At 52.3% G+C, this 142198-nt stretch overlaps 2 protein-coding genes across 10 annotated transcripts in view; both read right to left on the reverse strand.

Annotated features, from left to right (window-relative positions):
* Positions 1-2987: 2987 nt before the first annotated feature.
* Positions 2988-60902, reverse strand: HTRA3 (HtrA serine peptidase 3). 2 transcript variants are annotated; one of them, XM_064286191.1, is made up of 9 exons: positions 60373-60902; positions 43437-43536; positions 39331-39553; positions 29280-29474; positions 26264-26296; positions 24394-24508; positions 8845-8893; positions 6475-6570; positions 2988-3949 (listed from the first exon to the last, which is right to left on the reverse strand). In XM_064286191.1, exons 1-9 carry the CDS (start codon positions 60773-60775, stop codon positions 3784-3786), a joined length of 1380 nt encoding a protein of 459 aa, XP_064142261.1. In that variant the 5' UTR covers positions 60776-60902; the 3' UTR covers positions 2988-3783. The 2 variants fall into 2 exon arrangements, with proteins under 2 accessions (XP_064142261.1, XP_064142262.1); XM_064286192.1 differs by lacking the exon at positions 6475-6570.
* A 29111-nt stretch (positions 60903-90013) lies between these two features.
* Positions 90014-142198, reverse strand: part of SH3TC1 (SH3 domain and tetratricopeptide repeats 1) — a 62234-nt gene continuing 10049 nt past the window's right edge. For 2 of the 8 annotated variants that reach the window (XM_064286196.1, XM_064286195.1), the window contains 17 exons: positions 136771-136868; positions 135786-135865; positions 132146-132273; positions 130684-130789; positions 128286-128432; positions 127532-127709; positions 126348-126424; positions 124886-125078; positions 121358-121491; positions 116607-116648; positions 112933-114618; positions 101146-101326; positions 99974-100124; positions 96046-96168; positions 95202-95352; positions 93128-93324; positions 90014-90398 (listed from right to left, as the gene is read on the reverse strand). In XM_064286196.1, the coding sequence (XP_064142266.1) occupies positions 90141-90398; positions 93128-93324; positions 95202-95352; positions 96046-96168; positions 99974-100124; positions 101146-101326; positions 112933-114618; positions 116607-116648; positions 121358-121491; positions 124886-125078; positions 126348-126424; positions 127532-127709; positions 128286-128432; positions 130684-130789; positions 132146-132273; positions 135786-135804 (3771 nt within the window). In that variant the 5' untranslated portion in view covers positions 135805-135865; positions 136771-136868 and the 3' untranslated portion in view covers positions 90014-90140. Of the gene's footprint in view, positions 90399-93127; positions 93325-95201; positions 95353-96045; positions 96169-99973; positions 100125-101145; positions 101327-112932; positions 114619-116606; positions 116649-121357; positions 121492-124885; positions 125079-126347; positions 126425-127527; positions 127710-128285; positions 128433-130683; positions 130790-132145; positions 132274-135785; positions 135866-136770; positions 138828-142198 lie in introns of those variants that run through there. The other 6 variants (XM_064286199.1, XM_064286198.1, XM_064286197.1 and 3 more) reach the window with 5 other exon arrangements.

Here is a 142198-nt window from a genome sequence, read left to right on the forward strand (position 1 = left end):
CTGCTGAAGGCTCTCTGAAAGCCAGCTGTCCCTTCTCCTGGGAGGGGACACCCCTAGGCTTCCCTGATGCGGACCAAGAGCTGAAGACCCTACTCCAGGCCAGTGGAGGCCACAGCCCAGGGCTCAGAGACCCAAGTTTCCACTCCCCATTTCACAGATGGGTAGCCTGAGGGGACTGAGGCAAGGAGTGGAAAGTGTGACGTGACACTGACCAGAAGGTGCCCCTATCAGGAGCAGCAGAGCAGTCACTGCCTCCCGCTTTAGAGACAGGAGGCTGGGGCTCATCCTGCGCCCCGTTCTCCCTGCACCCTGTATTCCCCACCATCCTCGTTCTCTTCCCCCAAATCTGCTCCCCTACCAGGCTCTGGGGGTGCTGAAGGGGCGATGCTGGGGGGCTGCTGCCACTGAGGCCTCCACAGAGGGACCCCTCCTACCCCAGGGCTGGTTCTCAGGGCAGAAGGAGGTTCTGGAGCTGGGCATTGTATCTGGGGTGCTGTAAATAAATGAACTGATAGGCATGTACTGGGCCTCAGCTACGAAGGGCTGGGGGCTGGCACGAGCCCATGTCTGCAACAGAGGGTTTGGGTGCCCCACATCACCCCCATGTCACCAGCAGCTGCAGAGGTCCCTCTGCTCCTTGGTCTGAAGTCCTCTCCAGCACTGAGGACCCCACTCTGCCCAGCATGGGGCAGCCAGAGTGTGGGGAGTTAACACCCACAGGGTGGCCCCTCAAAGGAGGGTGGAAGTCTGTGAACCCCAGCTGCCCCCACCCACTTACTCTGCTGCTTAGGATCACCTCCCACATACAGTGCCTGCCCTCTCAACCCAGGGCCTCCTTCTAGGTGAACCCACATTGTTAAGAACTTGTTATGATCCCGTTTCATAGATGGTGGCACTGAGGCTCAGAGGTGGTGACTGAGGTCCCAGTGCGTGCAGAGGTGGGTGTGCACTGAGCTTCCAGACCCACAGCCTTTGCTCCTCCCTGCATGGTGGGCATGGCTGGAGGGGAACGTGGGCCTCAGAGAGGCCTCGAGTGCAAAGGTGAGCATGTACAAGGTCCAGGTGGATCAGAGCACGGCCACCCATGGAGCAGTGTCTGCAGCCCACGGCCCCTCACAGCATCCAGGGGTAGGGAGCATCCAGGGTCAGCACAGCCATGGGAGATGTTGCTGAGGCATCAGGGCTCTGAGGAGGAAAGGTGGGCTTCTGCAGTGCTGTGTGAGCAGGCAGGCCTCAGAGCTAGTTCCAGAAAGTTCTACAGTGATCGTGACCCTCCTGGAGTGTGAGCTGTTGCTTCTCCAGGTGCCTCTTCCTCTCAGCCCTGCCCCCCAACCATGCCCCTGTGTCCCGCCCCTCCCCCCGCTGTGTCCTGCCCCTCCCCCACTGCACCCCTCCCCCCGTTGCGCCCCTCCCCTGCTGCACCCCTCCCCTGCTGTGCCCCGCCACTCCCCCACTGTGTCCTGCCCCTCCCCCTGCTGTGCCCCTCCCCCCACTGTGTCCTCTGTGCTCTCCTCCTTGGTCAAGATCATGGTTCTTATTGCCAACATGCCCGTGGCCCTCTACATCTGTCCCCAGTACCCCACAGGCTCCTGACTCTTGGCTGAGGCTCATGTGGCCACAGTGTTGGGGGACCGGGAGGTGGGGGGCTCCAGGATGGAGAAACAAGGTGTACGAAGCTGAGGCCCTTGTTGGGGGGGGGTCAGTGAGGCCTGGAAGGGGCAGGTTTAGGATTGTTCTGGATTGTCAGCTAGAACCAGACTTAGGATACTGACAGGTGGGCAGGAGCAAAGGGGAGGTCAGGATGGACAGGACCTGCTGGGATGGGCCACCTCCATTCTGGGTGGGGCAGAGACGAAGGAGGCCGGGCCCATCCCCAGGTGTGGCTGACCCAGCTCTGGGGCCGTGTGGCCGGATGGGCTGTGAGCAGGAGGGGTAGGTCAGATGATGGTACCTGACAGGAGAGGAGGTGGTGGCTGGGTGGGCTGGAGGGGGTGCTGACTGAGGTGGCCACGGGCTGGGAGTGGGCTGGCCCTACCTTGGCAGGGGCTCCTGGCCTGATTTCAGAGCCCACAGACCCCAAGATGAGGGGTGGGGATTCAGGTCACAGCACCCTTGTCAGTCAGTAGCCAGCAACGGCTTCCTGTCTTTTCCCAGGTGTCGGTCCCCAGGGCTCTCCTGTGAGATCCCATTCCCTCTAGCTGCCCAGTGCACACGGCACAGCCACACAGCCTCACAGTGCCGGCCAGCTGTCCCCAGGGTCTCCCAAGAGCCCCTCCTTGGGGATTCTATCTGCTGTGTGGCCGCTGAAGCGGCCCAAGTTCAGCCCTGTGGTGAGTCTTTAAAGATCCAGGCATGTCTTTCCCAGGCTCTGGAGCGTGGAGGGGCTTGGAGCTCAGCCATCGTCTAGCCTCTCCTGAAGGGAGCAGGCGGCCAGGGTCACAAGCTACCTGACGTCCTGGGTCCTCTCAGCCTGGTGGCTCAGAGCTCAGGTGGTCAGCGGCCCGGAATTCCCTCTTTCTTGAACTTGATTTAATCTCTTCCTGCCTGAGTTTCCTTGCTGCTGGGAGGGTTGCCATGAGGGTGAAACAGGACAGATGGTGGACAAGCTCTCCATGTGGCCTGGCACACAGGCAAAGGCTCAAGGGATGTGCCCACAGCCAGGTCCTTGAGTTAACCCATTGTCTCCCGTGACAACCAGGAGGTTGAAGGGTCATCGCACGTCTTGTACAGATGGGAGCCAGGGCAGGGGGAGCATGGAAGTGGGGGGGGGAGGGGCTGATGTTTGAGCCCAGGCGGCCTACGTCCCACAGCCCCACAGCTGTTGTTTTGTTGTTCTGGCCAAGATGCGCTGTGTTAAAGGCCACTCTCCAGGGTTCACTTGTGGGCCTAGAAACACGTTGGGTGTGGGTCCCTGGGAAAAATGCTGGCAGGGGGGTCAGACTCTTTGCTCGTCAACTTTAATTTCTATACAGTAGAGAAACAGACAGTACAAGCAACATGTGACTTTATTTTACAGGGAAGCTCACAATGTACCCCGAAACAGGTGTCCCCAATGAGACAGAAGGCACCTTAGAAGCAATTGCTCCACCCCAGCGTGGTGTAGGGGGTGAAGCTGGCTCAGTCCTTGCATGGTGCCCTCTCCCCACAGGTCCTGCTACCTGTGCCTTGGCCCCAAGTTCGCCTCTGGGATGCTGCCCTCCTGAATGTGAAGGAAACCTGGAAGGCCAAGCTCCTTGTGGTCCACGGGGTGCCCGGCCACCCGGCCAGGCCCCGCCTGCTAAGGGGGAGCCGGAGGTGGTCCTGCCTGCCAGGGCTCCGGACGGTGGGGCGGACAGTCCCCAGTCACAGTGTGGGGGGGCATGGGGGCAGAGGGATGCTGGAGCCCAGGAGGCCTTCCCTAGGGAAGGCCGGGAGGGGAGAGCATGCCAGGGCAGGGCGGGGCAGGAGGAGCAGGGGGGCATTTCAGAGGGCAGTACCAACAGGTGCGAAGGCAAGGGGACGTAGGAGAGCTACAGAAGTCACTTCTGGATACCCAAAACCTTGGAAGGCCACCCCAGAGGCATCGTGTGGCCCTCTCAGGCACCGGGACAGGGAGCCAGCACCCCTGAGGCTGATGTCAGAGCCTTGGCCCGGCCTCTGGCCCTCTGGGGTGGGGGGCGCGGGTTTCGGCTCTGCTGAGGACCGAGCACGGTCCTTTGTCTGGTTGGCATGCCTTAGGCTCCTAGGCCTGGGACCCTTGTCCGTCATCGCAGGCTCTGGCCAGGCGCTGGGGCAACACCCACCTCACAGGACCACCTCGGGCGAGATGCTGAAGAGCAGGTTCTCACTGCCCCTGAGCACCTCCAGCAGGAGCTGTGACTCTGTCAGTACCGCCTCCTGCATATCGTTGGCGTTTACCAAGGGGCGCCCATTGACCTTGACGATGACGTCGCCATCTTCGATGCCGCTTCTGCCAACAGGGGAGACACCTAGTCACCACGCACGCCCCGGCTGGGCCAGAACCCCGCGTCTGAGCCTCCGGTGAGCTCATCTCAACAGTCTGACAAAAAAAAAAAACCTCAACTGGAAAGAACCGTGCCTTGACTGCAGAGTTCTTAAACCAAAAAGTCAAACCAGCTGCCATCGAGTGGACTCCGACCCGTGGTGACCCCTGCGTGTCAGAGTGGAACTGTGCCACACGGAGTTTCCAACGGCTGAGTTCTCAGTACATCATCAGGCCTTTCTTCTGAGGCACATCTGGGTGGACTCAAACCTCCGGTCTTTCGGTTAATAGTGAGTGGAGTGCTTAACCACTGTGCCACCCTACACGACCTGATTGCCATCGAGTCAATTCCCGCTCATAGCGACCCTACAGGACAGAGTAGAAGTGCCCCACAAGGTTTCCAAGGAGCAGCTGGTGGATTCAAACTGCCGACCTTAACCACTGTGCCACCACGGCTCCGTTTGCACCACCCAGGCCTCCACAAAGATCTGAAGAAAACTGATGTCATATGAAGGCCACACATTTTTCCAAAGGACTTCTTCCGGGCATCAGAAGGACTGGGTTCAAGTTCTGCCTGCAGCCTTCCTGGAGGGGCTGCCTGGGGCCAGTCACTCTGCACTTCCAGCCTCAATTTCCCCATCTGTAGCCCTACGTAAGGCAGCACCTTGCATATGGCACAGGTGGGTGTTAATGCTGCCGCAATGACTACCCGTTCTGGCGCTGGATGAGGCAGAGCTGCAGGGCCAGCCTCCCTGTGACTGTCCCTCCTCAGGCCTTTCTCACCCAGAAGGAAGGCAGGAGAACACAGCGGTAAATGTCCGGGCACCAGGCCAGGCTGACCAGGCTCTGAGCCCTGGCTCTATGTGTGCCTGCTGGGTGACCGTGGAGAAGGAGCTTCTCTAAGCCTCAGGCTCCTCATCGGAAACGGGCTGAGAGCAGCCACCAGCCCTGCCTGGGTCACAGCAAGGAGGAACTGGCCTGGTTCCCTCCTGCTCTTGCCAGCTGGGCTGGCTTGGGGAGGCACCCGTACGGTCAGTGACACCCAGTGACTGGCTGAATAAAAGGCCTGCACTTCTGTGGCCACCCTTTGGCTTCATGTATCCATCTCTTGGCCATCCTTACTGAAAGCAGCTGTGTGTGGGGTGGGTGCCGTCTGCGTTCACCCCCGAAGGCCACAGTGCTCAGCTGAAGGGTCCTCTTCTGGACTGAATTGTGTATCCCGGAAAACATGTTGGAATCCTAACCTCTATACAGCTGGATGTGACCCTGTTTAGAAACAGGGTTTTCTTTGTTATATGAATGAGATCATATTAGAGTAGGGTGAGTCCTAAGCCCAATCCCTTCCGAGTTATGAAAGAACCAGAATAGACAGAGACACACATGGGGGAAGGCAGACACTGTGTGAGAGCCAAGGAATCAAAGAACGCCCAGGTTACAGATGAGGAAGGAACAGACAGGGCTGAGACCTCGATGTGGACTTCCAGCCTCCAGAACTGTGAGAAAATGAACTTCTGATCTTTAAAGCCCCCCACTTGTGGGGTTTGTGTTACAGCAGCCTTAGGAGACAAAGATGGGCCGTATCTCAAACGCTGCAGGGAACAGCACTGAATATAAAACAGAAACATGGGTCCGCCGTGTCTGGGGGCTGCGTGGGGCTGGAGTCCTGTGGCCTGGCTCCTTTCCACCCCACACCCTAGACCCCTTAGACCTCTCTGGGAATTGCCCCAGCTTCGGGAAACACTGTTTAAAACCTCTGATCTGATCCAACCCATCCCTTGTATAGATGGGAGACAGAGGCCAGAGTCCAAAACATCGGCTGCTGCCGAATCGACCCCCACTCAGGGCAGTGGCTGATTTTTTGGAAGTAGATTGATAGGCCTTTCTTCTGAGACACCTCTGGGTAGACTCGAACCTCCAACCTTGCGGTTAGCAGCTGAGCTTGTGAACCATTTGCACCGCCCAGGGACTCTGAGGCCAAAGTAGGGGGAGAAATTTGTTTAAAGTCCTCAGGAAACACATTAGCCACATGGTTACATAGCAACCTCACCGCACTGCATGCCTTGAATTACAATGTTGCCAACTATAACGCTTCTCTCGCCCTTGGCACTTCTTTAAAAGACAACCATGCTTTATCTCTTTTGATCTCGACACCATCTCCCTGGGTAGAAAGAGTAGGCTGGATCATCCCCACTTTACAGGTGAGGAGACTGAGGCCCAGCAAGACCCGGCCAGCCACAGGGTGGGCAAGAGGCAAGGGGTAAGTCGGCTCAGGTGGACACGTTTTAGCCTCCACTCCTCTGTCTCCCGAGACCCTAAGGAAAGGACATTCTGCAGCCTTCCCCAGCTTCCACTTGCCCTATCACATCACTTTGCCAGGGAGGTCAACGTCTACCACGGACACAGCAGTAAGCACAAGAGGTCAGTGCCTCCCACCTCCCAGAGCGTCTGCACCTTCCCATCCGGCCTCTCCGCTGCCGCTGGGCAGAGCCTACCTTTGACAAGGAGAGTTTGGAAGAACCTCCTGCACATAAATCCCACTGCTGACTTCTGGGAAGTTTAGGTTGTTGGCCTTCAGTTCTTGCACCAAGCTGAAAGACAGTTCGCCTGTTAGAGAACAGCCTCTGAGCTCCTGAACCGGCTGTGGTAGGAAGCTGCGCCTTTCTCTCTGCCACCCAGGCCAGACAAGGAGTCCTCTCTGGGTGCCCACTGCCCTGTCCTAACGCTGACCACGTGGGGTTGTCACTGTCTGCTCTTTGTTTGCCCACTAGACAAGGGATCCTTGAGAAAAAAACAGGGAAGGTTGGTACAGTGGAAAGGAGACCATGTGCCTGAGGACCGGGCTGAGTCTTCTTCGAGGGAATCTTCCCAGACTGCCTTCTCCTCTACCCCAACAGAGGCGGTGGGGGGGGGGGGGTTGGTGCTTCCCCTGGTTCTTTCAGCCACGTCACACTGGGAATGACATACAATCATCACGGGTTATTTGCTTGTCAGTATCCCCACACTGGACTATGAGTCTGAGGGGTCAGTTATCAGTGCTTACTCTGAGCCAGAGACAAGGAAGGAAGGAAGGGAGGGAGGGAGGGAGGGAGGGAGGGAGGGAGGGAGGGAGGGAGGGAGGGAGGAAGGGAGGAAGGAAGGAAGGAAGGAAGGAAGGAAGGAAGGTGAATAGATGGGTGCATGGATGGATGAATAGATGGATTGTGAATGGATGGATGGATGGAAGGTCAATTGATGGATGTGTGGATGTTTGGACGGCAAAAGGATGGCTGGTGGATAGATGGTAGATGGATGGATGGATGGGTGGATGGATGGTGGGTGGATGGATGGATAAGTGGGTGAATGGAAGAATACTGCTATTTTTAAAGGATAAATTCATATATTGGTCTTTCATGCAAATTGCTTTCAAATTTATTCCCTAGATTAACAGTTGCTGATACAGGGAGAAATATCATTTTAGGGATTGCATGGATTTGTCATGCAATAGTTAAGCACCTGGTTGCTAACTGAAAGGTTGGTAGTTTGAACCTACTAGCCGCTTCGTGGAGGATACCCTATCAGCTGCTCCTGTAAAGATTTCAGCCTAGGGAACCCTATGGGGGATGTTCTACTTTGTCGTATGGGGTCACCAGGAGTTGGAATGGACTCAACAGCACACAATAACAAAATGAGTTTGAGGGTTTCGTCAACTGAGCTTGCCTTAGTTCTACCCTGAGCTCCACACTGCAATGACTCTGCCTTTTTCAATCCTGTGACCTTGACTGTATTTCCCTCCCTTCCTCCCTCTCCTTCCTCCTCCCATCCACTTCTGTTTTCACTCCTTCAGTATTTCTAGGGCAACCACTCTGCAGCAGACCTGGTCAGAGGCAGAGCAGAGGGACAAGCAGGATACAGTCCTCATTGCCAAGGAGCTCAGGGTCAGGCAGGGAGGCAGGCCCACAAACAGGAATCCCCACGGCAGGACCAGGGCAATGGTGTGGACGGATGACAGGCTACTGAGCAAACGGGGGGCACCTCCTCCCTCCTGGGGACCTGGGAGGTGCAGTAGGCTGAATAGCCCCATTGGCATCAAGTCCATTCTGACTCATTTCGACCCTATAGGGCAAATAGAAGTGCCCCATATGGTTTCCAAGGAGCGGTTGGTGGACCTCTTAACCACTTCGCCACTAGGGCTCTGTGGGCTGAATAGTGTCCTCCAAATTCATGTCCACCCAGAGCCTCAGAATGTGACCTTGTTTGGAAATAAGGTCTTTGCAAATGTAGTTAATGAAGGATACTGAGATCAAATTAACCTGGAAGAGGGCGGGGCCTAAATCCAATGGCTGGCGTCTTCATAAAAGAAAGGAGAAGGAGGTCTGGACACAGAGACACAGAAGACAGTTGCCCACGTCAAGACAGAGGCAGAGATTGGAGTGATGTGGCCACAAACCCAGGGACGTCTGGGGCCACCAGAAGCTGGAAGAGGCAGGGAAGGATCCTTCCCTAGAGCCTCTGGAGGGAACACAGCACTGCTGACACCTTGATTTCAGGCTTCTGGTTCCCAGACTGTGAGAGAACACATTTCAGTTGTTCTAAGGTCCCCACTGTGTGGTGATTTGTTACAGCAATCCCAAGACAAATCCAGGAGGCTTCGTGGAGGAAGGGGTGCCTGAGTGGAGTCCCGAGGCTATAAAGGAATGTACCAGGCAGAAAAGGGGAACAGTGTCCCCGGCAGAGGGCTAGACCAGCTGAGCAAAGGCTCAGGAGCCAAAGCAGATCTGCTCTTCTGAGGACCAGCAAGCAGCAGGCAAGGCAGAGCCAGGGCCTGGGAGGAGGCCAGGGTGTAGGTGGCTGGAGGGGTGCAGGGCTGCCTTCCAGACACTGACCTGGGTGTGATGGTCCGCATCCGTATGCCGATGAACCGCTTCTTCAAGTCTGCAAACAAACCATGGACTCGGTTAGATCAACAAGACTACAGGGGACATAAATCCTCCTGAAACCAGCAGGAGCCCTTGTGAGCTGCCTGCCCAGCCCAGAGCAGTCGGCTCCAGGGGCTGCATCCCGCACCCTCCATGCGGCAGCAAACCTGTCCTGCTGTCTATCCTGCACTCTTTTCTAGGTAGAGCGCAACTTCCTCCATGGTGAGCACTGTCTTCACCCTCCTCCACGGTGAGCACTGTCTGTCCTTCACCCTCCTCCACGGTGAGCACTGTTTGTTTGCACTGTCTTCCAGGGTGAGCACTGTCAGTTCCCCATGCCCTCCTCTGAAGGTACACACAGGCCCTCATTCAGAGGACAGAGGCTGAATCTCAACTCTCTTCAAGCGAGTGACTCAATTTCCATCCAAGATGGAGAAAAGGGACCTGATTTATCCTGCTGTCCAAAACAATTAAAAAGCCAGGCAAAATATATGAAACCACAGTTCTCAAGACACTGGACATTACGCATCAAAGACAGAGATGGCTGAGAGACAGAAAATGAACAGGTGAGCCCTAAGATTGTCCCAGCTTGCTGTCTACAAGTCTCAGGCTGTGTCTCAGGGAGGGGAACCTGGGTGGAGTCTGGGAACTCCCTGAATTGAAGAGAAAGACCTGGGATTCTGTGGAGGCCACAACAGTTTGTTGGACAGAAAGCCAGGGGGGAGGGAGCTACACAGGGAACCCCACGGACTCTCAGGGGGGCCCCTTTGGCCTCTTCAAGTATTCAGCCAAGTACTGATGCACGCATGCCCGTGAGAAAATACCCAACACCAGGGCAGGAACCACCCAGAAACATTAGTGGAATAATCCCTGGCGCTCACACCGCACCAGGAATAGCGCCTGCTCCTACAGACCAGAAAGGAAAACCTCATAATTCACTGGGCACCAGGCCAAGTACTCAGAAGGGTTTTGCCTCAGCACCTATCGCCATCCAGTCGATGCTGACCCAGGGCGACCGCATGTGTTACAGAGTAGAACTGAGCCCCATAGTGTTTCCTTGACTCCAGGCTTCACAGAAGCAGCTCACCAGGCTTGTCTTTCATGGTGCTGCTGGATGGGTTCGAACCACCAACTTTTTGGTTAGTAACTGAGAACAAAGGGTTTGTGCCATCCAGGGACCTTCTGCCTAAGTAGTGGGTCAAAATTAAGTCCACACTAAGCACTGTTTTGGTCCCACCCAACAAAGCTTAAAAGCAAAATCTGGAACTTTCAAATTATTTCCAAACTTAACTGTGTGCCAGGAAAAAAAAAAAAATCAAGAATATTTACAGGAATATAAAAATATCCAGCACCCACTAAAGTAAAATTCACAATGTCTGGCATCCAATAAAAAATTACCAGGCAAGTAAAAAAGCATGACCCATATTGAAGAGAAAATTCAATGAATCGGAGCTGACCCAGAGATAACGTTTGTATATTCTGAACTATACAACAATTCTCAATATTTTTTAAGTCCTAGCCAGGGCAGTTAGGCTAGACAAAGAAATAAAGGGTATCCGGATTGGCAAGGAGGAAGTAAAGCTATCACTATTTGCAGATGACATGATCTTATACACAGAAAACCCTAAGGAATCCTCCAGAAAACTACTGAAACTAATAGAAGAGTTTGGCAGAGTCTCAGGTTATAAGATAAACATACAAAAATCACTTGGATTCCTCTATATCAACAAAAAGAACATCGAAGAGGAAATCACCAAATCAATACCATTCACAGTAGCCCCCAGGAAGGTAAAATACTTAGGAATAAATCTTAACCAAAGATGTAAAAGACCTATACAAAGAAAACTACAAAGCTCTACTACAAGAAATTCAAAAGGACATACTTAAGTGGAAAAACATACCTTGCTCATGGATAGGAAGACTTAACACAGTAAAAATGTCTATTCTACCAAAAGCCATCTATACATACAATGCACTTCCGATCCAAATTCCAATGTCATTTTTTAAGGTGATAGAGAAACAAATCACCAACTTCATATGGAAGGGAAAGAAGCCTCGGATAAGCAAAGCATTACTGAAAAAGAAGAAGAAAGTGGGAGGCCTCACTCTACCTGATTTCAGAACCTATTATACAGCCACAGTAGTCAAAACAGCCTGGTATTGGTACAACAACAGGCACATAGACCAGTGGAACAGAATTGAGAACCCAGATATAAATCCATCCACATATGAGCAGCTGATATTTGACAAGGGCCCAGTATCAGTTAATTGGGGAAAAGATAGTCTTTTTAACAAATGGTGCTGGCATAACTGGATATCCATTTGCAAAAAAATGGAACAGGACCCATACCTCACACCATGCACAAAAGCTAACTCCAAGTGGATCAAAGACCTAAACATAAAGACTAAAACGATAAAGATCATGGAAGAAAAAATAGGGACAACCCTAGGAGCCCTAATACAAGGCATAAACAGAATACAAAACATTACCAAAAATGACGAAGAGAAACCAGATAACTGGGAGCTCCTAAAAATCAAACACCTATGCTCTTCTAAAGACTTCACCAAAAGAGTAAAAAGACCACCTACAGACTGGGAAAGAATTTTCAGCTATGACATCTCAGACCAGCGCCTGATCTCTAAAACCTACATGATTCTGTCAAAACTCAACCACAAAAAGACAAACAACCCAATCAAGAAGTGGGCAAAGGATATGAACACACACTTCACTAAAGAAGATATTCAGGCAGCTAACAGATACATGAGAAAATGCTCTCGATCATTAGCCATTAGAGAAATGCAGATTAAAACTACGATGAGATTCCATCTCACACCAGCAAGGCTGGCATTAATCCACAAAACACAAAATAATAAATGTTGGAGAGGCTGTGGAGAGATTGGAACTCTTATACACTGCTGGTGGGAATGTAAAATGGTACAACCACTTCGGAAATCTATCTGGCGTTATCTTAAACAGTTAGAAATAGAACTACCATACAACCCAGAAATCCCACTCCTCGGAATATACCCTAGAGAAATAAGAGCCTTCACACAAACAGATATATGCACACCCATGTTTATTGCAGCTCTGTTTACAATAGCAAAAAGCTGGAAGCAACCAAGGTGTCCATCTACGGATGAATGGGTAAATAAATTGTGGTATATTCACACAATGGAATACTACGCATCGATAAAGAACAGTGACGAATCTGTGAAACATTTCATAACATGGAGGAACCTGGAAGGCATTATGCTGAGCGAAATCAGAAGCAAAAGGACAAATATTGTATAAGACCACTATTATAAGATCTTGAGAAATAGTATAAACTGAGAAGAACACATACTTTTGTGGTTACGAGGGGGGGAGGGAGGAAGGGAGGGAGGAAGGGAGGGAGAGGGTTTTTTACTGATTAATTAGCAGATAAGAACTGCTTTAGGTGAAGGGAAGGACAACACTCAATACATGGAAGGTCAGCTCAACTGGACTGGACTGGACCAAAAGCAAAGAAGTTTCCGGGATAAACTGAATACTTCAAAGGTCAGCGGAGCAAGGGCGGGGGTTTGGGAACCATGGGTTAAGGGGACTTCTAAGTCAATTGGCAAAATAATTCTATTATGAAAACATTCTGCATCCCACTTTGAAATGTGGCGTCTGGGGTCTTAAATGCTAACAAGCGGCCATCTAAGATGCATCAATTGGTCTCAACCCATCTGGAGCAAAGGAGAATGAAGAACATCAAGGTCACAGGACAACTAAGAGCCCAAGAGACAGAAAGGGCCACATGAACTAGAGACTTACATCATCCTGAGACCAGAAGAACTAGTTGGTGCCCAGCCACAACCGACGACTGCCCTGACAGGGAGCACAACAGAGAACTCCTGAGGGAACAGGAGATCAGTGGGATGCATACCCCAAATTCGCATAAAAAGACCAGACTTCATGGTCTGACTGTGACTAGAGGAATCCCGGCGGGCATGGTCCCCAAACCTTCTGTTGGCACAGGACGGGAACCATCCCCGAAGACAATTCCTCAGACATGAAAGGGACTGGACAGTGGGTGGGAGAGAGATGCTGATGAAGAGTGAGCTAATTATATCAGGTGGACACTTGAGACTGTGTTGGCATCTCCTGTCTGGAGGGGGAATGGGAGGATAGAGAGAGTTGGAGGCTGGCAAAGTTTTCATGAAAGGAGAGACTGGAAGGGCTGACTCATTAGGGGGAGAGCAAGTCAGAGTAAGGAGTAAGATGTATATTAACTTATATGTGACAGACTGACTTGATTTGTAAACATTCACTTGAAGCTCAATAAAAGTTAATTAAAAAAAAATTTCTGTTATACAAAACATGCTCTCTGATCGCCAAGACATTAAACTGTCAATTATAGAAAGGTATCTAGAAAATTCCCAAATACTTGGAAGCTAGATAATACACTTCTAAGGAATCCCTGGTGGCATAGTGGTTAAGAACTACAGCTGCTAACCAAAAGGTCGGCAGTTTAAATCCACCAGCCGCTCCTTGGAAACCCTATGGGGCAGTTCCTACTCTCTCCTATAGGGTCTCAATGAGTCAGAATCCACTTGATGGCAATGTTTTTTTTTTTTTTTTTTAAGAAATCTATCTTCAAAGAACAAATGAAAACGGAAATTAGAAAGTATTTTGAACTGAACAAAAAACAACACAGCAAAACTTGTAGGATGCAGGTAAAGCAGCCCTTTGTTAGGTGGTGGTTGTTACGTGCCAGCGAGTCAGCTCATAGCAACCCTATGCACAACAGAACGAAACACCGCCCGGTCCTGCACTACCCTCACAATCCTTGTTATGCTTGAGTGCGTCGTTGCAGCCACTGTGCCAATCCATCTTGCTGAGGGTCTTTCTCTTTTTCGCTGACCCTCTACTTTATGAAGCCTGATGCTCTTCTCCAGGCACTGGTCCCTCTTGGTAACATGTCCCAAGTATGTGCAACTTAGTCCTGCCATCCATGCTTCTAAGGAGCACTCTGGCTGTACTTCTTCCAAGGCAGATTTCCTTGTTCTTCTGACAGTCCATGGTATATTCAATTTCTTTGCCAACACTATAAGTCAAAGGTATCAGTTCTTCTTTGGTCTTCCTTATTCATTATCCAGCTTTTGCGTGCATATGAGGTGGTTGAAAACACCGTGGCTTGAGTCGGGCACCTTAGTCTTCAAGGTGACATGTTTGCCTTAGAGGAAAACTAATAGAACTAAAATGCCTATATTAGAAAAGATGAAAGGTCTCAAATCAATGACCTTTCTACCTGAAACACTAGAAAAGGAAGATCAAATGAAGCCCAAAGTAGGCAGGTGAAAGGATACAGTAAGACTGGAAATCAGTGAAATTGGAAAGAAAAACACAACAGAGAAAATAAATGAAACCAAAAGCTGGTTTTTGAAATCAATGAAAATGATAAACATTTAGCCACACTGATCAGGAGAAAGTAGCCCTGGTGCCGCAGTGGTTAAGAGATGAGCTGCCAACCAAAAGGTCAGCAGTTCGAATCCACCAGCTGCTCCTTGGAAACCCGACGGGGCAGTTCTACTCTGTCCTGTACGGTCGTTATGAGTCAGAATCGACTCGGCGGCAGCGGGGGTTTAACATCAACGATGGTAACAAAACAATAGCAAGACAGGGGAGGGGGGATGCGGAAGGGGGCCTGCTTAAAGGGCATGGGGTGCTCTTCGGGGTGGTGGAAACGTTTTAAAACTAGCGAGGTGGTGTCGTGCCGCACTGTGAACAGGCTGTTGGTGTTGTCAGCCGACCTGTGGATTCCGACTCACGGCTACCCCAGGTGTCAGAGCTGCTCCACGAGGTTCGCAAGGCTGCGACATTTCAGGAGCAGGTCACCAGGGCCTTTCTCCTCAGGCACCTTGGGGGCGGGTTTGACCCTCCAACCTCCTGGCTAGTAGCTGAGCACTTAGCTGTTTGCACCACCCAGGGACGAAATGCCTCTTATTGTACACTTTAAAATAGTAAACTGTATGGTACGTGTATTTAACCTCAATTCATTTAAAACCCAATATTCTGGAAAAGGCAATATTATGGAGGCAGTCCACCACATGTCTGTCAGCTTGTCACACTGCGCTGGCTTGCGTATTGTCTTGATACTGGAAGGTTTGCCACCACTATTTCAAACACCAGCAGGGTCACCCTTGGTGGGCAGGTTCCAATAGAACTTCTAGACTAAGACAACTAGGAAGAAGGACGCAGCAGTCTACTTCTGAAAAAACTGGCTAGTAAAACCTTATGAATAGCAGAACACTGTCTGACACAGTGCCAGGAAGATGAGCCCCTCAGGTTGGAAGGCACTCAAAAGACAACTGGGCAAGAGCGGCCTCCTCAAGGTGGAGTCAGCCTTAATGATGAGGATGGAGTCAAGCTTTCAGGACCTTCATTCGCTGATGTGACACGACTCAAAATGAGAAGAAACAGCTGCAAACATCCATTAATAATCAGAATGTGCAACGTATGAAGTACGAATCTAGGAAAATTTGTCATTGTCAAAAATGAAATGCAATGCATAAAGATCTATATCCTAGGCGTTAGCGAGCTGAAATGGACTGGTATTGGCCATTTTGAATAAACAACACCATGATAAACAGGGAAAATAATTGAAGTTGTCAAGGATTTCATTTTACTTGGAGCCACGATCAACGCCTATGGAAGCAGCAGTCAAGCAATCAAGTGACATATTGCATTGGACAAACCTGCTGCAAAGACCTCTTTAAAGTGCTGAAAAGGAAAGATGTCACCTTGGAGACTAAGGTGCGCCTGACCTGGGCCATGGTATTTTCAATTGCCTCATGTGCATGGGGAAGCTGGGCGATGAATAAGGAAGACGAAAAACTGATGCATTGTAATTACGGTGTTGACCAAAAATATTGAATGTGCCACGGGCTGCCAGAAGAACAAACAAATCCATCTTGGAAGAAATATAGTCAGCGTGCTCCTTGGAAGGGAGGAAGGCAAGACTTCGTCTCAAGCACTTTGGACATGTTATCGGGGGGACCAGACCCTGGAGAAGGGCATTAGGCTTAGTAGAGTAGAGGGTTAGTGAAGAAGAGAAAGACCCTCAATGAGATGAATTGACACAGTGGCTACACCAATGGGCCCAAACATAACAACGATTGTGAGGATGGCATGGGACCGGGTAGTGTTTCATTCTGTAGTACACAGGGTCGCTATGAGTCAGAACCGACTCAACAGCATCTAACAAGAACAAGACGGAGACAGTAAAAAGATCAGGGGTTGCCAGGGGCCCAGAGGGAAGGGGGAGGAGTGAACGGGGGAGCCCAGGGCATTTTTACGGCAGGGAAACTATGCTGTGTGATGCTGTCACGGTGCACGTGTGACATGAGGCATTTGTCAATGCCCACAGGACTACACGACACAGAGTGAGCGCTGACGTTAACTGTAGACTCTAGTTAATAACAATATATCGGTCTTGGCCCATCAGTGGTAACAGACCTGCCCATCAGTGGTAACAGACCTAGCACAGGAATGCGGGACATTAATAAAAGAGGAAACTGTGCGGGAGGGAGCGGGTACACAGAGGTCTCTGTGCTTTCTGCACAGTTTTTCCGTAAACCTAAAACTGCTCTTAAAATAGTCTACTAAGAACAACAAAGGCAAAACCAAAGTGAGAGTTACGGGTTGGGCACCAGCCCTGTGCCAGGCTTTCGCGTGTGTCACAGCTAATCGCGGCCGCAGCCTCGCCACAGTGACTGCCCCCAGGTCCCCATGTCAGCAAACAGCACCCCAACCCCCCATGCTCAGACCCTGGAGGTGCCCTCCACTTCTCTCCCCCTCAAATTCCATATCCCACCTCAGCAAACTTTGTCGGCTCGGTGCCCAAGGTGGACCCTGGACGCAGCTGCTGTCACCCCCTGCCATCACCAAAAGGGCCATACCACCTGGAGGGCAGCCAAGACCTTCCCACGGTCCCCAGCACCCACTCTTGTCCCAGCTGTTTACTCCCTGCTCTGCAGCCAGAGGGACCCTTACAAATATCACTCCCACCGGAACCTTCCAACGGCCCCCACACTTGGAGTAGAACCTAGCATCTGAGCAGTGCGATGTGGCTGGTGAGCTGGCCCCCTCTCCCACCCACCCGGCTCCTCGCTAATCCCGAACCTGCCCGGCACACGCTCAATACGAGGACAGGTGCACGTCATCGGCTCCTGCCACGGGCTTCCCGATTCCACTGAGCCTGCACCCGCTCCCCTCATCAGGTCCCTGCCCTAAGGCCACCTCCACGGGTCTTCTCCTGCCTGCCCCCTCCTGAGCAGCCCCCACCTCACTGGCCTCTCCAGGTCTCTCCCTGTCATGGATTGAATTATGTCCCTCAAAAATATGTGTCCACTTGGCTAAGCCATAATTCCCAGTATTGTGTGCTTGTCCTCTGTTTTCTGATTGTAATTTTATGTTAAAGAAGATTAGGGCGGGACTGTAACACCACCCTTGCCCAGGTCAAATCCCTGATGCAATGTAAAGGGAGTTTCCATGGGGTAGGGCCTGCACCATCTTTTATCTCTCAAAAGAGAAAAAGAAAAGGGAAACGAGCAGAGACTTGGGGACCTCATACCACCAAGAAAGAAGCACCCAGAGCAGAGGGCGCCTTTTGGACTCACGGCTCCTGTGCAGAGAAGCTCCGAGTCCGGGGGAACATTGAAGAGAAAGCCAACAGAGAGAGAAAGCCTTCCTCTGGAGCTGATGCCCTGAATTTAGACTTTTAGCCTACTTTACTGCGAGGAAATAAATGTCCTTGTTAAAGCCAACCACTTGTGGTATTTCTGTTCTAGCAGCACTAGGTGACTGAGACACCGTCCACTGTGTATTTCTGTTAGAGCAGCACTAGGTGACTGAGACACCATCCACTGTGTATTTCTGTTAGAGCAGCACTAGGTGACTGAGACACCATCCACTGTGGTATTTCTGTTACAGCAGCACTAGGTGACTGAGACACCATCCACTGTGGTATTTCTGTTACAGCAGCACTAGGTGACTGAGACACCATCCACTGTGGTATTTCTGTTACAGCAGCACTAGGTGACTGAGACACCATCCACTGTGGTATTTCTGTTACAGCAGCACTAGGTGACTGAGACACCTTCCACTGTGGTATTTCTGTTATAGCAGCACTAGGTGACTGAGACACCATTCACTGTGGTATTTCTGTTACAGCAGCACTAGGTGACTGAGACACCATCCACTGTGGTATTTCTGTTACAGCAGCACTAGGTGACTGAGACACCATCCACTGTGGTATTTCTGTTATAGCGGCACTAGGTGACTGAGACACCCTCCACTGTGGTATTTCTGTTACAGCGGCACTAGGTGACTGAGACACCATCCACTGTGTCATTTCTGTTACAGCACCACTAGGTGACTGAGAGACCATCCACTGTGGTATTTCTGTTACAGCAGCACTAGGTGACTGAGACACCATCCACTGTGGTATTTCTGTTACGGCAGCACTAGGTGACTGAGACACCATCCACTGTGATATTTCTGTTATAGCAGCAGTAGGTGACTGAGACACCTTCCACTGTGGTATTTCTGTTATAGCAGCACTAGGTGACTGAGACACCTTCCACTGTGGTATTTGTGTTATAAAAGCACTAGGTGACTAAGACACCATCCACTGTGGTATTTCTGTTACAGCAGCACGAGGTGACTGAGACACCATCCACTGTGGTATTTCTGTTACGGCAGCACTAGGTGACTGAGACACCATCCACTGTGGTATTTCTGTTATAGCAGCAGTAGGTGACTGAGACACCTTCCACTGTGGTATTTCTTTTATATCAGCACTAGGTGACTGAGAGACCTTCCACTGTGGTATTTCTGTTATAAAAGCACTAGGTGACTAAGACACCATCCACTGTGGTATTTCTGTTGTAGCAGCACTAGGTGACTGAGACAACTTCCACTGTGGTATTTCTGTTACAGCAGCACTAGGTGACTGAGACACCATCCACTGTGGTATTTCTGTTATAGCGGCACTAGGTGACTGAGACACCCTCCACTGTGGTATTTCTGTTACAGCGGCACTAGGTGACTGAGACACCATCCACTGTGTCATTTCTGTTACAGCACCACTAGGTGACTGAGAGACCATCCACTGTGGTATTTCTGTTACAGCAGCACTAGGTGACTGAGACACCATCCACTGTGGTATTTCTGTTACGGCAGCACTAGGTGACTGAGACACCATCCACTGTGGTATTTCTGTTATAGCAGCACTAGGTGACTGAGACAGCATCCACTGTGGTATTTCTGTTATAGCAGCACTAGGTGACTGAGACACCATCCAATGTGGTATTTCTGTTATAGCAGCACTAGGTGACTGAGACACCATCCACTGTGGTATTTCTGTTACAGCAGCACTAGGTGACTAAGGCACTGTCCACTGTGGTATTTCTGTTACGGCAGCACTAGGTGACTGAGACACCATCCAATGTGGTATTTCTGTTATAAAAGCACTAGGTGACTGAGACACCATCCACTGTGGTATTTCTGTTACAGCAGCACTAGGTAACTGAGACACCATCCACTGTGGTATTTCTGTTACAGCAGCACTAGGTGACTGAGACACCTTCCACTGTGGTATTTCTGTTATAGCAGCACTAGGTGACTGAGACACCGTCAACTGTGGTATTTCTGTTATAGCAGCACTAGGTGACTGAGACACCATCCACTGTGGTATTTCTGTTCCAGCAGCACTAGGTGACTGAGACAACTTCCACTGTGGTATTTCTGTTATAAAAGCACTAGGTGACTAAGACACCATTCACTGTGGTATTTCTGTTATAGCAGCACTAGGTGACTGAGACACCATCCACTGTGGTATTTCTGTTACAGCAGCACTAGGTGACTGAGACACCATCCACTGTGGTATTTCTGTTATAGCGGCACTAGGTGACTGAGACACCCTCCACTGTGGTATTTCTGTTACAGCGGCACTAGGTGACTGAGACACCATCCACTGTGTCATTTCTGTTACAGCACCACTAGGTGACTGAGAGACCATCCACTGTGGTATTTCTGTTACAGCAGCACTAGGTGACTGAGACACCATCCACTGTGGTATTTCTGTTACGGCAGCACTAGGTGACTGAGACACCATCCACTGTGATATTTCTGTTATAGCAGCAGTAGGTGACTGAGACACCTTCCACTGTGGTATTTCTGTTATAGCAGCACTAGGTGACTGAGACACCTTCCACTGTGGTATTTGTGTTATAAAAGCACTAGGTGACTAAGACACCATCCACTGTGGTATTTCTGTTATAGCAGCACTAGGTGACTGAGACACCATCCACTGTGGTATTTCTGTTACAGCAGCACTAGGTGACTGAGACACCATCCACTGTGGTATTTCTGTTACGGCAGCACTAGGTGACTGAGACACCATCCACTGTGGTATTTCTGTTATAGCAGCAGTAGGTGACTGAGACACCTTCCACTGTGGTATTTCTTTTATAGCAGCACTAGGTGACTGAGACACCTTCCACTGTGGTATTTGTGTTATAAAAGCACTAGGTGACTAAGACACCATCCACTGTGGTATTTCTGTTATAGCAGCACTAGGTGACTGAGACACCATCCACTGTGGTATTTCTGTTACAGCAGCACTAGGTGACTGAGACACCATCCACTGTGGTATTTCTGTTACGGCAGCACTAGGTGACTGAGACACCATCCACTGTGGTATTTCTGTTATAGCAGCACTAGGTGACTGAGACACCTTCCACTGTGGTATTTCTTTTATAGCAGCACTAGGTGACTGAGAGACCTTCCACTGTGGTATTTCTGTTATAAAAGCACTAGGTGACTAAGACACCATCCACTGTGGTATTTCTGTTGTAGCAGCACTAGGTGACTGAGACACCATCCACTGTGGTATTTCTGTTATAGCAGCACTAGGTGACTGAGACAGCATCCACTGTGGTATTTCTGTTATAGCAGCACTAGGTGACTGAGACACCATCCAATGTGGTATTTCTGTTATAGCAGCACTAGGTGACTGAGACACCATCCACTGTGGTATTTCTGTTACAGCAGCACTAGGTGACTGAGACACCATCCACTGTGGTATTTCTGTTACAGCAGCACTAGGTGACTGAGACACCATCCACTGTGGTATTTGTGTTACAGCAGTACTAGGTGACTGAGACACCATCCACTGTGGTATTTCTGTTATAGCAGCACTAGGTGACTGAGACACCATCCACTCTGGTATTTCTGTTACAGCAGCACTAGGTGACTGAGACACCATCCACTGTGGTATTTCTGTTACGGCAGCACTAGGTGACTGAGACACCATCCACTGTGGTATTTCTGTTACAGCAGCACTAGGTGACTGAGACACCATCCACTGTGGTATTTCTGTTACAGCAGCACTAGGTGACTGAGACACCATCCACTGTGGTATTTCTGTTACAGCAGCACTAGGTGACTGAGACACCATCCACTGTGGTATTTCTGTTACAGCAGCACTAGGTGACTGAGACACCATCCACTGTGGTATTTCTGTTACGGCAGCACTAGGTGACTGAGACACCATCCACTGTGGTATTTCTGTTACGGCAGCACTAGGTGACTGAGACACCATCCACTGTGGTATTTCTGTTACAGCAGCACTAGGTGACTGAGACACCATCCACTGTGGTATTTCTGTTACAGCAGCACTAGGTGACTGAGACACCATCCACTGTGGTATTTCTGTTACAGCAGCACTAGGTGACTGAGACACCATCCACTGTGGTATTTCTGTTACAGCAGCACTAGGTGACTGAGACACCATCCACTGTGGTATTTCTGTTACAGCAGCACTAGGTGACTGAGACACCATGCAGTGTGGTATTTCTGTTATAGCAGCACTAGGTGACTGAGACACCATCCACTGTGGTATTTCTGTTATAGCAGCACTAGGTGACTGAGACACCATCCACTGTGGTATTTCTGTTATAGCAGCACTAGGTGACTGAGACACCATCCACTGTGGTATTTCTGTTACAGCAGCACTAGGTGACTGAGACAGCATCCACTGTGGTATTTCTGTTACAGCAGCACTAAGTGACTAAGACACTCCCCAGCCCCTTGAAACAAGAACAAGAAATGCACCATCAGGCCACCTTGATTTAATGAAAGATTTTTTTTATACATATAAAAGAGCTTTAGATTCACTGTGGTTGTATTAGTTGGTTGTTTTATTTTAAAAAAAAAAAAAGGCCAACCAAGCACCAGTCAGCTTTAGAAGGGTCCTTAAGTTATGATTTGGTCACTCCGCTAAGATTTACCAAGCTCTTTGGTTAGTCTGCACGTCCCCAGAGGACGTGATTGGGTTCCCAATAAGCACAACTCTTGGAATAGGATATGAACACATCCTGAGGGGTCTGGGGTGATATCAGCTCTACTGGGGTGATCCCTGTGCCACGGAGGAGCAAACCCTGGCCCAGAGGGGCTCTTGTCTAAGAGAGGAGAGGAAGAAAGGTAGAAGGAAGAGGAAGCTGCCCAGCTCATTTCCAAAGAAATTGTAACCTCACACACCCCGTTCGTTTAATGTGTGGCCCCACTGCTGTACAGAAAGGCAGCCAAGCTCAAAGGGACCATGGAGAAAATGCAAATTAAACTCAAAAGTCTCAGTCATTAGAGACAGGAAGGGGGAATTGAGCACAGCAGAGCCACAGATAAACCACAGCTACAAAGAGTACCAAGATGCAACTGGGGGCTAGTCCTGAGCTTCCCTGCAGCCAAGGGGAAGAGAGCTCAAGTGATTAGACAGGCCTCAACACCCAGTAAAGAAAGCCTTCAGCTTTTCCAGGCAAGATAGGCTGTGCCTGGCCCCAGATTATCTTCCCACAAGACACACTGATGAAGAGAACAAGGCAGTCCTCACAGGAGCTCTTCATGTCCCCAGTCCTCATGGCCTGCACTTGGCTGCCTGGGGCCATGGGCCTGGCTGGCAGAGTTGTGGAGAAGGAGACAAGTAAGAGGAAGCCCCTTGGACTCTAATGAACTGTTCTGAGTGACCAGATGGAGGCAGGGCAGCAACTGGAAGATACAAGTATCAGGGCTAGGCCAGGTCTGGGACCTGGGCTGGGAGACAAAATGGTGAGAGTGAGAAGTTTGCTTGGGTAGCAGACAGGGCTAAAAAGAGCCACCAGGAAGGGTCCTGATATCAAGGGCAGCTTGATCCTCCTCAGGAATGTGGCTGCAATCACAGCCTTTAAGGAGACGCCTGCCAGATCTCACTTGGAGAGTCACCTGTGCCTTGTTAAGGCCTCTTTGGACCTTCTTTGGGAGCTTATAACCACCTAGAGGTGGGCAGGGTGGGCTGGGCACTTCTGTTGGGGTGGAGGTGAGGAGATGGAGGCTGAGAGGAGGGTAACTTCTAAGGATCGGGGCTTGGGCTCTGTTCCTTGGAGTAGAAGCTACTGCACCATGGTCTGTGTAGCCCACAGGCAGAAAGCACTTAGGGATGGGCAGACGGATGGATGATGGATGGATGGATGGATGGGTGGATGGGTGGATGGGTGGATGGGTGGGTGGGTGGGTGGATGGGTGGATAGATGGATGGATGGATGGATGGATGGATGGATGGATGGATGGATGGATGGATGGATGGACCGACAGATGGACGGACAGATGGATGGATGGATGGACGAACGGATGGATGATGGATGGATGATGGATGGGTGGGTGGATGGATAAACAATGGATAAATAATGGATGGATGGGTGGATGGATGGATGGATGGATGGATGGATGGATGGATGGATGGGTGGGTGGATGGGTGGATGGGTGGATGGATAAACAATGGATAAATAATGGATGGATGGATGGATGGATGGATGGATGGATGGATGGATGGATGAGGGATGGATAGGTGGGTGGATGGATGGACGGATGGATGGAGGGATGGATGGGTGGGTGGGTGGATGGATGGACAATGGATGGATGGGTGGGTGTGTGGATGGATGGACAGATGGATGGATAGGCGGGTAGGTGGGTGGATGGACAGATGATGGATAGATGATGAATGGGTGCATGTATGGATAGACGCATGGATAGACAAACAGATGAAGGAAAGAAGCACCAGGTTCTGACAGCTAAGGAGCTGCCCAGAGAAAGGAAGTCAGGGAGTCCAAGCAGCTGATGTTGCCACTTGTGTTTGGATACCACCAGCCAGGAAGACAGATGGTCTGGAGGGGCATAAACATGGCCATGAAATGAGCAGAAGCAGGGAGGAAGATCAAGAGAGGCTGAGGATGAAGGGTCCTGGGGTCTTGGGGTTTCAAGGTGGGTGAAGGCCCCAGCCCAGGAGTGAGTGAGTTCACACGGCACTTAAGGATGGGCAATGGGGTCATCTGGAGCCACCTGGGGTGACCAGGCCCCAGCTGGGGTCTCAGATCTGCTCTCCATCCCAGCCCCAGAGCCAAGAGGTTGTAGGGAGCCTCATCCCCCAGAGAGATTTACCCAGGTAAGTCCTTTACCTTTAACGTGCTCGTTTTGGAGCTCAGCGAGGAAGTGTGCAACGCGGTCCGAGGGGATGGCAAAGGAGATGCCAGCTGTAACCTTGAGCGTGTTGATGCCAATGACCTCACCGTCCTGGGCAGAGAGACCAGGCGGAGGTCACTCAGGGAGCCCGGGCAACCGCTGCCCTTAACTTCAGAGCAGGAGTCCCGGCTCTGCTTCATGGAGCTGGTCCTCACTGCAACTCCCCCACCTGAGAAGGTGGTGGAGCCACCCAGGCGCCCTGGACAGGCCGCTCTGAGTCTGCTCATGGGCCAATGACCCCACCTTGTTGCCACATTGCCTCCAAACCCCAGGCTCCTGGAGAGTGTTGCTGGGGAAGCTCACAGCTGGAGCCTTCATCTCACCCGGTGGTCGTCCTGCCCTGAGGAGCAGTGTCTACCGACCAAGGGCAGCCCCGGGCCAGGGTCCTAGTTGCTGGAGCCCAAAAGAAAGCAAGGCTCATCTAGCTCCTCCTTCTAGAAGCTGGGGTTGGGGGCAAGTGGGGCCAAGGTGGCTCCACAGAATCTCACCCCCACCCTGCACCCCACACCTCCACCGAGAAGCTGAAGGAGGCCCCACTCAGGTTCCAGAACTAGCTCCTTCCCACGGCCTGGAACGTGCCTCTTGGACCTGCCTTCTGTCCACAGGAGGAGTGGGGTCTGGACCACCTCCAGGCCAGGCCAAGGGGGCTCTGGATGGGGGCTGCCAGCTCACCAGGGCACCTATGGGGTTTGGGGCAGAGCTTCAAGTCATGATACCCTTTGTCAGTCTGGTCCTGAGTGCCTGTCCCCACCTGGTCCCTGCCTGATCCCAGGAGCTCAGGAGGGGGGAGGACTGAGGGGCTCAAGACTGTGTCCACCTTGACCCTCTGTTTTGCCCATCCCTGCTGCCTGGATGACTTGCAACAGCCACCTCCTCCAGCCTCCTGGCCTCCCGGCCTCCCGCCTGCACTCCACCCACATAAGCTCCTGACACGAAGGTGCTCCCTTCAGCCATGGGACGTGCAAGGTGAAGTTCCATCCCCAGGACTGCAGCCCCCTGGTGGCCTCAGTCCCTTCCACTGCCCCCTCCCCACCAGGCCCTCCACACACTGCCAGGGACTCCACCCCTGAGCTTGGTCATGCCCTTTTCCTGGACCTCTTTCTCTCCACATGCCCACCTGCCCAAAACCCCTCCCTGCAACCAGCTTAAATGCCCTCTCTTCCAGGAAGCCCTCCCTGACCCCACATCACAGTGAATCCCTGCCATTGTCCCTCTAGAATGACCTCCTTTCCCCCCAAGTGGCCCTGGGGTCCCTCTCCCTCTGACTTCCCAATGCTGGGGGAGCCTGAGGCAGTGGCTACAACTGACCCCTCGGTGCCCTGGTCCCAGGAACTCTGAGAAACTTCCTGACCTATTCCAGGAACAGCTCACCTGGGGGGGCCCATGAGCCTAACTTTGGGGCCCAGAACTGAACCAGGGAGGGGTGCTTGGAGAGGGTAGAGGAAACAGGACAAGTCCTCTCATCTAGCATGTGAACATGAGGATGGGGCGGAGAGCAGAAGGGTGGCTGGATCCAGATCCCCCATTCAGGGGTGCTCCTGTGTCTCCCTGCTCCGACCCCCAGTGGGCATGTGGCCCCTGTGGCTGTGTGTTCAGAGGTCCCTTACTCCTCTGCTGCCAACAACACCCCTGCAGTACAGCTGGCAGCACGCACCTGCCTCAGGACCTTCTCCCCAGCCTCCCACCCAGCCACCTTCTCACCGTTGAGAAGGCTCGAAGGCCAAGTGCTGGATCCCCAGACCTGCCCCCCATCTCAGGTGAGCAAAGCCCAGGGAGCCAGAGGTGCCGGCCCCTGTGGGAACTTACCAGATTCACCAGTGGTCCTCCGGAGTTCCCGAACTGCAAGAGGGAAAACAGACATTAGCCGCATCACGACTCAAGACAGGGCTCAGCAAAGGTCCGGAGTGTGGACGTGCAAATGAACTAACCCTCAACAATGACAACGGTCACCCTGTACTGTGTACCAGTCCCCTCTGGAGGGGCATCCCCCCACTTATTATTTCAGAGCAGAGCCCAGAGAGATGCGGATGGGACCCAGGGCACACTGCTGGGAGGCAGGAATGGGGCCAGTGCATTGTCTCCTCCTGTGAGGGGTTATGGTCTGGCTTGCCACCACACCAATCCCGTGGAGACCCAAGTGCATCTGAGGAGGGCTGGGGGCTCCACTTCACAGGCCTCTCCAAGGGGCCAGGCATCAGACCTCAAGTGCTGACTTTCTGGGGACCTAACACCCTGTCCACCTGCCCTGGGGGCCCTACTGTCCATTTCCAGGGGAAGAGCATGTGTCAGTAGTCCTGGGCTGCACAGACTTGCTAGCACCTTGGGCATGTAATCTCAGCCCCCAGGTCCATCTTCCCAGCTGCTCCCCATGGTGCCCTTTAGTGCCTAGCACTCTACAGACATACACTGAGTCCTTGGTAATATAGCTGGGGGCCAGGGGCTCTGAGCATTATAGGTGACCTGCTGTGTGCCAATCACTGGGACACAGAGATGGACTTGCTGTCCTGACCCTGCTCCATCGAAAACCCTACACCCCTCCTCCAATGTCACCATGACTCCCCTCGAGAAGTTTGTCAGCAAAATAAGAGCAAGAAAGTTGCCCACCCACCCCTTAGCCCATGTGGTCGATTAACACTTCCATCTATCACCCATTTATCCTTCCATCCATCTATCCATCCTATCATCCATCCATCCACCTTTCCTTTTTTCCTTCCATCCATCCAGTCATCTCTCTATTCATACACCCCACCATCATCCATTCATCTGCATCCATCCAGCCAGCCATCCATCCATCCACCCACCCACCCACCATTCCATCTATCCATCCATCCACCCACCCACGCACCCACCCACGCACCCATCCATCCATCCATCATCCATCCGTCCATCCGTCCATCCATCTGTCCATCCGTCCATCCATCCATTATTTATCCATCATCCATCCATCCATCATCCATCCGTTCGTCCATCTGTCCGTCCGTCCATCTGTCCGTCCATCCGTCGGTCCGTCCATCCATCCATCCATCCATCCATCCATCCATCCATCCATCCATCCATCCATCCATCCTTCCTTTTTTCCTTCCATCCATCCACTCATCTCTCTATTCATACACCTCACCAACATCCATTCGTCTGCATCCATCCATCCGGCCATCCGCCTACCCACCCACCCATCCACTCATCCATCCATTAGTCTGCCCATCCACCCACCCATCCATCCATCTATTAATCTATCCATTCATCCATCCATCGACCATCCACCATCCATCCATCCATTCATCTACCCATCCACCACAAAGGTGATCGTTAATGTGACAGTTGGTTAGGAAATCACAAAGCTCAATGCCAGTATAAGGGATTAATTATTCCTCTCCTTTTTATGGTCTGGTAAAGAGGCTGAGTGGCAGCAGAAAGAGGAGTTTGGTGAGAAGTGGCTGTAAGAATGGGATCTGTGACAAGCTGCCTGCCCAGCTCCAGGGCCCTCACTCTAACTTCACGCACAATCTCCTATCATCTCCCAGGGTGAGGGTGCTTGGCTTGTTGTCCTCCGGGGGAGGAAGTGGCCAGGTGGCAGGATTGAAGCTTCACCCTGCCCTCAGCTCCTGTCTTGAAGCTCTTTCCACAGGAACTCTAATCACTGCAGAAATACACAGCTTCAAAGAGCTGCTGAGTTTTCTCCCCCAACACTGAAGGGCTTCATTACCAGTCCCACTTTACAGACAAGAAAGCTGAGGCTCAGAGTGATTCAGCAGGCAGCCTTGTCAGATGATTGGACTGATGTGACCCAGGGCCCTCTGCGCTAAGCTGTCCCACCTCAGAGGCTCATGGCAGACATGCTGGGGGGCTCCACCACTGGCGGGGTAGCTGGCATGGGGGCTGGGTGATGGGGGGTGGAGCTATTTCTTGTCCCACCTGCCTCGTGGCTTAAAGACTAATGCTTCCAGCAGAGCACTGAAACCACCACAAACCCTGAGATACACATGCTGGAGCATGGGCCAAGGGTGCCCCAGACATGTCATTTTGATAATAACAGTAATAAATGTTGACAGATGTGAACTTAGAAAAGGCACTCAGGGTGGTGGCCACACCTCAGTGTCTCCAGGGCTGTCCTGGGTCTGGGCAGGAGCCAGGAACCCGCAGGGCACCCCCAGGAGCCGTGGGGGGTGGGGGGGAGGAGTAGTCCCCAGAAGTTAGGTCTCCACTCAGCGTAAAGAAAGAACTTTCTATCAAGCAGACAGGTCAAGGAATGAACAGGCTCTGGGGACAGTGCGCAGGGTCAGGGGACAAGGAACAGACCTTGGGGAGAGGGTGCAGGGTCTATGGACAGGGTACAGGCCCTGGGTACAGGGCACAGGGTCAGGTGACAGTGAGCAAGGTCAGGGGACAGGGAGCAGAGTCAGGGGACAGGGTGCAGGGTCAGGGAACAGGGAGCAGGATCATGGGCAGGGAGCAGGGTCAGGGGACAAGGCACAGGCCTTGGGGACAGGGTGCATATTCTGGGGACATGGCACAGTGTCAGGAGACAGAGCTCAGGGTCAGGGGACAGGGCATAGGGTGAGGGGACAGAGAACAGCATCTGGGGATGGGGCACATGACCTGGGGACAGGGTGCAGGCTCAGGGTACAGGGCACAGGCCTTGGGGACAGGGTACAGACCCTGGGGACAGGATGCAGGGTCTGGGAACAGGGCATAGGTCCAGGGGACAGGGGACAAGGTCTGGGGACAGGGCACAGCCCCGTAACTGCGGGAATCAGCAGAGCCAGGAGGATTGGGGCGGGGCAGGCAGGGGCCCCAGTGGCTCTGTAGACAGGGGGAAACTCACGTTGATGATGGCGTCTGTCTGGATGTAGTCCATGTCCGAGTCCTGCAGGCCCAGCTCCTTGCCGTCCCGCTGGGCTGCGCTAACAATGCCAGTGGTTACCGTGTTCTGCAGGGCGAAGGGGCTGCCAATGGCCACCACAAACTCCCCGGGGCGCAGATCTGCCGAGTGGCCCAGCACCAGAACAGGAAGCTTTCTCTGGGGGAGAAGGAGGGAGGGCATGGGGTGGGGACTAGACCACAGTGAGACCCTGGCCGGGCCCCTGGTGGGCTGTCCCAGAGGAGGTAGGAGCCACTCTATGAAGCTGGCAGCGGCAAAGGCAGGGGAGAGTCACTGGTGCAGACCGGGGCCAGGTGGCCTCCACTGACCCGCAGAGGGGCAGAGAGACCGCGGGACCAGTCTCAGCTCCACCAATGACCGGGGACCTGCCCGTATCTGTATCTATCACAGGGCAGGTGCACACAGGGTCTAAGGGTTTGGCCCAGGGTCACTGAGTCCAGGGGCTCTTAACAGCCTTGGCCCTGGGAGCCCTGAAATCTGATTAAAGCTATGGATACCCCTCCTCCAACACGTGCCTGCAGGCAAACTGATGTACACAGCTGAGGGGCTGACAGGGCCCTGGGAGCCAGCTTAGGGCCCTGGGAGCCCAGCCTCACCTGACCACCCAGCAAAGAGAGGCCCAGAGGGCAATGACTGCACCAAGATCTGCCACTCACCCCTACACAGTCCACTCTTATTGTCACATGGAGCCAGCGGAGTCATCTGTCTGTCTGTTTGACTTGCCTCCCTGTCGAAAGGCACTGATACACGCACGGTGGCTATGGAGACCCTGGTGACAGTAAGCTCCAGGTGGCACCGCCATTAATGTCCCGGTTTTGACGTCGCACCAGTTACCGAAGGTGTTACCTTTTGGGGGGACCTGAGGGAAGAATACCTGGGGCTTCTTTCACTAAGCCGCAACTTCCTGGGCATCTCTAAGGGGTTCCAGATGGACAGCTTCTAAATAGGCGCTGGAGGAGGACCGTGGCCAGATCGCAGCCACGTGATTTCACGCCTGGGCCCTCTGGATGGCCACAGCTCCTTCTCAGCAAGCCAGCATTTCCCTCCTACTTCATGCCACCATGTCATAAATGAGCTGTCTCTTTTTTACAATTATTTATTTATTGTGCTTTAGGTGAAAGTTTACAAATCAAGTCAGTCTCTCATACAAAAAGTTATACACACCTTGCTATGTACTCCTACCTGCTCTCCCCCAAATGAGACAGCACACTCTTCCTCTCCACCCTGTATTCCCCGTGTCCATTCAACCAGCTCCTGTGCCCCTCTTCCTTCTCATCTCACCGCCAACATAGTCTCATGTGTCTACTTGAGCCACGGAGTCCACTCCTCACCAGTATCATTGTCTATCTTATAGTCCAGTCCAATCCCTGTATGTAGAGTTGGCTTCAGGAATGGGTCCAATTTTGGGTTAACAAAGGGTCTGGGAACCATGACAGTCAGAGTCCCTCCAGTCTCTGCCAGACCTTAAACCTGGTCTTTTTATGAGAATGTGAGAGCTCCATCCCACTGTTCTCCGGCTCCATCAGGGATTTTCTGTTGCGTTCCCTGTCACACCAGGGCAGTGATCGGTGGTAGCCAGGCACTGTCTAGCTCTTCTGGTCTCAGGCTGATGGAGTCTCTGGTTTACGTGGCCCCTTCTGTCTCTTGGGCTCATCTTTACCTTGTTTCTTTGGTGTTCTTCATTCTTCTTTGCTCCAGGTAGGTTGAGACCAACTTATGCACCTTAGATGGCAGCTTGCTAGTGTTTAAGACCCCAGACGCCTCTCACCAAAGTGGGATGCAGAACGTTTTCTTAATACATTTTGTTATGCCAATTGACCTAGATGTTCCCTGAAACCACGGTCCCCAGGCCCCCGTCCTTGGTACTCCGGCCTTCGAAACGTTTGGTTGTATTCAGGAAACTTCTTTGCTTTTCGTTTAGTCCAGTTGTACTGACTTGCCTGTGTTGTGTGTTGCCCTTCCGTTCACCTAAAATAATTTTTGTCTACTATCTAGTTAGTGAATATCCCTCTCCCTCCCTCCCCATCCTCATAACTATCAAAGAATATTTTCTTCTGTGTTTAAACTTTAGAGTTCTTGTAATAGTGGTGTCATACAATATTTGTCCTTTCTCAAAGGACTAATTTCACTCAGCATAATGTCTTCCAGATTTCTCTATGTTATGAATTGTTTCACAGATTCCTCACTGTTCTTAATCGTTGCATAGTATCCCATTGTGTGAATATACCATAGTTTATTTATCCATTTATCTGTTGATGGGCACCTTGGTTGCTTCCATCTTCTTGCTATTGTAAACAGTGCCGCAGCGAACATGGGTGTGCATATACCTGTTCGTGTGAAGGCTCTTCTCTCTTTAGGGCATATTCCAAGGAGTGGAATTGCTGGGTCGTATGGTAGTTAGGAAACCCTGGTGGTGTAGTGGTTAAGTGCTACAGGTGCAAACTAAAGGTTCGGCAGTTCCGATCCACCAGGCTCTCCTTGGAAACTCTACGGGGCAGCTCTACTCTGTCCTGTACAGTAGCTATGAGTTGGAATCGACTCGACAGCACTGGGTTTGGTTTTTTTGGTTTTTATGTTAGTTCTATTTCTAGCTTTTTAAAAAAAAAAAAAATTTTTTTTTCTTTTTTTTTAAGGAAGCGTCAAATCGATTTCCAAAGTGGTTGTACCATTTTACATTCCCACCAGCAGTGCATAAGTGTTCCAGTCTCTCCACAGACTCTCCAACATTTACTATCTTGTGTTTTTTGGATTAACGCCAGCCTTGTTGGAGTGAAATGGAATCTCATTGTAGTTTTGATTTGCATTTCTCTAATGGCTAATGATCGTGAACATTTCCTCCTGTATCTGTTAGCTACCTGAATGTCTTCTTTAGTGAAGTGTCTGTTCATACCCTTTCCCCATTTTTTAATTGGGTTATTGTCTTTTTGCGGTTGAGTTTTTGCAGTATCATGAGGATTTTAGAGATCAGGTGCTGATCAGAAATGTCATAGCTAAAAACTTTTTCCCAGTCTGTGGGCAGTCTTTCTACTGTTTTGGTGAAGTCCTTGGATAAGTATGGGTGTTTGATTTTTAGGAGCTCCCAGTTATCTGGTTTCTCTTCTGCATTGTCAGTAATGTTCTGTATACTGTTTATGCCATGCATTAGGGCTCCTAGCATTCTCCCTATTTTTTCTTCCATGATCTTTATCGTTTTAGATTTTACATTTAGGTCTTTGATCCATTTTGAGTTAGTTTTCGTGCATGGTGTGAGGTATGGGTCTTGTTTCATTATTTTGCAGATGGATATCCAGTTATGCCAGCACCATTTCAAGATCTATCCTGAAGTACAACACTGTCAGTGATAGAATAACATCCATATGCCTACAAGGAAGACCAGTTAATACGACTATTATTCAAATTTATGCACCAACCACTAAAGGCTAAAGATGAAGAAATTGAAGATTTTTACCAACTTCTGCAGTCTGAAATTAATCAAACATGCCATCAGGATGCAATGATAATTACTGGTGATTGGAATGTGAAAACTGGAAACGAAGATGGATCGGTAGTTGGAAAATATGGCCTTGGTGATAAAAATGATGCCAGAGATCAAATGACAGAATTTTACGAGACCACTGACTTCTTCATTTCAAACATCATTTTTCACCAGCATAAACAGTGACTCTACACATGGACCTTGCCAGATGGAGTACACAGGAATCAAATCGACTACATCTGTGGAAAGAGACAACTGAAAAGCTCAATATCATTAGTCAGAACAAGGCCAGGGGGCTACTGTGGAACAGGCCATCAAATTGCTCATGTGCAAGTTCAAATTGAAACTGAAGACAATTAGAATAAGTCCATGAGAGCCAAAGCACAACCTCAAGGATATCCTACCTGAATTTAGAGACCATCTCAAGCATAGATTTGACGCGTAGAACACTAACAACCGAAGATCAGATGAGTTGTGGAATGACATCATACACGAAGAAAGCAAGAAGTCATTAAAAAGACAGGAAAGAACCAACAAAAAGAACATCGAAGAGGAAATCACCAAATCAATGCCATTTACAGTAGTCCCCAGAAGATAAAATACTTAGGAATAAATCTTACCAGAGATGTAAAAGACTTACACAAAGAAAACTACAGTACACTCCTGCAAGAAACCAAAAGAGACTTACATAAGTGGAAGAACATACCTTGCTTATGGATAGGAAGACTTAACATTATAAAAATGTCTATTCTACCAAAAGCGATCTATACATTTAATGCAATTCCGATCAAAATCCCAATGACATTTTTTAATGAGATGGAGAAACAAATCACCAATTTCATATGGAAGGGAAAGAGGCCCCAGATAAATAATGCATTACTGAAAAAGAAGAACAAAGTGGGAGGCTGCACTTTACCTGATTTTAGAACCTATTATACCGTCACAGTAATCAAAACAGCCTTGTACTGGTTCAACAACAGATACATGGACCAAAGGAACAGAATTGAGAATCCAGACATAAATCCATCCACATATGAGCAGTTGATATTTGACAAAGGCCCCAAAACAGTTAAATAGGGAAAAGACAGTCTTTGTAACAAATGGCTCTGGTATAACTGGATATCCATCTGCAAAACAATGAAACAAGACCCATACCTCCAAGCACAAGAACTAACTCAAAATGGATCAAAGGCCTAAATATAAAACCTAAAACGATAAAGATCATGGGAGAAAAAATTGGGACAACGTTAGGAGCCCTAATACATGCAATAAATAGTATAGAAAACATTACAAAGAATGTAGAGAACTGGGAGCTCCTAAAAATCAAACACTTATGCTCATCCAAAGACTTCACCAAAAGAGTAAAAAGACTGCCCACAGACTGGGAAAAACTTTTTAGCTATGACATTTCTGATCAGTGCCTGATCTCTAAAATCTACATGACACTGCAAAAACTCAAAAGCAAAAAGACAAATAGGCAAATCAAAAAATGGGCAAAAGATATGAATAGACACTTCACTAAAGAAGACATTCAGGTAGCTAACAGATATATGAGGAAATGTTCACGATCATTAGCCATTAGAGAAATGCAGATCAAAACTACAATGAGATTTTGTCTCACTCCAACAAGGCTGGCATTAATCCAAAAAACACAAAATAGTAAATGTTGGAGAGGCTGCGGAGAGATTGGAACTCTTATACACTGCTGGTGGGAATGTAAAATGGTACAACCACTTTGGAAAGCGATTTGGCGCTTCCTTAAAAAGTTAGAAATAGAACTACCATACGATCCAGCAATCCCATTCCTTGGAATATATCCTAGAGAAATAAGAGCCTTTACACGAACAGATATATGCACACCCATGTTTACTGCAGCACTGTTTACAATAGTAAAAACATGGAAGCAACCAAGGTGCCCATGAACAGATGAATGGATAAATAAATTATGGTATATTCACACAATGGAATACTATGAATTGATAAAGAACAGTGAGGAATCTGTGAAACATTTCATAACATGGAGGAACCTGGAAGGCATTATGCTGAGTGAAATTAGTCAGTTGCAAAAGGACAAATACTGTATAAGACCACTATTATAAGAACTTGAGAAAGAGTTTACACTGAGAAGAAAACATTCTTTTGTGGTTATGAGAGGGGGGAGGGAGGGAGGGAGGGTGGGAAGGGGTGTTCACTAATTAGATAGTAGATAAGAACTACTTTAGGTAAAGGGAAAGACAGCACACAGTACATAGTAGATAATAGATAGTAGATAAGAACTACTTTAGGTGAAGGGAAAGACAACACGCAATACAGGGGAGGTCAGTTCAACTGGACTAAACCAAAAGCAAAGAAGTTTCCTGAATAAACTGAATGCTTTGAAGGCCAGCGTAGCAGGGGCAGGGGTCTGGGGACCATGGTTTCAGAGGACATCTAAGTCAATTGGCATAATAAAATCTGTTAACAAAACATTCTGCATTCCACTTTGAAGAGTGGTGTCTGGGGTCTTAGACGCTAGCAAGCAGCCGTCTAAGATGCATCATTTGGTCTCAACCCACCTGGATCAAAGGAGAATGAAGAACACCAAGGACACAAGGCAATTATAAGCCCAAGAGACACAAAGGGCCACATGAACCAGAGACTACATCATCCTGAGACCAGAAGAACTAGATGGTGCCTGGCTACAACCGATGACTGCCCTGACAGGGAACACAACAGAGAACCCCTGAGGGAGCAGGACAGCAGTGGGATGCAGACCCCAAATTCTCATAAGACCAGACTTAATGGTCTGACTGAGACTAGAAGGATCCCGGTGGTCTTGGCCCCCAGACCTTCTGTTGGCCCAGGACAGGAACCATTCCTGAGGCCAACTCTTCAGACATGGATTGGACTGGACAATGGGTTGGAGAGGGATGCTGGTGAGGAGTGAGCTTGGATCAGGCGGACACTTGAGACTATGTTGGCATCTCCTCCCTGGAGGGGAGATGAGAGGGTGGAGGGGGATAGAAGCTGGAGAAAAGGACATGAAAAGAGAGATTGGAGGGAGAGGGCAGGCTGTCTCATTGGGGGAGAGTACTTGGGAGTGTGTAGCAAGGTATATACGGGTTTTTGTGTGAGAGGCTGACTTGATTTGTAAACTTTCCCTTAAAGCACAATAAAAATTATTAAAAAAAAAAGAAAGAAAAGACCAAAACGGATGTCAGAAGAGACTCTGAAACTTGCTCTAGAATATAAAGTAGCTAAAGTAAAAGGAAGAAATGATAAAGTAAAAGGAAGAAATATGAAGTAAAAGAACTGAACAGAAGATTTCAAAGGGCCTCTCAAGGAGACAAAGTAAGGTATTATAATGACATGTGCAAAGAGTTGGAGATAGGAAACCAAAAGGGAAGAACACACTCAGCATTTCTCAAGCTGAAAGAACTGAAGAAAAAGTTCAAGCCTCAAGTTCCAATAGTGAAGGATTCCATGGGGAAAATATGAAATGATGCAGGAAGAATCAAAAGAAGATGGAAGGAATACACAGAGTCATTATACCAAAAAGAATTAGTCAATATTCAACCATTTCAAGAGGTGGCACATGATCAGGAACCAATGACACCAAAGGAAGAAGTCCAAGCTGCTCCGAAGGCATTGGCGAAAAGCAAGGCTCCAGGAATTGATGGAATATCAATTGAGATGTTTCAACAAACAGATGCAGCGCTGGAGGTGCTCACTCGTCAATGTCAAGAAATATGGAAGACAGCTTCCCGGCCAACTGACTGGAAGAGGTCCATATTTATGCCCATTCCCAAGAAAGGTGATCCAACCAAATGTGGAAATTATAGAACAATATCATTAATATCACACGCAAGCAAAATTTTGCTGAAGATCATTCAAAAACGGCTGCAGCAGTATGTCAACAGGGAAATGCCAGAAATTCAGGCAGGTTTCAGAAGAGGACGTGGAACCAGGGATATCATTGCTGATGTCAGATGGATCCTGGCCGAAAGCAGAGAATACCAGAAGGATGTTTACCTGTGTTTTATGGACTATGCGAAGGCAGTCGACTGTGTGGATCATAACAAATTATGGATATCATTGCGAAGAACAGGAATTCCAGAACACTTAATTGTGCTCATGAGGAACCTTTACATAGATCAAGGGGCAGTCCTTTGGACAGAACAAGGGGACACTGAGTGGTTTAAAGTCAGGAAAGGTGTGTGTCAGGGTTGTATCCTTTCACCATACCTGTTCAATCTGTATGCTGAGCAAAGAAAGCAAGAAGCTGGACCATGTGAAGAACACGGCTTCAGGATTTGAGGAGGACTCATTTAACAACCTGAGATACACAGATAATACATTCTTGCTTGCTGAAAGTGAAGAGGACTTGAAGCACTTACTCATGAAGATCAAAGACCACAGCCTTCAGTATGGACTACACCTCAGCTATAAAGAAAACAAAAATCCTCACAACTGGACCAGTGAGCAACATCATGATAAATGGAGAAAGGATTGAAGTTGTCACGGATTTCATTTTCCTTCGATCCACAATCAACACCCAAGGAAACGGCAGTCAAGAATTCAAAATATGCGTTGCAAAGGACATTTTTAAAGTGTTGAAAAGCAAAGATGTTGCCTTGAAGACTAAGGTGTGCCTGACCCAAGCCATGGTGTTCTCAATGGCATCACATGCATGTGAAAGCTGGACAATGAATAAGGAAGAACAAAGAAAAATTGACGCCTTTGAATTGTGGTGTTGGCGAAGAATATTGAATATACCACGGACTGCCAAAAGAACAAACAAATCTGTCTTGGAAGAAGTGTGGCCAGAATGCTTCTTAGAGGCAAGGATGGCGAGACTGCGTCTTTCATACTTTGGACACGTTGTCAGGAGGGATCAGTCCCTGGAGAAGGACATCATGCTTGGTAAAGTACAGGGTCAGCGGAAAAGAGGAAGAGCTTCAACAAGGTGGATTGACACGGTGGCTGCAACAATGGACTCAAGCATAACAACGATCGTAAGGACGGCGCAAGACCGGGCAGCGTTTCATTGTGTGGTACATAGGGGTGCTATGAGTTGGAACTGACTCGATGGCACCTAACAACAGCAACAACAGCTGCGTTTTCAAATAAATTTTATTGGAGGACGCCAGCCCCATCTGTAATATCTGTGGCTGCTCTCCTGAGTCAGAAGCCACGCAGCTGAAAATATTTACCCTTCAGCCCTTGTGGAGGAAGTTTGCCGACCCCTGCTCCTGAGCACACCCTCCATCCCTGCCTTGGTTTCCTTGTCTTTAAAGTGGAGGTGATGGTCCATGAGCTCAATAACACAAAGAACCAGTTGCCGCTCAGTCGACTGCAGCCCCTGGTGACCCCATGTGTTTCAAGGTGGAACGGGGCTCCATAGGGTTTGCACTGGCGGTCATCTTTTGAGGCTGCACTGGGTAGATCTGAATTGACAACCTTCATCCAAGCCAAAAAACCAAACTCATTGCGGTCGAGTCGATTCTGACTCATAGCTACCATATAGGACAGAGTAGAACTGCCCATCAGGGTTTTCAAGGAGGGGCTGGTGAATTCAAACTGCTGACCTTTTGGTTACCAGCCGAGCTCTTAACCACTGCTCGAAAGTGGGGAGCGGTCCACGTGGGGCCAATCACTTTGAATCACCAAGCGTCCTCTCCCTTGTTCTGGCAAGAGGAAACTGCCTCGCAAACCATCACCAACGCACCTGCTGTAAATTTTCATTTCGACAGCTGCAACCAGATTCAAATTCCTCCAAGTTGGACTCCCAGGCCAGAGGGGAAATTCCCAGCACAGGCACGGGGCAGATCTAGCACAGGCCTTGCCCACCGCGTGCAGGCCGGTAACCTGGGCGTCACATGGCACCTCCCGCAGCCCTCATGGAGAAGCACACACACAACACTGGACACAGCAAGAAGTAAGCTCAGGGGACCTCGGGCTCAGCCGGTGGGCACAGACTGGTCAGGCAGGCTGGCCCCGTCCCTGCTTAGATTCAACCTTCCCTGGGGGCTCTCCCAGCCTCTGTTTCCCTATCTGAAATACCAGGATAATAACACCCCTCCTCAGAGGCTGTGGTGAGAATTCCCACTGCTGCACAGATGCAGTGCCTGGCCCCCTCTGGCCTTCTAGAACCTGCCAGTGGAAGTAATGGGGGGCTGTCACCACCTGGTGTAGGTCTGCCTGATCACCCAGAGGGAGGAATCAATGTGGAGGTGGAAGGAGCAGGGTGTGTGTGTCCAAATGTCCCCCATCCAGCTGCCATCGTCCCCATGGGGACAACTGCCTCCCAGGGCCAGCCAGGATGGGGGGCAATGGAGTGTCCTCTTATGCCCAGAAAGCCCTGTGTGGGGGTGATGTGGGCCCAGGTCCTCCACCCATGGTGGCCACTCGCCTCCTGATTGACAGGTGGCCACATTGCTTTGCTGGTTGCAGGGCAGGGCAGGGGACACAGCACCTCAGCTTCCCAGCTGCCCATGGGAGGGCCCATCTCTGTGGTCAGGCACTTGTCCACCCACTCACCGTGGGGTGGATCTTGATGATGGCGATGTCCAACTTCTTGTCGACGTCCCTGATGGTGGCCTCGTAGACATCCCCATTTTGCAGCTGTACCTTGAGCTGCCACTGGCCAGAGACGGCGTTGGTTTTGGACACCACATGGGCATTGGTGACGATCATGCCGGCCTCAGACACGATGAAGCCCGAGCCACTGGACATGGGCACGTTGCGGCCAAACAGAGGGTGTCTGCAGGCAAGACAGACGGGCGCTGAAGATGAGTCGTGTTGGGACGTGGGCGGGTAGCCTGTCGTGGGCTGGCCAGCGAGGAGCATGTGAAAGAGCGTGAATGGGGCTCAAACCCCAGCTGCTCTACCACGCTGCAGCTGGGACCTTGGCCGAGCCACCGAGCCCGGGACCTACTCACACTGTCAAGGGGACGTCTGACCTGCAAGCACAGCAGTGCAGACACAGAGGTGTCCCTGCCATGACCACAGAGCTCTGGAGTCAGACAGGTCGCCATCCTGCTCCAGGCCCCTGCCTCCTGCCCCCTCATTATTGCATGGCCTCAGGCAGGTCTCTGAGCCGCCCTGAGCCTCAGTTTCCCCATCTAGGAAATGGGCCAGCACTACCTGCCTCATACAGCACCTGTGAGGTAAAGCACCTGGTGACAGTGACCACTCAGTCCTGCAGACCCACAGCCCCACCAGGCAGCACAGCAGGCATCTCGCGCTGGGCAGCCCTCCAGAGGCACAGGGGAGGAGCCTGAACACGCAGGGCAGGGCAGTTGCTCAGAGACTGGGTGACCTGGCCAGCTCTACCTCTGTGGAACTAGGACTCAGTGGTCAGCGAGGCCGGCGTGAGGCCAGATGTCAGGGTCCTCCACAGAGGGGGAGGAGCAGACAGAGGGTCAAGCTCTGGATACAGCCCAGGACCTTTTCCTGGGGGATGTCCCTGGGACCCACACGGATCTAACGTTGCTCAGCACAGACAGGAGCAAGAAAAAGGGGGCCATATCATGCAAGGAGAAACATCCCCACAGGGTGGACTTTTCTCCCATGTCAAGGGGAGGGGCAGCCCCTGGGTGCACGGCCGCCTCTGGGCCCACAGGGACCCGTGATAACAGCAACACTACCGAGCCAGGGATGAGGCGTTTAATGCACACGCCACCCTACAAGGCAGCCAGATTCAGGTCTCCACTCACAGCTGGGGGAACCGAGGCCCAGAGACACTGGCCTGGGCTGGGCAGGCTGGCCTGGGGCAGAGCAGGGTTGGGCCCAGACAGCCGGGGTGCCAGGCCATGTGGCCACACTGCACACTGTGGCCACAGCAACTGTCTGCTCCTGTCCAAGCCAGCTCCATGTGCCCCACGGTGGGGCTGCCCCATTTGCCCCCAGAAGCCCCCAGGGCCTGCCTCTGCCTGCAGGTACAGGATTCAGCTAGCGTCTGCGGAGAGGCCTTGTGTGGGGCAGGCAGGGCCTAGGCAGCTAGTGGCCTGCTCACTTCGGGTCAGGGGTCAGGGGTCAGAGCTGGGAGACTCCTCCTGCACTTGTTGACATCCCATCTCTGTCTGGGATCCTGCCCGCCCGCTCGGAGCCTGGTCCCTGAGGCACGCAGGCAGTCTCTGGCTGGTTCAGGGCCGGGGCCTCTGGAAAGGCATCGCTCCCTGGGACCCAGGCCACGAGGGGCCAGGACACGTCACCACGTTTGGCTGCAATTTCCTTAAAGACAAATCTCGGGGTCTGGGCCCGCGGAGAGGATGCAGGGGAGGTTAACGTGTTGCAGAGAGACAGGCTTGCTCTGGAGTCAGACGGACCCAAGGATCAAACCTCAACTGTGTGCCTAACGGCTGTGAGCCTCAGCAAACTTTCCGGGGCTCAGTTTCCCCATCTAGAAAATGGGAATAACAAAACCTACTTTTGCGGGTTTGTGAGGAGGTTAACGAAAGAGAAGGGCAAGGGGCAACCATGGGCTGCTGGGTGATGGTGAGGGCGGGGGCGGGTGCCTCTGATCCCGGCCCCCAACAGCTGCAAGTCCTTGACAAGCCTCGCCATGAGTCCCCAGGGTGCTGGCTCTCCCTGCCTGCATGAGGCGGGTGCACGGCTGGTGCAGCCATGCTGAGACCTTGCCAAGCCCTGACCCCGCACGGAGCACACAGGGGTCCCCAAGGACACGCTCATTCATTCGTTCACTCCTTCACCTTCCAGGGAGCATCTTCAAACAGAAAATCTCACACACCCCTGCCCTTCAGGAGGGGGGATGGGGAGGGGCCCAAAACGCCAAGTAAAGAGGGCTCTAATGGGACAAGCTTGGGCCCAAGGGGGAGGAACAGAGCCCCTGCTGGGCCAGGAATCAGGCAGAAGCCAGCTCTGCCCCCAGTCCTGGGGGTTCCCCACCACCACCTGGCCTCTGTGCCCCCATGTTCTCAGCTGTCATAGTGGCAGTGGGCACCTCCATCCTGGGAGGCAGGGTGGCCTTGGGGACACCCTGGAGTCATCACCAGAGCCTCAGAGAGACAGCTGGCTCCCTGCAATCCCCATGGAGGGGGACCACTAGGACACCTGGAACCTCACCTGCTGGGGCTGCTGGCTGTCTTCCAGCCCAGGCCAGCAATCAGAACAATGGGAGAAGGGCCCTGGCACAGTTTCTTTTGTTTTAAGTGCACGTTGATTCAGGAAGGGGCCCCAGGATTCAGCGCAGGACATCGGACACTTTGGCCAGTTTGGGGCAGGACTCAGGGCTTTTGAGGACCAGCTGACAGCCCTGTGAGGTTAGGGAGCGGGTGACGGGGGTACCTGACGCCCTGCCAGGAGGAGGATATGAGGCAGCTATGGGCTTCAAGGAGACTTGCTAGGGGCTGAGACCACCCACCCGGCTTCCTCCAGGAGGGCTTGATGTTCTTCGTCCCTACTGATTCATTCCTCCGCTCACTCACTCATTCTCTCACTCATTTGCTCATTCATTCACTCATTCATTCATCCACTAACTCACATGCTCATTCATACATTCACTTATTCATTCATTCACTCTCTCACTCATTCGCTGTCTCAGTCACTGAACAACCACTCTGGGGCAGACCCTGGGCTCTGGGGGTTCGAGGATGACAGGATTCAGTCCCTGCTTGGAAGAGGTCAGCTCTCTAATCCTGTGCCCCAGCACCCCTCTGTCCCATGCCCCAGCATCCCTCTGTCCCGTGCCACAGCACCCCCTGTCCCGTGCCCCAGCACCCCTCTGTCCCATGCCCCCAACAGCCCTCTGTCCCATGCCCCAACACCCCTCTGTCCTGCGCCCCAGCACCCCTCTGTCCTGCGCCCCAGCACCCCTCTGTCCTGCACCCCAGCACCCCTCTGTCCTGTGCCCCAGCACCCTCTATCCTGTGCCCCAACACCCCTCTATCCTGTGCCCCAGCACCCCTCTATCCTCTGCCCTGGATCACCCTTGTCTGAAGAGGGCTGGCTCTCCCCCTCAGCACTATGCCCTTACTTCATAACTGAGTCATTTATATATCTATATGCTGTAAATCCCAACTTCTATGATGTTAAGGAAGCAGGATTAGAAGCAGTCATGTTAATGAGGCAGGACTCCATCGACAGGGTTAGGTTGTATCTTGAGTCAATCTCTTTTGAGATATAAAAGAGAGAAGTGATCAGAGAGACATGGGGACCTCATACCACCAAGAAAGAAGAGCTGGGGGCAAAGCACATCCTTTGGACCCGGGGTCCCTGTGCTGAGAAGCTCCTAGACCAGGGGAAGATTGATGACAAGGGCCTTCCTCCAGAGCCAGTAGAGACAGAAAGCCTCTCCCTGGAGCTGGTGCCCCGAATTTGGACTTCTAGCTTCCTGGGGAATAAACTTCTGTTTGTTAAAGTCACCCACTTGCAGTATTTCTGTTATAGCAGCACTAGACAGCTAAGACACCGGCCTGATCTCATACCCGCTTTCAACCCTAGGCTGCTGGAAAAGATCTACGTTGGGTCCTGATGACGGTAGAGATGCTGGGAACACAGGGACACCACAGCGGGTGAGCAGGGGGTCTGATGCTGGGAACACAGGGATGCACAGGGGGCAAGCGGGGGGCCTGACACTGGGAACACAGGGACGCCACAGGGGGTGAGCGGGGGGCCAGACGCACCTCAGGAAGACATCGATATGCACCACGGCTGGAGCGATCTTCTCCACCACGTCGGCAATGAAGTTGAACTTGTACCTTGGGCTGGTCAGCTGGTGGAGATCTGCGCTGGCAGGAAGAACCAGGTGTGTTAATGAGGCGCAGGCCCCGCCACTCCCCAGGGACCCCCTGCCCCAGGTGCAGGTGGAGGAGGCTCACCACAGATCCTCACCAGGCGCAGAGCCAGCCTCGGCCTGCACTGACCACTCCATGGGGACCCCTCACACGCAGAAGTGCAGTAGCGCCCCGACATGGGGAAAGATGGCTCATTTGCCCCGAGAACAGTGAGCAAAGCGGGGCTCTGCCAGGCCAGCCAGGAGGCTCAGAGAGATTAGGACACCTGCCTGGGGCCACACAGCAGGGCTGGCAAAGGGCTGGACCCCAGGTGCTTGCCTCTACCCCTGTCTATCACTTTGTCATCCTGTAGCGTTGCTGTGATGTTGGAAGCCGTGCCTTCGGTATTTCAAATACCAGCAGGGTCGCCCACGGTGGATGAGTCTCGGTGGACACTAAGAGGGGCTAGGAAGAATGGCCTGGTGATCTGCTTTCAGAATCAACAGTGAAACCCTCTGGATCACCACAGGACATTGATGTGGTGCTGGAAGAGGAGCTCCCTGGGGTGGAAGGCACTCACCATACACAGCGGCCGCAACAACGCACTTGAGCGGACCAACGGTCGTGAAGATGGTGCAGGACAGAGCCGCACTTCGTTCTGTTGTACGTGGGGTCACCATGAACTGGAGCTGACTCAGCACCAACTAACAACAACAACAGCAGCAGCAATGCTCAGACCTGAGAGAACTGGCCCCTCTCTGCAGGCTCGGCGGGGGTCTAGCCCCAGGGCTTGTGCAGACTGGACAAGGGTGCAGTGGGTGCCCAGGTCGTCCCTTCCCAGCTGCCTCTGCCTGAGCACGGTATGGCCCCCTAGCCCTGCTGGCCGCTGACTTCTGGGTAGCCAGGGCCCACATGTGCGTCTGACTTGGCTGCACCCCAGCAGGCCTTGCCAGGAGGTTCAAACTTCCCTGGAACCTTCTCGGCTCAGACTTCTGCTCTGTCCATCAGCAGCGGGGCAGCCAGCACTGCAGGCCTAGAGCACATGAGTGGCAGGAGGCCACTCTCCTTGGGCCCCCGGCACTGGCATGTACAGAGGCCTTCCAGGTCCTGGATAGGCTGATGCTATCTGGAACTCACACTGCCTGATGTGGCTTGTAAGTGGCTCCCGCCTCTAGTAAGCACTGAGCCAGGAGTCACTCCAGCCTGGGCTCTCCTGGGCACCACCACCTTCCAGCTGTGTGGCTTCAGGCAAATCACTCACCCTCTCTGGGCCTTGACTCCTCGTCTGAAAATGGGGTCATGGGAACTGAGTGCAAACATGACTTGCAAACCATGAAGCTCCCTGCCCAGTAGGGCGCCCCACCGCCACCCTGATGAGGGGTTTCTCCTGACCATTGGGATGTGATCCTCAACATTTTTGTCCAAGGAACACGGGTGACTTGAGCAGCCAGGGTGGGGTAATTGCCTCCTTTCTCGAAAAACACACTTTACGATTTAGAGCAGATTCTAATCCACGGTGGAATCTCTGGGTGGTTCAAGTGCTTGGGTGCTCACCGAAAGGTTGGAGGTTCAAGTCCACCCAGAGGTGACTCGAAAGAAAGGCCTGATGGTCTCCTTCCAACAACTCAGCCTCTGAGAACTCGAGGGAGCACAGCTCCTATGTGACACACACGGGGCCACAGTGAGGCATGAGCCGGGGTCGACTTGGTGGCAGCTGGTACTGGTAGCCAAAAGCCAGGCCCCAGAGGACAGTGGTCGACTTGGTGGCAGCTGGTACTGGTAACCAAAAGCCAGGCCCTAGAGGACAGTGGTCGACTTGGTGGCAGCTGGTACTAGTAACCAAAAGCCAGGCCCTAGAGGACAGAGGAGAACTGCCCCGCGAGGTCCCCAAGGCCGGAATCTCACGGGGGCAGACGGCTGCATCTTTCTTCCGCGGAGTGGCCCGTGGGCTTGCATCACCAAGCTTCCAGTTAAGCAGCCGAGTGCTTTAACCGCTGCTCCACCAGGGCTCCTGGTAGGTTTACCGCAAAATTGTGCAGACAGCACTGAGTTCCCACAGGCCCTCCTTCCCCTCACACACTGCCCCCCTATTAGTAACCTCCCGTATTCCTGCCTGAGTCAGAATCGACCTGACGGCCCTGGGTTTGGTCTTTGGCTGGTTTGTATTCCTGCAGTACATTAATTACAACGAAGAGACCAATGTTGACACATTGTTATAAGCTAATCCATAGTTTACATTAGGGAAGTGCCTTCCTTTAAAGCCGTGGAAACTAGGCTGGGAAGAAGACTCCTCTTGCCCAAGACACAGAGCGAATTAGAGGAGACACCAGAGTTTGGGCGCAGGCTGCCAAATTCCCTTCCTGAGATGCCCCTCCCTCTGTCCTGGGGCTCCCAAAGCCCTGCCTATCTGTTAAGTCTGAGCTGGGGCACCGGGGCACAGAGAAGAAGCCGCCCCCCCGGGTCCTGTGGTGTCTGCTCTTCACCAGCCGCCGAGCACCGGCCGCGAGGGCCCAGCACCGGCCGCGAGGGCCCAGCCCGCTGCGGTCAGCCTGAATCAAAGGCTGCCTGTCCTGGGGTGGCCAGAGCCTGGCTGGAGACGGAGCCCCTGCAGACCACTACAAGGCTCCTGCTGATCAAACCACCCTGGTGTGCTGCTGCCTGGGCACTGTGCCCAGAGCCGCCTCCCAGGGACAACCTCTGTACTCCCAGTGGGTCTGAGGCGTGGGGCCCACCTTAACACCTGCTCAAGGCCGAGCCGCTCTGAGGGCTGTGCCCCACCAGCCCAGCGCACGGGGGTGCTTGGAGGGTCAGAGGCTGAGGCTGGGTGAGTAACGCCCCCGCAGTGCACAGCCAACCAGAGGCAAGGGCTCCACCCAGGTGTGTCTGCCCCATCTGCAGCCCCGGAAACTTGGGGCCGTTTCCCACCCACCCCTGCAGAGGGAGGAGGCCAGCCACAGCACCTGCTGTCCCCATGGAGGCCCTGCTCTACAGTAAGATGCTCCCCAGCTAGACCCGGGGGACCTGGGAGGAGCCCTTCTCTATCACGAGGGGTTTGGCGAGACCTGGGGCGGATTTATCTGCACCCAGAGCAGAAGCTGCGTCCCCCTCCACCTGGGTGTTCAGTGTTCACTGAAATTTGAACTGACAGCCTGGAGCGCATTCCTCTCAAATGCGGTCTCTTCAGGAGTCACTTAAAATATGTGACATTAAATTTTATATGTCATTAAAAAAAAAAAAAAAACCCCTCTGTGAAATAGCCGTAAGGAAAAGGCAGGCAGGAAACGATGATTACCTGGTGGTTATCCTTGGGGTAGGGGTAGGCTCGTGGCTCATTTCATCTGCCTTCGCGGATGTTACCAATTTTTCACCATAGGCAAATTACATACAGAATAGAGTTGAAAATAAAAAGAGGGTGCAAGGCCTGAAATGGGGGACAGCTAAAGGCGGGGCTGGTCTCCCGGCCCCCCTCTGGTGGCTGGGCAGGGCCCTCGTGGAGGCCAGGAGCCAGAACCCCAACAGAGAAGCTCATACTGGTTCCCCTCACACCCCAGCCCCACGCTCCTTCTGGACAGAGGGGCTTCTGGTTCACCCTACGCCCCCGGCAATAACCAGTTGGGACAAAGCCCACGTAGCCTCAGAAAACGGTTGCTGAATGAGTGAATGCATGAATGAGTGAGTGACTGGCTGGGAGTGAGTGAGTGACTGGCTGACTGAATGAGTGAGTGAGTGACTGGCTGACTGAATGAGTGAGTGAGTGACCGGCTGACTGAATGAGTGAGTGAGTGACTGGCTGACTGAATGAGTGAGTGAGTGAGTGGCTGACTGAATGAGTGAGTGAGTGACTGGCTGGGAGTGAGTGAGTGACTGGCTGACTGAATGAGTGAGTGAGTGAGTGGCTGACTGAATGAATGAGTGAGTGACTGGCTGGGAGTGAGTGAGTGACTGGCTGACTGAATGAGTGAGTGAGTGACTGGCTGGGAATGAGTAAGTGAGTGAGTGAGTGAGTGACTGGCTGACTGAACGAGTGAGTCAGTAAGTGAATGAATGACAAGGCCGCTCTGGCCCAGCACCCAGCAGGTCTACAAACACCACCACAAAGCCAAATCTCCCCTGCGGTTCCGCCTCTTAACCATGTCCCTCAGCAGCCTCACAATGGTGGCCTGAGTGACCTAGTTTACAACCCAGGCAACTGAGGCTTGGAGCCACTCACCAGGCCCCGGGTGGTGGACTTCAGGGCCTTGGCTGCAGAGGCTCCGGGGCTGGTCCTGTGGCTTTAAGCTGCTCAGTGGGTGGTAGGTAGGGGCAGGCCCTGTTCGCTGGTCCTCCTCCCCACAACAGATGACTCAGGATGAGTCAGGGGACATCACAGTCCCACCCCTGCCTCCACATGAAAACCTGGGCCCTAGGCTGGGAAGCAGACTCTGCCTATTTGGGGGTTTGTGACAACCCCACCCCCACCCCGTCCTCGAGAGCCAAAGTTCTGAAGTCAACCGTTGGTCTCAACCAAATTCAGCTGTTAGCATTTTTTTTTTTTTTGGAGGGGTTTTTTTAATTTAAAAATAAGCCATGAGCAAGGAGGGAGAGTGCTGACACATTCAGGGGTTTGCAACCAATGTCACGAAACGAGCCATGGCTAAATCATCAAACGGGAAACTAATTTGCTCTGCGAACTTTCACCTAGACAACAATAAAATGTTTTTTTAAAAAGCTGTGATCCAAAGGCCCTGGAAGTTCTAGTTGGAGCAGCTTGACTCAGAGCAAAGCGGAAGTGCCTGGGCTAAGGAAGGAGCTCAGCAGGACCAGGGGAGAAAGCCAGGCCTGGAGCTGTGCTCCCAGCAGTCCTGTGGGGCTGGGCTTGGGAGCTGAGGGTGCAGCAGACCCGGACTGAGGACTTGCTGTGTGCTGAGCTCTGGACATCGTAACTGCCATGGAACAGATGGGAAAACGAGGCCCAGAGTGGGACTGTGCCTGCTCCAGATGCCCTGCAGAGTCACTTGGTACAGCTGCACAGGCTGCGTACTGCACAGTTCCAGGACACAGTAGTGTGGCTGGCTCCCCCTGTGATTGTGCAGTGCACGACCTGCCCAGCTGTCTGCACGTTAGTCCCTCCAGCAGCAACCCTGTTCCTCCACTGCTGCGTTCCCTCCCCCTTCTTCTATTGTCCCCTGCCATCAGCAGACTCCTCTGCCACCCAGTGGTCAGCTCGGGATGGGAGGACTCCAGTGATTCCCACGAGGCCCCAGGCAGTGCTCATATCTGCCCATAATGCAGAGCAGGCCAGTGGGCACATTTGAGGACCCAAGGCCGGGCCCGCCTTCTGCCTGCAGCCTCCTCTTCTGCCCCATGTCTTCTGTTCCCTAAGTAGACTGTGTTCCTCGCTGTCTCTGTGCCTTTGCATATGCGGTTCCCTCTGTCAGCAGAGCCCTTCCCCTCATCGTACTCTGGGAAGCCCACTGCCTTCTCTCTCTGGTCCCGCAGCATCTTGTACCCCTACCAGAGCTTGTCCTCTGACTGGTGGCTGTGGAGCCCCTGAGCTGGGACCTGACCCACAGCAGCCAATGGGGAGCAAGTGTGGGAGGGTCCAAGGGAGGAACTGAATGTTTCCCTGGAACAGACAAGGGGTCCCAGGCCACCTTCCACCGGCCTCGAAGCCAGGGTCTGCCTCCTTCTCAGGCTCCTTGCGTTCTTGGATGGCCCCCTGTGATTTTCTCTCAAGAACTTGCCTGTCCCCAAGTGACCCGTCTCCCCCAGCCAAGAACAGCAGCTGCAGACCCCCTGTGCTCCTGCGGTAGATGCTGCTGTCTGCGATCCTCTACCCCAGGAGGGGGGAAGGGCTGCCTCCTGTCCAAGGCCACACCCAGGAGCCGCTGGGCGTCTATGCCTTCACTTCCTCCCCACTGCAGTGCTGTGGAGAGGCCAGGGGCTCAGAGAGGGAGGGAGACCTGCCCAGGCTGCACAGCCACGCCTGCTGACCCCAGCTGGTCCTTGGCCCAAGTGACACTGCCCGGCCTGGGAGAACCCTGTCTGGCTTGGGGTCTACCTGGCTCATCCGTTGTTGCTTGCCATGCCTGGCTGGGCCACCAGCCAGCCCCAAAGAGGAGAGGCTTGGCCACAAGTGTACGGCTTTATAGAGAAGGCACAAGGCACCTCACAGCTCCCAGGCCAGGCGGAGTCTGGGCCCCAAAGAGCCGCCCAAGCCACTGATGTCAGGGCAGTCGGCCCTCGGTTTTCTGTTACGGGAAGCCCTCCCGGCCCTCACTGGGCATGGTCAGTTGACCCTGTTGGGCCCCAGGCTCCTCAGCTGGGCAGTGGAGGCTCAACGGGGCCAGTGGACACTCCCTGGGCAGGCCTGGCACTGGCATCCTCCCCTCCCTCACACCCTTCAGACACACTGCTTTCTGGCTCCGTCCAGGCCTCGCCTTCCCTTCCTCAAGCTCAGTGTGCGCCTGAAACGTCCACTCGTCCTCACCCACATAGATCTGTCTGCACCGGCATCTGCTACGCCCTGCTGGTCACCATCCCCGGGCTACTCCAAGGTCCAAGGAGGAGGGGGTCCTGTCCTCCCCACTCTAGCTCTCTAGCTTAGGAGATGTGCGGGGTCTTGCCAGGGCAGGTGGCTGGGCTGGGATGCTCACTCCCGAGCAGCCGAGACCAGCTGGTACCCCTGCACAGGCCTGGCACTGCATTGGGGGCACCCTCTTCTGTGTCCTGGAGACGCCCAAGGCAAGGGGTGGGAGATTTTCTTCTGTTCAGCACCCTCATCAGACTGTGCAGACGCCCCTCCTCATGTGGCAGGAGTCCTGTCCAGCCCAGAGCATTGGACGGGGGTGACCACGGACAGCCCGCTGCACCTCCCAGGGCCTTTGCGAATAAAGGGCTGTGACAACACCCAAAATACAGGGACTGAAGCTCGCACCCTTGACGAAAAACAGACGGGCGGCCCTCCCTCCAAGCACACCCTGGGGAGGTACCCCCTCCCCCACAGGGCTCTCTTTCCCTCGTCCACTTTTCACCAATCCCAGGTCTCTGGGGCACCAAGGGAGTCTCTGCTTGGCCTCACTGTTGCCAGCACTCCGGCAGCCTGGTGAGCTGAGGGGCACGTCAGACCAACTCAGCCCTGGGTCACCAGCTGGCAGCAGACCACGTCTGGTCAGCCACGCTGCTCTGCTCATCCCCAAGTGGCTGGTAGTCTCCCGTGGATCCCTTCAGAGGGTGACCTGGGCTGGGTGAGGCACTCCAGGGGCCCAGCACAGGCTGGAAGGGACCTGCCTGCTGTCTGTCCAAAACGTAGACCTTGTTGTTAGCCATCGTCCAGGCCATTCATCTCACGGCGACCCCGCGTGTACAGAGCAGAACTGCGCTCCGTGAGATTTTCAAGGCTGTGACCTTTTGTTGTTGTTTTTTAAATGATTTATTTATTTTGCTGTTGAAAATACAGAAAGCAAAACACGCCAACTTAACAATGGCTACCTGTGCGGCTCAGTGACATTGGTCACGTTCTGCGTGTTGTGCGAACCTTCTGGCCCTCCTTCTCCGAATCGTTCCTCCCGATGAACGTGAATGAAGAGCTCCCCAAGTCTCCCACCTCTGACCTCTGGGAGTTGCTGTTGTCAATTTCATCCCATTTTGATAGCTCTTTATGAAAGAACAGAATGCTTAAGGCAGACATTCTTCACTAATTAAACTATCGCTTGGTTTTAAGAAGATGTCATGGGATATTTTTGGTATAAGGTTTAAAGATTATCTCAAGGCACTAATCTCAGGGGTTTATTCAATGCTGTGGGTCTTTGGAAGCAGGTTGCTAGCTCTGTCTTTCAAGGCACCAGAGATATCATTGCTGATGTCAGATGGATCCTGACTGAAAGCAGAGAATACCAGAAGGATGTTTGCCTGTGTTTTATTGACTATGCAAAGGCATTCGACTGTGTGGATCATAACAAATTATGGATAACACTGAGAAGAATGGGAATTCCAGATCACTTAATTGTGCTCATGAGGAATCTATACATAGATCAAGAGGCAGTTGTTCGGACACAACAAGGGGATACTGATTGGTTTAAAGTCAGGAAAGGTGTGCGTCAGGGTTGTATTCTTTCCCCATACCTATTCAGTCTGTATGCTGAACAGATAATACGAGAAGCTGGGTGGTATGAAGAAGAACGGGGCATCAGGATTGGAGGAAGACTCATTAACAACCTGTGTTATGCAGATGACTCAACCTTGCTTGCTGAAAGTGAAGAGGACTTGAAGCACTCACTAATGAAGATCAAAGACCACAGCCTTCAGTATGGATTGCACCTCAACATAAAGAAAACAAAAATCCTCACAGCTGGACCAATGAGCAAAATCGTGACAAACGGAGAAAAGATTGAAGTTGTCAAGGATTTCATTTTACTTGGATCCACAATCAACAGCCATGGAAGCAGCAGTCAAGAAATCAACAGACGCAATGCATTGGGCAAATCTGCAAAGATGTCACCCTGAAGACTAAGGTGCGCCTGACCCAAGCCATGGTATTTTCAATCGCGTCATATGCATGTGAAAGCTGGACAATGAATAAGGAAGACCGAAGAAGAGTTGACGCCTTTGAATTGTGGTGTTGGCGAAGAATATTGAATATGCCATGGACTGCCAAAAGAACGAACAAATCTGTCTTAGAAGAAGTGCGGCCAGAATGCTCCTTAGAGGCGAGGATGCCGAGACTGCGTCTTACATACTTTGGACATGTTGTCAGGAGGGATCAGTCCCTGGAGAAGGACATCATGCTTGGCAGAGTACAGGGTCAGCGGAAAAGAGGAAGACCCTCGACGAGGTGGACTGACACAGTGGCTGCAACAATGAGCTCAAGCATAACAATGACTGTGAGGACGGCGCAGGACCGGGCAGTGTTCCGTTCTGTTGTGCATGGGGTCGCTGTGAGTCGGAACCGCCTAGACGGCACCTAACAACAACGACAACTGTGGGTTTGAATCGTCAGCTTTCGACCAGCAGTTGAACATTTAGCCGCTTGCACAACAACCCGGGGACTGTCAAACCTAGGCCACGCCCCCTCAGAGACACACAGGCAGCCACCCCCAGGGCCAAGCTCTTGCGGGGGAATCTGCCCCCTAGATACTCCCACCCCAGTGTCCCCTCCTCAAAACCATTACCTGGATTCTCCAGGCCTGCTCTCCTGGAGCCATCCATCCACCCCAACCACCCCAGCCCCCCTCAGCCCTGAGAGGCCGCCCAACCCCCCACCCGCGACACAGGTTCATCATCTCTCCCCCGTGGGGTACTGGCCTCCCACCGGCTGGGCCAGCCCACTCTGCACACCCTGCTTCCTGAAGACAGGGCCCCTCCCAGCCCCTCGGCCTGGCCCCAAATCTGCTCAGCACTTCCTGTCTCCCTCCTCCTCCAGAAAGCCCTCCCTGACCTACTCCTCCCCTTCAGGATTTGCCTGCGGCAGTGACTGTGGGCGGTAGGTGGAGGCCAGATCCAACTATGCCTGCAAGCCACAGCAGGAGCACAATGGGAGCCCTGGATGGCTGTTGGCAGGGGCCATCTAGGTTTCGTAAAGCCCCTCAGGCTTGTGGAGGTGACCACCAGGGAAGGAAGAGGCCTGGGCAGGAAGACCCCAAGGTGAGGGGAAGGGTTTCCAAGGCTTGGCCGGAGATAGGGTAAAGTAATTGTGCAGCCCCCGGGTCCTACGCTCCGCTCTGGCTGGACTACTGCCCTCCCTCCTCCTTGGCTGCAGCCAGGCTCAGCCCTGCAGGAGCTGAGGGGGTGGAAGAGGCGTCAGAGAGAGGCAGCTCCTGCCTGATCAGCCCCACTGCTGAATTCCTAGATATGTGCAGCCCAGGAAAGCTGCTAAGAGGATTAGAACTCAAAAGCCAACCAAAGCTCTTGAATAAGTAAGACAGAGATGCCACCAAAACCCACTCAGGGTTGCACGATAAACGCCAGTTATTAAATGCCACATTGTAAATGAGCAGGGCTCTCATTTGTGGATTATGTGCACATTCCGAGGCTATCTGTCTGCGGCTGCGTGGCTCACACGCCTGGGCAGGTGGACTGGAGACCCCCCGCCACACACAGGCCCTCTGACGACGAACTACCCCATTGACAGAACAGCTGCCTTGAGCGGAGGCGAGAGTTGGCTCCAAGGGCGCAAGGGGCTCCCTGGAGAGGGCGTGAGCCTCCTGTTGCTGGAGGTATTCAAGAAGGGCGATCTCCCACCCATGGGTGGCCCATTCACGTCACACCACCTGCACACAGCACATACCAGGCACTGGGCCAGGTCCGGCGGGAGACAGACCAGGCCCTGCCCTCGAGGCACAGGGACTGGTGAAGACACAGATAAAGCACCAAAGCAAGAAACAGCACCGAGGACAGACAGGTGGTGGTGCAGGTGTGGGCGTGAGGACAGAGAAGGCCACCTAGCTCAGCCCTCAGGGCGGCCTCTGGGAGTGGGGGGACATTTCAGAAAAGGGCTACGGCGCAGCCACTCAACAGGGAGTGAGAGCTGGGCGTGTGCAAAGGCCCCGATGCAGGAAGGAGCTCAGGAGACGATGACGGTGTGAGCTGACGCTGGAGGTGTGGGAAGGGGCCGGGCAGCACAGGGTCTGGGGGCCAAGTAAGGTTGGTGGGTGTCAGAGGGGTCCTGCAGGTGACAAGCAGAGCAGGTGAATAAGACCATCCTGGCTGCCTGTGGGGGAGGGGCCACAAGGAGGGGTCTGTGGAAGTTCAGCATTGCTGGGGCCAGGAGGAGTGGCAGCTGGCCGGAGGCTTTGCGAGGTCAAGCCAAGAGGACTTGCCATTGGATGGGACGTGAGAGTGGAAGGACAGGTGTCAGAGATCACAAACTTCGCAGGTGGTCCCCTCAGCTGAGCTGGGGAGGACCGGAGCCGGAGATCAAGACAGCTCAGTACCAGGCAATGCCACTTCTCCAGCTCCAGAAGGAGACAGGTGGGAGATAGACTCCCTGAGTCATCCCCCTGGGTAGTAGTTAAAGGCAGGGGATGGGACACGCACCTGGGATGAGAAGGTCCCAGGAGGCCCTGCTACCTGTCAAAGTGAGGAGGAGAAGTGGGGGCTGAGGGAGGAGAGAGGAGGGAGGGAGACTGGAGGAGAGAGGAGAAGGTACACACCTACCATGATAGGGAGCGGGAAGGGCATCACCTGGAAAGTACCTGGCCCAGGTGCGTGAGGAGCTGTCAGGTGTGCAAATGTCTGGAATGGGCACTGCTGTATGAGCTGCCCAGCGACTTCTGGCTGGGCCCCCTAGAGGGCAAAGGGGACACCACTCACTGAGCACTCTACAGAGGCTGGGGACCCAGGCCGGACCCCAACTACAGGCCTCAGGACCCCCCACCCCTACAGCAAAAAGCCTGGGGCCTGGAGAGTAAGGCTTTCAGAGGCATCCAGACCCGGCCAGGAGGGCTCGGTCCCATCCTAGCTGTGGGCCTCAGGCCGTCGCTTCCCTTCCAGAGCCTCAGTTACGGCGTCTACAGTGTCAAGTCCCTGGGTGGTGCAAAAGGTGAACAAGCTTAGCTGAAAAATGGAGGTTCAAGTCCACCCAGAGGCGCCTTGGGAGAAAGGCCAGGCAACCTGCTTCTGAAAAGTCAGCCATGAAAACCCCGCAGAGCACAGGTCTACACTGACACCCACGGGGTCACCCTGAGTCGCAGTCGACTTGAAGGCAGCTGGTTTTTAGGAGCGTCTGGCACTGCAGGTCCCACGAGGATGGGGGTTGGCTTCTGAGCCCCTACCCAGACCTGGGTGTCTGAAGTCCCTATGTACTGGGTTACAATGATGACACAACACAGGGCCACTAAGACAGGTGAGCCACGGCCTCAGGGCTGGGCAGCGGCTCTGAGGAGCCCGGGCAGACAGGCAAGGGTGCTGGTGTCAGGCCAAAAACATGGGGACCCATGGCAGGGCCAGGACGCTGCTGGGGCCTCTTCCCCCCTGCACCCGGGCCTCTGCCGCCTCCAGCCCCAGCTCTACACATCTTCCTTGTGCAGCAGCCAGGGGCTCAAACCCTCCTGCCTACGCCCCTCCCTGTGCTGAGAGCACCCTTCACAGCCCAGCAGAGCAGCACCGCCCCTGCTCCCCACCCCCGCCAGATGAAACAGAAATGGTGGGAGTAGCCGAAGCTGTAATAGTGATACAGTGTTGCCGTTAGCTGTTGTTGAGTTGCCTGGGGCTCATGGGGCTCTTATGCACAATAGAAGGAAACGCTGCCTGGTCCTGCGCCTTCTTCACAATCGTTGGTATGTTTGGGTCCATTGTTGCAGCCACTGTGTGAATCCATCTCACGGAACTTTCCCTCATTTTTGCCGACCCTCCACTTGACCAACCATGATGTCCTTTTCTAATGATTGGTCCTTCCTCATGACGTGTCCAAAGCAAGCGAGATGAAGTCTCACCATCTGGGCTTCTGAGGAGTGTCCTGGCTCTATGTGATGTGTGGCAATGTGTGGTGACAAACAGGCTATTGACTGGTCATTAGGTGCTGGCATGAGGTTTATGTGTCTTGGGTAATTAACCCTTGCAACCACTCTCTATGGGAGGTGCTACTGATACAGGGGGATAGAGGAGGAGAGAATGAGTAAGAGAGACAAAGATTGGAGAGAGAGAGAAGGTGAGACTGGGGAGAGTTCTAGAAAGTGAGGGTGTGAGAAGAAGAGACAGCCCATAACAAAAGAGAGAGACACAAAGAATGTAAAGAAAATAACAGTGTGAGATTGAGAAACAAAAGAGGGGGAGGCCAAGATATTTGGTAGACAGTGTGGGAGACACTCCCCTTTATTACTTGGTTTCTACCCTTTTTGGGTTCCCTAGTTGCTATACTTCTTCTTCTTATTTTTGGGCCTTGTCTCCTCAAGCTTCTGATAAAGTTTGTGTCCTCTAGGTTACAACAATTTCAAGATGATGCAGGGTTTCCAGCCCGTTCCTGAAAGTGAGACCCCAGTCCTTACAAAACTTTAGACCAGATAGACAGAAATTTCTACTCTGCTAGGCAGGCCAACAACCCAGTGTCAGCTTGAAGAAGTTACAGAAGAGACCTTCACCCCTACACCTTCATAAAGAATCATGAGTATGAAATCTCTCAGGGGGGATTGAGAGACAGACAGGGTTAACTGTGCTGGGAGAACAAAAGAGCTGTTAAATGATTACCACCTAGTAGTTGGGTAAACAGGAACCACACCCTGTCAACATGAGATAAGGTTGAAACAACCCATGAATTACTATCTCCTTCTTAGTGTTTTTCTAGTCCCTTCCCCCTTTACAGGCTCCCACAGAAAAACAAAGTGTGACCACTGTTAAACCTTCTTTAGCCCTCCAGAGATGGTGATGTAGTGCCAAAGATCAGCGTGCTTGCACTATATCCCATAATAAGTGATGTGAAGGGCTGCCGAGAGGACTCCATCTTGAATATCAGCAGGTTCCATCTTGGATTCCAGATGAGTGCAACCTAATTGATATGCAACACCATTCTGAGAAGTACCCACCCCTTGAAAGAAGCCCACTAAATATTCATCACCATACTGTCTCCACCGAACCCATATAAGCCCTAGCCTTGCTTCCTTTTCGAGTCAGCCTCTTGGAAAGGCCACCTGCGGGTGCCATGGGCACTTGGAGAAGCATATGCCCATCTTCAAGACACTGGGCAGCACCAACCTATTACTGTACCTAAACACAAGTCTGACCCGATACCTCACCTCTCAAAGGCTCACCCAGCCCATCTCTTATGCTTCTCAAACTGAGTTCCCTGGAACCCCAATGGGCCACAGGGAGGTCTTATGTTTGTACCAGAAGAGAAGAGCTGTCTGTTACTGATTGACCCATGCCCCCCAAAGAGATCCGCTGAAGTTCAGTGAATGTGACCTTGTTTGGGGAAATAGGATATTTCCTTGCAAAAGTTATCTGTTAACAAAGTTACACCAGAGCAGGTTGTACCCCCATCCTAATCCCTTCTGAATGGCATCTAATGAAAAAGAAGGACAGGCAGGAAAACAGAGTCACACAGGCGGGGGCAGGGGGTAGGCAGCATGTGAGGGTCTGTCTATAAGACAAGGACCACCAAGGGTTGCCTGCGGCCACCAGAAGCCAGGAAAGAAGCAGGAGCAGATTCTCTGTCACAGCCTTGGAAGCAGGAACAGATTACCCAACAAGCAAGGTAAGCACGTGCTTAGGGGCATCAACAAATCAGGGCCACCAGTTGTCCAAAGCAAAGACCCACAGATACTGAGCAGACAGGACACAAGGAAAAGCGAGCGCCACAGGGGGAGGGAACCGGCGGGGCGCTAAATGAAACTCATTCCAGCTCCTGTGGGTGAGAACGTGCCGGCGGAAATAAACTCCACGCAGGGTCACGAGGGCGCCCACACGCAGGGTCACGAGGGCGCCCACACAGGGTCACGAGGGCTCCCACACGCAGGGTCACGAGGGCGCCCACACGCAGGGTCACGAGGGCGCCCACACGCAGGGTCACGAGGGCGCCCACACAGGGTCACGAGGGCGCCCACACGCAGGGTCACGAGGGCGCCCACACGCAGGGTCACGAGGGCGCCCACACGCAGGGTCACGAGGGCGCCCACACGCAGGGTCACGAGGGCTCCCACACGCAGGGTCACGAGGGCTCCCACACGCAGGGTCACGAGGGCGCCCACACGCAGGGTCACGAGGGCGCCCACACAGGGTCATGAGGGCTCCCACACGAAGGCTGTTTAAGCTGTGGAGCCCCGACCACTTCAACACCTTCGCTGCCATCTGTCTCCACAGTCCCCTCCCGTGTAACTGAAACTTGGCAGGTCTCTTGGGAGTACACTATTTCTTTCTAATAAACAAGAGGTGGACGTGGGCTGTCGAGTCTAACTCTTGCTACATTCACCCAGTATGCAGCTGGATCCAACATGAGCGGTTACTGCGCAAGGACGGATTATATGTATAGATAACATGTCTCTGATGCATCTTGAGAGAACCGTCTGGTGCATACCCGCCTGCTGATCCAGCACCTCCAGCCAGAAGGGCCAGCAATGCTCTTTGCCACGATATAAACACAAGGGTATGCGCTTGTGAACATCCTGGTAAATGATAAATGGGAACTGCCGCCCCAGGTGACACGCAAGAGCGAGGGAACTCAAACAAGTCAACAATTGAGATGAATTCAGTCGCGTTACTTTAAAAAGCGTATCACATTTATACACAGGGTTACGTCCTAAGTTTTGTAAACAATAATATTTGTAACTTTAACTTTAAAATACGTTTGGCACACATGGATGCAGTCTAGCATACATTTAATATAATACCAACAGGGGTCATAATTTCAGATAATACTAGCATAGCAAATGTATGAAAATGCTGGAAATACTAGTATTTATCGAACACAAAAAGTTTCAATTATGTATCAACTGACTTTCTTTTTTACTGTCTGTTGCAAGGGATACAGTGCTTGATATTAGTCTATACGCGCTAACAAACGAGGTATATATATAACTCAAGGAGCCCCGGTGGCCCGGTGGTTAAGAGTTCAGCTCCTAACCAAAAGGTCAGCAGTTCAAATCCACCAGCCACTCCTTGGAAGCCCTAAGGGGCAGTTCTACCCTGAGTCAGAATCAACTCAACCGCATCGGGTTTGGTTTTTGGTATATATCACTCATCAACCCATTCGAATGTGTGGGTAACCAGAGAAGCGGCCACCACAGATACGTCAGTGTTTAGGGCCCTCACATGCCTTCATCCAGCTCTGCTCAGGAGGAATCGTTACCGCCAACACCCTCATTCAGGCTGCAGAATCTGCCCTCCTGAGCCTCACCCAAGCATGTCCGGGACAGCGGGGTTTTCTAGCATTTTCCTCCATTCCTAAGGTCAACCTGCATGGCAAGAAGCCATCTCAGGGCAGCTCCAGGTTGGGCTGGGGGCGGGGGGTGTGGGGTAGGGGGGGTGGGGGTGGGGGGGTGGGGGGGTGCTGTTCTAGGGCTTAAACCAAAAAAAATTGTATATCAGTAGAAATTATTCAATGGCTTTACCCAAAGGAGTCCTAGATGCCAAAAACAGTTAAGAGCTCGGCTACCAACCAAAGATTGGCAGTGCCAATCCACCCTGAAGTGCCTTGGGAAAAAGGCCTGGTGATCTACTTCCAAAATGTCAGCCACTGAACACCCTACAGAGCACAGTTCTACTCGGAGACACGTGGAGTCGCCATGAGTTGGGGTGAATTTGTTGGCAAAGTTTTTTTTTTTTTTTTTGCTCCCCATGGTGCCACCAGGAGACTGCTGGCAATCACTGTCTCCCTGAAAGCTGCAGCCAAGGGCGGATGTAGGTCTGACTTCTCTCTGTAGTGAGATACACTCGAATAGATCTGAGGTCCTGAGAAAGCCTCAAAGTAAAGAGGAAAACCCAAATGATGAAGCCCAAGAAAATCTCAACAGCGTCTTAGCCTCCTAGGGCTGCCTTAGAAAACACCACAAAGTGTGTGGTTTTAAAAAACAGAGATTTATTCTCTTACAGCTCTGGAGGCTGGAAGCCTGAATTAGGTGAGTGGAGACAGTGCTTTCACCCAACACCCAACAGAGCAGGAGCATGAGAACAGGGGAGGGACAAGGACAGGTCACTTTGGATGAGGCCAGAAGCCGGAGAAACACAGAGGTAGAGGAGCACTTGGTTCCATTTTGACTGAGCAATCCTGGGACCCTGGGACAGCAGTTCACCCTTCTGGGCCTCATTTTCCCCACCTGGAAGACCAGAGGGCTGGTTGGACGATTTTTTAAAGTGCCTTTCAGCTACACCTAGGGAACGCTGGTCTGGGCTTCAGTTCCGCAAGAGACGGCCTGGCCCCCATCGCCCAGCCCGAGCTTACCTGACGGGCAGACCCCCTTCTGCAGCTGGCGCACGGGCATCCCCGTGAGCTTCAGCGAGCGTCGGCTGGCCGCCAGCAGCGCACACACGTTGGCGTAGGTGTGCCCGTCGGTACCGCACACGGCATGTATCCAGCGACAGCGACACGCACCACGCGCGCACTCCAGGCTCTCCCCACACGGCGAGTCGAGCGGGCGACCGCAGGGCTCGCCCTCGCCAGCGGCGCACACCAAGCAGCACTTGCAGCGGTCCGGCATGTAGCCGCTGGGGCAGCGGGGGCTCAGGCACCGCGACACGTTGCAGCGCTCGGAGCACGACGGCGCCGTGAGCTCCTGCGCCAATGCCAACTCTGCCAGCGCGGCCAGCGCGGCCAGCGCGGCCAGGAGCAGCGCGCGCGCCTGCATGGCGCACGGGGAACTGCCTGGTCTGTGGGGACTGCCGGGCCGGGCGCCTGCCGAGGGCCAAGGAGGCAGCAGGGGACTGGAGGGTTGCAGACGAGGACAGGCGCCGGCTCCCTCCGGCGTGCGGACAGTCTGTGGGCCTCTGCCCGGCGGGCGCGCTTAAAGGCGGGAGCTCGCCCTTCCTCCTTGGAAGGGGCGGCCCGGCCCTCCAGCCCCGCCCTGGCTGCCGGCCTTCCCGGAAGCAGGGGCGACGGACGCGCAAGGTCCCCGCGGTGGACAGACTCGTCATTCATCCTGGGCCGTGGGAAGTGGGAGCCGCCAAGATGCACGGTCGGCACCCGCGAGTCCAAGCTACCTGAGCCACTCTCCACAGAGCCCCCCTGCAGCCCGCCCCCGAGCCCCCCGCACGCAGCACACTCGGGGTGACCCTCTGCCCTCTGCTGTGAGTAGCGATGCAAAGTCATCGGTGCACAAGGACCTGTTTGCGACAGATGGCCTAATCTGTCGTCTTCCCAATCACTCCCCTGACCCCACCCAGCCTTTCCCTCCCTTCCAAGCCCTGGACAAGCCCGGGGAGCAGATGTCTGTCCTAAGTCCTGGGCCAGTGAGTGTACGTGATGGGACTCAGTGCCGGAGCCCTCACCATGGGCAGCTCCAGGGCTTCCTTGTTCCTGAGCACAGGGCAGAGCCCTGGGCGAGAGGGACCCACGGCACCCAGCACCCAGGCGGTGTCCGGTGCCAGCATGTCCAGTCAGGGCATTTAGAGGAATTTTCTATAGAACCTACTAGAAGGTTGACTTAGCGTTTCCATGAGCACAGCTCTCAGGGATCGCTTCCCCAGCAGCATCCTGGGGCCACTGTAAGAAAACACCACACAGTGGGGGCTTTGAGAACAGGAATTTGTTGTTTCTCAATTCTGAGGCTGGGAGTCCAAACCTGGGTGTCATCCATGTCAATTCCTTCTGAGGCACCCAGAGAGAAACTGTTCCTGCCTCTCCCGGCTTCCATGGCTGCCAGCGATCCCTGGCATTCCTCTGCAGCTTGTAGATGGTCTCAACACACGTCTTCCCTTGTGTGACTGTTTTCGTGCCTGGCCTTCTCTTCTGTGAGACGCCGCTCTGAAGGGACTAGGACTAGATTCACCCTACTCCAGTATGACTTGACCAACAAAACATCTTCAAAGAAAGGCTCTATTCCCAACAAAGGCCATGTTCACAGGCACAGGGAGTAGGACTTCAACATGTCTTTTTGGGGACACAATTCAACCCATAACAAGGACTCATGCACAGCACTGAGAGCAGTTTCAGGGACAGGCCCCATCCTTGGAGCACCCTCTGTGCCTTGGCCTGTGCGTGCGAGAGGGAAATCCTCAAATGGCTGAGGATCCACTGGCGGTAACGAGCTCCTAGGAGTGGCCCAGCGGCTCCCAGGTGGGTCCTCAGGGTGACTTAGGCTGTGCACAAATGACTCCTTCCAAACACTTCGCACGGCATTACTTACGACACCAAGAAACCTGGACTGACTTAGAGGTCTCTCAACTAGGCTGTTTGAGGAGCCACACGGAGTTCATGATGCGCACCGCACCTTCGGGACGTGAAGGGTGCTAGGTCACCATGCAGCAAGGCAGGCAGGCTACGGAACAGTGAGTGGGCTGGACACCCCTGGGCCCACAGGGCTTTCCCCCCACCCCACAGTGAGTGGGCTGGACGTCCCTGGGCCTCTAGGCCTGCCCCACCTCAGTGAGTGGGCTGGACACCCCTGGGCCCACAGGCCTTTCCCCCCACCCCACCGTGAGTGGGCTGGACGCTATGGACCAAAGGGTGCTATGTTTGCAAAAGTTAAAAAGGGTATCTGCCTATCTTTCAAGCAAAATCTGGAAGAAAACACTCCAAAATGTGTACCAAGCTGGTGGGATTCTGGGTGATTTTTTTTCTTTAATGGATTGCTATCTTTACATTGACATGTATTGAGGGTTTAACTTTTAAAAGTTGTTTTAAAGCAATGTGTGTATTTGTGGTACATGTGTGCATCGTGTGTGTGTACATGTGCAGGGTGTGTGCATGCCTGTGTGTGCAGTTATGTGTGTGCCCATGCCTCTGTGTGCACGTGATATGTGCGTGCGTGCACTGTGAGTGTACATGCATGTGTGTGCATGCACTGTGTGCATGGTGTGTGTGCACATGTGTGCATATGGTGTGTTGTGTGTGCATACGTGTGTGTACATGCCTATCTGCATGCATGTACGTTGTGTATGTTGCTTTGCTGGGTGTATGTCACTGTCTGTCCTCCAGGCACACGGTCCTGGTCCCCAAGGCTCGCTCCCACAGCCAGGTTCCCAGGCTCGCTGCCCTGGCTGTGCCCAGAAGGAAGTGGGGGGAGCTTGCCGCCTCTAGCTGGCCTGGGATGCTGAAAGCCCTGCTCCTAGGGAGGCAGCCACTGATGAGTGCAGGAAGAGGAAAGTGCTTCCATCACCCCACAGACCTGAGAGGCAGTGCTGGGAGGGCCCAGAAAGCATCCCACTGACTTCTGTTGTTCAGGAGGGGAAACTGAGGCCAGAGAGAACACACCAGTGCTCTTAATTGTGGAACAAGTGAGTGGCACCGTGGGGCAGGGGCTTGGGTGCAGAGACTGGCCACTGCCCCACCTGACTGATCTGCACACTTCCCCAGTGTGGCCCAGGGACTACAGGACAGGTGATGTGGGGACAGGAGCAGCAGATGGCCACTTGGTCAGCTAGAGTCCTCACGGCAGGCCAGCATCGTCCCTTCTCTAGAGGTAAGGGGAGAGCAGCTCAGCAGAGCGAATAACTCACCCAAGGCACGCAGGCTGCGTATGGCAGGGTGACCTGGCCTGTGGACACATGCCTCAGGCCCAGACCACACCCAGCCACGTTGGTGGGAGCAGACTTTATCCTTCCCGGGTGTGCAGGGAACCGGGGTGTCCTTGACCTGCCTCCTGGAGGGAGGGGCACATCTGTTTGTTCCTGTGTCCCCTTCTTCCCACAGGCGCAGGAAATGCCTGTGCACGGACGTCGCCCACATCACCTGACACAGCCGCTCTGCTAGCCTGAGGGTGTGGGAGGGTGGGGGTGGGGCAGTGGGGGCAGGCCTACAAGTGGCAGGGGAGGGGGGCGTCCAGCCCACTCACTGCAGGAGGGACAGGCCTGAGGGCCCAGGGGCGTCCAACCCACTCACTGAGGTGGGGCAGGCCTAGAGGCCCAGGAACGTCCAGCCCACTCACTGTGGGGTAGGGGGAAAGGCCTGTGGACCCAGGGGTGTCCAGCCCACTCACTGAGGTGGGGCAGGCCTAGAGGCCCAGGAACATCCAGCCAACTCACTGTGGGGTTGGGGGAAAGGCCTGAGGGCCCAGGGGTGCCCAGCCCATTCACTGTGGGGTGGGGGGAAAGGCCTGTGGGCCCAGGGGTGTCCAGCCCACTCACTGAGGTGGGGCAGGCCTAGAGGCCCAGGGACGTCCAGCCCACTCTCTGTGGGGTGGGGGGAAAGCCCTGTGGGCCCAGGGACGTCCAGCCCACTCTCTGTGGGGTCGGGGGAAAGGCCTGTGGGCCCAGGGGCGTCCAGCCCACTCTCTGTGGGGTCGGGGGAAAGACCTGCGGGCCCAGGGGCGTCAAGCCCACTCACTGGCTCTCCAACTCTGTCATGCCCTATTGTTTCGCTTTTCCTGTTTCTCTCCGGCTCCTTCTCAAGGTGGGAAAAATACTTTATATTTTTGCAACTCATTGATTATTATTATCATTACTGATTGCTTCTAGTAGTAAAAGCTATACGTTCTCGTTGTGGATCATTTCTAAAGTAGCAGAGAGTATGCAGAGATAATTTTCAATAAATTAACCTCCTAATTTTTTTTTTTTTAATCACAACAGTAAATGTGAATCCTTTTCACACCTGGGCTACTCTCCTCTGGTCTTGAGTTTGGTGTGTGTGTGAGTGTGTGCACATGCGAGTGTGCATGTGTGAGTGGGTGTACATATGTGAGTGTGCATTGTGCATGAGTGCATATACATATACGTGAGTGTGTGTGCTTGTGGATGTGTGTACACGTGTGAGTACTTATAAGTGTGCACATGGTGCAAGTGTGTACTTGTGAGTGTGTGCACATGTGAATGTGTGAGCATGCATGTGCTCCCATACAAGTATGTGTGTGAGTGTGCACTTGTTTGTGAATGTGTGTGTGTGCAAGTGCACACATTTTTTTGCTGGACTGCAAGTGTGTGAGTGTGTAAGGGCATGCAATGTGAGTTGTACTTGTGAGTGTGCATGTGTATGAGTGTAAGTGTGTCCATGCATGTGTCTGGATATGCACAGGCACACATGTGAACGTGCAACACACATGTTAGTGTGCACATGTGTGTGCATGCATGAGTGTATATAGGCACAAGTGTGCACTCATGTGTGTTCACATGTGTGAGTGTGTGTGTGAGTCTCACCATCCTTGCTTCTAAGGAGCATTCTGGTTGTACGCCTTCCAAGACAGATCCGTTCTACAGACCTGTGTAAGCTTTGGCTAAAGGGCGAACTTCAGGCGTGACTTCAGTTCTGAGTGAAAAGGGTGTCTGGGTGTTTTTTGAGGGGGGGCATAGTCTCGGGGGGTCCTCCAGTCTCTGTCAGATCGGTAAGTCTGGTCTTTTCTTGTGAATTTGAATTTTGTTCTACACTTTTCTCTCGCACAGTCTGGGACCCTCTGTTGTGATCCCTGTCAGAGTGGTTGGTGGTGCTAGCCGGGCACTGCCTTGTCCTGGGCTCAGGCTGAAGGAGGCTGTGGCTCGTGTGGGCCGTTAGTGCTGTGGCCCAATTAGTCCTTTGGACAAATATTTGCCTTGTGTCTTTGGGTTTCTTCATTCTCCTTTGCTCCAGACGGGATGGGACCAGTAGGTGTGTCTTAGGTGGCTGCTCGCAAGCTTTTAAGACCCCAGGCGCTACTCACCAAAGTAGGAAGTAGAGCATTTTCTTTATGAGCTGTGCTGTGCCAATTGACCTAGATGTCCCCCAAGACCATGGTCCCCAGCCCCCAGCCCCAGTAACTCAGTCCCTCAAGGTGTGTGGTTGTGTCTAGGAAGCTTTTATGGCTTTGCCTTGGTCAAGTTGTGCGACTTCTCCTGTATTGTGTACTGTCTCCCCCTCCATCAAAGTTAACGCTTGTCTACTATTTAGCGATTTCCCCTCCCCAACCCTTCCCTCCCTAGTGACCATCAAAGGTTGTTTTTTTTCTGAGTGTAAACCTTTTCTTGAGTTTTTATGACAGTGGTCTCATACGGTATCTGTCCTTTTTGATTGACTTATTTCACTCAGCATAATGCCCTCCGGATTCACCCGTGCTGGGAGACGTTTCTAAGGTTCATCATCGTTCTTTATAATTTTGTAATATTACATCGTGTGTATGTACCATGATTTGTTTATCCATTCATCTGTTTGATGGGCACTTAGGTTATTTCCATCTTTTTGCTATTGTGGATAATGCTGCAATGAACATGGGTGTGTATACATCTCTTCCTGTGACAGCTCTTATTTCCCTAGGATACACTCCTGGCAGTGGGATTGCTGGATCATATGGTATTTCTATTTCTAGGTTTTTTTTAATTTTTTTAAAAAATTTTATTGTGCTTTAAGTGAAAGTTTACAAATCAAGTCAGTCTCTCAATACAGAAATTTATATACCCCTTGCTCTATACTCCTAGTCGCTCTCCCCCTGATGAGACAGCACACTCCTTCCCTCCACTCTTCATTTTCGTATCCGCTCTGCCAGCTTCTGACCCCCTCCACCCTCTCATCTCCCCTCCAGACAGGAGATGCCAACATAGTCTCATGTGTCTGCTTGATCCAAGAAGCTCATTCTTCACCAGCATCTTTTTCTATCCCATTGTCCAGTCCAATCCCTGTCTGAAGAGTTGGCTTTGGGAATGGTTCCTGTCTTGGGCTAACAGAAGGTCCGAGGACCATGACCACCTGGGTCCTTCTAGTCTCAGTCAGACCATTAAGTCTGGTCTTTTTACGAGAATTTGGGGTCTGCAACCCACTGCTCTCCTGCTCCCTCTGGGGTTCTCTGTTGTGTTCCCTGTCAGGGCAATCATCAGTTGTAGCCAGACACGGTCTAATTCTGGTCTCAGGCTGATGTAGTCTGTGGTTTATGTGGCCCTTTCTGTCTTTTGGGTTCATAATTACCTTGTATCTTTGGTGTTCTTCATTCTCTTTTGATCCAGGTGGGTTGAGACCAACTGATGCATCTTAGATGGCCGCTTGCTAGCATTTAAGACCCCAGACGCCACTCTCCAAAGTGGGATGCAGAAGATGCAGAATGTTTTCTTAATAGATTTTATTATGCCAATTGACCTAGATATCCCCTGAAACCATGGTCCCCAAACCCCCGCTCCTGTTACGCTGGCCTTTAAAGCGTTCAGTTTATTCAGGAAACTTCTTTGGTTTTGGTTTAGTCCAGTTGTACTGACCTCTCCTGCATTGTGTGTTGTCTTTCCCTTCACCTAAAGTAGTTCTCATCTACTATCTAATTAGTGAAAACCCCTCTCCCTCCCCTCTTTTGTAACATCGAAGAATATTATCTTCTCTGTAATAGTGGTCCTTATACAATATTTGTCCTTTTGCAACTAATTTCACCCAGCATAATGCCTTCCAGATTGTTCCACGTTATGAAATGCTTCATGGATTCATCATCAATCATCAATGCGTAGTATTCCATTGTGTGAATATACCACAATTTATTTATCCATTCATCCATTGCTGGGCACCGGGGTTGCTTCCATCTTTTTGCTATTGTAAACGGTGCCACAAGGAACGTGGGTGTGCATGTATCTGTTGGTGTAAAGGCTCTTATTTCTCTAGGACATATTCTAAGAATGGGATTGCTGGATCGTGTGGTAGTTCTATTTCTAGCTTTATAAGGAAGTGCCAAATCAATTTCCAAAGTGGTTGTACCATTTTACATTCCCACCAGCAGTGTATAAGTGTTCCAGTCTCTCCACAACCTCTCCAACATTTATTTGTGTTTTTTTGGATTAATGTCAGCCTTGTTGGAGTGAGATGAAATCTCATTGTAGTTTTGATTTGCATTTCTCTAATGGCTAATGTATCTGTTAGCCGCCTGAATGTCTTCTTTGGTGAAGTGTCTGTTCATATCTTTTGCCCATTTTTTTAACTGTGTTATTTGTCTTTTTGTTGTTGAGTTTTTGCAGCATCATGTAGATTTTAGAGATCAGGTGCTGACCGGAAATGTCATAGCTAAAAACTTTTTCCCATTCCGTAGGTAATCTCTTTACTCTTTTGGTGAAGTCTTTGGATGAGCATAGGTGTTTGATTTTTAGGAGCTCCCAGTTATCCAGTTTCTCTTCTGCATTGTTAGTAATGTTTTATACACTGTTTATGCCATGTATTAGTGTTCCTAGCATTGTCCCTATTTTTTCTTCCATGATCTTTATCATTTTAGATTTTCTATTTAGGTCTTTGATCCATTTTGAGTTGGTTTTTGTGCATGGTGTGAGGTTTGGGTGTTGTTGCATTTTTTTGTGGACGTATATTCAGTTATGCCGGCACCATTTGTTAACAAGGCTGACTGTGGGCCTTTGTCAAATATCAGCTGCTCATTTGTGGCTGGGTTTATGTCTCGATTCTCAATTCTGTTCCATTGGTCTATGTATCTGTTGTGGTACCAGTACCAGGCTGCTTTGACTACTGTGGCAGCATAATAGGTTCTAAAATTAGGTAGAGTGAGGCCTCCCACTTTGTTCTTCTTTTTCAGTAATGCTTTACTTACCCAGGGGACTCTTTCCCTGCCATGTGAAGTTGCTGATTTGTTTCTGCATCTCATTAAAAAATGTCTTTGGAATTTGGATCGGAATTGCATTGTATCTATAGATGGCTTTTGATATAATAGACATTTTTACAATGTGAAGTCTTCCTATCCATGACCAAGGTATGTTTTTCCACTTAGGTAGGTCCCTTTTGTTTTCTTGCAGTAGTGTCTTGTACTTTTCTTTGTATAGGTCTTTTACGTCTCTGGTAAGATTTATTCCCAAGTATTTTATCTTCTTGGGGGCTACTGTAAATGGTATTGATTTGGTGATTTCCTCTTTGATGTTCTTTTTTTTGGTGTGGAGGAATCCAACTGATTTTTGTATGTTTCTTTTGTATCTTCATACTCTGCTGAACTCTTCTATTAGTTTCAGTAGTTTTCTTGAGGATTCTTTAGGGTTTTCTGTGTATAAGATCATGTCATCTGCAAATAGTTTTACTATTCCTTACCAATCTGAATGCCCTTTATTTCTTTATCAACGTAATTGCTCTGGCTAGGACTTCCAGCACAATGTTGAATAAGAGCAGTGATAAAGGGCATCCTTGTCTCCTTCCCGACCTCAATGGGAATGCTTTCAGGGTCTCTCCATTTAGGGTGATGTTGGCTGTTGGCTTTGTATAAATGCCCTTTATTATGTTGAGGAATTTTCCTTCTATTCCTATTTTGCTGAGAGTTTTTGTCATGAATGGATGCTGGACTTTGTCAAAAGTCTTTTCTGCATCAATTGATAAAATCATGTGATTCTTGTCTTTTGTTTTATTTATATGATGGATTACATTAATTGTTTTTCTAATGTTGAACCATCTGCGAATACCTGGTATGAATCCCGCTTGGTCATGGTGAATTATTTTTTTGATATGTTGTTGAATTCTATTGGCTAGAATTTTGTTGAGGACTTTTGCATCTAAGTTCATGGGGGATGTAGGTCAGTAATTTTCCTTTTTTGTGGTGTCTTTACCTGCTTTTGGTATCAGGGATATGCTGGCTTCATAGAATGAGTTTGGGAGTATTCCATCCTTTTCTATGCTTTGAAATACCTTTAGTAGTAGTGGTGTTAACTCTTCTCTGAAAGCTTGGTAGAACTCTGCAGTGAAGCCGTCCGGGCCAGGGCTTTTTTTGTTGGGAATTTTTGGTTACCTTTTCAATCACCTTTTTTGTTATGGGCCTATTTAGTTGTTCTACCTCTGTTTGTGTTAGTTTAGGTAGGTAGTTTCTAGGAATTCATCCATTTCTTCTAGGTTTTGAAATTTGTTAGAGTACAATTTTTCATAATAATCTGATAGGATTCTTTTAATTTCGGTTGGGTCTGTTGTAATATCGCCCATCTCATTTCTTATTCGGATTATATGCTTCCTCTCCTGTTTTCCTTTTGTCAATTTGACCAATGGTTTATCAATTTGGTTGATTTTTTCAAAGAACCAGCTTTTGGTCTTGTTAATTATTTCAATTATTTTTCTGTTTTCTATTTCATTTAATTCTGCCCTAATTTTTATTACTTGCTTTTGCTTCTAGTGCCTGAGGGTTTCTTTTGTTGCTCTCTTCCTATTTGTTCAAGTTGTAGGGATAATTCTTTGATTTTGGCCCTTTCTTCTTTTTGGATGTGTGCATTTATTGACATAAATTGACCTCTGAGCACTGCTTTCGCTGTGTCCCAAAAGTTGGTAGAAAGTGTTTTCATTCTCATTGGTTTCTATGAATTCTTCTATAACCCAGTCTTTTTTGAGCAGGGTATTGTGCAGTTTCCAAGTGTTTGATTTCTTTTCCCTGCTTTTTCTGTTATTGATTTCTACTTTTATGGCCTTATGGTCAGAGAAGATGCTTTGTAGTATTTCAGTGTTTTGAATTCTGCTAAGGCTTGCTTTATGGCCTAATATGTGGTCTGTTCTAGAGAATGTTCCATGTGCACTAGAGAAGAAATTATAGTTGGCTGCTGTTGGGTGGAGTGTTCTGTATATGTCTATGAGGTCAAGTTGGTTGATTTTGACATTTAGATCTTCCATGTCTTTATTGAGCTTCTTTCTGGATGTCCTGTCCTTCACCAAAAGTGGTGTGTTGAAGTCTCCTACTATTGTTGTGGAGCTGTCTATCTCACTTTTCAGTGCTGTTAGAGTTTGTTTTATGTATCTTGCAGCCCTGTCATTGGGTGCTTAAATATTTAATATAGTTATATCCTCATGGTATATTGTCCCTTTAATCATTATGTAGTGTCCTCCTTATCATTTGTGGTAGATTTAACTTTAAAGTCTGTTTTGTCAGAAATTAATATTGCCACTGCTGCTCTTTTTTGATTGTTGTTTGATTGATATATATTTTTTCCATCCTTTGAGTTTCCATTCTTTAAGTCTAAGGTGTGTCTCTTGTAGGCAGCATATAGATGGATCGTGTTTTTTAATCCATTCTGCCACTCTCTGTCTCTTTATTGGTGCGTTGAGTCCATTTACATTCAGGGTAATTATGGATAGGTATGAATTTAGTGCTATCATTTTGATGTCTTATTTTGTGTGTTGTTGACAGTTTCTTTTTCCCACTTAATTTTATGTGCTGCGTAGATTATCTTCATATATTGTCCTTTCCTCATATTTGTTGTTGATTTTGTTTCTGCTGAGTCTATATTTTTTTCTTGTGTTTTATTTTGATGAGTAGGATAGTCTCCTTTGTGGTTACCTTATTATTTACCCGTATTTTTCTAAGTTAAAAAAAAAATAAACCTAGCTTTTATTTATATCGCCTTTTCTTCCTCTCCATTTGAAAGATCTATGACTACATTTCTTAATCCCTCTTTATTGTTTTAATGTTGTCTTCTTTTACATAATGACATCACTGTTTCCCTGTTTTGAGCATTTTTTTTATCTTGATTTATTTTTGTGATTTCCCTGCCTGGGTTGACCTCTGATTGCTCTGTCCACTGTTCTAGTCTTGGGTTGATACCTGATATTATTGATTTTCTAACCAAAGAACTCTCTTTCGTATTTCTTGTAGTTTTGGTTTGGTTTTTACAAATTCTCTAAACTTCTGTTTATCTGGAAATGTCCTAATTTCACCTTCATATTTGAGAGACAGTTTTGCTGGTTATGTAATTCTTGGCTGGCAATTTTTTTCCTTCAATTTTTTATATAAGTCATCCCATTGCCTTCTTGCCTGCATGGTTTCTGCCGAGTAGTCCGAGCTTGTTATTATTGACTCTCCTTTGTAGGTGACTTTTCGTTTATCCCTCTCTGCTCTTAAAATTCTCTCTTTATCTTTGGTTTTGGCAAGTTTGACTATATTATGTCTTGGTGACTTTCTTTTAAAATCTACCTTATGTGGAGTTCGATGAGCATCTTGGATAGATATCATCTCATCTCTCACGATATCAAGGAAGTTTTCGGCCAACTAATCTTCAACAATTCTCTTTGTATTTTCTGTTATCCCTCCTTGTTCTGGTACTCCAATCACTCGTAGGTTATTTCTCTTGATAGAGTCCCACATGATTCTTAAAGTTTCTTCATTTTTTAAATTCTTTTATCTGATTTTTCTTCAAATATATTGGTGCTAAGTGCTTTATCTTCAAGGTCACCAATTCTGCCTTCCAGTTGCTCAATTCTGCCCCTCTGACTTTCTATTGAGTTGTCTAATTCTGTAATTTTATTGTTAATCTTCTGGATTTCTGATTGCTGTCTGTCAATGGATTTTTCCAACTTATTAAATTTTTCATTATGTCCCTGAATAACCTTTTTGATTTCTTCAATTGCTTTATCTGTGTGTTCCTTGGCTTGTTCTGTGCATTGCCTCATTTCCTTCCTGATGTCTTGAAGGGTTCTGTATATTAATCTTTTGTATTCTGCCTCTGGTAATTCCAGGAAGGTACTTTCATCTAGAAGATTCCTTGTTTTTTTGTTTTGAGAGCTTGTTGAAGCAATCATGGTCTGTTTCTTTATGTGATTTGATATTGACTGTTGTCTCCAAGCTAGTTATAAGTTATTGTATTAGTTTATTTTATGTTTGCTTACTGTGTCGTAGCTTCTTGCTTTGTTTTGTTTTGATATGCCCAAATGGGTTGCTTGAGTGAGCTAGCTTGATTATTTTCACTTTTGAAGCTCTGACTTTCTGCCACCAGATGGTTAGAGCTGTTATCAGGTATATCAGTCTAGGAGTCCATTCACTTTTCTTGTATGGATTCAGCTCAGGTGTCTAGGTAGCTGGTCATCAAGTGTGTGGTACAGGCTCTGTCCTACAGTCTTAGCAGGGCATGAGTGATTGGTGTAGGTACCACTATCTGATTGCAGAGGGGGTCATGCTCTGAACAAGGCAGGGGGCTGAAAATCGTCCCCCAAGTGACTCTGAGGAAAGCGTGTCCTTCTTCCCTAGAGCATACAGGTGGGTAGGTTTTGCAGGTGGACCATGGGCACCCAGTGCTTTTGGTTGTACGGACTGGGAGGTACCAGTTATCCTTGGACCTCTGTCGTGGATGGCTGGGTGACTTGAATGGAGCCACCAGTCCTTAGGCCCCTGGTGTGGGTAAGTGAGGACCCTGTTTAATAGGCCACGTGGTGTCAATCATCAAACACCCACCTCTCTGCTACACAGCTGAAACAGTTGCAGTCCTCCAGCAAGGGCCTATTCTCCTGAAATAGGCCCGCACAGGTCCGTGCGGGGGGTGGGGGGGGAGGTATTCAAAGTCCATGGACCATTTATGCCCGGGCAGGAGCTCTTCTGTCCAGAGTTCCCCCGGTTAGTGGAGCTGGCAATTATCTTTTCCCCCAACTGTGAATTTATTCCTTCTCCAAGGCCGGGAGAATGGCTCCAGCTGTTCAACAGGACCTATCTCAGGCCCAGGGAAATCAACAGCCTCTGAAGCTGGCTTCGGGGCTGGGGGCATGGAAAAATATATGAAAGTACTTAGGTTTTACTGAGAGCACCATTCTTCTCTGGTTCTTGAGGTGTGAGTAGGCTGTGCAGCTGGCTGCTTCTCCCTGAGGAAACTGTGGCTGAACGCTACTACCAGCCCACCGTAGCCGCTCTCGGGAATGGTGCCTGAGGGTTCCTGGTGATTTAGGTCCAGCAACTCCTCTCTGCTTCTGAACTGTCTCTCCCTCCCCCTGCCACTCAGTCCATTTTATTACTTTGCCTTTGATGTTCAGTTATAAATATAATCATTTTGCTTGTTTTTTCAGGTCTTTGTTGTAAGAGGGATAGCCAGAAAAGTCTGGCTATTCTGCCACCTTGGCCCTGCCTCTGCATAGTTTTACTTCTTCCTTTTCAATCTAGATGCACTTTATTTCTTTTTCTTGCCTTATTGCTCTGGGTAGGACTTCCAGCACAATGTTAAATAGGAGTGGTGGTAAAAGGCATCCTTGTCTTGTTCCTGTTCTCAAGGGGCATGTTTTCAGCCTCTCCCTGTTGAGAATGATATTGGCTGTTGGTTTTGTATAGATGCCATTTCCCTTCTATTCCTATTGAGAAATGGTTGTTGGACGTTTTCAAATGCCTTTTCTCTGTGGATTGAGATGATCTCGTGTTTCATTTCTTGGTGGATTATGTTGGTTGACTTTCTAATGTTGAACCACCCTTGCCTACCTGGTATGAAACCCACTTGGCCATGGTGTATTATTTTTTTGATAAGATCCTGAATTCTATTGGCTAGAATTTTGTTGAGAATTTTTGCATCTAAGTTCATGAGAGATATTGGTCTGTGATTTTCTTTTTTTGTGTGTGGTGTCTTTGCCTCACTTTAGTATCAGAGTCATGCTGGCTTCATAGAACAAATTCAGAAGTGTCCCTTCCTTTTCTGTGTTCTGAAATAGTTTGAGTAGTACTGGTGTGAACTCTTCTCTGAATGTTTGGTAGAATTCTCCAGCCAATTGTGGTTTTGATTATGACTGTTTCTTTAGGAAGTGGCCTTATAGGAGTAATGCCAGGTCAATAAATATAAACTTTTTTAAGCCTCTTGACACATAGAGCTCACTTGCTTTCTAGAAGTTTCACTGGTTTATTCCTGTACCAGCTGGAGGTGTTATGGATTGAATTGTGTCCCTCCAAAATATATGTTGTAATTCCTACGACTGCTAGCCAAAAGATCTGCAGTTCGAATCTACCAGGGGCTCCTTGGAAACCCTATTGGGGCAGTTCTACTCTATCCTACAGGGTTGCTAGGAGTTGGAATTGATTCAATGGCCATGGGTTTTTTTAATACCTATGGATGTATGGATGTAATCCCATTTAGGAATCGGGTTTTCTTTATTATCTTAATGAGGCAATATCAGTGTAGGAAGGGTCATAAGCCAATTACATTTGAGATATAAACCAAGGCGATTAGGCAGAGAAGAGCAAGCAGAGATGGGGGAAGACAGATGCCACACCACATGGAGATCTCCAAGGAACTGGGAAACAGAATCTGAAGAGACAGGGACTTTTCCCCAGCACCGATAGAGAGAAAAAGCCTTCCCCTAGAAAGGGTGCCCTGAATTCGTACTGGTAACCTCCTGAACTGTGAGAAAATAAATTTCCATTTATTACAGCTACCCGCTTTTATAGCAGCCCTAGATAACTAAGACAGGGGGCCTACTTTAATGCATCATTGAATATTATCTTTAAATTAAGTTTTGCCACCTCACCCTCTGTCTCCCTGTGAGCCTGAGCACCATTGGAAACACTCTGTGTCAGGATGCTCTCCCTTTGGATGACCAGGGGTCTGGCCAGTAGCTGCCCACATTCAAACCCTACCATCTGGAACCTGCTTGATCAACCCCTCCCTGCAGCCCCACATGGCAGTCCCACCCTACGACTCTGCTCCAGGGCCTCACCCTTGAGTTAGATCTGCTGGAATTCCCCGCTCCTCCTGCCTCTATCTGTTTGCTCACTCCTCTTCCTTTCATTCATTCACGGATCTTCCCTGGGCATCTCCAGGCATGTAAACCACCCCGCAGGGAGCTGAGAGTGGGGCCATCAGACACTGAGGCCTCAGATGCACTTTTAGGCCCAGTGAGCTGCAGTTGGCTCAGTCTGCCAGCCCGGATGTCTGGGCCCCCAGCCTCCTCGTGTGATGCTAGTGGGGGGGGGGGTGTCTTCTCCAAAGGCAGATGCGCTGCTGTGGTACTTGTCTCTGCATCTCTGAGCCCCCTCAGGCCCAGGGCCATAACCAGGGGCCGTGCAGTTGACACCAACTCATGGTGACCCCGTGTGTGTCAGAGTTCAACTGTGCTCCATAGGCTTTCAATGGCTGATTTTTTGGAAGTAGATCTCCAGGCCTTTCTTCTGAGGCAGCTCTGGGTGAACTCAAACCTCCAACATATGAGTTAGCAGCTGAGCGCATTCACTGTGTGCATCACCCAGGGACCTCCAGCACCTGGTTGTTGTTGTTAGGTGCCGTCAAGTCCGCTCCGACTCATAGCAACCCTGGACACAACAGAACGAAACACTGCCTGGTCCTGTGCCACCCTCACAATCGTTCTGCTTGAGCCCATTGTGGCAGCCACTGTCGCAGCACTTGGTAAGTGCTTGTAAATCAGGCTCATATGAACTGATGCCGCCCTGTTTCTGGTGTGACATGCTGTCCCTCTGCAGGGCACTTGTGGGAGCCAGCCCCCTTCCTGTGCACTCTGACCTCATTCATCCCCACTGTCTTATCTGACCCTCCCCATAGTCATGGAGGGAGTGTCCTCACTTTGTGGATGAGAAGCCCAAGGGTCAGAGATGGTAAGAGACTGGTCCCAGTCACATGGGTAGCACTGGCTCGGTCATCCTGGAGTTGGCCCGCCCCGAGAGCAGTGTCCTCTCCACCCTGCTGGCCACGGGCCCTGGACAAGGTATCTGCTCACAGTGTGGGTCCAGAGGGGCCTGGCCTCAGGAATGTAAGAGGCATGAAGACAGAAATGAGGAACAAAGATGTTCATTGCAGCATTGCTTTTAACAGTGAAGTCAGAGAGGACTCAGCCTCCACCAAGAGAGGATTAAGAAAATTCACTGCAGGCAATCTTACACAATAGAATATGTTGGAGCCATTTAAAAAGAAGGAAGAGGCACAGGTGTAGATGTGCTGACCTGCAAAAATGTCCAGGCAATGTTAACAAGGAAACGGAGGTGATAAAGGCTGTTAACGGAGCCTCTGTTTCTCTCTGTGTCTCTCTCTGTCTCTCTCTCACACTGTCTTTCTGTCCCTTCCCCCCCACACACACACAACTGTACTTCCTCAGCTCCAAAAAAAAAAAAAAAAATTTTTTTTTTTTTTTTTTTTTTAGCTCCAAGGTGCCGTTAATTAGAAGAGAGCCACCGACCTGAAGCCAGCTTTTCTGGCAGCAGAGCTACATTTGCGCAGAGAGACTTGTTTCCTGGCTGCTGACAACAGCAAGGTGTTCCCTTCGTGCTGCCCTCTCCATCAGCATCACAGTTGGAGTTTGAGGCCAAGAAGTTTTCATTTCAGGGTCGAAGCTTCTTCTGAATCTCGGCTGAGCTGCAGACTCAGGGGTCTGACCTTACCTGCCCCATCCTTGGCCACAATGCCAAGGGACCTCAGTGAGGAGTCAGGGCCTGACGCCCTTCTCTCTAAGGGGCCCAGGGTCTTTGCCAAGAGGTCCCCCTTTCAGAGGTGGGCAGAGACCCTCCAGGGCCATTCTGGGACCTGCTCTCCACAAGGACAGTGGATTGTAGGTGCCCTGAAAGCCTCCAGCTATGATCCCCTCTTCACTGTGATCAGCACAACCAGGAGTAGTCAGTTCCTCTTTTCAGAGGCCCCCTACACAGAGGCAGTGGGAATGGCTTGGCGGGGGGGGAAGGAAGAGGACAGGGGAGATGGAGGGGGGGAGGAAGGAAGGAGGGAAGGGAGAGGAAGGGAGGAAAGAGGAGGGAGGAAGGGAGGAGGGAGGAAGGGGAGAGGATGGGAGAAAGGAGGGAGGGGAGAAGGAAGGAAGGAAGAGGAAAGACAAAAAGAAAGGAAGTAAGAAGGGAAGAAGGAAGGGAGGGAGGGATGGAAAAAGAAAGGGACTGTGATGGTTAATATTGTGTGTCACCTTGGCTGGGCCATGATTCTCAGTGTTTATATGTGATCACTCCTGGGATGGAACCTGCTGTGAGTAGCCAGTCAGTTGAAGGGGAGTTTCCTTGGGGGTGTGGCCTGCATCTGAATATAAGCAGATGCTCTGGCTTTTTGCTGCCTCTGGATCCTGCAGCTGCCTCCTGTTTGTCTGACCTCCGGCTCTTGGGACTTGAGCTATCAGCTTATCTGCAGATCTTGGGATTCATCGATCTTCACAGCCTGAGAGGAGGAGCCCTCCTCTCCGATCTGCAGATTTTGAGTTCACCAGCCCCTGGCCTACGTGAATCGAGAGACGCCTCTATCCTGATCCACGGACTTGGGATGTCCTAGCCTCTACAGCTGTATGACCTGTTTGCTTGTTATAAATCTCTCTACGTATTTATACGCTTTACTGGTTTTGCTTCTCTAGAAAACCCGGCCTAGGACAGGGAGAGGAGAAGAAAGGGAGGGATGGAAAGAAGGAGGGAGGGAGAGAGGGAGAGAGAAGAGAGGGGGAACAAGAATTGCCCCCCAGCCTGCCCCAGGCCCCTCCTGTCAATGTTGGGGTGGAGGAAATGCAGCTGTGAGTCCCTCGATGCACATGTCTGTGAGAAAACAGCTTCCCCAGCTGCCCTCATCTTCATCCTGTCCACTTCCTGTGGACACCAGCTCCCAGCCTGTGACCTCCTTTGGGACAGGAGTGCCCCTTCCATGCCCAGGCCCCCAGGTCCCCGGAGAGACCTTCCTGAATTGCAGACCAGACCCCCACATCCTGGCCCAACTCACAGCCCCTGGCCCAAGGCTGACATCACATCTCATCCTAGCAGAGAAGCCCCCCATGTGGCCCCTGCTCACCTCTCCAGCCACAGCCCCCCACTCTGACCTCTGCTCCCACAGGCACCACATGCTTCCCAGCCTCTCTGCTTGGGCCAGAAAACCAGGGCCCAGGGCTAGGTGTGCCATGCTGCCTCAGTTTCCTCATTTGTAAAATGGGCCTTGTGGTTGGCTGGATAATAGTCCCCAAATATATCAGGTCCTAAGCGCTGAAAGAAGACCAAAGAAGAATTGATGTCATGTATTATGTTGTTGGTGAAGAATAGTGAATATACCATGGAATTCCAGAAGAAGGAACTAATCTATGTTGGAAGTAGAGCCAGAATGCTGCTTAGAAGCAAGGATAGTGAGATTACATCTCACATACTTTGGACGTGTTGTCAGGAGGGATCAGTCCCTGAAGGACATCATGCTTGGTAAAGTAGAGGGTCAGTGAAAAAGAGGAAGACCCTTAGTGAGAGGGACTGACGCAGCGACTGCAATGATGGATTCAAACGTAACAACAATCATGAGGATGGCGCAGGACCAGCAGAGCTTCGTTCTGTTGTACGTGGGGTCGCTATGAGTCAGAACTGACCTGACGGCAGCTGCCAACAACAGCAATGACACAATGAACCTTTAGGAAGACAGGTGTGTATCCAAACGGACACAGGGGACAAAGGAGTGACGTGGCAGCTCCCCGGTGGACTGTCCTGGCCCCCACCTCCCTGCTGACAACCCCAGGGTTGACACAGAAATGTCTCCCTGGTGGGGGGAGCAGTGAGGACACAGGCCAGGTCTGGGTTATGCCCTCCCCCGGCCTCTCTGGGCCTCGGCTCTGAGAAAGGGTTGCTCCCTGGAGGAGTCTGCAATGTGCTTGCGCAGCGTGCGTCCCTGGAGTTCCGAGCAGGAGCTTGATCACAGCCATCTTGTCAAGCACGTGTACAACCGCAGCCTGGCGGACGTCCCTGAAACAGGAAATCCAGCAGAGAGTAGTGCAGCACATCCTCGGTGGAAAATACATACAACCATAACTCATCGCAGAAGGCCAGGCTCGGCCAAGAGGAGCTTAAGGGATTTCAGAGAGAAGAGAGAATGTTCTGTTCGGTGCAGACCTCTCCAAGCCTGCCCTCCTTCCGACATCTGCCTTCGCCTGCGCACAGAGCCCTTTCCCAAGCACATGGGGACACACTGCCCCGTGTCCCTGCTCCCAACGCCCCAGCCTGGGGACGCCTCCTGCCTGCTTCCTGATCGCCTCAAAGTGAGCTCAATCCTCATAGGACCCGCCTTCACTCCAGGGTCCTGGAACCATGCCTTCACTCGTTTAGTCACTCAACAAACACCTGCTGAGCTTTCTCAGAGCACACGGGTTTAAATGAGTCTTGCCCCAGCCCACCAGGGGCTCACAGTATGTGGAGGAGTGACAGCACACAGGTGGTGGCAATCCACTGCGAGGGGAGGCACACGGTGGGGTGCAGAGAGCAAGGTGGGGAACACAGTGAGGGAGCGGTGTAGGCAGGAAAGGCTTTACAGTGAAGGGCTCTGCACATGGGGTTCTGATGGGTGAATAGGAGTCCACCAGGCAGAGGTGCAAGCATGGCGTGTGCAGCAGTGTCTACTGCTCACCTCCGTACAGGCTTGCTCCAGCAGAAAGATAGCAACAACCACACTATAATAATAATGGCACCGTTTACTGAGGGCCTGCAGTTTACAAGCACACTCAGCCGTAGCCTCACAATAACCCCTGAAGCTGGCATCATGGCCTCCATTTTACAGATGAAGAAACTAAGGCTCCAGGGTGGGGACTTGGCCCTGGCTGTGCAGCTGGTGGCAGTAGGGACATGCGCAGTTGCCCTCCCAGCCTGTGGCCTTGGACACATCACATCAGGACCCTCGGCCCCCTCATCTGCAGTGTGGGGTCAGACGCTCCAGCTGAGCAGGAGGGGAGCTGCAAGGGTTGTATGGAAGTGCTGCTCAGCCCTGGACCCCCTTGAACCGCTCCCACCTGGGCGATACTTGGAGCTAGGCATTTCTCAGGGAGGTTGATTTTGAGTTCCGTGTCAAGGTCAGTGGCTTCCAGGAAGGTCTGGAGCCAGACAGACCCGGGTGGAAGCCTGCTATGTAGTTGCAGACTGTCTTCCCATCTAGACAGGCTCCTTGAGAGAGAGGCAGCTCTGTGTTCACGACCTCTCGCTTCCACTGTCTCCCTTTGTCTGTCTTTCTGTCTCTCTCTTCCTGTCCCACACTTCATCTCTGTCTCCCCATCTCTCTCTCTCTGCCCCCTTCTCTGTCTCTCTCCTTCTCTTTCTGTCTCTTTCCCCTCTCCCTGTCTTTTTTTTCTCTCTCCCATCCTCTTTCTCTGTCTCTCTGACTGTCTCCTCTGTCTCTCCCTCTGTCCTTCTCTATTTCTCTGCCTCTCCTCCCTCTTCCCCCTTTTTCACACACATATGTACACACACACTCACATGCAATGCACTCACATACGTGCACACTCACATGTGCACACACACACACACTTGCACACTCAAACACGATGCAATCACATGTGTGCACAGGTGCTCACATATGCACACACACACTCTCACACATGTTCACTCACACACGCTTACACACACCCCACCCCCAGGAAAAGAACCTCGGTCTTAGAGTGGACCAGAGCACACCAATGCTCAGATGAGAAGGGACACTCACCGGCAGCCTGGGGAGGGGGCTCTGAGCCACCAGCTTCCTGGGGAAACCGCCAGCTCCCCCCATCCCTGGGCCCCTGCCTCTTGTGGACTGGCCCACGCATACACCTTTCCAGGCTCCTGGCCACCTTCTTCTTCCGAGGGCCGGGGACTCAGCTGTCCCAGCTGGTGGTGTGGAGGGGTCCGCCACCTCGCTGCCCCCTGGGTCATCAGCCCCCCAGGGCCGGGTCCCAGTGTCTCACCAATGATGATGAACAAGGCCAGGCACACAGTGGGTGCTCGCTCAGTGTGTTTTCGAGTGAAAGAGTGGATGAGTGAATGGGCAACCTTCTGCTTAGAGAATGGCTGCAGTTTTCTGTATAAAATGGCAGGAAGTCACCTGGTGAACACCATCCACCCCCTGGCCTCAGTGTAGGGGTCTCCTCTTAGGGGGTGGCCCCAACCTCAGCCTCCCTCTGCGCCCCAGGCTTCTGTCCACTGAAGCACTTGCCAACGTGCTGTGTATAATTTCGGCCTGTCTTCCCATCCAGTGGCGCTCCTTGAGGGAGGGGCTGGGGTATTCACCTGGTCCCACACTGCACAGGGCTGGGCCGAGGGCTGCAGGAAGGAAGAAACAGAGGGGTGGGTGAGAATGAGCGAGTGGGTGAAGGAAGACGGTGGCCTCGTTGTCTTAGCCCCAACCTCCAGGGACTGTTTGGGGAGGGGGCCGTGGGACTCAAACCAGGTGGCTCCTCCTCTTGCTTCAGGGGTGGGAGCAGAGGCAGGTGATGGCATGGAGAGGCTGGCCTGGCCTTTGCAGGGGGGGTCGGCAGGGTAATGGTCCCAAAGATGTCCACCCCCTCACGTGGTCCTGTGATGGGTTCCCCGGACTGGACAGTGTCCCCAGAAAAGCCATAACCCTTGTACCTATGAATGTGGGCCTGTTTGGGAAATGGGGTCTGTCTTTACAGATGTCGTTAGTTAACTCACACCAGGGAGGGCGGGTGCCTATCCTAATCCCTCCCGAGTGGAGTCTTACAGAAGGGTCACATGCGGAGGGAAGACACGGAGGAACATCAGAAAGTCCCCAGGGCTAAGGAAGCTGCCAGGGTCGAGGAAGGGTCCTCTTCTGGAGCCCGCAGAGACAGCACCGTCCTGCCGATGCCCTGCGTTCAGACTCCCAGCCCACAGAGCTGGACGAGAACAGTGGTGTCAGTAGGGTTGGTGTCAGCCAGTGGGGTAACTCATGGTGTCACCCCGCCCCGGACCTCGTCCCATTCCAGACCACACAGCATCCTTAGTCATGTTTTCTGCACTAGCGTTCCTCAGAAGCCCTCAGTGCACGACTCCGTCTTTTCCCTTAAGTACAATTCATTCTCAAAAAAATTGTTGATGTGGGTTCACGAGCACGGATGACCACAACGTATAGCTAAAACGTCAGAAAATCGAGAATATCAGCCGCTATAAAAACACGGGCAGCAACAAAAACCACAGTGAAGCCACATGACTCGAAGCCTCACTGTAACTGGGCTGTAACGACAGTCCTGCCCTGAGCGCACTAGAAGCTTCTCAAGTAAACCGGCGTACAGTTTCAGCCTTGCAGGTGTCCTGGGGCAGGTAAGCTGGGCTGAAGAAAAACGTTCTCGTTGTTGTAACTAACTACAGGGCTGTTTTCATAAAAAATAATAAACTTCTGCTGAAACACTGCACAAAAATTTTATGGACAGTGGTTTTGGTATCACCACCTCTGACGGTGTCACCAAGTGCGGCCGGCACCCCCCACACCTCCTTAGTGGAGCCGCTGGGAGAGAATGAAGTTCTGTTCTTTAAAGCCCCCGCCTTGTGGTGCTTTGTTACGGCAGGCCCAGGACACAGACACGTGGCAAACAGGGCTCTGCAGAAGAAATCAAAGGAGCCTGGGGGCACAATGGTTAAGTGTTCAGCTAATAACCAAAAGATTGAGGGTTCAAACTCACCTAGATGCTCTGTAGGAGAAAGGTCTGGTGACCTGCTCCCATAAAGATTATAGCCAAGATAACCCTGTGGGGCAGTTCTACTCTGTCGCATGAGGTTGCTGTAGGTCGGAATGGACTGGGGAGCACACAACAACAACAGATGAAATCGAGGTTGCTAATCGCTGATCTTACAATAGGAGGTTATCCAGGTTCCCTGGGTGGGCCTGATGTAATCAGATGGGCCCTTAAAGGCAGAAGAGGGTGGAGAAGTGAGAGACACGTGGGGGAGCAAGAGGTGACAGCTTCGGGTGTGAGAAGGCTGAGGGGACTCTGAGTCAAGGAGTGTGGGTGCCTTCTAGAAGCTGGGAACAGCCCCCCACTGACCGCCAACAAGGAGGCAGGAGCGTCAGCCCTCCAACTGCAAGGAGCTAAACTCTGCCAATGCCCTGAAAGAGCAAGGAAACGGGTTCCCCCTGGAGCTTCGGGAAGGGAACTCAGCCTGCTGACACCTTGACTTTAGCCTGTGAGACCTGCGTTGGACTTCTGGCCTCCAGAATGGGAAGGTAATCCCTTTGTGTTGTTTTAAGCTATTCGGTTCGCATTAACTTTTTACAGAGGCCTCAGGAAGCTAACACACAGTCAACACAGCACGTCGACATATGACAGCTAGTTATTGCTGGTGTTAGGTGCCGAGAGTCGATTCTAACTCAGGGAAACCCCGTGTGTACAGAGTAGAACTGCTCCACAGGGCTTTCAAGGCTGTGACTTCTCAGAAGCAGCCCTCCAGGACTGTCTCCCAAGGTGCCTCTGGGTGGGTTCAAACCACCAATCTTTTGGCTAATAGTTGAGTGCCTAAGCATTTGCACCACCAGGGACTCCTTGTACTACCAGCAGCTCCCAATTATTGAGCACCTAACAGCCATGGTTTTTCAGTCACCTCAAATGCGTGTGAAAACTGGACAATGACAAAGTATCGCTGCATTCAAACTGTGGTGTCGGCGAAGTGCACTGAATACACCATGGACCGCCAGAAGGAAGAAGGAATCAGTCTTAGAGGAAACACAACCAGAACACTCCTTAGAATAGAGAGTGGCAAGACCTCAGCTCGCTGACTTTTGATGGGTCATCAGGAAAGACCAATCGCTAGAAGAGCCCATTGTATTTGGTAAAGGAGGTTGTTAGGTGCCATTGAGGCAGTTCCTATTGATAGCAACCCTGTGTACAGCGGAAGGAAACACTGCCCGGTCCTGCGCCATCCTCACAATCGTTGTTAGGCTTGAGCTCATTGTCGCAGCCCCTGTGTCAATCCACCTCCTTGAGAGTCTCCCTCATTTCCACTGACCCTGTACTCTGCCGAGCATGATGTCCTTCTCCAGGGACTGATCCCTCCTGACAACATGTCCAAAGTGTGTAAGACGCAGTCTCGCCATCCTTGCCTCTAAGGAGCATTCTGGCTGCACTTCTTCCAAGACAGATTTGTTCCTTCTTTGACAGTCCACGGTATATTCAATATTCTTCGCCAACACCTCAGTTCAAAGACGTCAACTCTTCTGCGGTCCTCCTTATTCATTGTTCAGCTTCCACAAGCATATGAGACGATTGAAAACACCATGGCTTGGGTCAGGCGCACCTTAGTCTTCAAGGTGACATCTTTGCTTTTCAACACCTTTGAAGAGGTAGAGTGTCGGTAAAAATGGGGGAAACCTTGGCCAAGATGGACACGACAGCCACAACAAGGGCTGAAACACGCCAACAGGCAGAGGACCAGGCTGGTTCTGTTACACTGAGGTCGCTGGGGGTTAGAGCCGACTCGGTGGCACCTCATAACGACAGAGCTGTGTGCCGGATGGTGTGTGCGCTTCTCCGACCTTATCAGCAGCCTGGCACCGGGGATCTTATTATCCCCACATCAGCCGTGAGGAGATCGAGGCCGAGATGCAGGAGGGACTCGCCCAGGGAGCCTGGGCTTGGAGTGACAGAACGCGGGAATTCAGAGCCCCAGTTCTTCCTGCTGAGCAACCCCAAGGTGGCGCGGCGGAGGGAGGACCTCCTCGTGTGGGATTCAGCATTTACCGAGAGGAGGTACGTTGAGCAGTCCCACGGCGCGTGTAAAAATGTGTGCCCGCGACACAAAATGCTGCACTTTTAGGGTAAAATTACAACCAGTCTGTGCGTGAAAAGACACCACAGGCTAAGTGAAAAGATACCAACTTGAAGAAGGTGTTTGTAACACGTGTATCCCAAACAACAATATAAAACTAGATACAATTGTATACATAGTTGGTGTTAGCTGCAGTCCCTGCTCATGGCTACCTCATGGTTACACAGCTGGGCAGAGGTGGCCTAGAGCCTGGGTCCCGACAGCTGCACACCACACTCCCTCCCTCCTTAACTCTGGTGAGGAAGCCAACCTCAGAGCCTCGGTTTCAGACTTGCAGAGCCTGGAGGGCAGCAAAGGACGGCCAGGTGAGGCTGAAGGCCTGGAGGCCGGGTCGCCAGGTATGCTGCTGGATGTGGGCCCCCTAGGCAGGGCCCCGGCTGGAGGGACACCTGGAGTTCAGCCCCCATTCCTTGGCTCAGTCTTTGTATTGATGTAATACAAGTTACAGAAATCATCACACTTTTAGCAGCTTAGAGCCACACCCACTTGTTAGCCACAGCTCCTCAGGTCAGACGACTCTCTGAGGGGGTGCAAACGGCTAGCACACCTGCACCGGGCTGCCAACCAAAATGTTGGAGGTTGGAGTCCACCCAGAGGGACCTCAGAAGAAAGGCCTGGCAATTTACTTCTGAAAATCCAGCCAGTGTACTGAAACCCCTGTGGGGCACGGTTCAGTTGTCTTCTGACACACGTGGGGTTGCCATGGGTCGTGGTGATTCACGGCAGCTGGTTCTGGTCTTAGGACAGGAGTTTAGGTATGATCCTCAGCTCAGGGGCTCGACAGATGGCAATAAAGAGTCCCCTGGCCGGGGGTCTCACCTGGGGCTCAGTGGCCTCTTCTAAGCTCACCAGTTGGTCACAGAATTCAGTTCCCTGTTGCTGTAGGTCCCCGTGTCCCTGAAGCTGCTGCCAGGGCCACTCTCAGCTCCTAGTGGTGGCCCCCCATCCTCACCTCAGGGCTTCCCTCCCTAGGCAGTTCATGGGGTGGGCATTCAGTGCCTCACGTCCAGGGAGTGTCTCTGCAGCCTCCAGTCTCTCCTTCAGGGAGGGATGGGCCCTTTTTTACAGGCCCATGCAGGAAAACTTCCCCTTTGAGTGAGTCAAAGTTGGCTAATTAAGGACCTTAACTATCTCTGCAAGAACCTTTCTCCTTCGCCATATAAAAAAACCTGTGCTGTCAAGTCGATTCCAACCCACATTGACCCTTTAGAAGAGTAGAACTGCCTCATAGGGTTTCCAAGGAGTGCCTGGTGGATTCGCACCGCTGACCTTTTGGTTAGTAGCCATAGCTCTTAAGCCACCAGGGTTTCCCCTTTGCCATATATCATAACCTAACTGTATTCGTGGGCCCCACCCACGCAAGGGGCGGAGGTGTTGAGGCCATCTTAGAATTCCGCTCTCCGTAGCCTCATCTGGGAAGCCCTTCATTAGCACTTCCATTTCAACCACTGAGGGCTCAAGAAGCCCTGGGCGCTGCGCTAGGTGTCTCCCAAGCTGCAGTGCAGCAAGGTGTGCCTCGTAACCCCTGTTATAGGTGGAGAAACTGAGGCTCACAGAGGGCAAGGCACATTGGGGGTGCCTACTGTTGGGTGTTCCAGCTGGGATTTGGACTTCCTCCTGCCCCTGAACTTGTGCAGACCCCCACCCCACTGCCAGTGGACACATCCTACCAGCAGTACAGTCTGTGACTGAGAGCCTCCCTTCTGCCCAGGCCAGGAACAGACGCCCAAGAAAGTGCCAGCCGACTGCCACCAGGCTCCTCAGACAATACAGCTGGGAACACAGGTGGTGCTGGTCAGGCTCTGCTTGAATGCCCCTGCCAGTGGGGAGTCACTTCTCCCTGAGGTGGCGTCTTCTATCTCTGAAGAACTACACTAGCTGTGCATTCTTGGGGTGGTCACCATCCCTCTCTGGGCCTCGGTTTCCTCAGATCAACATTTGCCGCTTATATGAAGCCGGGTGCAGAAGAAAGCAAGATCTCCGAGGTGGGCGGATGTAACTGGGTCAGGTCAGGAGAGGGGGCTGTGTGGCCTTGGGCCAGTTGCTGTCCTTCTGTGTTTGGGAGGGGGTTGGAGAGTGGCGGGGGTCGGGCTAGATGCCTCCAGGGAGCCCCAAGCCCCAAGAGCTCCTCCCAGGAGGGGCTGTGTGTGGACTCCCCTGGCCCTGGCATGGCTTAGCCTGTGCCTGGCCCGCAGGACGTAAGGGCACTCCTTGCTCACACAGAGCAGCTGGCTGCAGTGAGTGAGTCGGCCTGGGGAGAAGATACCTGCGCGAGGCCTGTCTGCAGCAGACCCAGGCACCTCCTTCTGAAATGGGGCAGTGGGGCCTCTGGGCTGTTCAGTGCAGCCATGCAGAGCCTGACTCAACACCTCGTCATCTCGTTGCACTGTCCCAAGAGACGGGCTGGACAGTTGCTGCCCAGGGCCCCAAACTCAGAAGGGCCAGAGCCTGCCCGAGCCATGCTGGCCGAGCCCTGAACCCAGAGAAAGCTGCTGACGTGGGTTTGCACACTCATGCTGTGCCCAGCCCGGTTTTTTGCACCCACTCTGTGTTCAGTCAATTTGCACACTCACTCTGTATCTAGCCCAGGTTCGCACACTTGCTGTGTGCCTGGTCCTGTTGGACACACTCACTCCGTTCCTGGCCTTTTTGTATGCATGCTCTGCCTGGCACTGTTTACACACTCACTCAGTGCCCAGTTGGGGTTTGCACACTCGCCCTGCACCCAGCACTTTCTCAGATTTTCTCTTCAGTCTCAGAGCCTGGAGGTAGGCTTCATCTGTGCAGTGTAGATGAAGAGACTGAGGGTCTGAGAGGCTACACGACTTGACCAGAGCTACCCAGCCTTTGGCTCTGTGGCTCCGGAGCCTGTGGTTGCTGGCAGTGCCCCTGTGGCAATAAGCAGTGTTAATAGGAATCAGGCCAATGTTAGCCCTGGCCTGGCACTGTGCAGAGCTCTCTGCCTCTCAAGTCCTCTTTTCACTCCCCAGTGTGGTCAGCCTCATCTTAGTTATGACCAAAATGGGGCTCAGAGAACTCGGCGCTCCCACCAGCCCCATCCCTCAGCTTGTGCCTGGTGAGGCTGGGGTTTGAACCCAGGGGTTTGGCTGCTGTGCCCTCTCTCCTGACCTCCAGACCCAGCTGCCCAAGGGGGATGGGTCCCAGGAGGCCAGTGTCAGAAGCAGGGTCCTGGTGGGGCGGGCAGTGGGACCCACGTGGGTAGTGGGAAAGAGGGTCCCAGGCAGGGCAGGGTCAGGGAAGGAGGATGACAGCTCACAAAGGGGACAAGGAGGGCACGGATCCCAAAGGCCCATCCTCCTAGGCAGACGGTCGTGCCTGGAGTGGCTGGGGATGTAGTCCCACCCCACGTGGACTTGGTGCAGGCCCAGGTCCTGGGCGACCACAGACCAGTGGTCTTCAGTTATCTAGGTGGGCGCCTTCTGCTGTGTCAATTACAGGACCGCCTCCTCCTCCTGGCTCTCCAATCCCAACCCTCAGTGGCAGTGGTCTGGGGTCAAGTTCGACTTGGACAGGCTTCTTCCCCCAGGAGGGCATCAGCTCGGGGACAGCTCTCTGCTGCCTCCTGGTGGGGAGAGGCGAGCAGGGCCTGCAGGCTGCCTCAGCTGCCAGGAGCTCTGTGGTGGTGGGCCCCCCCAGTGCCCAGGACCAGGGGGAGGAGGAAGAATGGTGGCCCCCTACCCCCCTCACCCAGGCCCACCTGGGCTCTGCAATCTCTCCTAAGGTGGAGAACAGAACCCAGGCTGGAATCAGGACGGGACACCAGGTCCTGGCCAGAGTCAGCCTGCAGGCTCTCTGCAGCCTCAGTTTCCCCATCGTTACATGAGGGGCTTGGGGAGGGGATGAGGAGTAGCTGCTCAATGGGCAGCGGGTTTCCTTGTGGGTGGTGGACAAACTCTGACACTGGCTGGAGTACCGAGCACCACCCACTTTTTCACTTTACAATGGCGAATTTTATGAGCTTCACCTCATTAAAAAAAGAGGAGCTTGAAATAATACAGTGTGTGTGGGACTCCCCTGGGGTTCACACAGCCTCTCTGAGCCTCAGTTTCCCTACCTGTAAAGTGGGGAGCCAGGCTTCCCCTCAGCTAAGAGGCTCAGGAGAAGGGAGGGCTGGACTCTGGGGCTCCAGGTAGGTGGAGGGGTGTCAATGGGGAGAGCAGGTGGGCTGGAGGCAGCCCAGAGGATGCCTTTAAACAATCTCTACAGCAGACCCCACACGGGGTGGACCAGGGCTGGACGTGGGGCTGGCCAGGCTGCGGCTAAAGCACACTCAGACAGGTGGGGGTGGGGACTCCTGGGCCCCCCTCCCACCATGCTGCTTTCCTGACAAGAATGAGGGTGTGAAGGTGCAGACAACAACTGCTCACAACTTCCTCCCTCCCTCCCTGAAGCATGGCAGGTGGCTGGACTGGCTCTGGAGCTCCGCCCCTCACTGCTGTGTGATCTCAGGCAGGCCCCTGACCTCTCTGCCTCCACTCCTTCAGCTGTCAATGGGGACGATGGTAGCGCAACCTCTCAGACACATTGTTAGAGCTCCATGCTGGAAATGATGTTATAAGCCCCTGCCGTGGGCATTTCACGGCCATCTGTCTCCCCTCTGACAAGCAGGGATGCCAAGGCTGGAGGTGAGATGGCTTGCCCAAGGCCACACTCGGAGTAGACAGCAGGGAGCTGGCCTGGGTCTGATGGACTCACAGTCTTTCTCATTTGGGCCCAGGAATGTGCGGTGGGGGGTAGCAGCACAGAGCACCGAGGAAGGGGCCTGGTCCCTGACATACCCTGGGGGCAGACTGACAGAGCTCATCTGGGAGACGCTGGTGAGTTACTGAAGAACATTTATGGCTACTGAGCCCTGTCTTGGCAGCTCGGTTTCCCAGAAAATGAGCCACGCAGAGACCCTGGGAGAGACAGGGACTCCCCTCCACAGAGCCCACTCCCGGGGTCCTCATGGCGGGGCGGCGGAGGCCAGCCAGGCCACTTGCCCGTAGTACGGGTCAGGAGCCAGGTTGATCCTGCGGACGTTGAGCTCGGTGGCGAAGGCCCTGGCCTTCTGGTAGAAAAAGAGGGACTTCTCTCGGTCCACAAGGAAGTTGTGGTAGATGGTGGCCAGGCGTGTGTAGATCTTCAACTGGGCCTTCTTGTTGCCCAGGTCCACGGCTGCAGCCAGCGCCAGCTGGTAGTACCCCGCGGCATCAAACGGGTCCTGCAAGGGGAGAATCAGCGGCTTGACCCCGGGCTGATGCCTCGGTGGTGAGGCAGGAGGGGGGCTCAGAGCCCCGTCTCCCCAAAGGCCATTCCTGTCCTTGGGTCATCTCATCATTCCCCCACAGTTATGGGCTGAATTGTGTCCCCCAAAAGGACATGTTGTGGTCTAGCCCCTGCCCTGTGAATGTGACCTTGTTCAGAGAAGCAGGGCTTTTCTTGCAGATGTGGTGGGTGAGCGAGGACAGCCTCCTGGAGTAGGGTGGGTCCCAGTCCTAACCCCTCTGAGTGTCGTCTTACAGAAGAGAAGGACAGAAGGACACAGCCACACACAGGGAAGACAGCACGTGCAGCTGGGCAGGCAAGCAGCAGAGGAACGCCGAGGATGGCCGCAGCCATCCGCAGCCGGCGGACAGACATGGCACAGTGCCTCTCTCAAACCCCGGAAGGAATCACCACGGCCAAAACCCTGTCTTGGACTCCCAGCCCCCGGAACTGGGAGACAATACATTCCTGCTCCCCAAAACCACCTGCAGGTGGTGTTTGTGTCAGGGTGGCCTGGGCATGGAGCCTCTCTCAGGGTTGCCTCTCAGAAATCTGCCGCAGCTGGATGGTGAGCTGCCCCACCTCTGCTCTCGTCTCAAGCCCAGTACTGTCCCCATGGCCATGCCACAGGTTGGCGGCCTCCCTCCCCTGTGGCCCCATGTCCACACCAGGTAACCCGCCCCTCTCCCCTGCTTAGCTGCCCTGTTTTGCATCTCACAACAGCTCTAGGGACCAAGGACAAGGCCCGAGGCCCGCCAGCTTACCCCCTTGCTGGCTGTGGCAGAGGGAGGAGCTGGAGCCTGTGGGAGTCCTGGAAGGCACCCACCTCAGCCTGGGGTGGGGGGAGGAGGAAGGGCTTCCTGGAAGAGGGGGCATCTCAACTAAACAGGAAGGAACCAGTCAGAGTGAGTGGGCATGGTGGGCGTCTATGTGCGTGCACGTATACATGTGTGTGCATGCGTGTGGTGCACACATTCACATGTGCGTTGCTAGAGTGCATGTGTGTGTATACGTGTGTGTACAGTCACATGTGTGTTCACTGTGGGCTTCTGTATGTGCTAACGTGTGCATGCATGTACATTGTGTACACTGTTTGTGCATGTCACAGCAAGTGGGCAGCAGACCAGGGCTCACAACACGGCTGTCCTACTTCAAGCCTCGCCCTTGTGGCTGTGACTGAAAACACACGGATAAGGTGACCCCATTTTAGGCAGATAATCATGGAGCCTGCTCCTCTACTCCAGCATTTTCAGGTTGTTGGTCTATCCCCTCTTCCTTTGTCCACCCCCCCTCCCCAGGCCACAAGCCTGGACACACCTGGGCTCAGAAGGGACTGGCCCTCCTGCGCAGGTGGAGGTGGTGTGTGTAGGGTGCCAAGTTCCTGAAGGAGCTCTGAGCACAGAAGGAATTGGAGAGCAGAGGCAGGGCACCATGGGAGCTCTGAGCACAGGAGGACTCGGGGAGCATAGGGGGACTCAGGGAGCACAGAGAGGAGGGGCATAGTGGGGACTCTGAGCACAGGAGGACTCAGGGAGCACAGAGAGGAGGGGCATAGTGGGGGCTCTGAGCACAGGAGGACTCAGGGAGCACGAGGTGCTCACCACACGGCCCTGGAACGTTCTGGAGCCTCAATCACCCAGTCTCTCCGTTAATGTTCCCTGATGCCACCTCACAGGGAAAGGCTGTAGTAGTGACCACTTCTGACCGCTAGATGTCGCCAGAGCACAGCTGGGGGCCACCAGGGCGGCCCTAGCATGGAGCTGGGGGGACACCAGGGTTGACTTAGCAGGGGGCTGGGGGAACACGAGGGAGGCCCCAGCCCCTCAATGCTCCTGGGTTGTGTACCCTCATCCCCTTAGCCAACACAGAGCACAGAAGCTGGGCAGGTATGATGTTTGATGTGGCGGGGGTGGGGGGAGTAGGGGTTTTTGGCCTGTGTGGGGACAATGGGGTACCCCTGGTCTCTGCCCACTGCAGGGCAGGAGTGGCCGGGATCCCTCGAGAGTTGGGAGCACAGCTTCGAGTGGTGCAGGGATTTGGCTGAGCCCTCTGGAGCCGTGGCCCTGCTGCCGGACCCTTACAAGCCACACCCCTCCAAAACTCAGTTTCCCTCTCTGTGCCTCAGGACTCTGGAAAGGAGAGCTGTGCGGGCTGGTGCCTAGGTAGGCTTCCTGCAGTGGGGTCGGGTCTGGGGTGCGCTTGGCAGTGTCTCGTTACGGGAATGACGGTGACTCCCTGGAGCACTCCCCCCTTGCCTTTGCTGACTCCTGGCAGTGTCTCGTTACGGGGATGACGGTGACTCCCTGGAGCACTCCCCCCCTTTGCTGACTCCTGTTCAAAATGACTTTGCTTCACAGTCACCTCCTCTAGGAAGCACCCCCAACAGCACCTCCTCTTTTTGTTTAGCCTTTAACCCGTGGCTGCAGGCTGATCCTGAGCTTTGAGGGTGGGCCCAGGCCTAAGCCCTCAAGCCCTTGAGCCCCACAGAACCTGGCCAGGGCGGGAGCCTGGCCCATGTCTGCCGACCCCGCCTGCCCCCCAAGCCAGGCCAGAGTCACAGGTGAAGGCTGGGTTGTTTCTGACTGAGAAAATTGAGCATTGGTCCCAAAGGGCAAGGGAGGATGTGAGCCCAGGCCTCGGGGTCCCGGTGTAGGCCCCCCACACCCCGAGCCCACCCCCACCCACCTTGAGCTCATAGAAGATGATGTCCCCAAGCACCAGGTACACCTTCACGTAGTACAGAGTCTCTTCGTCAAACTCCAGCGGTGAGCTGCACAGCGACAGGGCCTTGAGGTAGAAGTGCTCAGCTAGCTCACCGTGGCCCAGCCGGTGGTGCAAGGCGGCCAGCCGGTGGTAGGCCACACGCTCGTTCAACCGGTCGCCTGCGGACAGACAGACAGACATGCGGTGGGGGCACACGTGAGAGCAGGGCCTGGCAAACAGGTGGGCTGGTGGGAGGAGGGCAGGCCGTGTATTGCTCGGTCCTGGTCCTTACCCAGGAAATCTGGCCTCTCACTTCCCACCCAGAGACTCAGCTTGCCCGTCTGTAAAATGGGCTAATGAGGTCATCCTCAGGTGGCCTCAAGGGTTGACAAAGCCTCGTCTACATGTAGCGCTGGACAGGCCACCTTGGTTACATTTAACTTTACCTGTCGCTGTCAAGTCAGTTCCGACTCATAGCAACCCTACAGGACAGAGTAGAGCTGCCCCGTAGGGTTTCCAAGGAGCACCTGGTGGATTCAAACTGCAGAGCTTTTGGTTAACAGCCAGACTCTTAACGACTGCACCACCAGGGCTCCTACCTTCAACTAGGAGACGCCCAAGGACGTCATCTGTACACACAGGTCACCTGGTCCTCCTGGTTTCTCAGCCCGAGGCATTGGCATTCCCCAGGCTTATGGTCACCCGGAGGTGGGCTGTGGGGCTGGGGGCTTGGTCACCCGGAGGTGGGCTGCGGGGCTGGGGGCTTGGTCACCCGGAGGTGGGCTGCGGGGCTGGGGGCTTGGTCACCCGGAGGTGGGCTGCGGGGCTGGGGGCATGGTCACCCGGAGGTGGGCTGCGGGGCTGGGGGCTTGGTCACCCGGAGGTGGGCTGCAGGGCTGGGGGCTTGGTCACCCGGAGGTGGGCTGTGGGGCTGGGGGCTTGGTCACCTGGAGGTGGGCTGTGGGGCTGGGGGCTGGGGGCTTGGTCACCCGGAGGTGGGCTGCGGGGCTGGGGGCTTGGTCACCCGGAGGTGGGCTGTGGGGCTGGGGGCTTGGTCACCCGGAGGTGGGCTGTGGGGCTGGGGGCTTGGTCACCCGGAGGTGGGCTGTGGGGCTGGGGGCTTGGTCACCCGGAGGTGGGCTGTGGGGCTGGGGGCTTGGTCACCCGGAGGTGGGCTGCGGGGCTGGGGGCTTGGTCACCCGGAGGTGGGCTGTGGGGCTGGGGGCTGGGGGCTTGGTCACCCGGAGGTGGGCTGCGGGGCTGGGGGCTTGGTCACCCGGAGGTGGGCTGTGGGGCTGGGGGCTTGGTCACCCGGAGGTGGGCTGTGGGGCCGGGGGCTTGGTCACCCGGAGGTGGGCTGTGGGGCTGGGGGCTTGGTCACCCGGAGGTGGGCTGTGGGGCTGGGGGCTTGGTCACCCGGAGGTGGGCTGTGGGGCTGGGGGCTTGGTCACCCGGAGGTGGGCTGCGGGGCTGGGGGCTTGGTCACCCGGAGGTGGGCTGTGGGGCTGGGGGCTGGGGGCTTGGTCACCCGGAGGTGGGCTGCGGGGCTGGGGGCTTGGTCACCCGGAGGTGGGCTGTGGGGCTGGGGGCTTGGTCACCCGGAGGTGGGCTGTGGGGCTGGGGGCTTGGTCACCCGGAGGTGGGCTGTGGGGCTGGGGGCTGGGGGCTTGGTCACCCGGAGGTGGGCTGCGGGGCTGGGGGCTTGGTCACCCGGAGGTGGGCTGCGGGGCTGGGGGCTTGGTCACCCGGAGGTGGGCTGCGGGGCTGGGGGCTTGGTCACCCGGAGGTGGGCTGCGGGGCTGGGGGCTTGGTCACCCGGAGGTGGGCTGCGGGGCTGGGGGCTTGGTCACCCGGAGGTGGGCTGCGGGGCTGGGGGCTTGGTCACCCGGAGGTGGGCTGCGGGGCTGGGGGCTTGGTCACCCGGAGGTGGGCTGCGGGGCTGGGGGCTTGGTCACCCGGAGGTGGGCTGCGGGGCTGGGGGCTTGGTCACCCGGAGGTGGGCTGCGGGGCTGGGGGCTTGGTCACCCGGAGGTGGGCTGTGGGGCTGGGGGCTTACCCAGGGTGATGCTGAGCGCCAGGGCCACGTGGGCGAACTCCAGGCCCTCCTGGGGCAGCTGTAGTTCTGCCAGGAGTGCCGCCAGCTTGTTGCACAGACGCAGCTCGGCCTCTTGGTTCCCTGTGGCCACCGCCAGGGGCAGTGCCCGGTCCTGCCCACACAGGTGAGGTCAGGCCTTGTCTCACCTCCTTTCCCTCCCCGGAGCTGCACGCTCATGCTAAAAGCCCCCCGCCATTGCCCTGGGACCTTCCACAGCTGGCCCCAGAGAGAGAGGGTGCTCCACAGAGACTGCAGCTGCCCCATTTTACAGGTGGGGAAACTGAGGCCCGGAGAGGCAGAGGTGTGTCAAAGGACCCAGGCCCTGGGAGCTGGGTTTTGACCCACCTCACTATGCTCCCTAATATCAGACTTGCAGCCCAGCCCAGATCACGGGGACCTGACCAAGGTGCCCCCAGGCTCTGCTCTGTCTACACAGCCCTGTCTGCCTGAACCCGGGGCTGCAGGACACAGAGCCAAGCACCGTGGGCTGCAGGATGGGGCATATGGAGCCTCCACCCCTGGAGAGCACACAGGCCTGGGTTCTAGGACATGCCCTTTGCCTTCTGAGCCTCAGTTTCCCTATCTGTAAAAGGGGCAGGCCTGTGCTGCAGAGCTGTTTGGGCCAATGAGAGGCAGGTGGTAAGCCAGGTGCCAACCCTGGCCCTCCCACATTCAGCCCTTTCTCTGTCCTTCCCAGGCTAGGGTTGGGGCATGGATCACTGCAGGGAATGTCAGGACTCTAGGTGTGAAGATGGGGAGCATGGACTCCACTTGGGGGGCCCCGCACCCGCCACAGGCCTGTCACCTGGTAGAAGGACACGGCCTTCTCCCGCTCCTGGCTCCCATTGAAGAAGATGTCTCCCGCTGCCTCGAACAGCTCCAGGCCCAAGTGGGGGTCCCCAGTGTACAAGGCCGCATTCTGTGCCACCTGAGAGGCAGCGGAAGGATACATGAGACCCCTGGCACTCCGCCCAGAAGTCCCATGAGGTGGCCCAGTGCCCACCAAAGGGGACCTCCCAGCCACCCTCGGGACCTCCCTGAGAATGCGCAGACCTTTGGTGTCTGCTGTGGGGTGAATGGTGGCCCCCAGAAAGACGTGTTCAAGTCCTAGCCCTGAACCTATGACCGTCACTGTCTTAGTCATTCAGTGCTACTTTAACAGAAATACCACAAGTGGGTGGCTTTAACAAAGATTTATTCTTTCACAGTCTAGGAGGCTACAAGTCCGAATTCAGGGGACCAGCTCCGGGGAAGACTCCCTCTCTCTGTGGGGTCTGGGGGAAGGTCTTTGTCATCAGTCTTCCCCTGGCCTAGACGCTTCTCAGTGCGGGAACCCTGGGTCCAGAGAACACACTCTGTTCCTGGCTTTGCTTTCTTGGTAGCCAAGGTCCCTCTCTTTTCTGCTGGCTTCTCTCTTTCATATCTCAAAAGAGATTGACTCAAGGTACAATCTACTCCTGTAGACTGAGTCCTGCCTCATTAGCATAACTGCCTCTAATCGGCCTCATTTACATCCTAGAGGTTAGGATTTACAACACACGGGAAAATCACATCAGATGGCAAAGTGGAGGACAACCACACAATACTAGAAATCATGGCCTAGCCAAGATGACACACATTTTGGGGGAAAAACAATTCAATCCGTAACAGTCACCTGGTTTGGAAATAGGGTCTTTGCAGATGTTTTCAGTTAGGTTAAACTCTGAGTGGTGTCCTTAGGAAAGAGGAAAAGAGGCGCAGAGAGAGACGGCCACGTGACGATGGAGGCAGGGATTGAAGGGCTGCAGCCACAAGCCGAGGGCTGCGGCAACACCAGCGCCAGGAGAGGGACAAGGAACTGATCCTCCCCCAGAACTTCCAGAAGGAACCAACCCTGCTGGCACCCTGCCTACTGGCACCCTGCCTTCAGACTCCCAGCCCCCGGGGCTGTGGGCAAGTACATCCCTGCCTCTTGAAGCCCTGGGGTGTGCCCAGAGCTGCAGCTGCCCGCAGTTTCTCCTTTCACATCCCTCTGCACACGGACCTGCTTTCCATTCCAGCCCTGTGCAGCTGGGGCCATAACCCCGACACCAGGAGGCTGATAACCTTCAACACCTCGCCCCACCAGCAGGTCTGCCCAGCAAAGCCCCAGGCCTGGCAGGGTGGGCTGCCAGGGGGAGCGGGGTACAGAGCTCAGTGCCACGTCTGAGTCTTCCTGGCCCACGCAGTGCCACCCCTGGCTCCCACCACCGTGTGTTTGCCCCTGAGCCCCCACTCTGTTCCTCTGCAGCCCTTTCAGAGCTGGACACGGCATACCCCCACCTGTCCCTCCTTCCAGGATGTTAAGCCCTGTAGACAGGCTGACAGCTGCCTCTTGGCTGCAACCCCACCTGCCTGGTGGCTGCGTTTCATAGTGGCAGGGCACACATTCCCGGCTCGAGTGGAAAATCGGATGCTGGCCCTGTTCAAAGTCCAGACAGGCCCGACTGCTTGCAGCTCCCAGAATTTTCCAGAATCTCCCTCACCTCTGAGCCTGTGCACCTTCAAGTCCTGCTTCCAGCACACCTGTCTCCCACCAGGTGGACACAAGCCCCCCCACACCCTATAGCTGGAAGCAGCCTCCGTGACCCTCGGGCAGACGTAACTAACATTCACAGATAGCTGACCTTAAGTAAAGTAGTTTACCCCACAGTGTTGGTGGGCCTGATCCAATCAGTTGGAGGCTATAAGAGCAAAACCTGGTTTCCCGAGAGAGAAGGGTTCTGCCTCAAGGCTAACATAGACTTCCTGTTGGAGTTTCCAGCCTGTCACCTGACTACGAGTTTTGGACTTGCCAGCCCCCTGATCTTGTGAGCCAATTTCTTAAAATAAATCTCTCTCTAAATACACATTAAAAAAAGATCCATAAAAAAAAAAAAAAAACCTCTTTTCCATCAAGTTGACTCCAACTCATAGCGAACCTATAGGACAGAGTAGAACCACCCCATAGAGTTTCCAAGGAGTGCGGGGTAGATTCGAACTGCCAACTTTTTGGTTAGCAGCCATAGCGCTTAACCACTATGCCACCAGGGTCTCCCACATACCCACATACATACATAAATATATAAATACACATACATACATATATATTGTGCCCCCTCCCCCCCCACAAAAAAAGTATATGTTGTAAATCCTAACCCCTATGCCTGTGGTTATAATCCCATTTGGGAAAGGGTTGTCTTTGTTATGTTAATAAGGCAGACTTAGTATAGATAGTGTCTTAAGTCAATCTCTTCTGAGATATAGAAGAGATTAAACAAGTAAGAGAGAGAAGCAGAGATGGGGAAAGAGAGATGCCAAGCCACGTGAATATCGACAAGGAGCCATGGAATAGAAGCAGGAGAGACGAGGGCCTTTCCCCAGAGCCGAGAGAGAACATTTTCCCTCAGAGCCAGTGCCCTGAATTCAGACTTTTAGCCTCCTAAACTGAGACAATAAATTATGTTTGCTAAAGCTACCTACTTGTGATATATATACACATACACACACACTCACGCCACTGGTGGAGCAGTGGTTAAGAGCTTGACTGTTAACCAAGAGGTGGGCAGTTCAAATCCATCAGCTGCTCTTTGGAAACTACTCTGTCCTATAGGGTTGCTGTAAGTCGGTATTGACTCAACGGCAATGGGTTTGGTTTCTGCTCGCACATGTATTGAGCACTTGCTGTGTACCAGCACAAGCACTGGGCACTGGGACAGCCCTCACCTCTGCCCCCAGGAAGCTCACTGGTTGGTGGCAGGATTCAGTTCCCTGTGGCTGTAGGTCCCCGTGTCGTTGAAGCTGCTGCCAGGGTCACTCTCAGCTCCTAGCGGTGGCCCCGTCCTTGCCTCAGGGCTCCCCCCCTGCCCCGGACCACTCCTGACGTGGGCGTTCACTGCCTCACAGCCAGGGAGCGTCTCTGCAGCCTCCAGGCTCTCCTTCAGGGAGGGCTGAACCCTTTTTTAATAGGGCTCACCTGATTAGGTCAGGCCCACCCAAGAAAAAATTCTCCTTTGAATGAGTCAAAGTCGGCTGATTAGGAACCTTACTACCTCTGCAAGACCTTTTCTCCTTTGCCATATATCATAACCGAATTGTATTCACAGGCCCAACCAAACAAGGGGCGGGGGTGTTGAGGCCATCTTAGAATTCTGCTCTCCACAGCCTCGTCTGGGAAGCCCTTCATCAGCACTTTCATCTGAATTTTCACAGCAACCACCAAGGGCTCGAGAAACCCTGGATGCTGTGCTAGGTGTTTCCTATGTTGCTGTTGGTCTTCTACCAGTGCAGCAAGGTACACTTCGTAACCCCTGTTATGGGTGGGGAAACTGAGGCTCACATCTTGTTGAGGATGCTGGACACTGGTGGGCACAGGGGCAGGGAGGAGACTGCAAGGAAACCAGGGAGAGGGAGGGCAAAACCACCGGCCCTTGCACACAGCAGGTGCTCAACAGGTGAGTTTTGAATGAGTGAATGAATGACTGAACGACTGAGTGAGTGAATGAGTGAATAAATGAGTGAGCTAGTGAATTAGTAAAACAGTGAGTGCATGAATGAATAGATGAGTGAGTGAATGAGTGAATGGATGGGTGAGTGAATAAATGAGTGAGTGAATAAGTGAATGAGGGAACAAGTGAATGAGTGAGTGCACACACTTGCCCTCGCCCACACCAGTACCATCTGCCCTACTCCCCCCGCCTCTGGCACACACCTGTCCCTTCCCCCTATCTCCGCACCTGGATATACAGGTCCACCAGCTCGTGCTGCTGCAGTATGTAGTAGATCTTGCCGGCCTGCAGCCAGGCATGAGCCTCCTTCTCCTTCTCCTGGAGGTCAATGAAGATGCCCAGGCTCCGCTTGGTGTAGTCTAAGGCGGACTTGTAGGCCCTGCAACCAGGGGCAGACAGTCAGAACGAGAGGGCTCGGGCTCATCCACGGGGACCAGTCCGGGCCTTTCCACAGCAGGTATGGACGATGTACCGGATGTGTTGGGAGCAGGTCCTCCATTTGGGCAGCGTCCTGCCCTTTCCAGGATGCAGGGAGTCATGGGCCATGTTCAGCCACTGACCCGGAGGCCCTTACTGTCTGTCTGTCCCTGCCTCCCAAACACAAGCACCCTCAGTCCCTGGAGGCAAAGGAAACACCAGCAGGCCAGATGCTCAGAGAGAACTCAGCCAGGGGCTCTCAAACCTGAGCATGTAGAATCACCAGGGGCTCTGAAGCCACACATGGCTGCCACCCTCCACAGGTTCTGATTTGGCAGCTCTGGGGTGGTCCTGAGAGCATGCATTTCTCAGGCTCCCAGGAGATGTGGCTGCTGACCGGGGACTACTTTGAGAATTCCTCCTCTACTGCAGATTCATTGTTCCTGCTGTAAAACAGGCTGGGTGGGGGGCAGACAAGACTGGAGCTATCTCCTGGCCCTCATGGAAACCTGGCCCCTCCCTGCCCTTCATTACTGCCCACGGCAGGCTGAAAGATCAGTCAGTGCAGCTTGCCACCATCACCCACTGGGTCAGCAGGTCCCGGGTGGGCCACACATGCATCATGGGACCTCAGACCACACCCAGGGAGGCAGGCAAAGCAGCTGGCTCGGTCTCCTGTGGTCCACTGGCCTTTGTCTCCACGGTGGAGGCACAGGTGTGGGAACATAGCCCTAGGAATGGAGCTGGGCCAGAGGGTGACGACTCGGGGTGGGCAGAGGTCAGCTCTCAAAGGCTACATGGCCAGATGGACAGCCTAGAAATTCACAGCTGGCCTGAAGGACATGCTACCCTCTGGGGGACCCCAGGCCTGCCAGCCCAGGGCATGCTGGATGCCATGGGCCAGAATGTCCCCGAGAAGAGGGCCCACCTGTGCCACCCACCCTGCCCTGCCCCGCCCTGGCTGCCGAGGAGCTAGCCCTCACCGCTCGGTGCCCAGCGACAGGTACAGCTGGCTGATGGTGTCCAAGAGCTGCCCCTCCAGTGCCTTGTCAGCCTTCCTGCAGGCCAGCGAGAGCTGGAACTCATGGTAGATGACGCACTGAGCCTCGTTGGGCAGCACAGAGCTGTAGAAGTGACACAGCCGCTGGACAGCACGCAGCTGGCCTGGGTGGGGTGGGGGGCAGAGGGAAGAAGTTACCCCAAGGGATGATTGCAGGGTTCAAAGACTTTAATTGTGCACCTGCTGTATGCCTGCATCTCCCACTCCTCCGAGAGCTGGGGTCATGGCAGGTAGAGAAATGGAGCCCAGAGATACCAAGTGAGCCATTCAGGTCACACACTGATGAGCTCAAGAAGCGGCATCAGCCATCCCTCCAGGCCTCCTGGTCTGCTTCACAACACTCCTACCAGCTAGACAGGGTCTGACCTTCCCACAGAGATGACCAGCAGGGAACATCGACACCCCTGTTACGGGTGGAATTGTGTCCCACTAACATATGTGCAAAGATGTCACTTTGAGGACTAAGGTAAGCCTGATCCAAGCCATGGTATTTTCAATCACCTCATATGCATGTGAAAGCTGGACAATGAATAATGAAGACTGGAGAAGAACTGATGCTTTTGGATTATGGTGTTGGCGAAGAATATTGAGTATAACATGGACTGCCAGAAGAGCAAACAAGACTGTCTTGGAAGAAGTATAGCCAGAATGCTCCTTGGAAGCAAGGTTAGTAAGACTTTGTTCACTTACTTTGAACATATTATCGGGAGGAATCAGTCCCTGGAGAAAGACATTGTTCTTGGTAAAGTACAAAGTCAGTGAAAAGAGGAAGATCCTCAATGAGATGGATTGACACAGTGGCTGCATCAATGGGTTCAAACACAGCAACAACTGTAAGGATGGTGCAGGACTAGGCAGTGTTTCATTCTATTGTACATGGGGTCACTATGAGTTGGAACTGGCTTGATGGCACGTAACAACATAAGCCAACACAACCTAATAGAAATCTATAGAACACCTGCCAACAACAGCAAAACACATGTTCTTCCCAAGTGCACACGGAACATTCTCCAGGATAGACCGTGTGATAGGCTCTAAAATAAACATCGATACATTTAAAAGGAATGAAGTCAGACAAAGCATGTTTTCTGACCACAATGGATTGAAATTAGAAATCAATAACAGAAAGGAATGGGAAAATAAAAAATATGTGAAAATTAAGCTACGTATTCCTAAATAACCAATGGATCAAAGAAGAAATCACAGGGGCATTGGAGAAAACTTTGAGATGAATGAAAATAAAAACACGACACGACCAATGTTAGCTAAGGTGCAGCTAAAGCAGTGCTTAGAGGGAAACTTATAGCCATAAGCACTTACATTAAGAAAGAAAGATCTCAAATCAGTAACTAACCTTCCACTTAAAGAAACTAGAAAAAGGAGGTGGGCCAAGATGGCAGAGTAGTCAGATGTTTCCGTTGGTCCCTCTTACAACAAAGACCCAAAAAAACAAGTGAATCGATTATATATGACAATCTAGGAGCCCTGAACATCAAAGGCAAAACTGAGGAATTGGACTGAGTGGCAGGAGGAGGGAGAGATGGTTTAGAAGTTGCTGGACCTGACCTGGAGGGAACTGGCATTCCACAGGCCAGATCCACTGGTGTGACACAAGCACGGTGAGACAAGCAGTGGCATTTGGAATGCGTTTTCCACATTGAGAGAGACCAAGTGGCAAATTCACTCACATCTCTGGGGTCAGTAAAGAGCAGCACTCTCGACATAAAATACATACTTGCATCTAATCTACCTCGTGGACCAAAAAACATCCCTTCAGAAAATATTGTCTCAAAAAAAAAATTTTTTTTTTTTTTCCCTGCTCTGCACCAGGTCCCGAGCCAGATTCAGTGATAATTGCTTTCCCTAGACTGGAAGTAAGACCTGTGGTGCACCCTGAGCCATCCTCCTGGCCCTGGAGAAGGAACAAATAGGTGGAAAAATAATCCGCCGGTCCCCTAAGCTGGGAGCTCAGGGTAAAACAGCTCCTTTGCCGAGGCAGAGGCATAAGCAGTCTATGGACTTCGGATGCCTTTCATCCCTGCGCAGACCTGTGTGGGCCCATTTCAACAGCATAGGCCCTCATTAACATAGTACAACACCGTATATACCTGAAGTCTACCTTTGACTGTTTCAGCTATACGGTGGAGAGGCAGGTTCCTGATGTTGGACACTGCTCTGCCTATTAAGCAGAGTCCTCGCCGACCCACATCAGGGGCCTGAGGACTGGTGACTTCGCCCATGCCACTTAGCCTCCCTCGAATGGGATCCAAGGATAAGTGGTGCCTCCAGTTCTTACAGCCAACAGCATTGGGTGCCCGTAGCCTAGCTGCAAAACCCACCCACCTAGGTGCTCTAGGAAACAGGGACACATGGTTGTCAGTCCCCTGCCTTGGTCAGTGCATGGCCCCCTACTGCAGCCAGATACCTGTGCCTACGCCAATCACCCCTGCTCATCAAACACTGTAGGCGAGAGCCTGTACCACACACCTGGTGGCCGACTACCTAGACACCTGAGCTGAATCCATATGAGAAAAGTAAGTGGACTCCTGGGCTCATATACCTAGTCTCAGCTCTAACCACCTGGTGACAGAACGTTAGAGCTTCAAAGGCACCAATAATCAAACTAGCTCACTCGAGCAGCCTATTTGGGCATGTCAAAACAAAACCAAACGAGAAGCTAGGGTACAGGAAAAAACCAAGCCCGCTGCTGTTGAGTCACTTCTGACTCATGTTGTTGTTGTTAGGTGCCGTCGAGTCAGTTCCGACTCATAGCGACCCTGTGCACAACAGAACGAAACACTGCCTGGTCCTGAGCCATCCTTACAATCGTTGTTATGCTTGAGCCCATTGTTGCAGCCACTGTGTCAATCCACCTCGTTGAGGGTCTTCCCCTTTTCTGCTGACCCTGTACTCTGTCGGGCATGATGTCCTTCTCCAGGGACTGATCCCTCCTGACAACATCTCCGAAGTAAGTAAGACGTAGTCTTGCCATCCTTGCTTCTAAGGAGCATTCTGGCCACACTTCTTCCAAGACAGATTTGTTCATTCTTCTGGCAGTCCTTGGTATATTCAATATTCTTCACCAACACCACAATTCAAAGGCGTCAACCCTTCTTTGGTCTTCCTTAGTCATTGTCCAGCTTTCACATGCATATGATGCGATTGAAAATACCATGGCTTGGGTCAGGTGCACCTTAGTCTTCAAGGTGACATCTTTGCTCTTCAACACTTTAAAGAGGTCCTTTGCACCAGATTTGTCCAATGCAATGTGTCTTTTGATTTCTTGACTGCTGCTTCCATGGCTGTTGATTGTGGATCCAAGTAAAATGAAATCCTTGACAACTTCAACCTTTTCTCCGTTTACCATGATGTTGCTTATTGGTCCAGTTGTGAGGATTTTTGTTTTCTTTATGTTGAGGTGCAATCCATACTGAAGGCTGTGGTCTCTGATCTTCATTAGTAAGTGCTTCAGGTCCTCTTCACTTTCAGGATGCAAGGTTGTGTTATCTGCATAACGCAGGCTGTTAATGAGTCTTCCTCCAATCCTGATGCCCCGTTCTTCTTCATATAGTCCAGCTTCTCAGATTACTTTCCCAGTAAACAGACTGAATAGGTATGGTGAAAGAATACAGCCCTGACACACACCTTTCCTGACTTTAAACCAGTCAGTGTCCCCTTGTTCTGTCCGAACAACTGCCTCTTGATCTATGTAAAGGTTCTTCACGAGCACCATTAAGTGTTCTGGAATTCCCATTCTTTGCAACGTTATCCATAATTTGTTATGATCCACACAGTCGAATGCCTTTGCATAGTCAATAAAACACAGGTAAACCTCCTTCTGGTATTCTCTGCTTTCAGCCAGGATCCATCTGACATCAGCAATGATATCCCTGGTTCCACATCCTCTTCTGAAACCGGCCTGAATTTCTGGCAGTTCCCTGTCGATATACTGCTGCAGCCGTTTTTGAATGATCTTCAGCAAAATTTTGCTTGCGTGTGATATTAATGATATTGTTCTATAATTTCCACATTCAGTTGGATCACCTTTCTTGGGAATAGGCATAAATATGGATCTCTTCCAGTCAGTTGGCCAGGAAGCTGTCTTCCATACTTCTTGGCATAGATGAGTGAGCACCTCCAGTGTTGCATCTGTTTGTTGAAACATCTCAATTGATATTCCATCAATTCCTGGAGCCTTGTTTTTCACCAATGCCTTCAGAGCAGCTTGGACTTCTTCCTTCAGTACCATCGGTTCCTGATCATGTGCCACCTCTTGAAATGGTTGAACATCGATCAACTAATTCTTTTTGGTATAATGACTCTGTGTATTCCTTCCATCTTCTTTCGATGCTTCCTGTGTCGTTTAATATTTTCCCCACAGAATCCTTCAGTATTACAACTCAAGGCTTGAATTTTTTCTTCAGTTCTTTCAGCTTGAGAAACGCCGAGCGTTTTCTTCCCTTTTGGTTTTCCATCTCCAGCTCTTTGCACATGTCATTATAATACTTTTCTTTGTCTTCTTGAGACACCCTTTGAAATCCTCTGTTCATAGTGACCCTAAAGGACAGAGTAGAACTGCCCCCATGAGGTTTCCAAGGAGTGCCTGGTAGGTTCGAAATGCTGACCTTTTGGTTAACAACCATAGCTCTTAACCACTCCACCACCAGGGTTACCTATCTAGGAAAATTGGAAATTGTCAAAATGAAATTGACCACATAAATGTCTATATTCTAGGCATTGATGAGCTGAAAGGGACTGGTATTGGCCATTTTGAATCAGACAATTGTATGGTCTACTACGCTGGGAATGACAACTTGAAAAGGAATGGTGTTGCATTCATTGTCAAAAAGAACATTTTAATATCTATACTGAAGTACAACACTGTCAGTGATAGAATAATATCCATACACCTATGAGGAACACCAGTTAATACGACTATTATTCAAATTTATGCACCCACCACTAAGGCCAAAAATGAAGAAATTGATGATTTTTACCAGCTTCTGCAACCTGAAATCGATCGAACATGCAATCAGTATGCATTGATAATTACTGGTGACTGGAATGTGAAAGTTGGAAACAATGAAGAAGAATTGGTAGTTGGAAAATATGGCCTTGGTGATAGAAACGATGCCTGAGATCACATGATAAAATTTTGTAAGACCAACAACTTCTGCACTGCAAATACGTTTTTTTCCCCCCAACATAAACAGTGAGTATACACATGGGCCTTACCAGATGGAGCACACAGGAATCAAATCAACTACATCTGTGGAAAGAGATGATGGAAAAGCTCAATACCATCAGTCAGAACAAGGCTGGGGACGATTGTGGAACAGACCATCAATTACTTATACGCAAGTTAAAGTTGAAACCAAAGAAAATTGGAATAAGTCCACAAGAGCCAAAGTATGACCTTGAGTATATCCTACCTGAATTTAGAGACCAACTCAAGAATAGATTTGACTTGTTGAACACTAATGACCAAAGACCAGACGAACTGTGGAATGACATCAAGGACATCATATATGAAGAAAGCAAGAGGTCATTAAAAAGACAGGAAAGAAAGAAAAGACCAAGATGGATGTCAGAAGAGACTCTGAAACTTGCTCTTGAACATCAAGCAGCTAAAGGAAAAGGAAGAAATGAAGTAAAAGAACTGAACAGAAGATTTCAAAGGGAGGTTTGAGAAGACAAAGTGAAGTATTACAATGACATAGAGCTGGAGTTAGAAAACCAAAAGGGAAGAACACGCTCGGCGTTTCTCAAGCTGAAAGAACTAAAGAAAAAATTCAAGGCTTGAGTTGCAATAGTGAAGGATTCTATGGGGAAAAAATGACACAGGCAGCATACACAGAGTCACTACACCAAAAAGAATTCATCAATGTTCAACCATTTCAGCAGATAGAATATGATCAGGAATTGATGGTACTGAAGGAAGAAGTCCAAGCTGCTCTGAAGGCATTGGTGAAAAATGAGGCTCCAGGAATTGATGGAATATCAATTGAGATGTTTCAACAAACAGATGCAACGCTGGAGGTGCTCACTCGTATATGCCAAAAAATTTGGAAGACAGCTCCCTGGCCAACTGACTGGAAGAGATCCATATTTATGCCTATTCCCAAGAAAGGTGATCCAACTGAATGCAGAAATTATCAAACAATATCATTAATATCACACGCAAGCAAAATTTTGCTGAAGATCATTCAAAAGTAGCTGGAGCAGTATATCGAGAGGGAACTGCCAGAAATTCAGTCCAGATTCAGAAGAGGACATGGAACCAGGATTTTATTGCTGATGTCAAATGGATCCTGGCTGAAAGCAGAGAATACCAGAAGGATGTTTACCTGTGCTTTATTGACTATGCAAAGGCATTTGACTGTGTGGATCATAAAAAATTGTGGATAACACTGGGAAGAATGGAGATTCCAGAATACTTAATTGTGCTCATGAGGAACCTGTACATAGATCAAGAGGGAGCTGTTTGGACAGAACAAGGGGATACCGAGTGGTTTGAAATCAAGAAAGTTGTGTGTGTCAGGGTTGTATTCTTTCACCATACCTATTCAATCTGTATGCTGAGCAAATAATCCGAGAAGCTGGACCATATGAAGAACAGGGCATCAGGATTGGAGGAAGACTCATTAACAGCCTGTGTTATGCAGATGACACAACCTTGCTTGCTGAAAGTGAAGAGGACCTGAAGCACTTACTAATGAAGATCAGAGACCACAGCCTTCAGTATGGATTACACCTCAGCATAAAGAAAATAAAAATCCTCACAACTGGACCAATAAGCAACATTATGATAAACGGAGTAAAGATTGAAGTTGTCAAGGATTTCATTTTACTTGGATCCACAATCAACAGCCATGGAAGCAGCAGTCAAGAAATCAAAAGACGCATTGCATTGGGCAAATCTGCTGCAAAGGACGTCTTTAAAGTGTTGAAGAGCAAAGATGTCACCCTGAAGACTAAGGTGCACCTGACCCAAGCCATGGTATTTTCAATCGCATCATATGCATGTGAAAGCTGGACAATGACTAAGGAAGACCAAAGAAGGGTTGACGCCTTTGAATTGTGGTGTTGGCGAAGAATATTGAATATACCGTGGACTGCCAAAAGAATGAACAAATCTGTCTTGGAAGAAGTACAACCAGAATGCTCCTTAGAAGCAAGGATGGCAAGACTACATCTTACATACTTCGGAGATGTTGTCAGGAGGGATCAGTCCCTGGAGAAGGACACCATGCTTAGTAAAGTACAGAGTCAGCAGAAAAGAGGAAGACCCTCAACGAGGTGGATTGACACAGTGACTGAAACAATGGGCTCAAGCACAACAATGTTTGTGAGCATGGTACAGGACTGGGCAGTGTTTTGTTCTGTTGTACACAGGGTCACTATGAGTTGGAATCAACTTGATGACACCCAACAACAACAGGACACAGTAAGAAAACACAAAATAAATAAATACAATAACTTATTGATGGCAGGGAGACAACAGTCAATATCAATTCACATAAAGAGGCAGATCATGATGGTTTCAGAGGCTCCCAAAACAAAGAATCAAGAAATCTTCCAGATGAAGAGAACTTCCTGGAATTGCCAGAGGTAGAATACTAAAGATTAATATACAGAACTCTTCAAGAGATCAGGAAGGAGACCAGGCAAAACAGAACCAGCCAAGGAAGCACAGACGTAGCATTAGAGGAACTTAAGAAGACTGGAGAATAGCATAATGACAAATTTAATAGGCTGCAAGAATCTGCAAAGAGAGAGCAAACAGAAATTCAGAAGATTCACAATAAAATCTCAGAATTAGACAACGCAATAGAAAGTCACAGGAGCAGAATTGAGGCAATGGAAGTCAGAATTAGTGAGATTGAAGATAAAGCACTTGACACCAACATATTTGAGGAAAAATCAGATAAAATAATTTAAAAAAAAAAAAAAGAAGAAACCCTAAGAATTATGTGGGACTCTATCAAGAGAAATAACCTATAAGTGATTGGAGTGCCAGAATGGGGGCGGGGTGTGGCCAGGGAGGATAACAGAAAATATAGAAAGACTTGTTAAAGATTTGTTGTCAGAAAACTTCCCTGATATCGTGAAAGATGAGAAGATATCTATCCAAGATGCTCATCAAACCCCACACAAGGTAGATCCCAAAGAAAGTCACCAAGACGTATTATAATCAAAGAAACTAGAAGAAGAAGAGCAAAGTAAACTAAATACGAGCAGAAGGAAGAAAATAATAAAGATTAGAATGGAAATAAATGAAAAGAGAATAGAAAAGCCATAGAGAAAAATCAATGAAACCAACACCTTGTTCTTTGAAAAGATCAACAAAATTGACAAAGCTTTACCGGACCAATCAAGAAAAAAAAGAGAGAAGACTCAAATTATTGAAACCAAGAATGAAAGAGGGGACATAACTACTGACCCTACAGAAATAAAAAGGATTATAAGGGAATGTTATGAGTGATGGAACGTCCCTAGGTGGTGCGAACGGTTTGCACTCCTTTACTAACCTAAAGGTTGGCAGTTGGAACACACCTCATGGCGTCTCAGAAGAATGGCCTGTGATTTGCTCCATTAAGATTACAGCCAAGACCACCCTATGGAGCAGTTCTACTTTGCACACGTGGTGTCGTCACAAGTTGGAATCGACTCGGTGGCTACAGACAGCAACACAAATCCCTGTACAGCAGCAGAGAACCTAGACGAAATGGCCAAATGCCCGGACGGGCAGAAACTACCAAAATGGACTAAAAAATGCCCTGGGTAAGCCCCCAGGCCTTAGCCTACCTGGCTCTTCAGTGTGCGTATGGGGGCGGGAAGTGTAAGCAACCTGACCACCAAGGCCCCCCTCCCTCCATGGATCTTCCAAGCCTGCATCCCCACTACCTGGGGGTCATCTTAGGAGAAAGTTTCTGAGGGACCCATGGGGGTCCAGCCAGGCCCTGCCTGAGCCACCGGAGACAGCCAGCTTCAGCACTTGAACCTCTCGAGGTCCCAGGGCTCTGTTCCAGCCCAGGACTAGCCCTCTGTCCAGGCCCCATGGGCTGGGAAAAGGCTCTGAATTTTGGCCTTCCCTTTTTCCACCCTCAGGCAGACAGACTCCAGGGCCCCTTCTCATGGTCGTTTTCTTCAAGGACCACGAGTGGGTGCCGGGCCCCGTACATGTAGCTGGACTGAATCAGCCCCAGCCCCTGCCCTTAAGAGGTCTGGGAGGGGTGCAGGAGGGCTTCAATGTGATGAGAACTGCTTTGGAGGAGGTACAAGGTGCTATGGGCAGAGGGGATGATTTTCCAAGTCCTGGCCTTGTCCCCATCCCCTTGGCCGAAGTGGCCTCTCCTCCTGGATAGCTGGATTCCTGCCTGCTGGCTTGCCTGCCTGCAATCCATCTACCACACAGCCTCAGTGAGGCTCTACAACCTTCAGTGGCTCCCCCCAGTGCTCTGGGGAAAAGGCCAACCACATTCCAGTCCATGGCCCTGCCCAGCTCCTCCCACCTACTCCCTCCAAACTCTGACCCTCCCTGACTCCCCTGCTCACACCCCCTGGCCTCTTCTGGGCAGCTCCTGCCTGGGCCTCCCCTCCTGGCCAGCCTCTCAAGCCCTACACAGACTAAGCAGGCTTCCATGATCACAAGTCACCCCGCCAGACAACGCCCTTTTGTGGTTTTATGACCTGGTCACCTGATTCCCACGCTCACTGCCAGCCCAGTGGCAGGGCCTTGGGGCCTTGATTGTGGGTGGAGCCAACTCACAGCCTAGCCTGGTATGCACTCAACAAACCGTTTTCAAATAAAGTTCATTTGTTCCAAGGCCTGGGAGACCACCAGTCCTCGGCCCCTCTGTGATGTGCAGTGTCTGGCAGGTGACCTGCTGGGAGGTACCCAGAAGGTGACAGTGGGTTCAAGTCCCACTTCAAAGCTGCTCACGGGAGGGGCCCCTGCCCTGGGGGACCGCCTCTGAGGTGACCAACCTTCCTGGTTTGCCAGGCCACAGGACTTGTGGGGTCCAAAACCGGGGTTCCCAGACGAACTGGACAGCCTAGTCACCCTGGTTACATGTGACCTGCATTAGAACACCCTCAAAGGCAAATGAAAACAGACACCAGTGAGCAAACAAGGTCCATCAGCAATAACAAGAAACAAGCTATCGCGTCACAAAAAGGCAGGGAGGAACCTTAAATGCACGGAGCCAAGTGAGAAAAGCCAGTCCGAAAAGGATGCCTACTGCATGAGTCCAGCTCTATGACATCCCGGAAAAGGCAGAACTACAGGGACAGTGAAAAGGTCAGGGGTCCCGGGGGCGGGGGAGGAATGACAGGGGGAGCACAGGGCATTTTTAGGGCAGGGAAACTATTCTGTGTGATGCTGTCATGGTGAACATGTGACACGATGCATTTGTCAGCGCCCACAGGACTGCACAGCTCCGAGAGAGCCCTGATGTAAGCCCTGGACCCTAGCTAACACTGTGTCACCATCGGCTCTTCAAAGGTAATACATGTATCACAGGAATGCCAGGCGCTAATAACAGAGGAAACTATAGGAAGAGCGGTGTCCTGGTGGCACAGTGGTTGAGAGCTACAGCTGCTAATCAAAAACGCCGGCAGTTCGAATCCACCAGCTGCTCCTTGGACACCATATGGGGCAGTTGTACTCTGTCCTGTAGAGTCGCTATGAGTTAGAATTGACTTGATGGCAATAGGTTTGGGGTTTTTTGGTATACGAAGGACAAAGAGTCCCTGTTGTCATTGTTAATTGGTGCCACTGAGTCTGTTCCAACTCGTAGCAACCCTATGAACAACGGGACACTGCCCTGCCCTGTGCCATCCTCACCATCATCGCTATGTTTAAGCCCATTGTTGCAGCCACTATGTCAATCCATCTCGTCGAGAGCCTGCCTCTTTTTTGCTGACCCCTCTACCTTACCAGGAAACCCTGCTGGTATAGTGGTTCAGTGCTAAGGCTGCTAACCAAAAGGTTAGCAGTTCGAATCCACAGGCACTCCTTGGAAACCCTATGGGGCAGCTCCACTCTGTCCTTTAGGGTCGCTATGAGTCGGAATCGCCTTGATGGCAATGGGTTTGGTGTTTTGGTTTTTTTTTTTTCTACCTTACCAAGCATGATGCCCTTTTCCAGGGTCTAGCCCCTCCCGATAATGTATCCGAAGTATGTGAGAGTCCCCGGGTGGTGGAAGTGATTAGTGCACTCGATGTTAACCAAAAGGTTAGAGGTTCAAATCCACCCAGAAGCACGTCAAAAGGAAGACCTGGTGATCTACCTCCAAAAACTCGGCCACTGAGCACCCTGTGGCGCAGAGCTGTGTCCATGAGTCAGAATCAACTCAACGGCAACTGTTGTTTGTTGTTGTTGTTGTTATTGTTTGTTTCTTTCTTTCTTTGGTGCAGGGGAAGAGCAACACATGAGGACCCAGCATTTTCTGCACAACTTTTCTGTAAACTTAAAACTGCTCTAAAAAATACAGTCTACTTGAAAACAAATCACCTGCCCGTTTCCACTACTCAGCAGCTCGATGGTGGGAAAACCACCGCCGGTGCCTGAACCGCAGACCCCAGGTGTGCTCAGGGCAGAGACGGGAAGAGAATTTGTTTTCTTTCTGGAAAACAGGGTGTCCGTGCTGACTTGGGGAGGTGGGGGCACAGATGCAGTCGGGACCGGAACAGGCATGGCACTTACTCTCAAAGTGGCCTGTCTCCACGGCGACCAGGAAGGCCCACTCATAGCAGCACCTGCTCTGCTGGGCCAAGGCCCTGCCGGCGTACAGGTGGCCCAGCGTCAGCAGCACCTGTGTGAAGTCACAGCCACACTCCCCACTGGGCAGCTGGGAGAAGAGCTTCGTGGCCTCCACCAGGTAGTGTTCCGCCAGCCGCCTAGCACCCGCATGCAGGCACAGCGCCCCAAAGTTGGCCAGCACCACGGCCTGGTCGTGCCGCCGGCCCCGCCGCCTGGCCACACGAAGGGCGCAATAGTAGCCCTCGGCTGCCTGCCGGGTCCTGCCCGTCCTCCTCAGCGCCACTGCCATCATGTTGGTGACCACGCCCTCCTGGTCCTCGCTAGCCACAGCTGCATCCCCAATGGATTCCAGGATGTCCAGGGCCGCTTCGCTTTGCCTGTGGAGGATATGCAGCCAGGCCAGGGCCACCAGGTGGTCCACGATGGGGCGGGAGCCGGCCGTGGCCTCTGCATCCACGGCACGCATCATGAGGGCAATGGCTTGGCCATACTGGCCATGGTGGCTGTGCACTTGGGCCAGGCTGGCGTAGAGTGCCGCACGAGGTATCTGCTCTGTCCCTGCAGCTGGGAAGGTCAGTGCCTGCCAGAGGTAGGGGGTGAGCTGGGCGGGGAGGCTGGGGGCCACCTGCCTGAGGCCGTGGAGCTGAGGGGCGTGGCACAGGACCAGGTCCACGCTCCGCAGCGCACTTGCCAGGGAACCCAGGGCACACAGCGAGGCCACGCGGACACAGCTCAGGGCCAGGTGGGGCAGGCACTTTCGGCCATAGATGTCAGCTAGCAGCAGGTAGCCATCAGTGGGCCAGGTGGTGTCCAGGGGCCCCAAGCGGCCCTGGAGGAGCAGCAGCCTCTCCAGGAAGGGCAGGGCCTCTTCGGGCTGCTTGAGGCGGGTGTGGTGCTGCACCAGCAGGAAGCAGGCCCGGGCCTCGGCCCCCACACTCCGGACCCGCACAGCCCACCGCAGAGCCAGCCGGAGCAGCTCAGCCTCGGTGCTGCAGACGTGGCTGGGTGTCCCCAGGAGGAGGGCCAATGCCTTGTCCAAGGTCATAGCACACTTCTCCCGGTTCTTCTGCTTCAGGTAGATGGCAGCCAGGCGGGTATACACGGCCACCACCAGGGGGAGGTCGCCGAAGCGGCCACCTAGGACGCCCAGGGCCTCCTCAAAGTACACCCGGGCCTGGGAGAGCTTGAGCTTCCTGACACAGAGCTGACCCAGCAGGAAGCAGAGCCTGGCCAGGGCCATGGGCAGGCCGGCCCTCTTGGCTGTCCCCCGGGCCTGTGCTAGGCGCCCAGCCAGCTCTTCCTCGTCATCAAGGCTGCAGAGCACACTGCCCAGACATGGCATGGACAGGGCGTACAGGCTGCGAAAGCCGGCCTTGTAGCCAGGGGCGTTCAGTGACAGCAGCGTGGAGCCCAGGGCCTCCGCGTCATCCGTCCAGTTGGCTTCTGCATCCAGGCAGAAGCCAGATTCCTCCTCAGCATCCAACAAGCTCACCCCACTAGCCACTGGGTACAGACTCCGGGACGCTGGCTCCTCAGGGCAGGCCTGGCAAGTCTTGCATCGTTTGAGAGCGTTCTTCACCTTCTCTAGGATCTCACTAGGCTCCAGGTTCAGGTGAGGCGGAGGTGTTTCTGTAAGTCGCAAAACACCATGTGGATCAGAGTCAGGGTCCGAGCCCTGGTTCATGGTCGACTAGCTGTACGATGGGGCAGGGGCATCCCCTTTCTGCCATTTGCTATTACATCACCCCAACGGGCTGCTGCAAGCTTTTGAGATTTACATAAAATACCAGGCAGCGCTGACACACATGAGCGCTCAATAATTGTGACCACGGGAGAATTAAGACAAGTGTGGCCAGCCTTCTACCCAGTGACCCTCCTTCTCTTATTCTTTGCTCTTCTGAGAACAGTTTTGGGAGACTTCACGTGTCATGGCTGAACGATCCCTCAGAAATTCATTTCCCTTTGAAAAGAATCAACCAGTTGTCATTTAATCGACCCTGACTCATAGTGACCCCATGTGTGTCAGAGAACTGTGCTCCACAGGGTTTTCGATGGTTCATTTTTTAGAAGTAAATCTCCAGGCTTTTCTTCCGTGGCACCTCCGGGTGTGTTCGAACTGCCAACCTTTGGTTAGCAGCCGAGGCCGTAACCATTTACACTACCCAGGGACCTTAGAAAGAATCAAAGCCTTCTACAAATACTATACGACCCCACTTACATGGAATACCTATGACAGGCAAGTGTACAGACACCGAAGTTTAGTAGTAGTTTCTAAGACCGGGTGGGGGGAAGGGGGAAGGGGACACGGAGCTTCAGTTAAAGGTGACGGGAAAAGTCAGAAATGGATAATGGTGATGGCTGAACAGAGAGGCAAATGTGACTAACGCCACTGAATTGTACAAGTTAAAAAAAGGAGGAAATGACCAATACTTTGTTGCATATATATTTGCCACATTAAAAAAAAATAAACCAAAACCTCCTAATGGGACATGTCTGTATTCAGGGCTTCGATAGCCTCTGACTGGTTTTGTTAGCAGAACCGAACTTTGTAGGGGAGCCCTGGTGGTGCAGCGGCTAAGTGCTCGGCTGCAAAGCCAAAGGTCAGCAGTTGAGTCCACCTGCTGCTCCTCAGGGGAAAGATGTGGCAGCCTGCTTCCATAAAAATTATAGCCTTGGAAACTCCATGGGGCAGTTCTACTCTATCCTACAGGGTTACTAGGAGTTGGAATAGACACAATGGCAATGGGCTTATCCAGCTCTGCAGCCCGGCGCCAGGGGCCCCCATGAGCCCCAACAGTCAAGCAGTGCTTTACTAGCAAGAGCTTGGAAGACTCCACACAGAACGGATGAAGCCACCCACAGCAGAGCAAAGTGGTGCCCTTGTCCCTCTGCTTGGCTCCATCATGGGGAAATGGACAGTTCTTACAGACTTATCTTGGTCCAGGGCACTTCAAAGGACCCTTGGGGCATTTGCCTCCCCCAGGAGCTCCCCCCCCGACCGTGCCAACGAAGTTTGGGGGGACGAGGCAGAGGTGTGGAGGGGAGGGGAATGAAGAGGGTCTCCCTGAACCGCCCCTCTTGAGTGGAGTGAGGGTCTTCTTCTCTGAGGCAGAGCAGGGGGTGGCATCTAGGTGCTCTAGACCATGTTAATATGCTTGGCTGCTGACAGAAAGGTGGGAGATTCAAGTCCACCCAGAGGTGCCTTGACAGAAGGGCCTGGTGATCTACTTCCAAAGCAACAGCCATTGAAAACCTGATGGAGCACAGCTCCCCTCTGACACGTACGGGGTTGCCATGAGCTGGAGCAGGCCCACTGGTGATTGGTAAAACAAGATTGGTAGATCATGCCAAAGGAACCCTCGGTCAAGCCTGGGCTTGGCAGTGGAGGGGACACCCCACCTGAGTGGGGACGGCACAGGGGGCTGGCACATGTGTTGGAAGAGGGTCCACAAGGCCCCCACTGCTGCAGTGGTGAGGGGCTTCACGCCCTCTAATCCCACCTCCCAGCCAGAGCCAGGCTCCCCTCCCCATCAGCCACCCCCGGAGCAGGTATGTCCCTGCCCAGGGCCCACCCGAGGCCTTGATAGGAGGGGCCCCATCAGGTGGGCAGAACCTACTGTGTTCTTCCGGCTGCTCAAACTCGGCTTCTTCGAGCCTGTCTGGAAATGGGAGAAAAGAGAGGGGCAGTCAGCTCCCCAGCCAGTGCCTCTGGGTCTGGACGATGAGGAGTGGGTGGTGGACGAGTTGGCCAGGACCACATCGTCAGGGGTCTCCAGGCCAGGACACAGCATAATGGTTGGCCCCACCCCATGCAGGACCTTCCTCCCACAAGAGGCCCTGTGGGGACGGGGCACACACCCCTCAGAGGGCAGTGGCTTGGCTCCATCCGCCTCTGCCAGGGAGTGGGGCAGCGGCCTCGGCCCGACCCCTGCCTGCTTACCATGTGCTCCTGCCCTCCTCACCCCCACAGCAGGAACTTCTCCAGGCCTCAGTTGCCACCTCTTTAAAATGGGCTGATACTAACTGCTCCTCAGCTGGCTTAGACGAGAAAAATCCTGTGGACCCTGTCAAATGCTGTGCAGACGTGAGCCGTGACAGGGGCAGCGCAGCACCAGGTGTCGGGAAGTCCCGACATAGCAGCCAACCGGACAGGGGGCCCCAGCTCCGCTCCCTGAGAGACAGGTCCCAGGAAGCCAGCCTGGCTCAAGCCTTGAGGTGTTACCATCAAATTTACTCTGCCCATTTAGGAGGAGGAAAGGGGCTACAGGTCTAAAAGTTTTCCATCTAAAATTGGTGGAGAAAAGGTCTTGGGATGCATGTCAACAAGTAGAACAAATGCACACGTGTGTGTGTGTGCTTGTATATGTGTGTATATGTGTGGGTGTGTATACGTGTATGTATGCACATGTACATGTATGTGAATGAGTGTACATACTTACATGTATGTGTGTGTACTGTGTGGGTGTGTATGTCTGTGTACGTGCATGTGAATGCATGTCCCTATGTAGATGTACGTGTGTGCGTGCATGTGTAGATGTGGTGTGTACATATGTGGACTACATGTGCAGTGGGGGTGAACATGCATTGTTTGTGTACATAGGTGGTGCGCGCTACACATGTACATGTGTGTGACACATGTGTCCTGCGCGTGCATGTGTATTACACATGTCTGTGCATAGATGTTCACGTGTGTGGCGTATGCACATGCATGTGTGTATGTGCTGTGTGTACATGCGTGGCTGTGTGCTCTGTGTATACGTGTGTGTGCTGTGTGCACATGCGTGGGTGTGTGCACTGTGTGTACATGTGTGTGCCACATGTGTACGTGTGTGCTGTGTGTACATTGCGTGCCACATGTGTACATGTGTGTGCTGTGTGTACGTGTGTGCCGCATGTGTACATGTGCAGATGTGTGTGTGCCATGTATGTGTGTGTGCACATGTGTGCACATCAGGATGAAGACGAGCTGCAGCTACAGGCGGCGCACCGACAGCCCTTGCCGTGTCCAAGCACCCGCCTCAGCCAAGTCCCCTCAGTGCCGGCTGTTGTGACATCTATACAGCTCCCTCATCTGCACTTTGCAGCCTTCAGAGAAACCCTCTCATGAGAAGAGCGGTGTTGAGACAAAACGGACACAGCTCTGGCTTTAGGAGGTCAGCCTGGGGTTCAGCCTGGCCCCACCTGCAGCCAGGCCACACCCAGTTTCCTGATCTCATGACGGGGAAAAGCACACCTGCCCAGGTGTGTAGCAGAGAGCCAGGCCCAAGCGGGGCCACTCTGCTGGTCAAGGTAGAATCAGGCCCGCCCGCTCTCCTCCTCACCAGCAGGGCTTCAGGGGTGCCAGGGCGTCTTTGCTGGGGCCTTGAGTCGTCAAGAAAAGGCCCCCCCGACGCTGGTCCTCGGGCAACAGGGCACTCAGGGCTGCTGCTCTGTGTTCCCTCAGCTCTAACCTCACTCCCGGGTCTGCGTCCTGATTGCCAGCCGCCCCCATGTGTCCCAAAGGTGGTGATGGCATCAGTCTGTGCACCGCGAAGTGCCTCGGCTCAGATTCACTATTTGTCCACGGAGGAAGGAGGGAAAACATCCCCAAAAGGAAGAAAAGGGCTGCTGAGAAAAGTGGCCTGAAGCCAGAAATGGTTGACATTTTTATGACTAGACAAACATGATAAAAACCCAGGGGTGGACCCCTCACCTACTGCTGGTGGGAATGTGAAAGGGTGCAGCTGCTGTGGAAAACAGTGTGGCCATTCCTTAAAAAGCCGAACAGAGAACTACAATATGACCCACTAACTCCAATCCTAGGTGTATAACCAGAAGAAATGAAGCAGGAACGCAAACACAACCTGTATACCAGTGTTCATCACAGCACTGTTCACAACAGCCCAGAGGTGGAAACAACTTAAATGCCCATCAACAGACAAACGGATATACAGAATGCGGTCCGGCCACACAATGGAAGACTACTCCGCCATAACGAGAAACGAGATCCTGACGCACGCCAGCACGACGGACCTTGGGAACATCATGCCGAGGGAAACACATCAGTCACGAGAGAAAGTGATCCCACTTACATAAAATAAGAAAAAATATGGACACCAAAAATTATTAGCGGTTACAAAAGGGAGGGTGTCGTGAATTGAATTGTGTCCCCCCAAAATATGTATCAACTTGGTTAGGCCGTGACTCCCAGTAGTGTGTGGTTGTCCTCCGTTTTGTGATTTTCCTATATGCCATAAATCATAACTTCTGCCTGTGGTTAAAGAGGATTAGGGTGGGACAGTAACACCGTTACTAAGGTCACATATCTGACCTAACGTAAAGGGAGTTTCCCCTGGGGTGTGGCCTGCGCCATCCTTTATGTTACAAGACATATAAGGAAAGGGAAGCAAGCAGAGATGGGGGGACCTCATCCCACCAAGAAAGCAGTGCCGGGAGCAGAGCACATCCTTTGGACACGGGATTCCTGCACGGAGAGGCTCCTTGTTGGGAAGAAGATTGATGACAAGGACCTTCCTTCAGAGCTGACAGAAAGAGAAAGCCTTCCCCTGGAGCTGATGCCCTGAATTTGGACTTCTAGCTTACTGGACTGTGAGAAAATAAATTTCTCTTTATTAAAGCCATCCACTTGTGGTATTTCTGTTATAGCAGCACTAGGTGACTGAGACACCATCCACTGTGGTATTTCTGTTACAGAAGCACTAGGTGACTGAGACACCAGCCACTGTGGTATTTCTGTTATAGCAGCACTAGGTGACTGAGACACCATCCACTGTGGTATTTGTGTTACAGCAGTACTAGGTGACTGAGACACCATCCACTGTGGTATTTCTGTTATAACAGCACTAGGTGACTGAGACACCATCCACTGTGGTATTTCTGTTACAGCAGCACTAGGTGACTGAGACACCATCCACTGTGGTATTTCTGTTATAGCAGCACTAGGTGACTGAGACACCATCCACTGTGGTATTTCTGTTACAGCAGCACTAGGTGACTGAGACACCATCCACTGTGGTATTTCTGTTATAACAGCACTAGGTGACTAAGACACCATCCACTCTGGTATTTCTGTTATAGCAGCACTAGGTGACTAAGACACCATCCACTGTGGTATTTCTGTTATAGCAGCACTACGTGACTAAGACATCATCCACTTGTGGTATTTCTGTTACAGCAGCATTAGGTGACTAAGACACCATCCACTGCGGTATTTCTGTTCTACCAGCACTAGGTGACTAAGACACCATCCACTGTGGTATTTCTGTTACAGCAGCACTAGGTGACTGAGACACCATCCACTGTGGTATTTCTGTTACAGCAGCACTAGGTGACTGAGACACCATCCACTCTGGTATTTCTGTTATAGCAGCACTAGGTGACTGAGACACCGTCCACTGTGGTATTTCTGTTAGAGCAGCACTAGGTGACTGAGACACCATCCACTGTGGTATTTCTGTTATAACAGCACTAGGTGACTAAGACACCATCCACTGTGGTATTTCTGTTATAGCAGCACTACGTGACTAAGACATCATCCACTTGTGGTATTTCTGTTACAGCAGCATTAGGTGACTAAGACACCATCCACTGTGGTATTTCTGTTCTACCAGCACTAGGTGACTGAGACACCATCCACTGTGGTATTTCTGTTACAGCAGCACTAGGTGACTGAGACACCATCCACTGTGGTATTTCTGTTATAACAGCACTAGGTGACTAAGACACCATCCACTGTGGTATTTCTGTTACAGCAGCACTAGGTGACTGAGACACCATCCACTGTGGTATTTCTGTTACAGCAGCACTAGGTGACTGAGACACCATCCACTGTGGTATTTCTGTTACAGCAGCACTAGGTGACTGAGACACCATCCACTGTGGTATTTCTGTTATAACAGCACTAGGTGACTGAGACACCATCCACTGTGGTATTTCTGTTACAGCAGCACTAGGTGACTAAGACAGACAGGGACAGGGGAGCTTTTGCTCAGGGGCAGTGAGTTCACATTCACAGTGGTGGAATGCTCTGGAAAAGGATGGGGAGAATGGTATCACGACTTGAAGAATTTCATCAATGCCGCTGACTTGTCTGTGTAGAAATTGTTGAATTGGCTGTGTTTTGTGTATATTTTCACCACAATAAAGCTAACACAAAAACAGCCCAGGGGGTGACGGGTAGGAGACAGGACCCCCCATAGCCGTTAGCAGAATGACGATGGGTTTGATCCTTTTGGAAAACAGTTCAGCTTCACTCCTTTCAGTCCGGTCATTGTCTTTCTGGGAATCTGCCCCAAGAAAATGGCCCTAAAGCAATGGCTGTAGGCTGTCATCAGTTCCAGGCCCCCTTGGCCAGCACCCCCACACTTACCCAAGCTGTACATAGTGCAGACGTCTGGCTCAGATGTCCTCCTCAGTAACTGCCTGGCGTCGTCCTCTGAAAAGCCCCCTTCTTTGCTGAAGAATGCCCTTTCTTCCTCACTGAGAAAGATCACATTTTCCGACCTAGAGAAAATGAAGTGTTTCATTTGAAATAACCTATTTCCAAAGCAGAGATTTCACATAGAACCACTTCTATCTTCCCAATTTGGCAGATACCTCCCACCCATCCACCCTGAGCCCAGCAGTGAAGACAACAAAATAAAGACAAAAACCGATCCTGCCCTCAAGGGCTGCCTCGTACAACCAGAGCATATGCCAAGGAGAAGGAGATGCTGGGAGAAAAACAGTAGGTCATGGTTTCCTGGGTTGGTGAACTCCTACACAGCCTTCAAAGCCCCACCTCAAATGCCCCCTCCCTGTAAGGCCTGCTGTGACCATTGAAGGGGGAACCGATCCTTCTATACCCCGAGCCCTCATAGTTCCTCACACGAGCTCTGCTGATGCTTCCCACAGCCCAACACAAACACACGGCCCTCAGAGTGCTTGATAAAGTCAGGGGAGGAAAAGAAGAAAGGAGAGGAAAAACAGGAAGGAATAGAGGGCAGGAGGTGACTTTCGCTTATAGGACTAAGTTAACAGTGTGATATGAAACTGTGAAATGCACTTTGGAACTTAGAGTGAGCCATTTTGAGAGGTTAAAGAGTAGCTTACAGGACATTCTACAAAATAACAACCCTGCATTCTTTGTAAGTGTCAATACCATGAAAGACCAAGACCGAGAAAGACTGAGGAATGTCCTGAATTAAAGGAAACGAAAGGGACACAACAAGAGGATGTGATGTGCGAGCTGGGACTTTCTTTGTCTGTAAAGGACAGTGAGGGGACTACGGTCAAAATCTGAGTAAGATCAAACAAAAACAAACCAAACCAAAAAAGCCAGTTGCCATCCAGTGATCTCTGACCCGTGTGTGCGGAGTAGAACTGCTCCACAGGGTTTTCAAGACTGTGGCCTTTTGATATCAGGTTGCCAGGCCTTTCTTCCAAGGTGTCTCTGGGAGGATTTGAACCTCCAACCTGTCAGTTAGTAGCTGAGTGCCACTCAGGTACTCTAGATTAGGTAATAGCCTCTGTTAACTTTCTGGTTTCGACTGTTGTCCCGTGGCTAGGCAAAAGAACTCTTTTTTTCTTTTGGATATGTATTATTTGAGAGTTTAAGAGGCTCTGTGTTTGCAACTTACTCTCAAAGGGCTTAAAATAAATAGAAGGGTAAGAGACAAAAGGACAAAGCAAATGTGACAAAATGTTAACATTTGAGGAATCTGAGTGAAGGATATACGAGAATTCTTCCTTATTCTTGTAGCTTTTTTGTAAGTTTGAAACTATATCAAAATAAAATTAAAAAGAAGAGCCACCAGGTTGTTCACTAAACAGAAAGATGAAAACCCAGGGCTGGAATAGGCAAGTTCAGCAAAGGTTTGTTGAGTGACTAAGGAACGCACTTAGGGGTATTCAGCTATAAACGGGACCAATGGCACCTGGCACCGTCATCTTTCTGGGTTTAGGGGAGGGAATTGATTAGCTCATCCCCACTGGCTTTTCCAGCTCTGATGTTGGCCATTTCAAGGACGTTCAAGTCACACAGACCCCCATCCACCTGTCAAAAAGTTGTGATCCACCTTGAAGATGTTGGGAATAGTCTAGACCAAGGGTCCCCAAAGAGCAGTCCGTGGAACCCCAGCTAGGCACAAAGCTAATAGGGTTGTATGAGAAAGGGTTCTAAGGGTCAGCTAAGTGTGGGAAACATGCTTCAACAGGAACAAAAAAAGTTTCAGCCTTCTGGGAGCCTTCCTTGTGTGGGACTCCCTATGAATCACCAAGGGCGGGGGGGGACAGAGCATGCCCCAGAAGGATCTGACCAAGATGGGAGGCTGGTGGAGTGGTTGGAAGGAACACACTTTGGGAAATGCTGTCCTAGCTACAGCTGTTGGTGTCCAGGCCCAGCGGCATCGACTGCTTCTGGAGAAAGGGGTTCGAGAGATACCAGACCACACAGTATGAATTAGTGGGGACAGAAGGGCTGGAGTGGCAGGTTCCAAACAGCCTCTGAGGTTTGGTCTGGGAGGTGCCAGCCAGTCTCAGACACAGAAGGAAACAGAGAGCTAGGGCCAGAGGGGACAGGGCCACCAGAGCCCCAGCCCAGGAAGGGCTGTCTCCTCACACCCACAAACCCTGGCTCCTGTTTGAGGCTCCACAGTGACAAGTCAAGGCCAGGTGGACAGTTCTGTCCCAAGGCAGGCCCAGGTGTGTGTGGGGACACTCTCCAAGAATGTCCCACTTTGCCTGGACCAGGCACTGGAGACACGCAGGTGACCAGAAAGTCCTTCCCCTCGGAGTTTCCCAACTGGGGTAGGGGGACAGGCAGGCCATTTCCAGGACTGGGGGAGGCATGGTCAGGAACAGCTCTCCCACCAAAGCAAAGTGGAAGGGGGGGGTGGAGATGGCACCCCAGGCAGCTGGCACATGTGTCAACCAGAGCAGAGCAGCCCCCTCACAGCTGGGGTCAGGGTGTGCTGACGGTGAGTGGTGGTCTCTGAGATTGGGGTCACAGAGGGGGCTGGGTCTTGGGGGACCTCAAAGTCCAGCCCAAAGAGTTCTAAGGGCTTTATGAAGGGGGGTGGTGCAGTGGTTAAAACACTCAGCTGCTAACTGAAGGTTGGTGGTTTGAACCCACCAGCCGCTCTGAGGGAAAAAGATGTGCCAATCTGAAGATTTATAGCCTAGGAACCCTATGGGGCCGCTCTACTCTGTCCTAAATGGTCACCAAGAGTCCAAATCTATTCAAAGACAACGGGGTTTGGTTTTTGGTTTGGTTATGGATTACATTGTGTCTCTCCCAAATATGTGTTGGGATCCTAAACCCTATACCTGTGGATGTAATCCTGTTTGGGAATAAGGTCTTTGTTTTATGTTAACAAAGCTACATCAGTGTAGGGTGTGTCTTAAACCTGATTTCTTCTGAGAGACAAAAAGCAGACTGACACAGAAGCAGCAGAAATAGGGAAGACAGACAGTGGGACGAGGGGACCACTGGGCTGCAGAGGCTGAGACAGGAATCTCCCCCAGGGCCCACAGAGAGAGCCTCCCCCTAGAGCCGGTGCCCAGGATTCAGACTTCCAGCCTGCTGCCCTGCGAGAAATGAATTCCCGCTCTTTAAAGTCCCCACTTGTGGTGTTTGTGTCACAGCAGCCTAGGAAAGCCAGATTGGGAGGGACGAGGACAACTTTGTAATTCAGAAAGAATCCGGCCAGCAGTTGGGGGAGGACACCGGGTCCAGGTAGAGGCAGGGGATGGGGGTGGCAGGCCATGGGAGGCCACAGCTGGGGCAGATGTGAAGGGAGTCAGCGGATGACAGGGAGGAAAAATCCAGAGGCTGTGGGTGGGGGGGACCCAGGCCGATGTCCAGAGTGTGGCCTTGGAGAAGCCCCCCAGGTGGGACAATGAGTAGGGTCCGACTCACTCAGGCTGGCCCTCCAGGCTGATGAGCTCTGTCCGCACAAAGCCGACCTGGCCCGAGGCTGCATGCCGGCCAAGGCACCAGGGTAGGCCGGGCACCCGTGCTCCGAGGACCTGGATGGGGTCACCCTCTCGGAAGGTCATCTCATCGGGCCTGGAGCCCTGGCAGTCTCCCACTGCCGAGGCCAGGCCCCCTGCTGTGGGAAAGAAGCCAATGGTCAGTGCTGGGGGGCGGCACGGGGTGGGGGAGGGTACAACATGTCCTCAGGCCAGGGAACAAGGTCCTGCGGTGACCTTGGGCTCTGTCACTCATGCAGGCAGCATACCTTTCATCTGTCGGGGTGCAGTGGGGTGAATAGGGGCCCCCCAAATTTATGTCCACCAGCAACTTCAGAAGTTGCCCCTATTTGGAAAGAGTGTCTTTGCAGATGTGACTAAGTACAGGCCCTGGGGATGAGGCCGTCCTGGATTAACAGCTGTGCCCTAATCCAATGACAAGGCTCCTTACAAGAAAAAAAAAGGCAGACACACAGGGAAGGCGAGGCAGAGGCCAGAGGGGTGCGGCCCCAGCCCAGGCTTCCAGCAGCCCCTGGAAGCTGGGAGGGAGGCAGGGAGACACCTCCCTCAGAGCCTCCGAAGCAAGCCGCCCTCCGACACGTTGACTTTGACTTTGGACTTCTGCCCCCAGAGTTGTGACAGAGTGTCTGTCTGTCGTTTTAAGCCTCCAGTGTGTGGTGCCTTGTTGCAGCCATCACAGGACCCTAACACAGGGTTTGCAGAAAAGTGTTGCCACAGCAATGTGAGGGGATGTGTGCCCACCTGGTCCCGCCTCCAAAGAAAACCAAACCCACTGCTGTCGAGTCGATTCCGACTCAGAGCAACCCTATAGGACAAAGTAGAACTACCCCATAGTGTTTCCAAAGAGCACCTGGTAGATTCGAACTGCTGACCTTTTGGTCAGCAGCCATAGCACTTAACCACTAGACCACCAGGTTTCCACCTGATCCCCAGGTGGTGGCGTTTGTTTCGCCCACTGAACAGAAACTGAGGCCTGAAGACAGGTGACGTTGGCTCAGGCCCAGCACAGCTGCAAACACAAGCTGGTCTGTAACCCCTCCCCTCCCCACATGAAGCCTTGTGTCCAGGTAACAGGTACAGAGGCAGGTCAGACAGGGGCTGGCTTGGTGCATGGTATGACACGCTGGACCGGGGGCTCCTGCCAGAGCCTCTTCTCGAACAGCAGACCTTGCTGGGCGAGGCCCCGCCTCAGCCGCAGCTGCTGCCTCCCAGGAGGCTCACGTGGAACCAGAAAGAAAGCAGAGTCGAGAGCCTGCTGAGCTGTGACTGGAGGCACAGTCGAGGCCCTTTGGGGGCCGGCCGACGAGGGCCCCCAGCCCGGTGTTGCGGTAAGCTGTGTGGTTTGGACTGGCCAATGGGTCTGCCTGAGCCCTCCTCCTGCCCCTTACCTGTTATCGCGAGGCCAGGCGCCACAGATCCATCCATGGAGTCCTCCAGGGAGTCCCAGGGGACCCTCAGAGCCCACCTGGAGAGGAAAGGGGGGTCTTTGCTGCTGGGAATTCAGATTTGGGGCAGATTGAAACCCTGCCGAGACGAGGAGAGTCAGCAGCCCCCCAGTGACCAGAGAGGACCCCAGCGTGCAAGGGCCACCTCTCCCTCATCCCTTGCACCTGCCCATGGGTGCAGCCTTCAGGCCCCCCATCCCTGAGCCCTGCAGAACTCCCAAAGCATCTGCCCCTCGGCCACCTCCACCAGCTCAGAGCAATGGGGGAGTAGGGGCTCCAGCCAGGGGCTCCGGAGGCCCAGATTCAAAACCTGGTCCTGCTGCCCCCTTGCTGTGTGGCCTCAGCAGATGGCTTCTCTCTCGAGGCCTTGGTTCCTTCAGCTAGAAAGCAAGAAAGTGGGCAAGACAGTCCACTGTCTCTCCTTCGTGGTGTAACATGCCGGAAAGCTTATGCTGAAGAAGGGCACAGGGAGGCACTCAGTGTCCTCTGTGGGGACCCTGCTGACCATACCATGCAGGGAGTTGTGGGGAGACTTACAGCAGAAAGGCCTCTCTGGTCTTAGTGAGAGAAGCCGAGCCACAGCTCAATGTCTCAAGGACACTGCTAAGTGGTCAGATGGAGTTTCTCTTTTCTCTTTGGCTTCCAAGAAGGTCCAAGCCAGATTTACACCCCACATCCAGTAAGTGAGCAGGAGCTTACATTTTACCTGTGCTAGCATGCTTTTTTCACTTTGGCTGCCAGGAAGCTCCAAGCCAGGTTTATGTCCACATTCAGTAAGTAGGCAGGAGCCTAAGCTTTTCCTGTGCTAGCATACCCTTTGGTTCCTAGTTGGACAGACTTCCGCATGCCTTCTGACTATGGGCACCCAGGTCATGTCACTCCCTCAAGAAGTTTTTGGAATGAGCCAGAATGGGAGGCAAGAGCTCCATGCTATCTCACCCCAGGACAGTTTGCCATGTAGATCACTGCCTTGTCCTGAGGTGGAAGCCAGAAGCTAAGAGAAGTAGACCAACCCATCGAGGCCACGCACAGTTCTATCTGCTCCCTGGCCTGAGGGCTGGGCTGGACCTGGAGGCCTCACAGCACTACAGGACAGCAGGAGGTGAGAAACGAAGGTCGGTACCTACTGATGAAATGGAGTCAAAGGTTCCAGGACCACTGCAGCCACTTCCTCAGAGGACGTGCTGGGGCTGGGGCTCCGCGAGTCCACTTCTGAGGCTGCTTCTCCCTGGGGGCCCTGCCCTGCACCCCAGGGTCCAGTTGCTGCTCTCACGCCAAGGTCAGGACACAGGACAAAGTAGGACCCTTCAAAGGTACCAGGTGGTCACGTCAGGTGCCTGGCACTGAGGGACCAACTGCCCTCTACAGCCACAGAATCTAGCTGCCCCCAGGGGGGCCGAAGGAACGTGGACCCGGGGCTAGGACCCAGACACAGCCCCGGCTCAGCCTCAGGCTCTCCCCGGGCCTCAGCTTCCCCATCTGGGCTATGAAGGGCCAGACATGGGACCCCAGGTGTCCCTCCTGCTGACTGCCCCATGAGCACGACTGTGCTGGGCGCGGTTCCCCTCTTCTCTGTGGTAAGGGTAGGAAAGGGCCCGTTTTCAACCCTTAGAGCTCAGACTCAGAGTCCAGTTATGAGGCTGGCATCCCCGTTTCTTTGGGGGCTGACAAGGGTCTTTATAAGGATGTGAGAGTACCTGGGACATATTGCTGTCAGCATCGCCCCAAGACCCCCCACCCCTGCCTGAGCCCCACCCCCACTTCAGCTCACATGAGTCTGTCTCGTCTCCATTGGTGGTCAGAGCCCTGGAAGCTTCCGGCACCCCGTGTCCCCATCCCAGCCCTGCCCATCCCCCACCTCACCTGGTTGTTGAGGCTCACCTTCCTGCATAAGCAGACTCTCGTGCATCAGCCTCAGGGTCTCCTCCTCCAAGCAGACCTCCAGGGCTGTCTCCTCCTCATCCTCGGGCGCCTGCAGCCAGAAGGTCTGGTCCACCAGCAGGTTCTCCAGGCAGTGAGGTATGAAGCCTGGGGGAATCAGCCTAGTTATCAAGGAGCTCTGGACGGAGGCCAGGGGCTGCGCACCCCTCACAGCCCGGAGCTGGCCGGGCCACGCATGGACCAGGCCCCAGGCAACCCCAGGTGACACACTGCCCCTGCCCACAACCCTCCAGACCCTCCTCTGGCTGTCCAGCTTCAAGGAGGTTTAGCTGAGTCAGTGGAGCTAAATGGCCCCAGTTGAAATCTTGGCTTTACAAGCCACTGGCTGGAGCCCAACAAGTCACCCAACCTCTGTACCTCTGTGCTACAGATTGAATTGTGCCTCCCTAAAATGTGTGATCTAAATCCTAACCCTATACCTATGGAATAAGGGCCCTGCTGGCGAAGTGATTGAAGTGCTCTGCTGTTAACAGAAAGGTCAGTGGTTCGAACCCACCAGCCGCTCCACAGCAGAAAGATGTGACAGTCTGCTTCTGTAAAGATGTATGGCCTAAGAAACCTTATGGGGCAGTTCTACTCTGTCCTATGGGATCACTAGGAGTCTGAATCCACTGGACTCGAGGGCAGTGGGTTTGGTAATTCTATTTGGGAATAGGGTTTTCTTTGTTATGTTAATAAGGATAGTATAGGGTGTGTTTTAAACCAATCATGTTTGAGACATAAAAAGAGCAGATTAGGCACAGAGGAAAGCAAGGACAAGAGGGGAAAATAGACGCCCCGTGGGGATCTCTAGCGAACACCAGGAGAACAGTAGAGAAGCTGAGACAAGGACCTTCCCCTAGAGCTGGCGCCCTGAATTCAGACTTCTAGCCTCCTAAACTGCAAGAAAATAAATGTCTGTTGGTTAAAGCTCCCCCCATGCGGTACTTCTGTTACAGCAGCTGTCAGGGACTGAGACAGTCTGATTCTCACGTGTAAGGTGGAGAGTTGAACACGAAGATAAGAAACCCAGAGGAGCCTCTAGCTGTCATCCCTCATCTCCATCACCTTCAGGTCTTGTCTTGGCGATGCTGCGATGTCCTTTCACCCCATTTCAGGTAGTGAGCCCCCCAACCACAGCCTACCCAGCAGGAAGTATTGACTTGCTCTCTGTTTATAAGGATAAGGGAAATGATGAAAAGGTCATTCATTCGAAGGACATGTGGTGTGCAGTGTTGAAGAAGGGAGCCAGGAAAGCCTGCCACCTTCTGACCAATACCATGGGAAGGTTAGACTGGGATCAGTTACTTCCACTAGGAACCTCAGTGTCCTCCTCTGTGATGAGAACAGCATTCAAGATAGAGGTTAGCACAGGCTTTCTCAAGGTGCTCAAGAAATGGCGTCTGTTGTTCTCGTTGTCCGAGGGCCTGAGTCATCCAGCGAGGATGATGGACCAAGATTCCCAGGGAGATGAAATTAAAAACCAGTTGCCACTGAGTCGATCCGGACTCATGGCGACCCCACGTGTCTCAGAGCAGAGCTGTGCTCCACAGGGTTTTCAGGGACTGGTCTTTCAGAAGTAAATCATCAGGGCCTTCTTCCGAGGTGCCTCTGGGTGGACTTGAACCTTCAACTTTTCAGTTAGCAACCGGGTGCGTTAAATATTTGCACCACCCAGCGACTCCTGAAGATGCAGTTAGGTTCTGTAAATGCCTCTAGGTAGAGCCAGAATCGGCTTGGCAGCAACTAACAACAACAACAACGGGGCTGGGAATTTTTAGAAAGAGAGCAATTTGGACAAGGTTGAAATAATATGTTCCCTGGTCCCCACTCGGGTGATCGGAACTCAGCTTCCCTCCAAGCTTGGTTAAGTAAAATCATGCGCGGTGGCAGTGGAAGGAATTGGTACGTGCGTGTTCAGCTTAAAGAAACCCTGGTGGCATGGTGGTTAAGAGCTCAGCTGCTAACCGAAAGGTCAGCAATTCCAATCCAGCAGGCACTCCTTGGAAACCTATGGGGCAGTTCTCCCCTGTCCTGTAGGGTGGCTACGAGTTGGATTTGACTTGAGAGCAATGGGTTTGGCTATTGTTTTTCAGTTCAGCCTAGATCATTCTGGCTACAAAGAATGATTGCATTCCACCGGCCACACCATCCCTCCCTCAGAACAAGGGACGTGTTGTTTTTGTCCCTTGTGGGCTAACCTACCATTATAGGGTCGCTAGAGTCAGAATCGACTTGATGGACGGCAGCGGGTTTCGGGACTAACCTATATCCTAAAGCACTGATTTGAAACAAGTGTCCCCATGGGTGTCCCCATAACCAGGGAGGGGGGCTCGAGCCTGGGAGGGCCATGCTTTACCAAGAGCGTGGTAGGTGGAGAACTTCCAGATCTCTTCAAAGGTCTTAAACGTCACCGCAATCTGGCCTCGGTCGCTGTGGATGGACAACAGCCTGGCTGATAATTCCTTAAAGAAAACAAATAGAAATCAGGAACATCTCGGGGGTTTGGGGCTACTGGCCATCAGGAGGTCAGGAGCCACCCAGCTGGGAACATCCTGCAGAGTGACCCCGGAAGGCGATGCAAGTGCACAGCAGATTCCTTTATGGTCCAAGTCTACTCCTCCCCAGCTCGAAAGCCAGCCATGGCTCCCCAGTGCCTGTGGCCAAACTCATGCTCCTTCCCAGAGCTCGTGTTGCCCCTCTGCCCTCTGCACTTCCCCGCCTGCCCTTTTGCCTGATTTCTTCATCCCTGAGATGCCAGGTTCTCCCAGTATGATTCTAGTCCCTGCTCACAGTGCATTCTCAGCCTCGAGCTACCCCACCCCTGCCTTCCAGCTCCTCCTGCAATGTGGCTTCAGCTCCAGCAATGCTGCTTCTCCACAGACACTCCTGGTGGTGATGGTCACATCAAAAACAGCAACAGCTATTGGAGGCCATTGGGTGGCACTGTGTCAGCGCTTGGCTGCTGACTGAAAGGTTGGAGGTTCTAGTCTGCCTGGAGGTGCTGTGGAAGAAAGGCCTGGCAATCTATTTCCAAAAAGCCAGTCATTGAAAACCCATGGAGCTCAGTTCTGCTCTGGCACACGCGGGGTTGTCACGAGTCTGGGTTGATCAACTGCAACTGGTTTTGTGTTTTAACAGTGCAACACTCACAACTCATGAAGTGGGAGTGCTATTGTCATCCCGTTTAACAGGTGAAGACACAGACCCCTGTTTCTTATCCAGTGTCTGACTACCAGTAAGTGGAGCAGCTGCCATCCAAACCCAGGACACTCCCGCCAGCATCCTAAACCTTGGCCGCTCTCTTTGTCGAGCTTCAACTATGTGCTGGGCCCTGGGCTGGGGCTGTTCACACACTCTCATGTTGGCTCTGAGGAGCAGTAACTCTAAGTATGCCCAGCATATGGGGGAGGATGCTGGACCCACAGCGGTAAGGGGTGTCAGCCAAGGCCAAGCCAGTCTGACTCCAAAATGTGAGATCATAACTGCCCAGCCAGGCCCTGATCCCAGGACTCTGCCACCCATGGGAGACCTGCCAGCCCAGCCCCCTCCTCCCACAACCCTCTGATCCAGCAAAACAAGAAAATGAAAAAGATCGGCTCCACACCTTTTTACTCCCCATAAAAGAGACTCAAAAGTTGCAAGGGACAGAATTTGGAAAATAGTGGCCTGTGTCCCCATGGTCTGCCTGAGGATCCTGGGACAAGACACCCTACCATCCTGCCCTCCTGTCCAACCCCGGCCCACTCCTCTGCTCCGTCCCCCTCCATCTCCATCCTTGCGCCTGCCCCCCTGAGACCCCAGCCGTGGTGCCCACTCACCCCGAGCACACGTGCCACCTCCCTGGTATCGTTCTCCAGCAGCCGGAGCCTTGCCCGCACTGCCTGCTGCAGCTTGGGGTCCGGCCGCCTGCTCCTCCTCTGCACGGCCAGCACTGTCAAGGTCAGGTCTGCAAGGGGCAGATGGGGGTCAGTGGTCTGCCTGGCCCTCCCTGTGAGTCCCCCATCCACACGGGTAACATGGAGGCCACAGGGCCTGGGGCTCATGGGGCCCAGGTCCTGGAGCCGAGAGACTAGGTCCATATTTTGACCCGTCACTGCCCACCATAAACCAGACAAGTGGTGTGTCTGCCCTGACCCTCATTGCCAGAGTGTGAAATGAGTTAGAGCCAACTGTCCTGAGCCCACCTGTGCTGAGCTCACCTGTCCTGAACACACCTGTCCTGAGTCCACCCACCCTAGACTCATCTGTCCTGAACCTGTCTGTCCTGAGCTCACCTGTCCTTACCTAAACTTGTTTGTCCTGAGCCTGCCTGTCCTAAATCCACCTGTCCGGAACATACCTGCCCTGAACACATCCATCCTGGACTCATCTATCTTGCATCTACCTGCCCTGAGCCTACCCATCCTAACCCACCTGTCATGAACCCACCCATCCTGGACTCACCTCTCCTGAGCCTGCCTGTCCTGAGCTCACCTGTTCTTACCTAACTCACTTGTCCTGAGCTCACCTGTCCTGAGCCCACCCACCTTGGACTCGCCTGTCCTGGGTCTGCCTGTCCTGAACGCACCTGTTCTTACCTAAACCCACTTGTCCTGAGCTCACCTGTCCTAAATCCACCTGTCCTGAGCCCACTGACCTAAACTTGCTTCTCCTAAGCCCACCCATCCTGGAGTCACCTGTCCTGAGCACACCTATCCTGGAGTCACCTGTGCTGAGCCCACCCATCCTGGAGTCACCTGTGCTGAGCCCACCCATCCTGGAGTCACCTGTCCTGAGCACACCTATCCTGCAGAGCAATGGGAGAAGAGGGCCACACTACACCCCAGAACAGGCTGGCACAGACCAGGTGTTCAGTAGATGGTCCCTGGTCACCGTTACTTCTACCTCTGGCCTCTCCAAGCTCCAATCCATCACTGCAGAATTCTCCATTCCCTCCCACCCTCCAAACTGCTTCCTCCCCTTTCTTTCTCAGCTTCAAAAGGGCCCCCCACTTTCACCAGCCCCTCCCCTCCAGGTCAAAGCTGCCTCTCGTTCACCCAGTACATCAGCCCCCCAGCAAATCCCACTGGCTCTGTCTGGTGGGTTGAATTGTGTCTTCCCAAAAGACGTGCTGAGATCCTGACCCTGGCACCTGTGAACACGGCCTCGTTAGGGAATAGGGTCTTTGCAGAAGTTAGCGAGTTAAGATGAGGTCACGCTGGAGGGGTGGCCCTAATCCAGTGACGGGCGTCCACACCAGAGCAGGAGAGGACACAGAGACACATGGAGGAGATGGCCATGCGAGGATACAGGGCAAGGCACCTGTGTCCCCTCACCACTCGGAGGCTGCACCTTCCCTGTGTGTCCTTGCCAGCACACAGGCTCCTGGAGCAGCCACCTCAGCTCTCTCCTTTCCTCTCCATGCCGGGCTGGGAATGTGGAGAAAACGAGCCTTCCTGATCCTGACCTCAAGACTTCCACTGCCAGGAAGTGGTGGTCTCAGACCTGGCCCCCAGCCCCTGCAAAACGCAGCGAAGAGGGGGAAGCAAGGAGGAGAGAGAGGAATAGGGAGGGAGGAGAGGGAGGAGAGAGGAGGGGAGGGAAGAAGGAAGGAGGGGGGCAGAAAGGGAGGGGGAGGGGGAGAGGGGAACAGGAGAAGAGGGTAGAAAGGAGGCAGAGGAGGAAGGTGGGGAAGGGGGAGGGGGCAGGAAGAGAGGGAGATGGTGTCATGGATTGAATTATGTCTCCCCACAAAAAACATGTGTATCAATGGTTAGGCCATAATTCCCAGTATTGTGTGGTTGTCCTCCATTTTGTGATTGTAATTTTATGTTAAGAGGATTAGGGTGGGATTGTAACACACCAACATTCAGGTCACCTCCCTGATCCAAGGTAAAGGTTGTTTCCCTGGGGTGTGGCCTGCACCATCTTTTATCTCTCAAGAGATAAAAGGGAAGCAAGCAGACAGCTGGGGACCTCATACCACCAAGAAAGCAGTGCTGGGAGCAGAGCGCGTCCTTTGGACCTGGGGTCCCTGCACCTGAGAAGTTCCTCGACCAGGGGAAGATTGAGGACAAAGACCTTCTTCCAGAGCCAACAGAGAAAGCCTTCCTCTGGAGCTGATGCCCTGAATTTGGGCTTGTAACCTGCTAGACTGTGAGAAAATAAATTTCTCTTTGTTAAAGCCATCCACTTGTGGTATTTCTGTTACGGCAGCAGCAGGTGACTAAGACAGGTGGGAAAAGGACAGAGGGGAAGGGAGGGAAGAAAAGGAGGAGGGAAGAGTAGGGGGAGGTCTAGGGGAGGGGAGAGGGGAAGGAAGAGAAGGGGGGAACACAGGGGAAAGGGAAGAGGTGAAGGGGGGAGCAGGGGGGAGGACAAGCCCCCAAACCTCTAGAAGAGCATCCAGCCCCTGCCTTAGAACTTTCTAGCCAGGGCTCGCCCCTGTGTGGAAGGACCAGTGGCCAGCTGAATGGGCTGCGCTCCCCACACAGGGTTCTAGGAGACTCTAGGAGGTTTCAGCTCTTGGCTCCTGTTGGCAGAGGCTTTGCATTTTAACATACAATTTACCACCCCTCCCCCAAATTGTTCAACAGGCCCTCTCTCTCCAGGGTGAGGATGCAAGTGGCCTCCCTGGAACTGGGACCACAGGCTCGCTGACCCTCGCAGGGAAGTGCGAGGACAAGGGAGGGGCAGATGCCAATGTTGGGGTCCCTGAACCCCCCACGGCCAGGAGTTGGGAGTGGGGCCTCAAGTAAAGAGCTTCCTCTGGGCCCACCTCTGCTTGCCCTGCCCCCTTGGCCCAGGGACTCTGTCCCCTGCTCCATCCTCCCTGCCCCGGGAAATCCCACTCTTGGAGCCACTCACAGGCCCCCTCCACTGGGCAGCTGGCCCTGCACGGTGCTCCTGAGATCCCCTCCCTCCCTGTGCACCCCCAAACTCAGTGGATACTTTCTGCTGGTCTGACCACACCCCTCCTGGGAGCCTCTCCCCAGGGGGGTCTCTCAAGGGTCTCCCTTTCTCCCATGGGCCATCCCCTTGACTGAGCCACACAGCCCCTACAGGCTGACCTTGGCTTCAGGCCCCTGGTAGAAATACAGACTCTTGGACCAGGTCATCCGCATTTGACAAGCCCCTCCCCAACCCCACGGGAATGTTAAGGTGGTAGGCTGGAGTCCTTGGAAATCCTGGTGGTGTAGTGGTTAAGAGCTATGGTTCTAACCAAAAGGTCAGCCGCAGTTTGAATCCACCGGGCGCTCCCTGGAAACCCTCTGTGGCAGCTCTACTCTGTCCCGTGGGATTGCTATGCGGTAGAATCAGCTCACCGGCAATGGGGTTTTAGGCTGCCGTCCTACTGGGGGCCCCGGGTCAGACAATCCTTAACCCATAGTCCCTAGGACACCGGAGGACTGGAGACGAGGGAGGCGTCCAGGGCCCTGCACCCTATGATTTAACTCACATGCAGCGTAGATGACCTACCTGTCGGATACGCTGCCATCTGGCCCAGAAGGGTCCCTCAGCAGGCCTTGCGCTGCCAGATTGGGGAGCAGCACCTGTGTCTGCAATATAGCAGGTTGGGAGAGAGGTAATTCAGGTGAGAACAAGCAAGTATTCGCAATGCAGGCACTGAACCCTCCAGATCTTTCTCAAAAAGAAGAGGTGAGCGTATGCAATTACGAACCACCTGTCTTAGTTCTCCAGTGCTGCTATAACAGAAATACCACAAGTGGGCGGCTTTAACAGAGAAATTTATTTCCTCAGTTTAGGAGGCTAGAAGTCTGAATTCAAGGTGCTCGTTCTAGGGGAAGGCTCTCTCTCTGCTGGCTCTGGAGGAAGGTCCTCTTCTCTTTTGAACTTCTGCTCCTGGGAGATCTCCACATGCCTTGGCATCTCTCTTCCCCCATCTCTGCTCACTCGCTTGCTTGTTTAATCTCTTTTATATCTCAAAAGAGACTGGCTCCAGGTACACCCTACACTAACCCTGTCTCATTAGCATAATAAAGCCACTCCATTCCCAAATGGAATTATAACCACAGGCATAGAGCTAGGATTTACCACACATGTCCTTAGGGGACACATTTCAATCCCTAACACCACCTTTTGTGTGGCTACCTGTAACAGGTCACCACACATGCAAAGGCTTGGAGCAATACAGCTGTATCATCCTATAGCCTGGGAGGGAGAAGAAATTGAAGTTGCCAACAACTTCATTCTGCTTGGATCAACAATCAACATCCATGGAAGCAGGGGTCAAGAAATCAAGCAACATACATTGTGCAAATCTGCTGCAAAAGACCACTTTAAAGTTCTGAAAAGCGAAGATGTCACTTTGAAGACTAAGATGCCCCTGACCCAAGCCACGGTCTTTTCAGTCACCTTGCATGCATGCGAAAGCTAGACGATAATAAGAGGAAGACAGGAGAACTGAAGGGTTCAAACTGTGATGTTGCTGAAGAATACTGACCTGACAGCAGGGACGAATCAGTCTTAGAATAAATACAACCAGAACGCTCCTTAGATGGCGAGACTTATTTTGGACATGTCATCAGGACAGAACAATTGCTAGAAAGAGACATCATGGAGGGTCAGCAAAAATGAGGGAAGCCCCCCGGGAGACGGACTGACACCGTAGCCACAACAATGGGCTTAAACATACCAATGATTGCGACGGTGGCTCAGGACGGGGCAATGTTTTGTCCTGTTACCCACAAGGTCGCCCCGAGTCTGAGCCGACTCAATGGCAACCAACAACAATGTAGTTTGAGAGGCAGAAATGCCACACATGTGCCACTGACCTGAAATCAAGGTGTGGGCAGGGCTGGTTCCTTCTGGAGGCCCCAGAGGGAGAATCCATTTCCTTGTCTTTTCCAGCTCTAGAGGCCGCCCACGAGGAAACCCTGGTGGCGTAGTGGTTAAGAGCTACGGCTGTTAAAGGTCTGCAGTTCAGATCCTCCAGGTGCTCCTTGGAAACTCTATGGGGCAGTTCTAGTCTGTGCCGTAGGGTCACTATGAGTCGGAACCCACTCGATGGCAGTGGTTTTTTTTTGGTGAGGCCACCTACAGTCCTTGGCTCATGGCCCCCTCCTCCACCTTCAAGGCCAGCAGTGTAAAAAAAAACATCCTTATATTCTCTCTCTCTCTCATCCTCCTGCCTCTCTCATAAAGACCCTTGCGATGACATTGGGCCCATCTGGATAACCCAGGATCTCTCCCATTTCAAAATCCCTCACTTGACCACGCCTGCAGGGCCCCTTTCGCATGGAAGGTCACATACACACAGGCTCTGGGGGTGAGGACTCAGATGTCTTTGGCCTGTTATTCTGTGGGTCTGGCAGATAGTGCTGTGTTCTGGTCTGGCTGCACCCTCTCCTGTTGGGTGCTCTGAGAAGCCTGCAAGTGTGTCACGTGGGGCTCATGGTCAAGCTGAGGACTCATGAGGTGCCCTCAAATGCCAGGGCCAGGGAGCATCCCAGGGGTCAGGACTAGGAGGGGTCCATAGGGCAGAGGCCCTGGCTCAGGTCTCATGGCCTGTGCATGGCCAAACTGGGACTTGAACCCTTGAACTTGGGTCCTCTATCACTGCCCATCCCCAGGGTCCTTGGCCAGCTTTTCCATCTCCTTACGCCTCTGCAGAATTTGCATCTTAGCCAACAGCAGACATGTTGAAGTCCTACCCTGTAAGTGTGAGCATGACCTGGTGTGGAAATAGGGTCTTTGAAGACGTTATCAGCTGAATTAATGTAAGGTTATTGCAGAATAGTCCCTGGGTGGGGCAAATGATTAAATGCTCAACTACCCACAGAAAGGTTGGAGGTTTGAGTCCACTTAGAGGCGCCTCAGAAAAAAGGCCTGGCAATCTACTTCCAAAAAATCAGCAATCAAAAACCCCGGGGCCCAGGTCTTCTCTGACATGGGATTGTCATGAGTCACAGCTGACTTGACGGCAGCTGTTTTTCTTTATGCCAGAATAGGGTGGTCCCAACCCCATCCAAGTGGTGTCTTATAAAGCCAAGAAGAGACACAGAGACGGAGACAGAGGAAGGACGCCATGTGTCGCTGCAGCTGCAGCCCTGGAATGTCGGGAGCCACCAGGAGCTGGGAGAGAGGCAGGAGCAGTCTCCCGCAGAGCCTCAGAAGGGACCGCACAGCTGACACCCTGGTCTCGGACCCCCAGCCTCCAGAGCTGCAAGATGACAAACTCCTGTTCTTCCACGCCCCCTAGTTTGTGGTTCTTTGTCACACAGCCCTGGATAACTAACACACCGTAACTAACACAAGCAGGGCCAGCTTGTGCAGACCTGTGGTTTCCAGCAGCTGATACCAAACTCCAGTACTCTCTGAAGCCCCTGGGACAGAGACATCAGACACGACCACGCCAGCTGCCCACCAGCCCTGGGCCTTGAGCGTCTCTGCCGGAAGTGCCGGGCGTCATGAGGGCGCTCATTTCACAGCCGCAACTGTTAACTGCCTGCAGTACACCAAGCCGGGTCTACCGTGTGCCGGGCCCTCCCACGCTGTGCCAGCCCCCCATACACCAGGCCCTGCCCCCAGCACGCCAGTCTCGACCTATGATGAGCCAGGCCCCGCCCCCAGGGCTTCAGGCCCTGCCCACAGCGCCCCAGGTCCCACCCACAGTGCTCCAGGCCCCGCCCCCAGGGCTTCAGGCCCTGCCCACAGTGCCCCAGGTCCCACCCACAGTGTACCAGGTCCTGCCCACAGTGCTCCAGGCCCCGCCCCCAGGGCTTCAGGCCCTGCCCACAGCGCCCCAGGTCCCACCCACAGTGCTCCAGGCCCCGCCCCCAGGGCTTCAGGCCCTGCCCACAGCGCCCCAGGTCCCACCCACAGTGCTCCAGGCCCCGCCCCCAGGGCTTCAGGCCCTGCCCACAGCGCCCCAGGTCCCACCCACAGTGTACCAGGTCCTGCCCACACTTTTCCAGGCCCTGCCCCCAGTGCTGCAGGCCCTGCCCATGGTGTTCCAGACCCCACCCTCAGTGCTCCAGGCCCTGCCCATGATACTCTAGACCCCACCCTTGGTGCCCCAGGCCCTGCCCATGGTGATCCAGGCCCCACCCGTAGCAGCCGGGCCCCTCTGACTGCCCTGTGTGGCTCCCCCCCTTTACTGGCCCACTGGCTCCATGTCCCAGGGCCCAGCCCAGAGCCAGCACACCAGGGCTCAGAGCTGTCTGCCACGTGGAAAGAAGCAGACAGTGCCCTGATCCAGGTTTACAACACCACCTCCTGCCCAGTGAAGAAGCCTGGGCTCCTGGGAGAAGTGCTGACCCTGTGGCAGGGCAGGAAAGTACAGGATGTACCCAGAGTGTCTAACTACGTGCTCAGAGTGAGGGGACATGTCGGACGGCCAAACTGGGGACAACATGGACCCCAAAACAAATCGTCATGGCGGGGGCTACAGCCCAGAGAATAAGCTGCCCCTGGATGGGCCTGCACCAATGCAGAGGCAGGGGGTCCGGGGGCTAGGGGACAGCCCTCCTTACACAGAAAGCCAGTTAGCAGGTGTGGACGGATGAAGAACGAGTCAGCACGCGGCAGCATCACCAGTCAAGAACCACCGGTGCCTGAGAAAAGCTGGGTTTGATGAGGAATAGGATATTCAGTCTCCAAGCACCTAGGGAGCCCAAGTGGTGCAGTGGTTAAAGCCCTCGGCTGCTAACCAAAAGGTCGACGGTTCGAACCTGACAGCCACCCCGTGGGAGAAATATATGGCAGTCTGCCTCTGTAAAGATTACAGCCTTGGAAACCCTGTGGGGCAGTTCTACTTTGTCCTATAGGGTCATTGTGAGTCAGAATCGACCCCACAGCAGTACGTTTGTTTTTTTGGTTGTTTTCCAAGCATCTTCCCACAAGTTGCGTGCTAGTTATGAAGGGAGAACCAGCACCTTTACAGAGAGGTCACCTGGCAGACTCACCTCCACCAGGTGATCTAAGTCAGCATCCCCAGTGGGGACACCTACCGACACCGCGTGCCTCCTGACACAGTGGCTGAGGACAAAGTCCCAAATGTATCTCCTGAGTCTAGTCCTAAAGACACGTCAGCTGTCCCCAAATCCAGGCACGGTCCACACAGCAGCTGGCCTCTCCTCCTCAAAATATCAACTTCCAGATGGAAAGACTCCAGAGAGGCATGGCAACAGAATGTAACGCGTGGCCCCCATAACCCGTAGCCCACCTTTTGGTTAGCAGCTGAACTCTTAACCACTGTACCACCAGGGCTCCAACGCATGGCCCAGGAGTTCGTTTTGCCATAAAGGATGTTCCTGAGAGGACTGGCAAAGCCCGAATGAGCTCAGTAGATTAGATAGCAGCATTAGTAAAACCGTGACCTCGATGTCGGTGTGATTGCACTCTGCGATGTGGGGTGAAATGAGTTCCTTTATGTGGCCTTTTGACTTAGGTTTTTTGGAAAACATCTTGAGAGATTTTTTTTCCCTAAGCTCTTTATAGTTACCTTTGCTCTAGTTTTCTACCCCAGAGGATTTCCTACTTTTGTCCAGACTGATGGACACTTCCTGGGTAAACTATAAACAACTTGGTTTGATACTTTTTGTCTGGTCCTGGGCTGCAGCCTGCCCTCTGATTGGTGGGTACCTTGTAGGGATTGGTTGATAGACTGCTATGTGATGTCTCTGTGGGTTCTTTTCATGCAAATGAGATGAGTTATAGCCTACTATGCAAATGAAGTGTCTGTGGACTAACGAGAGGAGATTGGTTAGTTCATGGCCCTGGTGTGGGGGGAGAGGAGGCACACCTTAAAATTGACAAGGAGCTGTGTATATAAGCAGCCAACCCCACAGAAGTTTTTCAGACAGAAAGAAACAGGAAGAGAAGCAACAGAAGCAGCAAAAGGAAGAAAGAAGAGAGAAGAAGCAGAGAGAGAGAGAGGAGAGGCAAGAAACCTCCTAAAAGACCTGTAGCATGGGTCAAAGGTTGTGACATTGAAGACCCAGTGGCAGAGCCAACAGCGACAGATGGCAGGGCCAAGGGGAGCCTGACCTCAGGGGGCTGAGAGGAGGCCTGCAAGGCCGAGAGGATCCGAGAGAAGTGTCCTGAACTAAAGAAGGGAGACTTTGCCTACATGCTCTCTGATCCTGGTCCTGAGTTGTACCCGGTTCTGTAGTGAACCAGTTAATTCTAAGCCTGTCCTGTTGAGTTCCGTGTGACCATTGCAACGTATTAGTGAACCCAGCAGATAAGCCATGATAAGCCCTGGGAGGGATGGCTGGTGTCAGAATAGGTAAAAAGGCTGGACGGTGGAGGCTTGTCTGACCTCCACCTCCTAGGAATCAGCTTTGGGCTGACGGTGAGTCTCATCCCCCATGAAGTTAGATGGGTTCTGACCATGCCACTACTACGACCCTTTCACAGTGGGAGGGAATGTCCTGGTTTTAAGACATGGGTGTGTATTTTGGGCTAAAGGGCATTGCATCTGCAACTCACTCTCAAATTGTGCAGGAAAAAAAATATATGTATGTATAATATATATGGAAACCCTGGTGCCACAGTGGTTTAAGAGCTCGGCTGCTTACCAAAAAGTCAGCAGTTCAAACCCACCAGGCGCTCCTTGGAACCCCTACGGGGCAGTTCTACCCTATCCTTTAGGGTTGCTATGAGCTGGGATCGACTCAACTTCAGCGGGTTTGGTTTTATATATCAGTTACTGTAGGGTCAACCCCGATCTCATGGCTTCCTGGTGTGTGTCAGAGCAGAACTGTGCTCCACAGGGCTTTGGGCTTGTTTTCTATGTCCTGTGCTGTACTTTCCATTGTTATTTTAATGTGAACTTTCCCTACTCACAAATAAAACGGTTTACTGTGTAACAGTGTATATTCTGATTCATAGATAGCAGAATCCAATCCCGTGTTCACACAACGTCC

This window comes from Loxodonta africana, chromosome 5 (assembly GCF_030014295.1).
Source record: "Loxodonta africana isolate mLoxAfr1 chromosome 5, mLoxAfr1.hap2, whole genome shotgun sequence".
In the NCBI taxonomy this organism is placed as follows: Eukaryota; Metazoa; Chordata; class Mammalia; order Proboscidea; family Elephantidae; genus Loxodonta; species Loxodonta africana.

Excerpts from the sequence above, each read along its gene's own strand:
- HTRA3 (XM_064286191.1), bottom strand. The coding sequence starts at position 60,775 with ATGCAGGCGCGCGCGCTGCTCCTGGCCGCGCTGGCCGCGCTGGCCGCG. Across the intron at positions 29,475-39,330 it reads TCATCAAGATCCACCCCACG|AGAAAGCTTCCTGTTCTGGT; the intron begins GTGAGTGGGTGG and ends CTTCTCCCCCAG. Across the intron at positions 26,297-29,279 it reads AGACAGACGCCATCATCAAC|TTCGGGAACTCCGGAGGACC; the intron begins GTGAGTTTCCCC and ends TCCCTCTTGCAG.